The following is a 144,179-nucleotide window of genomic DNA, read 5'->3' as shown; positions in this document are numbered from 1 at the left end:
AAGCTTTTGCAGGATTCACCAAGGAAGAACTAAATGCAGGGGCCTTGCAGTCCTTCACAACCCCACAGGCTTAACAGGAAGTTTTCTAGCCGAGAGAGGACAAACATGATAAGTTTATATTTACAGAACCAGCAGTCCCTTAAATGAAAAAAAAATCAGACCTGAGCGAAATGTTACCGGAAAAGGAAGGGAGAAGCTTCGAGTGGAGGGAAGAAAGATCAGACTAACTGGCTACACAGTATCGATGCAGAAAAGGGTGTGGGTCCTGGTGAGCAAGTGGAACAGGAGTTAGCAGTTGTGACTTCGCAGTGATGACGGCTCTGTTAGCAAGGACATAGGAGATTTAGAGAAGCGATTTAGTGCTGGAACAGGCTGCTCAGAGAAATTGTGCAATTGCCTTTTTTTCCAGATTTTTAAAACTCAACCAGATATATTTCTCAGGAGCCAGAGCTAACTTAGAAGTTTACCAGCCTTTGAGTATGAGTTAGGCTAAATGCTCTTCAGAGGCCTCCTCCACCCTAAGTTAGTCTGTACGCTAGAGGTGCATCTTTTTTCTTCATTATAGTTCATCTTTTTGTCTAGGCCTGCTTGGTTGATATTCCCATACTTAGAAAAGAAAATATGAACCTGAGAGTTGACTTGATCAGTTCTGTCCTTAATTTCCATGTATCTCTAAAGATCTGATATCCAGAGGATAATTTATATCCCAGAGAATTACAGAGAAAAAAGTATAAGAATGTTTTAGCTAAGGAAGAATGTTTTATTTCTATTTATTCAAAACATGAGGGAGAAATGTTTTTTTATATAAATGTTTTAAATTATCACACTAGGCCATGAGAACCATTTAAAAATCTGTTTGAAATATATAAATACAGAACAAGTGGATGAAAAAGCAGTTGTGACTGCCATCTGCTTAAAGAAAAAAAAAGAGGCCAAGGACATCTATGGCCTGTGGAGATGCAGATGAGCTAATCCAATGAAGAGATATTGATATTTCAATAGTAGTTATTTTGGTTAAAAAATACAGAAACCTGTTAATGAGTGTTGTACTGCTGCTTATTACTTCTTATTGTAAGGCTAAAAAAGCACCCATCTGCCATTCTGAAACTTTCAACAGTCTCTGGACAGGAAATGTACTAAAAATTTTATATCCAATAGCACAAATGATAGCATCACAGTACCAAATAAGACAAAGCTTTCCAGATTTATATACATAGATTTGTATATAGAGTGTTGCATATAGATTTCTGTAATCCTGGAAGAGTGAAAATATATTAGTAGTATTCTGTTAGATATGTTCTAGAAATGGTGGCAGCCTTCTAAGTGACTCTATGGATGGTCGTCACTGAAGAAGCCAGAAAAAAACATCAGCAAGAAATAGGAAAAAATATGCTGGAAGTTTAAATCTCTCATGGCTACCTGGCTTTAAAGCATTGTGAAAATAGTAACCCATATTCCTCAGCTTCTGCTAATTCTTCTGGTCAGCCAGCTTTTAGTGAACTTACTCCATCCTCACTCAGTTTATGACAAACATCCCTTAGTTGCCTCAGATGAATGCTATGGGATAGGTATGACCTTCTCCTCCTCTCTCACTCACAGGACAGAACATGGTATCACCTTAAGCAGCAGACTGCTGCAAAGACATTTCTGTTTGCTTAGTTCAAAAGAGTTCAAAACTCATAATCTAAAATCTAAATATGTTGAGAAATAACAGAGAAACTCAAATAGGTATGCTGACAGAATATATAAATATATATGTAATGCTTAACTATAAAAGGCTTTTTCCTGCTGTAGAATGAAGATAACTCATTTCTCAAAATTAGATTAATTGCAGTGGTGTTTTATAGACAGCTGCTAGCCTAATTGCCAGATCTGCCAGATCTGAGGAGTTTGGACTAATCTAGTAAGTGTGCTATGGGAGAAATGAGAGGGAGATCCTGCAGCATTTTATTATATCAAGTGAAATGCCAAGAAATGTAGATATTTTGGCCGGACCTGAGCACATCCCTGGGAAAAAAGTGACCCTGACCGTAAGAATCTTGACCGTCATTGACCAAAACTTGACCAAACCATGTATCATTTTTTAGACTTTACTTCTATTGTCAGACATGAAACCTTTTCCTTCTTGTATCTTACAGGATACTTTAGTTCTTTTTGCTCTGTTTGTTTTTATTTATTTATTTACTATTTGCATTCAAGACAATAGCTTTTTTTTTCAAGTACAGAAATAAAGGTACTTAGAGACAAGCCATTTCAGAAGAAATAGTACGGCTTATTATGAATATCCATGGTTTATAATAGAACCTTTCTCTATTAATTACTGCCTTTGTGCAAATAGGTTGTATTATAAATCTTCTATTACACTTCCTCCCGCAGAAGTGCTTTCAGCATACAGCCACACATCTGACTTCCTGAAGTAGTCACCCTCTGTGACTCGTGCTGAAGAAAGGTACTTTTGCGATGCTAGTAATATTCTTTCACTCACTGCCTCTAAGCCACTGTGTCAGACTGAGGGGAAAAAAAAAAATTAAAAAAACTGCTGAAGCACAGCTGAGGCATTTCTGCGTTGCATCACTTACGAATTTTCAACAGCTAAACTTTACTGGCCGTATTTACTAAATTCAAATCATAAAACTCTCTTTGTTCTTCTCAAAAACGTTCAGATTTGTGACCGATCCAATAAATTGTTTTATTCATAATTTATCACAATGCAGCATATCGTAAATGGTTCTTCCTATTTCTAGTTATAAAATAACATAGAAATATAATTAAAATCTCAACAATAATTTTCTAGTAATATTTTTTCATCTGAAATATGAATATTGCTGCAGCTGGACATATGCTTCAGCAAAGTCAAATTCATGGAAAAAGTATAACTTCAAATAAGAAAGATGATACTCAGTCTCTGACATACTGATACATTAGAGTTCCCTGAATTAGAACACGCAAATGTAGATGTAAAACATCCTGTATGACTATTCTAATACAGAGGCCCTAAAAATCTCTAATTACTTGAAGCTGAAATAGAAGTCATACATAAAGTTTTAACATTATAAGCACAATCTACTGAATGACAGAAGAGAAAACAATACTGTATGTTTTGTGATCCATGTGGTTTTTTTCTTTTAAAAGAAATATAGATGTACTGCTCACAGCTTTGTAAAGGTAGCACCCTTTCCTTACATTTAGCTTAACCATATAAATAAGAATGACCCATCTGGGAAAGATCACAGGATCAGGCACTTCATAAGACTAGACCTTTTAGTATTTAAATTAACGTCAGAATCTCCATGGCTTCTAAGTAACTGAAGTAACTTTAGACTTCAAGAGTAGTAGAAGTAGAGCAGTATACAATGGTATGTAATGAATAATCAGTAAGAGCTTGCATTGTAATGTGCATAGAAAGGTATTTGCAAATAACAAAAAAGTTATCTTAATTAAAATTATATGAATTGCTGTATTGAGGAGAAATTATAAATTGACATGTAGAATTTTCTCTACAACATAATTCATATTTAACAGATGAGTCTGCGGCATGAGTGTGAAGGAAATGTTTTCAAAAGCACTTGAATTAGTCAGCAATAGACCTTGCAAAAGAGATTGCTTTTAGCAGGCAAACTTATCATACAATAAATTCATACCACCATTATCACCTATCTTGTGTAGTCAGTCTTTCTAGCTTGGACAATTATTTACAGCACTATTTTGATGAGAAGTCTTTTGAGTAGACTTCACTGGTACAGGGGAAAAAGACCTGAACAAATCAGAAAGTCATCTGCCTGAAGGTTTCCCTGGTAGTACCAAAGGTGCAGGTCAGATGATAGTGATGATGGAAGAACTTGTTAAAAAACATTTCATTTTGAAAGGGAAAAAAAAGTCAATGACAAATAGTGAATAGAATGCCAGGCAAATTATTTACTGAACAATGACAGGTATTAAGTCCATAGTTCCAAGGACAAATTATATCGACATTGATGCCCACCTAGTAACCAGTTTGTAGTCCCTGGTGCCATGGTTTAAGCCCAGCTGGCAACCCAGAACCACTCAGCTGCTCACTCACTCCCCCCCCACCTTCCTCCCCCAACTCCCGGGGGGATGGGGAGGAGAATCAAAAGAATGTAACTCCCACGGGTTGAGATAAGAACAGTTTAGTAACTAAGGTATAACACAAAACCACTGCTGCTACCACCAATAATAATAATGATAAAAGAAACAACAAGGGAAGAGAATACAACCGCTCACCACCCACCAACCGATACTCAGTCCAACCCAAGCAGTGATCCCACCCTTCCAGGTAACTGCCTCCACTTTATATACTGGTCATGACATGCTGTGGTATGGAATACCTCTTTGGCTGCCTTGGATCAGGTGTCCTGTCTCTGCTTCCTCCTGGCTTCCCTTCCCCCATGGCAGAGCATGGGACTCAGAAAGTCCTTGGTCAGAGTAAGCATTACTGAGCACCAGCTAAAAACACCGGTGTTATCAGCACTGTTCCCACGCTGAATGTCAAAAACACAGCACTGCACCAGCTACTAAGAAGGAGAAAAATTACTGCAACTGCTGAACTCAGGACACCTGGCCATCAATATTGTGTGGAAAGGACTCAGTGTGGAAGTCAGCTGTTGTGTGAAGACATTTTCAAAGGAATTTTTGCAGAAGTATGATAGAAAGGAAATCAAGAGCCCAAACCAACTTACTCAAATGCACTAATAAAGAATTATGAATATCTATGGCTTAGATCATCCTATCTCTTTAGAAATTACATGTTTATAAATACCTTGTGCCCATACCTTGGGCAGAAATGTGGGTCTGTATTTCACCAGATCCTCCTCCTTGCCTTTCAAAAAATGGGCATAATACTAGTCTTTTTGCTAGTCATCAGAAACTTTCCCTAATCATCACAACTTTTACAAAAGATTTTTTGAGAGGCCTTACACTGAAAACAATAACCGCTTTAGCACCACCAGATAAATCCCATATGTCCCATGGATTTATGTATGCCACATTTACTCAACCTGATTCTGATTTAATTGTCTGCTGTGGACACAAATTTTCTCCCTCGAACTTTGCTGCTAGGAACAGGGATATGTGAGGCCTGACAGCAGACCTTGCAGAAGCAAAGACAGCAGTGGTGTTGAACTTCATCTTTATTATTAGATTTCTTGCCCCATTCATCAAAGGGCAGTATTTTCCCATGTCTTCCTTCTGCTGCTAGCATACTCACACAAGTTTGTTTGGCTTGCGTTTTTTTTTTTCTTGTTCCCATCCCTTTCAGTTTCAGCTGTAGCTCAGCTCTGGTCTTCCTAATTGCATCCTTGCATGTCCAAGCAATGTTTCAATAGTCCTTGATAGCCTGTCCATGCTCACAGCTCCAACACACTTTCTTTTTTGTGCTTGAATTGCCAAAGTTATGGGATTGTAAATGGGTAGGTATGATCTGTAAATTTATTAATAGATAAGGGATAATCCCAGTTACAAAACCGTAAAGTTGCAAAATCTGATTAATTTGAGAATAGATTCCACAAATAAAACTTACAGGGCTCTGCGTTATTCCTTATGATTAAACAACTCTGTGATTCATCTGGAAGTTCACCATCACCTCAATGACCAGACACAAAATCTTGAAATCATCCGTTAGATGACTTCAGAGAATTATTTGGAAAACTACAAACCTGAATTTGTGAGCAATCAAGAAGCACCATCTGTAAGGTTCTATCCAAAGTATGTTATAAGAAAAAACTGCTGAGGTGGAATCTCTGTCATTTTGATATTCAAAAACATAAGGTGAACCCAAATGCCAAACTATGCATTTAATGAATCATGCTGTTTTATGAAACACACGTATAAAAAATAGTAAAATGAAGGTCATGAGAGGACAGCATTTTTAATAATTTCCCAAAACACCTTTTGCATTTCACAGCATTTCAAATCTTTTAAATACTAGTTATTTTCCAGTAACCTATTTTTATTCTTTGTATTATTTATGTAGCTGCTAGCTGAGACATGCTTACTAGCAACGTATGCATGCTCATCTTCAAGCGTTAGCAACAGAAAGATAAAAATAATAGGGAAATGGTACCTGCAGCACAGATGGGAGAAATCCCAGAAGAGCTGGATAAGCTTCCGGTAAATGCCATATTTTTCAATCAGAAAAAAAAGTTCAAGTCAGTTCTTGTTTTCTCAGAAGCAGTTCAATCAATCTTATGCAAGCTGTTTGTTGGGGGGGGGGGGGGGGGGGGTTAACATTACCCTGATGCCAAACACTTTCAGATGTCAAAATGAAATAGGGATGGAGATAAGGAAGAGAAATAAATCTGATAAAATAAATAAATCTGGTAATACAATTATTGTATATTCACTACCCCCTTTCTGCCAGGCTGACATTTGTAGGGCCTTCAGACATCCAAAGACTGCAGATAGATGTTTGCTTTCAAGTCAGTTTGTTTTGAAAACTCACTGGTTTAAACAACAAGAACAATTTGGTTAAAAACCCAATCTACTCTGAATGCAGTATGGTTTTAAAGATTCAGTCTGAACGTTACCCTGAATTTTGCGAAGAGGGTGAGATTGGACAGTGAAAAATTTGCATGCCATGGAAAAGATAAGGACAAGCAGACAGGTAACTAGGACTACACAGGCTGGAATCCAAGTAGTCCTCTCTTTTACCTTCTAAATACTGCTAGAATTTGCTTTAAGACTCTTCTGGTTTAATTTTCCATAATCCAGTGTCCTTTGTTATTCTTAGTCATGAGCAAGCCTGCATCTTGGCAAATAGTATTTTTTACAACTGCAGTTGCTCTTTAGAAATAACTCAAAGCTGACAACAGCCATGGCTCCTTCCAGGTTACTGTTGAAAACTCAGATTCATCATCTAAGTACAGATCATCTCACCACATATATCTCAGTCTGTACCTATGAATCCCTTGTTATAGCAACGTTTTCTTCGTCCTTGGTCACCTCTTTCAGGGCAGATGAATTCCTGCTTTCCATATTACTTTTTCTACCAGTCTTCCTCTTCATGTATTTTTCTAATGAATTCTTGTTTCCTTATCAAAACTGCTGAGGATTCTTTTTGCTACTAGTCTGTGGGGCTGGTGTTTGTCATGCCGGAGTACCTATGCTAGAGACACATGCAAGCCATTGTGAACAAGTATTTAACTGGAAAAAGTCATGGTGGCCATAGAATTGAAAGGATGGAAGGTTTCTGAGGTATAAGAAAAGACATAGGAAAGAGTAGCTGAGTTAGAGAGAGTTGGTGGAACCTGGGCAAAGGCAGAGCAAAAACTGCAAAACTTTGCAAGCCATGCAGATGCAGCGGAGAATGAAGACAGGAGGATCTAGAAGGAATGGAAATAATTCTGGGGGAGAAAGAACAAACAGAGAGACCAATGCATGCTGAAAGGCAATCAGTGTCTGGCTAAGAGAAAGGAAGCTTTACCTTGCATTCCTCAGTTCTGCTGGAAAAGAATTCTGAATACACAGGACCCTTCCTAAGATACTTCGCATATTAATTGGCTGCCAAAGACAGGAATAGGAGTGAAAGCTGTATTTACAATGTAACAGAACAGTACTATTATAGATGAAATAATTGGTGTCTGACATCTCTCCATAATTAACGTTTTTCATCATACTGTAAACCCATCTTAACCTCTTGTCAGTTACTGTTTTTTTCCTGTAGTGTGAGACTTTACGGTCTTATTTTTTTCATAGAAAAGAGGCCAAAAAATTCATTATTGCTGTTTATTAACATTATTCCAAATGATATAATGAGGTATTACCCATGGCATTTTACTGTATGTCTTCTCAAGTAGATTGGGATTTGCAGCAAGGTCCTGTTTAGACACTGAATGAACCCAACAGTCATGTTTAATAAGTCTTATGTTCTGTCAGAAAAAGCAGCTTATTGCTAATGAGATGTAGTATGTTATTCAATACCCAAATAAAACTGTATTGTTCAAATATGCATGCCTGGGGCACATATTTGACAAACACTTAGGGAAGCAAAATGCTGTCCAAAGAGACAGCGATTAGTAAAGACCAGTTGGGCAGAGGTTGTTTCCATGTTCTAAAATACTGGCTTTGCTATACTTCTTTCTTGGAGTGAATCCAGTCTGAGAGAACAGTGTAAGTATGCTGGGGTGAGCTTCAGGGAACCGAGGAATATCTACAGGGTTTCTGCTACTGGCTGAAATGCTGAAACCTTGTACAGCTATGTTGCTGGGAGCAAGAAGAAAGATTTGCTGGAGTACTGAAGTGATGCCTGTGTATAGTCAGTTTCTTTAGTTGCATAAATAAGAAGTTGCATAAATAAGAATTTATTTATAAATTTAGTTGCATAAATAAGAATTATGGTGAACTATTATTACATTTTGTATTAGATTTGCAAAACATTTTAGCCTGGCTGCACACTATGGACATAGTCTTTACTCAAAGAGAATTTGTATTGTTCAACTAGCACAAAACACTTCTCACAAGCTAACGTGATGGAAGAAAACCCATAATTGCTTTCATTCTCTCATGGGCCTCTAGTGGTAAAACCTAAAACCTGATATCTCTATATGGTGAGCTTACCCAGCTTTCTCATACCTTGGAACAGTCACATCTATAGAGCCAATGGTACCCAGTGCTAAGCCACAATCACCTAGTCTTTCCTTGCTTATTTCCACATAAGTAGGAGTTGCTGCATAAGAATGCCCTTATTGATTCAGAGACTCCAACAGCAACTAGAAATGGATGCCTAAGGAAGCAAGTTCTATGCACAGAAGATTCACCCTTCTTAATTCTGCTCCATTTTATTTAAAGCTCACCTCAGCACACCTGTCAGGTGGCCAGAAAACGTAGAAAAGCCCACACTGCAGGAGAGTCAGAATAACGCAGAAATATTCTGGGAGAAATAACCAGCTGGAGTAATTATAGATAATATTTATTTTCAAATTACTTCCATGTAAAAGCAAAAATTCCTACAGTATCTAAGAGAAACAGATTTATATGACATATACTGTGGCAGTTACCAAAAAAGTAACAAAGGTAGAAAAATGTTATACCTGATAAATGATATGAATATACAGAATTTTCTCCTATTGAATTCCTTTTCATCAAATTCTGCAAAAATTGTCCATGAAAGTTTGTAACTTTGTATTTTTCTCCTATTTCCTAATTGCTTACAAACTAGTCACATATGTTCATATATTGCAAATATAGATGTAGTTCAGGTTTCTCCTTGAGACTGTCCTCTTGAAAGAACACTTAATTTTACAATTTTATTAACCTTGTTATTCAAAATCACTACAATGGTATTGACTGACAAATATTTGTGTTGAATTTTAAAAATAAATTAATTAAACCATGAAGAAATCTTAAAATGGCTGGGATTCCATTTGGCACAATGGAAAAAAAAACACAGCAATTGTGGTTTTGCAACATAATTGATGTATTCAAATATCAGCCTTATGAACTAATAGTACATTGTCATGAAGTGGCTTTATAATGGAGAAAGATGTTGAAGACTCAAGAAATGGAATACTGTGATACTTGATCTGCTACTGTAGACTGGCCTTTGGAATAATGAAATCTGTCTGAGCAGAGCATAAACTACTGGGGAAAGAGTAAGGAACAGGTTGTGCCTATTTATGCTGCTTTTTATTGTTCACAACTAAATGAATGTTAATTGAGAAGTGCTGTTACATATTTTATGACACTCCGGGTACACGCTCTGAAATCCCATGCGGCCTGGTTTAAATTCAAATTAATCCTAAACTACACTTAATTAGCATTGCTGTAGTTGACTTTGCTTTTTCTGTTGCAAGGAAAAGTATGATATCTTACAGTTTTGCTGTTTTCAAATGTTAAAATATATGATGGAGGTGAAGAAGTGATTTGGTAGCTGAATGACTTCCTGGCAGGAGAGAATCTGACAGGATGGCATTTTACTAATTAAGAAGAGTGCTGGACTAACCAGATGGGAAAAATACATACTGAAACTTTTTTCTTTATTCCTTTTTTTTTTTTTTCCCCAAGACAATGTAGAAATAAAAAGAATAATAAAGGGCATGCAAAGAAGGACTGGTAAGTAAGGCAATTTGCTAGCATAAAATAAACTTACCCAAATCAAATAGTAACCAAATCATCCTGCTTTAATCAGGTCAAAAATCAGCCAGGAATCAGAAGCCACTGATGTGAACAAGATATTTCTGTGCTTCAGACCCATCTCTAACATAAATGTACAGTGTGACGCCTTGCAAATTGGCCAGGACTAGATCTATACAGACATTTTAAGTGTCTAAATCCAGTATGCTCGGGGGGGGGGGGGGGGGGGGAAGATCAGGAGATTTTCCGTCTCCTTTAGAAAAAGAGGAGATAACTCAAACCACCCCAGTGCTTGGGACAAAATAAGAAATGTGCTTTAAAAAAATCCCAACATGCTAAACAACAGTGAGATTTTTTTAACTACCTTAAGCTCATTAAAGGTTCTACTTTCTATGCTCTCAGTTAAATTCTGAAGAGTGTAAAAGAATAATACAACAATGTAAAAAAGATGTAAAATCAAAAAAGGCAAGGCACAAAATGAGATCAAGAGTAAGGCAGAATAAAGATGTATTCTGGTAATACATCTGTTGCAAGACAAAGTCAAAGGGAATAACTCTGCTAGTCAGTGGAGAGAAACTATTAGATGATGCTGAAAAGGCTGATACCTTTTTCAGTTTTTCTTCACTGGAAGGGTCAACCTCAGTCAGCTGGCTAAAATAATTAGTATCAGTGACAAAAGGAGAGAATACAGGCTAGAATTATAGCTTGCATAAAACATTTTCAAATGAGCTGGGCTTGAAGAAATCCCTCTCAGAAAACTTCAAGAACAGAATAAAGACATTTTGGAGCCATTAGCAGTGATCTTTGAGAACTTGTGGAGAACTTCTAAAAGAATGAAAATGGACAGACATCATGTTTATCTTAAGAGGAAAGAACAGAAGAAACTAGGGAATTACATACTGTTCTGTTTTACTTCCATTCTGAGAAAAACACTGGAGCAAATAATTGAACAAGTTTGTCTAAAAGCCTAAGGTTTTGTCCTGTTTCAAGGACATAAAACAGGCAGCATGTATTTCTTGAAAACTATGGTGGAAAATCTCAGCTGGAGCATATTGTCCAGTTTGTTCATTGTACCTTGTGGAAAATGTGGTTCAACTGAAGAATAATTAGAGATTTAGAAAAAAAAATCTGTAAGAAAGAACAGAAGGTCCCTTGGGAGGCTGTGAAATCTTTATCACCAATATAGATCTTCAAAACAGGCAAACATATGTTAGAAATGGTTTAGGTAAAGCTGATGCTGCCTTTGGCAAGGATGGTATCTTCAGAGGGCTGGTTCTAGGCATCAGTAAAATAGAAAATCAGTCAGTAAAGGCGATTGTCAAAAGCAACATGGGAATGACCTACTACTTACTGTGCCATAAAACATATAAACATTGTTAGAATGGAGGCTAGAACCCAAGGTTTGTTATAGCTCTGAGACTGGAGAACTATAATCTATGTCTTCTGCCCTAAATAGTCCATGCAAAATTGAATTTTCATCTCCAAGAGACACGACTAGAAAGGATTTAGGACTACAGAGTATTACCCAGAGGCAGCAGCTCTACTTAAAGCTTGTCAACAACCTAAATCCTCTGTGTAGGAAAGAAGTTATGTACCAGAGGCTGTAAGTACGGTACACTCGTACCATGACACTAAATTCTGTTTGTGATTCTTGTCTGTAGCTACTCTACTGTCTGTTCAACAAAGCAGGAGTATATAGAAGACACAAATCTATCAGAGGTTGTACTGGTAGTAAAATATCAGCCCATTGCCTCTGAATAATTTGAAGAAACTTAAGGTCCCTTATGAAAAGGCGCAGGCTATAGTGTAGATCAAATAGTCTAAAAGAGAGCTTTAGAGACAGCTACCAGTTTGGCTGTACTTCAGAGTATGGATGGGAAGGTAAAGCCAGGCACTAGGGAAGGAGGGCCTCTGGTACTTTGTTTTCTTATTCCCAACTAACATGACATCTAACACTTTATCTTTCCTGGGTTTATTACCCATATGAAGAGCTGCCTTTTTTAATTTCTTTCCTGATCTCCCTTTTGTGATCTGCAGTGCAGTTGTTACTCGCTGTTGCAGGGAAGAATTTTTCAGTTTTTCTGTGTAGAATTCTACCATTGGATTCAACACACAATGAACTGGTTGCAGTGCAATATAAGAGCAGTGGCAGGTGTATGCTAACAGTATAGCAATGGTCAAAACCTACTCAAATAAGAATATTTCTGAATGGTATAGACAGAAAATAATGTGAGAAAAATGCCACTTAGAACATTTTTTTCTAGGCCTTCAATGTGTATCTACTGAAGGGAAATGGTAATTAATACAGACAAAGTAACATACAATAGCACTACAGGAGTATGGCAGTTTGGAGTTATCCCATGCTTATTCAGATCTCTAATACAAGCCAAAATTCTCTTACATCTTTTGCTTCCAGGAAGCCAACAATAAATGGGTACAATGCTAGAAGAGCAGGTGTGTTTTCACTCAGAGGAAGCAGCTACAGATTTGAAAATGACTTAGCAGCTGGTGTAAAAGATGACTGAAGCTGTGCCAGAAAAAGTAAGTTAGTGTGTGTGTGTGTGTGTGCGTGCACGCACACGTTTTGCCACTAATTATGCAAAAAGGCCCAAACCCATTGATCATGTGTTTCTCTCCCTGCTTTACCAGGAATAAATCTTGAAGTGTGACAGCTCTTTCAGAAAGTCAGAGCTATTACCAGTGATGTGCTTTCTGTATTAGAACTGAGAGCACACAATAAATTATCCTTTTTTTTTTTATTCTTTTTTTTCTTTTATTTTTAGTACACATATTCCTGTTTACAGCATGGTAAGAATAAATATCACTTGCAAGAAGATGCCTGGTATTTTTGTTTATCATTTAGTCCTCTTAGGCAATGATGCTGTACTCAAGCAAGCACAGTGTCAATCCGCAGTAAGCCTCTACACAACACATAGCTTCAAGCTTTATTTGCTTAAAGGTGGGAAAGATTTTCCATAAAATTCAGCAGGCACAGCTGCTGATTTATCTTTGGTACATGTAGGTATCAAGAAATTTTAGCTAAAACTTGAGTAGCCTGACTGCTCAATGATGGCTTAAATCTTTTTTGTTTACGTGGTTACAGAAAGTAACTGTAATTGTACATGGTAAAATTTACAGAAACACTCATCTGAACATCTTATTTTGTCTTACACAGCCTAATTAGTCAAGCCTTAGACCCACCAAACTCTCATAGGATGACCATGAGTAAGAATCAAGAAAAGCACCATATTGAAGTCACAAAGGTATCTTTTCACTTATAAAATAACTTTAAAATTAACACAGAGAGCTGAAACAACTATATCAGCAAGACTGCAGGGTTGAATAATTCCAAAGTATTTTTTTCACTGTGCAGGGAAACAGAGCTATTTCTTTCCAAATTCTACTATAACATACAACCAAAAAATGTTGAAAGGAAGTATACCAACTCCACGTGTTGAGGAATTTACAGATGTATTTTCAGTTGCTTTATCATCTTGTAAAAATAATTAAAGGGAAGTTTTGTTTTCCTTAAAAAGTGAAACAGATTCAAAGCATTTTACTAGCTTTCCCTATAAATTTTACTTCAGGAGGAAGCATGGAAAGTTTATTTCCTTGTACAGGTTTTAACTAGGGTAACATTTACTGGTGTATATGGAGACCCAGTTCAAAACTTCTGCACTAAATGTAACTGCATTAAATGGTTAGATGCTGTCACCAGCACCAATCTCTAACCATTACTCTTTGTGAGGCCTTTTTCTCAAGAGCTGTTTACAATCCACTAATGAAGAAGATTGCCTTGCTGTGTATTTACACAGGCATATCTTCTGTTAAACTTTGTGTGCAGTTAGATTGATTTCTAACAATGAAAGCCGTGATATTATGCAGCTGATCTTCAGATCATCAGAATTTAACTGTAAATATAGTTGAACTATTCACAGTGCCTTTTCAGGAATCAGATAAAATTCACCGGTTACCTTTAATAAACCTGCTCAAGGGTTTTATATTTCAAATGAATATTCTAAAACAATAAGAAATAATTCTGAATGGATGTTCCAAGATCTCTTGGAGCTTCTGCATTACTAATGTTCCTTATCCTTCTACAGTATCCTGTCTTTTACAGGAGATCGTTTAACATAGAGGAATTCCTACACATTTTTATCAGCATGAAGTCATTAACATAAGAACATATGCCACATTGGTTCAGACCCATCTTCTCTTCAGCAGTGGCTAGAAATCAATGCCCTGGGAAGAATAAGAACAGGGCAAGCATATGTAATACTTCCTCAGAATCTTCTTCCAGCTGCCAGCTATTTTCAGGTCAGAGAAATTCCTGAGATTGGTGCTGCCTGTCTTCTTAGTTTCCCACAGTGAATCTCTCAAGTATTAACTTGTCCAATCTCCCCTTGAACACATCCCAGATGTTCACATCCTAAGCAGTTTTGACAAGAGGTTCCATAGGTATATTGACACAGGTCCGTTAACTTAATGACTTTGCATCAACACATCTCTTCCTTTTCCTCAAACTTTGGAATTTTATGAGACTACAGAAACAAAAATAATACCATTGCATCTGTGATAATCCTGCACCACAGAGCTCCCCTTTTTGCAGAAGAGGAAAAGAGGTCATAAGACCCTAGAAATTAAATGTGTTATTTCAAATGCAACTCCTCTTTGCCTTCATCCGCTCTTACTCCACACTAGCAGCCTGAATAAAGGCTTGAAATCAAACAACATTCAACAAATACTGCAAAGGCTCCTTATATCAATCATGTTTTCTTAAATTAGAAACTGAATATAATATAGCTCTATCTAAATCACCTACCAGGATTTACTGAATTTAGCAAGGAACAGAAGGAGAAGGCCCATGTAACGTACTTGATATCAAAATATCTCACTTTTTCACACTGACAGGTCTAACGAATCAATGCTTATGTGTAAAATCTCCTGAGCACTTGTCTCTATGGCAAAAAAAAAGGCACCGATTTTAGAGAAAATGAATTTCCAAGGTAAGTGTTTTCCCTATGTTTTTCTACAGAAATTCAGTTTCACTACACAGTGGTTTGGGGGAAAAGGGGAAAATACACTATAAGGATAAAACTCAAACAGAGCTCAAGGGTCTGCACAATTAAGTTCCTTTGGAGCTTAGCTAAGAATCAGTCGGTTGGCTATTCTCTCAGAAGTATTTCACCCTCCATCTTGTAGCACTCTCTCTATATGTAACACAGATTATGTTCTATATAGATGAATAGCATTAGTTCTACAAAGCTGTTGCTGCTTTCTGGTGGTGTCATTACCAACACAGGCTTTTTCTTCACATACTTAAAAGGTATGTATTATATTCAGTACAATAGTTGCTATGTATCCAAGCATGCAGAGTTGCCTTTTTATACATTAATCCCTTTTCATGGAGGGTAACCTTTTCCCAGGGTAATGAGCCTCCAGAAATCATGGGTATCACTTACAAAAATAAGGAATGCTGCACTGGATTCAAAGCCAGTTTGCAGCCTGTTTCTGCTAAAGTTTCTGCTTCAGAGAATGATTGTCTGCTTGCAGTTGCATTTAAGGAAGTTCCTCAGTTGGGTATTTCTGAGTGGAAGTTCCCAGCTAATATTAGTCATAAGTGGTACTCAAGTACAGAACCGCATTTCATAATACTGTTGACACTCTTCCCAGGCAACATAAAAATTGCCTATACTGTTACTAAAGAGATGAGAAAAGAAAATCCAAACCTTTGGTTTCTACATTTTGGAAAGAGCAAATTATAAACTTCAGCATTCAGATATATAAAAATTACAAGATGAGCTAAAAACTTCATGATTTTGCTAACACTACTTTATGCTGCTTATAATGCACCAAGTCTGTATATCTGCATTTTGATTTCATATTCTTTAGTTAGCTTCTGGAACCCAGGTTTTGTCTGTTATTACAAACGACAGGCAAAATACATGCCTGATTTGCACTGCATGTACTAAGGTTTTCGCAGACTCATCAACTAACTGTTCTTGCTGTTGGAGAAAAAGAAAGAAGATTCAGCCTCACAGCCTCACCTTCCTTCTTACCATGGGGACAGAGACATTTGGTCTAAATTGATACACAATTCTCCTTTTCTGACTAGAAAAGGCATTTCAAGAGAAAAATATGCTTTTTATTTCGTTGAAACAAAAGCAACAACAAGATCTTGAAAGAACAGAGACACTTTATGGTGTATCTTGCGTACGCCATAAAGTAGTACAGACTCTCAGGATCCAGCACCCTTCCACACAGTCCCTTGGGACCACGGTTTAAAAGTTCTGGAAAAGGTTTGAACATCTGACGTGAGCCACCTAGTGTCTGAACGAATGGCGACATTAAGAAGTTAAAGGAAACATTTTAACCTTTCTGACAGCTGGTAGAAGCCAATTTGTACCTATAAGCTTAAAATTGTAGAGACAGGGATCAGATTCAAAGCTTTACTGAAAACACAGCCTTCTGGGAGCTGCTAGGCTCAAGCCTACCTTAAGAGCAATCAGCACACTGATTAACACATCAGTAAAGACTAGGCAAAATTCCCGTTAAAATACCATTTCAGGAGTAAAGTCAATCAGTAAACTGTACAGATGATGTGAGGTATTTAAATAACTGTTTGACTCACTCAGAGCAAACTTTCACATTTTCACTCTGTAAAGGTACCAACTCGTTACTTCTCCCCCCACCCCCCCCCAAAAAAAAAAAAAAAAAAGAAAAAAGTTTCTAATTATACTTATCAAAATAAGACTCTCTCATAGTCTGAAGATAAAGTGAAATAAAATAATGTATGCCTTCACTCCCGAACTCAGCTGGTTTGCAGCTGTTTTTAAGATTACTAGATTCCTAACTATAAATAATTTTTAACTATGCTGATACATACTTGTTCTTCCCAGTTATCTTGTGAAGACTACATACAGGAAAGCAATTCTGCCTTAACAATGACATAAAAATGTGAAATACTGATGTGAGACAGAAAGTCATTACTGGAATAGCTGTAGGGAAGGAAAGCTAAAAAGGTGAGAGCAGAAAAACAAAGAAAAAGAAAGCAAAATGAGGAAGACAAGGACAAAAAGTAACTGATTGTAAAGCAGAAACCACTCTAAGAGTTTAGAGATCGGGTTAGCTACACAATATAAAGTTTATATTATTTTCACAGGTATTTTTCTTTCTTCTATGTAACAATTTATTCAAAGGGTTGGAAGTCTCTAAGAATGTCAGGGTGGGTTACTGTAAAGCTTGTAGCATACGTCTTTTTGTATTTGGGAAGGAAGTGTAAATAAAAACGCTCTAAATAGTGAAGATAGAGAAATGACCAGATTCTCTTGTTCTTTATTGTGAAGGAATATTACGGATAAAGTACTAAGAGAATAATACATGTGATTTGAAAAGTCATGTTTATATATTGTTGCCAGTTTTGTTTTGTCAGGTTTGAGACTTTCACTGAAAATTTACATTAAGTACATTTCTAGAATTTAATAAACAAACTTTTGTTTCTTATAGCATGCAATTATAGTGTTTTGGAGTTGGCATTTGTGTTATGGCTCTACTCAAATTCAGGTAGCCATAATCTTAGTTGATAAATGTTTATCAGCAGATAACACCTACTTTTACTTTTCTGCATATTATCCCTTTTTAAATGCACAGTTAAATTATATTTACACGCATTGACCTGAATTTAAGAATTTAAGAATTGCACGTTTTATTTCAATTACTGAGATAGCCATTACCATTTTAAGCACAGAACTTCTTGACAGGATTGAATAAGAATTTAAAATGTAAAAATTAAAAAAGAAGCAGCAATAGCTTCTTTTTACCTTAAAAAAAAACACACACAAAAAAAAAACCAAACAAAACACTAAAAACTGATTGAATGAAACCTGAATGTCTCAAACACTCTGTCTCTAAAAGAGGAAATTGAATCCCTCCTTTTTTGTAGACACGCTAACACAGTAAACCCTCTCCAAACCTTAACAGTTCATTGAAACCTCACCTGAAGCTCTTGACAGTGGCTAACCAGGAAGTATATTTATTGGCCCATCAAACTACCTGCCTGTAAGTCTCTTTAATCTTAGTACAGACCAAAACGTACCAAAAAGGTTGTTAAAGACTTAGCAGGAAAGCTAAATTATAATAGAAATAACTTTCAAAAGAGCACAGAGAACAGTGCCTGGCCTTCCTGTGGCTATGTTCAGGCTCAGTCCACGGGCTTCAAAGGGCACACACCCAGGGTAGGTAAGGTTGAAATGCAGGTTCTGATCTGTGAGTGTGCAAAGGGGAAAGTTCTGCTCTAGCAGAAGGAACACCACAGCCTGGCTGCGTGGGTATGTTCACCAGGGTTCAGAGATGGCTGAGGCCAATTCAAAATCTGTAATGCTTCTCTGCCACTAGCTCTGTGACTGCACCCTGTGCAAGTACGTAAGAAACGCCTCATTTTCTCCCACCAACTCCCACCTCCTACACACCTTCAGGAAAAACGTTGTACTCATACATGTGACCTAAAGAGAGAAGGGCTTGTAGCAGGAGAAAAATTAAAACTCTGTGTTTCCATTACATTCTTATATATAAAATCCATTGCCTATACGAATTAAATGCAGTGAAGGGAGAAATGCCACCTTAGTAACCTACAAAAGACCCTTTAATCAGAAAGTACTCCGGGCATGAAAAGCGTAATTATGTTACAAACATAAACATTGTTATTTACAAATCACGCTGAATCAGGGAAAGCCTGGAATAGGAAAGGGTCTTTAGGAATCAGCAGTGCAGCCCCTGCCTGAGGGGGGTGCTCGGCTGCAGCAAGTCAGAAAAGGCACTGCAGGACAGATGAGGAGAGCCGAGACGCTCATCCTTACGCGGAGCAGGAGAGGCTAGCGTTGTGCTGCCTCGGCGGCGGGGAGCGCCGGGCCTGGCCGGGCAGCCCGGCGCTGCCGCTGCCCCTGCCGCTGCCCTGACCCTACGTGACCTGACCTGACCTGACCTGACCTGACCTGACCTGACCGGCGCGCGGGCAGCACCGTGGCCCCGTCACAGGGCGGGGAGTGGCATAACAGGAAGTTGGTTCTGGTTCCTGGGTTAGGGTGCTCAGGCAGGAGCAGGAGGCCGAGGGCTTCGTGAGGCGCTCGTAAGTCTGATCCCCTTGTAAGCCGCTCTTCTCCGTCCCGCGGGGGTGCCGGGAGCTCGGTCCAGGAGATGGAGTGCGGGCCGTGGCGCTGGCCGCGGATTCCCCGCCCGTTCCCGACGCCGATTCCCCCTTTGGCGCTGTTCCGCCCGGCTTCGGGAGCGGGGCAGGGGTCGCGTAGTTTGCGCGCGTAGGTGCTGTCGGTGCCCGCGGGAGGGCCGGGGCAGGAATAGGACCCTCCCCGCGCCGCTCCGGGAGGGCAGCGGGGGCGATTGGCGGCAGGCGGCGGAGCAGGAAGCGGTGTGATGCCTGCAGGGATGGCAGCGGCGGAGCGGGGGGTAACTCCAGCGCCGCGGCGATCACCGGCTGCTTCCCCGCGTGTGGGGGCTACCCGCCCTCTGAGCCGTAACTCTGGTGCGGCAGTAGGGGCACTTGCCGGCTCTAGGGGTTTCCGCATCTTCCCGAAGCCGGGCAAAGCGGGAAAGTCGTCCATTCGACGGAGAAAAAAAAAAAAAAACAAAACAAAAAAAACAAACCAAAACTGAAACACCAAATACCGAAGTGCAGTGAGCGCTCAGTCTCTCACAAATTATTACCTCAACAGGTTTCCAGGTCCCGAGATGATGGCAGTGTAACTTGCAAAATATTTCCATCGAAGAAGCTGTTTTGAAAGCAGAAATATGTAGCGAAGTAGTTGCTTCTGGATAACATTTGTGTTCTCATGTAAACCTATGAGAGGTAGGCATGTGTATGAATGTGTATATACACATGGTTAGCTAAAACTTTCTTTCTTCAGAATTTAAGGTGTTTTTTGAGGCACTATGAAAAACTCAGAATGTGCCTCCTCCGTGATCTGTGGAGCTGGGATTTCAGGATGTATGCAGCAGTATGTTGCTAATCTTTGTGTTGGGGCTCTTTTGGCATTTGACTCACAGAAAATTCATATTACTGTTTGTTGGGGGTTTTTTTCCACCTGTGTCAGCAAAATGTTTCTCATTTGAAGCAAGCATTTCACAAGCATCTGCAGGTTTCATTGGATTTGTTTACTTAAAAGTTTGTCTTACAATGTTCGTTATAACCAGTTGCTTTAAAGTGTTCACTCAGAGATGAAATTCTAGTTCTTACTGCCATAGCTCTGGCAACTCAACATTCACAGGTACTCACATTTGCCCCCCCTCACCAAACAAACTCTGGAGCTAATCTCTCTCTAATTCTGTCCCTGTTACAATAAATGCAACATTTTGTATTGCTGCATCTGTTCTGACTACATATTGCTGTTAAATTGTGAAAGTCTTTAGGATCTAATGAGTAGGATCTAGAGTGTCAGTGTCTAAAGATCAGAGTTGTTAACTTTGGCCTGAATATGTTCCAGCTGCTTTATGGATACAGCATAATTAAGCCTCATTAAAGTAGTCGGGATATTTGTTTTGGGTGTTGTTTTATTTTAGGGTTGTTGGGGTTGTTTGTTGGTTTTGGTTTGAATGGATGTAGGGAGAAGGGTAAATGACAAGGAACAGTTGGCAAATTCCCTGATAAATATTGATGCCTGTGAAGGAAAAGCAGGAAAAGGAGCCAGTTTTTCTAACTGCAAGGAGTTCTGGATGTGAGATAGATAGCAGTTATTTATTCCAGCAGCAGGCAGTTCAGGGTGTGACTACAGAGTAGTTTAATCCAATCTAAATCTAGACTACTGCAGTCCTGCCCATGGTTAGGCTCGTGTTCCCACTGCCTGCTTGTGTTGATAGTAGTGCTCCAGCAGCTGCACAGTGAGCAAGATCCAGTTTTACTTCGGGGATTGGATTTTTTTTAGGGGTATTTTTGCTGCTTTTTTGAGGAAGTTACTTTGGCATACTCAACTGTGTAAGCATAGGAATACTAATACCAGTACAAGTAAGTGGCAAAAATACATGGCCAGAGATGAGGTAAGGCAGGAGTATCCCTCGCTGTGGCAAGGCAGATTTGCATCACTGTTATATAATTGTGACTTCATGTTACAGTTTTGAAGCCAGTGCTGCCATTGAACACAGCTTTTTTTTTTTTTTTGAACATTGAACACTGTGTTCACTTTTTGCTAATGTTTTTGCTCCTGTGCTTCTTCCGTGCATTACCATGCCTTTTGAAGTGGTCTGTGGAACTGATCTGCATTAAAACTAACAGCAAAAATACCTCTAGCATTTAGTTTTAAACTGGATTAGTTTGCTGATACGGTTTGCAGTAAAGCTGCTTGTGGAACAAAGGGGAGGGTGAGGTGGAAGCAGAAATGAATGTCTAGGTTATGAGGGAATATAGGACCAATTCTCCCAGTTACAATTCCATCTAAAAGTGTCACTAGTAATGATTTTTACTGCCCCTTTGCAACTGCATCGAGTCTGGATTTCAGGGAGCTACCATTCTCTTTATTTTCCCTGACAAAGCAGAAAATCGGGTGCAGTGCTACAACTCTGCCTGTTGGATCAATTACCCATGGTGCCAGCAGGCCAGATAAGAGCAGAACTCTTTGTTAATACTCATAGTCTTAATCAATCCATAAGTAAAAGGCCGGAAGTTAAGTATAAATTTTAAATACTGTTTTTCAAATTGATATTTGAATTTGCATGAATGAAGGTAATGCCTTCATTTTCTATGAGTCATATGGAGCTGAACCCTGTTCCCCATGCTAGAAGCTGAACAGAGTCTTTTAAGTTCCATTGCAACAATTTTTTCAAGTTACCTTTTATATATACAGGATATCAGCATTTACTAGGTAAATTTTTACAAGTGCCAGGATCCCTAGATGATTCCAAGCTGTTAAAGAATTCACTTTGCCACTGTTAAAGTACAGCCACACTGGAGGTGAGATGTAATTGCTTTTGCAGTACACACACATCATACTGAAGTTTGCGGGACAAAATGGTGCAACATCCATACAGCAGTCTGTTGCACCTTTTAACAAAGTCAAACCACATTTCTGTATTCAGGCATTATGATATGGAAGATGTTCAAGAGCAAGGAAACGTGAAAAAAACCTCCAAGCTGCAATCCTTAAAATTTTGACCAGGGTCCAAGAAAAGTTATCTTCATCCCTTCTTGCTTGGCTTATCTTTTTCTGAGTGCACCACTTTAACATTATCTGTGGTTTATGAATAATCCCAGAGGATAGTGAGAGATGATAGTCGCTGTCCATACTTGTGTACTGTGAGATAACCATCTTTAAATATCAGGGGAGGTGATGTGAATTGCGGGGGGGGGGGGGGGTGGTTGTTTTTTTTTGGTTGATGTTTTATTTTTAATTCTTTTTTTCCTTAATGCTGACACCTGGGGGGGGTTTAGGGTTTGGGGTTTTTTGAGACTTCACTTAACCTATCCTCTCTTGTACTTATGATAAATTTTAATCTTAACATTCATGTAACATTACTGTAGAAGCAAAGGACCTGTGTTTGCAAAGTTCACTCTGACTTGAAGTCCATGACATTTAACAGTGTTGTAGTCTTACGTGTCAAAGTTCATGAGCTGTAGCTTCAGGAATTGTTACTGAAATTGTTCATAAAATGTAAAAAGTGGATAGTATTGTGTGAAAAGTTCTGAAGTCTTGCTAATTCTTACTGGTTTGTACTACCAATTTTTAGGTAAAAGATGTCTTCATTCACCTTGTAGTGTTGCTTGTATTGCCATTTTCAAATATGGCATAGAATAGTTTAGGTCCATGTGATGTAATGTTATTGAGCTTTTATCTTTTTATGACTTAATGCCAAAAGCTGAGTTTGGGGGGTTTTTTTAGTGCCATTTTTTCAGAATTGAGTAAGCATGAAATTGTTGGAAATGTCATAAAATCAGGTAATCGGTGATCTCCATCAATTTTAAGTCTCAGTGCTCAAATACTGTAACCACACATACATTTACACATTTTGTACATCCAAAATTAATCTGCTTTTATTTAGCTTTTGGTTAAATCTATACCTGGACTTAAAGTGAAATTTTTGAGGTGAGCAGAGCTATAGTTCAAACTGTTACATGAGTTAATGCGCAGACATACTGCACATACTACTTGAATTTGATATTGATACAAGTCATGTTATATATGGTTTTAGTTATGCATTTGTGGGTTTTAGCATTCTTTCTTTTTCTTTCTGGTTACTTTTCAGGTCTATGAACTTGACCACCTTTTCAGTGATGAAACAACATTGGGAATTGTGGACAAAATTGGAGAGCAACTTAATAAAGCTTATAAAGCCCATTCACAAGTGCATCTGGAAATTGCTGTTCTGAAAGCAGGCCAGTACACTGCAGGGTAACTCCTTAGGCTGTGAATGTAGTAGGTGGGTTTCAGGTTTTTGACATTTAATTTATTTAATTTATGGGTTTGGGATTTGTTTGTTTGTTTGTTTTAAAGGTAAGAAAAGTGTTGTCTGTTTTGGAGGATTAATGAAGTCTAATATGAACAGCAATGATGTATATAACTTTACCTAACTTTAATGAAGTATTTTTTGGAATTTTCATTTGTTTTAATAAAAAATTACTTTAAAAAATATTAAATAGCTTATATTAAATCATTTTTGTGTTAATGGGAAGATATGCCATCATATGAACTATTAGTTTACTTGATGTGAAGGTCAAAGACTCTAATGGGTTAAGCACTGTGCAAGCTATTAGGAGAACAGAGTTTGTGTGTTGAAACATTTACAGCAAATTCACCTTAAAATTATTATAAGTATTGATTTTTAAAAATAATCATCTGAACAGTTATTCTTTAACTGTGAAGTAGTAGAAAGATTCTAGAGGCATTCTGACCACTAAGGAGCACTTCTGAATTTTTACTTAGTCTGTTGTGGAATACATTACTTCAGGCAGAAAATCTTCTAGAACTTCTCATCATGTATGCCAGCATAATGCAGAGCTGTCATTTTTGGGCTTTGTCATACTCATTTGATCATGTGTATTCTGCTCAGCAATGGAACCTCTGCTGCAGGAAGGCTCGAACGTTTTTAGTGCTGCAGGACTTTCTGATACTTCCATAGAACTGGTAGGTTGGCCTTTTGTTCAGGGGCAGATGAGCCATACTGAGTGTCAAGTTATGGAAGCAGTAGTAAAACTGGGAGCAGGAAAAGGTCTACTAGAAAATATTCTGATATTTGGGCACAATCTTGCTATCCCCTTGCATGGCAAAATAAACTAGCCGAGGCACTGCAGAACAATTATGAAATCAGTCCTGTGTGCAGTCAGCCAGTGTGCAGTCTTTCTATGTTCATAGTCTCTTGGAGCAGTGCTGGGGCAAATCTGTAGCATTTTCTGTACTTAACAAGTACAAGTAGCATGCCAATATGTTTTCTGCTGAAAATTGCAACTAACTTAATCAAAGGCAACATATTTTAGAATGTTTGGGAATCTTTTAAACTCTGTCTCTTATGATGAATTATTAATTATTTAAAGAAAAACCAGTCAAATTAATACACCTGGGTCATCTAACAGTACATGAAAGAAACTTCTGCCTAAGAAGTACAATGTCAGCCATTCTAACGTCTACAGAAGAAAACCGGAGATGTATGAGATAAGCAGTGTTAAGTGAAATGCTTGCAAGATCTTTCTCTGCATTTTCTCTGGTTCAAAAATCAGGAACTAAAGCCTTTCATAAAATATTACTACAAGTTCAAATCTTTGTCCTAATCAAACTTTCACTAGCTGGATTTCATAACTTCAAAAGAGAACAAAAGTAGTTTTTCAAGCATTGATTCTATGATTAGTTGGGCAATTTTTTTGTGGTGTTTTTCAGGTTTTTTTTATCCAAAGCCCTGGTTTTTGAATGACCTTTGTACAGTGCTTTACTCTAGTAACTTTCTCTGTTCATTGTGTGGCCTTCACACAGTGTTGGATTGTCCACAATTCTGTTGTTAACAGTTTACTACTTAAGTTACCAATAGGCCACTTGTTTTGCCAGTCTCTAGAGCTGGGAGCGATGTCAAGCACACAGAAGCCAGAGTCATCTCGGCCAGATGGTGTTTGATACAGATGGATGGTTGGTTGTCATGCAGATCTTCTAGTTGGTAACTTGTTGCTGCCATCTGACTCAAGGAATAATTTGTGCACACTGGCTGTCAAAAGCATCTTCTCTTCTATCTGTTTTAGCTGTCATGTCTGTGCTCTGTACAGAAGTGTTGACAAGACATTGCTGTTGTACATTTTCAATTTGCTTCTCAGTGATTTTTCTGCTTCATGAGGTCTCTTATAGCTGCTGGAGTGTACTGCTCTTTGATCACTTTTTTTCTCTTTTTTTTTAATAAAATCTCACAGCACAGCTCCTACCTGGCCTTCTAAAATACAATTTGCTTGTAGATTTTTTTTTTTCCTTCCTGCTTTACAGACAAACACATTGGGCAGTAAGGGGCTGTGGTATTTAAATGTGACTGAGATTTGAGAATTAGACAGTAGTATGGATAAACTATGAATAGACATGAAAATAATGCCAAGTCTTGTCCCAGGTCACGACCTGTTCAGTAATAGACATATTCTTAATTTCAGGAAAATTCAGTGGATTCCTGTAAGTTTCCTTCCTGGGACTTCACAAGTTTTCTTGCTTGTTTTTGGCACTACTATAACTGCAACATTAGGCATGTGCTAATGAAATAATAGGTTTTGAATACTAGTATCTTCCTGCCACCTGACTATTTGTTCAATTCACTGTCTGTCTAACAGTATTTGTACACTTCGATGGAATGTGAGCAGTCTTACTAGGCTCTGTGTGGCCTGTTTATAGCATGAGATGGAGTATAGCTAGATGAAGAATGGGCTGCTTGCTTGCTTCCCCCCCCATTTTCTAGGTTAGAAAAAAAAGTTACTACATTCAAAGGAACAGGCAAAACTCGTTCATAGGCAGTTAAAGTTACTTACAAAATATTTGTGGCATGGAATAAGCACGACTGTTTTCCATTTAAAATTATCTTTTTGAAAGCCTACTTTTATGTAATTTATTTGTTAGAAGATATGGGAGAAGAGAATTACATCTTTCTGTAGATAAACTAACTGACCAGCATTCTGAAGCATACTAAAATTCTAATTTTAAACCTGATGTATTCTGTGGCTACGTGAAGAATCCTGACTTAAAAGTTACCCTATCCTTTACAACTGCCACAGTTGAAGCAGTTACTGAAATCAGGATTTATTTCCTATGATAACTTTTCTAATAAGTGTAGTCTCAAAAATATGGACTCGTCAAAGGTGACTGTAGTTGGGCTTTCACACAATTACAGTTATCTTCAAAAATCAGAGCTGATTTTTATATGCCAAATAGGAGACCCCTAGTCAAAACAGAATAAGATTAATGCTAATTAAATTATATTTGCAGACAGAAAACTACATGCAGCAAATACGTGAACAGCAGGAAAGGATAGAGCTTCAAAGCAACATTATTGCAAAACTGAAATCACAGTTAGCTGCTCTGAATGCTAATAGAGGTATGTACTCCAGTTTGCATGTTCTTTCTTTTTATGCTGTGTTGCATTGATGAGTAGTTCTGACTTTGTTGCTTCAGTTTTTACAATATACATCTCTCAAAGCCGTATCGTACTTTTCTGTGAACATGAGAGTTAACACAAATGTGCAGTTTCAAAATCTATTTATAAAATGCAACACTTCTGAGGTCTCTCTTTATCCTCTTCAGGAAATTGTGAGATTTTCTTCAGAGGTAGAACCTGCTTACACTGAAGACAAAAATTATGAAAATATGGGTTCAAATTGTTCACTAGAATGAGAACCAAATTTGTTACATATTCTACAATTTTCTGTTACTAAGCTTAGCTCAGGTTATTCTAGATGTGAGTGCTGTGATTATATGTTTTCCTGTTTGACAAGTCTTGTGATGCTAATCTTACTGGATAGCCAAGCTTTACAAACAGGTAATTCTCTTTCAAATCAAATAGTCATTGATGGATAATTTTCCACTATTTGACTGTATTACACAAATAAGAGAAAAGAGTCAAAGTAACCATGTGTTAATCTGCCATGCTCATTAAATATTTATTCACACTAGCCTAACACTCATGGTTTTCATAAATACTAGCAAAGTGGTTGGCTTTTATTTTCAAGTGTATATGTACATTCTTTATTGCTGGTTTAATCTTGCATTGTCTATTAGCACACAATTGGACTTCTCTTGCTTGTTTGATATGAAAGCTTGCTCAAAGAAAATAGAGAACAATATAAGCCTAGCTTCTTTTAATTTTGCTTAGATAGAAGCTGGCTGGGGAAAAATGTAGTGTCAGTCAGCTCAATCAGCTGCTTTTGTTTCTTTTTTTAAGGTAATGTACACCCCTACATTCCAATGCATGAAGACGTTGAAACCTCCAACTTGTCTTTAAGGCAGCTCTCTGAAAAGCTGAATGCAGCAAAGCAAAGAGAAAAACTCTTGAAGGTATGGTTGCCTGCAGTGTGTTTAACATAAGATCACATTTGTGCTGTGATTATACTATGAGAACCTAAGGAGAGAAGTGAGATTTTTACTGCATGTTTTCTAGTACAAGATCCTCACCTGAAGTGCACAAGTGTTGTGCCACTTCAGTCTCCTTAGGTGAACTAAGCGTCTACCTTTGATCTTTCCCAGGGCAATCACTGCTTGGCCATCAAGCTCCCTAGAATAGTTTTGATCATAAAGTAGGAACTTACTTGCTCATTTATTTCTTAACCTGCCAAAACCAATGGTCAAGATGGGGCCTTCTCTTTCTCTCACAAGAGCTCTTCACATTGCAGCTAGCCTGTGTGTTTTTGCAAGGAATGGAGAATCTGCACTCAGAAAGTGGTAGAGTGAAAAATGAAGTAGCCATTGTTCTGGTGATGCTAATGATTTGTTTGGGGTTTTTTTAAATAACCAGTTTTAGTACAATTTCTCTTCTGCCCCTCTTCCCTGCACTAAGATTGTCACTACAGCCTGTTGAGAGTAACAGGCATGAGAGTAAAGCAGTAGTGCAGAATAGATGGGAAATGCCTTGAATGGATTTTGCATATTGAAAAAAGACAGGGACAGAGATGCACTAAGTTGCATTTTTCTTATCCTAGGTCATCCTGCTGTGTTGTTTAAGAATTGTCTTGTAACACCAAATCTCTGATGTTTTAATATGAATCTGCATAACAGAGACCCTGTAAGAGTCATAAAAAGACCCTTATAGGAAATCGGGCATTAGATTTAAAAAGAATTCATTTCAGGATTTGTTTCCTACACCCAAGCTATAAACAAATTAATTATGCAATTCATAGAAATTATTTTTTTATCAGAAATATTAATTTAAAAGTAATTTCATTGGATTGCTGATGCTTGCTTAATTGTCTTGAAGGAATCTCATTTGAGACTAAGCCTCTGCAAACATGTTAAACATACTGTTACCAAAGATTTATATACACTCCTTTTTATAAAAAAAACAAAAAAGGTATTATATAATTTTTCCACACTAAAATCTGTAATCAAAAGATACAATTTCTTTCCCAGTCTCTGCGTTTATTTGGCATACAACACAGCTGAAGGGTTAATTCTTTGATGAATCACCTTTGCCTAGTTTCGTATTTCTGTGTCTTTAGTTGGATAATAATTATGTCTTACAGTTGCACATGCAGACCTGACCAAGTCTGGTATTTCATACTCTTGTTTCTGAATGCTTGCTCAAGAACAGTAGTTTTAAATAACTTAGTTATATAATGAATAGGAGAAAATAAGCCGTATTATCTGCTCTTCTCATGGGAAAACACTCAGAAATTATATGATCTATACACAAGATTAAAGCAATGCATGAGAATCTGGAATTATTATTTCAAGGGCTTTTTCATAATGGAATGTAGGTTATTTGTTTTTATCTGCATTTCTTTGTGTAGTCAGTTACTGCAGTTACCTCTCAGCAGCAGGTAGTTCATCTGGATTTTGCTTCATCTGTACCATGAACAGAAATATTTCTGATACAGAATCAACCATACAGTCTGTCTGCATTTAAACCCACAGTTTATAACATAGTGCTATAAAAATAAGGTCTTTTCAGAGGGGATCAGCAGAGATCTAAACCTATGCAAAGTCAGGTTGCCCCAGCCTCCTCTATGTTCTTGTTACTCAGAATGTAGGAGCTCTCTTACTCGTAAGTGTTGAGAAGATGGGGCTTGAGGGAAAATATGTTTGACTGGACCAAGGCTGGCTTCTTGCAGAGGCATGTGGATATCTTTGCAACATCCTTCTGATATAAGGAGGATCCTAATGTTTGGTGTTGTGACTAGTAAGCTTCTGCTAACCTGGTAAGAGTGATACAAAGATGTCCAGACAGCACAGCAGAGGTACACACACTTCTGTTAGCTCTGGCTGTGTCTTGGCCATGCCATTTGTGAGCTGGCTATGGAGATATACAGCAGACTCTGTACCCAAGTCCTTGTGTTACTCAATAAACTCAGGAGAGGAGAACCATATAATCCCTGTTGAAGATGGTGGAAACATAATTGCATTGTTATAAATGCTTTATATGCACTTATGGCAGCTGCCAACTTTTTGCGCTTTTTCAACATACAATTTTTTACATATGATGGATAAAAAGGTAAACTGCATGGAATAAATGTACAGAACAAGCTGGGAAACATGAACAAGTAGCAAATCACCAGGACCACATCAAGATAATTTGAGAGTACCCATTTCTCTTTCTGAATAAATGAAGTAAAAGTAAAATAAATAAAAACAGCTTCTTCACAGGCTAATTAGTCAACAAGTGGAACTTCCTGCTTCAAGGGAAAATTGGACAACTTCATGGAAGAGAAAGCTCTTGAGAGTTAATAAATACATAGAAACTATTACTCAGAAGGTCTGGGAATTTATTAAAGGCTCTACCATCAATGCCTCATGTTTCCTCATACTCTCTCCCCAGACATATTTTGATATCTGTTAGTCCAGAAATCCATCATCCTCTCACTGACACAGTATAGTTGTCTTTTATCTAATTCAATAAAGTAGTGGCCATTTTCAGCTATTGAAATTTGGAAGCTCTTTTGAAATCCTGTATTCTTCTTATAACATTCTATCCACATTCTGCTCTAAAATAAATTCTGCCTATAGCTTGTCCTCTACTGCATTAACTGCTTTATTCTGCTTCTCCACCAAAAATTTCAGACTTAAAAAAATTATAGTTCCAGATAATAAATTGTGATTGCAGTCTTTAGGTTAAAATGTTGCTGTTTCTTCATGTTCTTCCTTAAAACTCAGAGTCTCTCCCATGGCTGGAAGTGCCTGGGTTTATCAATACCTTTCAAAACTGCCTTTTGCTGAGTTTAATGGGATTTCTCAGTGGACTGTCCTCCAGTGAAGTTAATAGAAATCCTGGATTTAATGTAATAAGTGCATGGTTAGAGCTTAAATTTTAGAAGTTTAAAATGAGGGAAGGGTCAGCTTTTCTGTTCTCTAGTATGTGGCCATAGTTGTGTATTTTACCTGCTGTTGTCAAACTGTTGCCAGTGTGTTATAAAATGTTTGGGGGGGGGGGGGGGGGGTTGGGTTGTGGGGTTTTTTTTGATTCACATTCATGTTCACTGAAATAGGTGAGTGGACCAGATTGGCTTAGTGTTCAGTACCAAACCATATACAAGATTATCAGATTTTTTCAGTCACCTGCTTGAGGAGACCAAAGAGACCTAAATTGCCATCTCATTTTGAGTACAGCCTGGCCAAACTTTATTAAGTAAGTAGAATATAGATCTGGTTACTGTTTCGGACCTGAAGCTACACAGCGAACAGAAAACCTTCGTAAGCAAGATTAGACAATGTAAAGTAAATCTTCTTCTGTATGCTATTTTTAGTACAAAATCAGACATCAGAATCCTTGTAAACTCCATAAAACATGAAACTAAAGTCAGTACTTACGACAAGAAAACATGTTCATGTAGAACTAATTAGACCCTGCTACCCAGTATAAGAAATTCTGGATTGATAGCTTTTTTCTTACTGCTTCATCTGTTTAATACCAATAATAAGAGTTTGTGGTTAAACTGTTAAAAGCTACAGTTAATATTCCTTGAGACTACTTGCAGTACATCAGTTGAATAGTATTCTTGAAGCTATCTGACAATTTGTTTATTCTGGGAAGCCATTGAAACACTAAAAATAGAAGGACCTGTCTTTGCAGCAGTACACTCTGGGGACTGACTGGCTGTGGAGAAGCTCTGTTGGAAATGGAGCTGAGGTCTTGTTAGACAGCAAGCTGAACATGAGCCAGCAGCGTGTCCTGGCAGAAAAGAAGGGCAACAGCTTCCTGGACTGTGTTAACAGGAGCACAGGTAGCACACCCAGGGAAGTGTATATCTCACTTTATTCAGCATTCATTGGACTGCATCTAGAACATTACATGCAGTTTGGAACCTCCAGTACAGGAAAAACATTGATAAACTAGAGTGAATTCAGCAGAAGCCCCACTGAGGTAGTTGGGAGCTTGAGTACATACCCCGTGAGAAGAAGATGCAGAAACTGGACTTGTCCAACCTGGAGCAGATAGGGCTTCAGGGGAAGCTAGTAGTGTTCTAATAACTGTGCTGAGGTTAACAGGCAGGTGGAACCAGGGTCTTAGCTGTGGTGCATGGCAAAAGGATGAGAGACAATGGGTAGTTGAAACATGAAGGGTTCAGACTTGACCTGCGTGAAAACTTTTCATCATGAGGACAGCCAGGCATTGGAAAGAGTTGACCATAGAGGTTGTGTAGTCTCTATCCTTAGAGAATTCAAGGCCAAGCTGAGTAACCTGATCATGTTTAAAAAATCCATTGTATGATCAAGTACTTAACTGAGGAGGTATAGTGTGTGTGGTATACTTAATCATTATGGCATTCGCTTTATAAACTTCAGCCGGTTTATAAATCTTACCACATTGTTGCAAATATCCAAACTCAATCAGTACTAGAAACTGTAGGATCATCAAGCTATGAAGGGCTATATTATTGAAAGATCCTAAAAAGTGCAGTCATTTCTCTAGTGTTTCTCCTGGTGGTGTACCCTGACAGTGCATGAGAATGATGATTTACGTCAGTTAGGTACTGCTATATCTTCATTACAACATGTTGCATGGCTCTTCTCATGTTGTTTATTGTTCCAACTTCCTGCAGGAGAATGTAGCAGAAAGGAAAGAGAACCATTACTGCAGTCCATCCAATTATTTGAAAGGTTTTAGAAGCTCACGTTACTTGGAGCTGTAATAGTCACAAATAGATAAATTATGTGTGTACAGACTAATGCTGTGTCACAGGCTCAGTGAGTTATTTTACTGTCTTTAAGGCAGAGTTGTTCTTCAAGGGCAAGTGTCATCTTTGACATAAGCTTTTTCCTAGGTGTTTGGATTTCCAGCAAATCATTTTCAAAGGACAAACTGCATCCCATTGGCTTTTTAAATAGGAAATCAAATTTGACCATCGAATGGCCATAGATACAAGAAAGAAATTCTTTACAATGAAGTGGTGAAACACTAGCACAAGTTGCCCAGAGAGGTAGTAGATGCCCCATCCCCAGAAGCATTCAAGATCAGGCTGGATGGGGCTCTTGAGCAACCTGATCTAGTTGAAGATGTCCCTGCTCATTGCAGGGAGAGGTTGGACTAGATGACTTTTGAAAGTCCCTTCCAACACAAACTATTCTTTGATTCTAATGTTTGGGAACCCTGTGACCAAATAACTGCTGAGCGGTAGCTTGGGGTCTGTGAACCCACACTATATCGCTGCCCATTCCTGGAGTGGCAAAAAGCAGTTCCCCATACTATAATGTAGTCTTTAAAGAACATGGAAAAGGTATACTTACAAAACTATGTTCAGCATATGGCCTTGCTATAATTTTCTTCAGATTTGTTAAGCATACTTTTATGCATGTCTCCATCTTCTCTTAACACAGATTGTATTTTTTTTCCACAGCACTTGATATGATTGTCTGTTCTCATGGATCAGATACTTCCTTAACTTGCTTTCAACTTTCTGTGCCTCATAGTATTGTAATTCTTCATAGTGTTCTTCTTGTGCCATTTCAGAAATCTGTCTGCTTTAGCATCAGTTATAGATGATGACATATGACAACTGTGTGCAGTTCTGGTGTCCTCAACATAAGAAGGACATGGAGCTATTGGAGCAAGTCCAGATGAGGGCCACAAGGATGACTGGGGGCTGGAGCACCTCCCATACCAAGCCAAGCTGAGAAAGTTGGGGCTGTTCAGCCTGGAGAAGTCTCCATGAAGACCTCATAGCAGCCTTCCAGTGTCTGAAGGGGGCCTATAAGGATGGTGAACAGGGACTCTTCATCAGGGACTGTAGTGATAGGACAAAGCATAATGGGTTCAAACTTAAACAGAGGAAGTTCAGGCTAGATATAAGGAAGAAGTTCTTCACTGTGAGAGTGGTGAAGCACTGGAAGAGGTTGCCCAGAGAAGTAGTAAATGCTCTTATCCTGGCAGTGTTCAGGGCCAGGTTGGACAGAGCCTTCGGCAACATGGTCTAGGGTGAGGCATTCCGGCCCATGGTAGGAGGGTTAGAGCTAGATGATCTTGTGGTCCTTTCCAACCTAAACCATTCTATGATTGTTTAGCCTAAAATCTTTAGTCATCTATGCTTGGTTTTTATCCAGAACTATATGTAAAAAAAAAAAAAAAGTCTTTCTCCTTTTTCTCTCCTTTGTTCTTTGAATTTTCTTTTTTAACTGCTTCCCTGGATTCTTACCTACTATGATGTATATAGATTCTACACTACAAGAGTGTAGAAAGCGTTTCATGATCTATACATATATTCCCTACACCACCTGCTGGAAGTGCAAAGCATGGAAAAAGGGTTAAGATTAAGGAGTTGCTGGGATACAAACATCCCGTTTTTAGACAATTTTGAACCTACTGAGCAGAAGAGACTTAATATGGACCCTTGAGATATCATCCAAGTCTGGAGCTGCTTTGAAGCTCTTACTATAGGTTTACTATTCAAAGTCACAAATGAGACTGAAATAAAAAAACCAATGCCTTCAAAGCTCATTTTCTGTAGGGTTGGGTTTTTTTTCCATCCAGCTAGTATAACTTTTTGAGGCTAAACTATTATATCCGCTGCATATACACATATCCATGTTTAACCACCCAGTGTCTCTGTAGACCAGCTCTGGACACATCCCTACATGGCTGTCATTGTCTAGAAGAGTAGTCCTTACCTACCTAACTGCCAAATGCACAACCTCACCCAGTTTAGGTCCCATTTGTAAATAAAGCAAGTGCTCCTGAAAAAATACTTGATTTGCTTTCCTTTTTAACTTTCCCTACCTGCCTAGAGTGTTTATCACTGCTTTTTATTTATAGTTCTTGCAGAGTTAACCCCCTGGGCTTACTTCTCTTTCAGAGACAGACATTAGGCTTCAGGCCACATTTTATAACATTTGATACAAATCAAGATGAGTACTTCTATAGATTCCATAAACTGACAACTATAAGGTTTTCATAGCTACAGTTTTTTATCATAAGTTGTTTCTTGAAAATTATCCAAGCACTATCTTTGTTCATATTAAAAAAAAATACGCTATATTCTTCATTCCACCAAAAAGCCCACATACATAAAAGTTCCATTAATTATATGGATAGTTAAACTGGGGTCAGCCATTGCTTTTTATTTCACTTTACACTGAAGCCCTACTTTGAGTACTGTGTGCTATTTTGGGCACCTCAGTGTAAGATAAAGATGTCAAACTATTAGAGCGTGTTCAGAGGAGGGTAACCAAGGTGGAGAAAGGGCTCAAGGGCAGCAGTTCATGGGGAGCAGCTGAGGTCACTTGGTTTGTTCAGCTTGGAGAAGGGGAAGTGTTCATCTCTTCTCTGTGACCAGCAATTGGACACAAGGAAGTGGAATGAAGCTGCGTCAGGGGAAGTTCAGTTCAGGCTGGACATTAGGAAAAGGTTCTTCACCAGAGGGTGCTCAGTCACTGGAACAGGGTTCCCAGGGAAGTGGTCATGGCACCAAGCCTGTCAGAGTTCAAAGAGCTTCTGGACAGTGTTCCTGGTTACATGGTTTAGTGTTAGGTGGTCCTGCAAGGAGCAGAGACTTGAACTCAATGACCCTTCTGGGTCACTTCAGACTTGCAATATTCTGTGATTCTGTGGTTCTATGATTCTATTATTGGGTCTGCTCAAAAATTAAGCAGAATATAACCTTCTTCAAAATTGTTTAAGATTGAAATTAATTAAATGCTATTTTATATATTGTACATACAATATATTGTACATAAAATGTTAATATAAATCATACAGTAAGTAAACCAAGTGAGTGTCTTTATTTCTTATAAACACTAATATGACTTTCAGAAATTCAGAACATACAGTTCTTTTGAGTAATTATCTATGATGAGTTACCACTATGTGTAGTGGTAGAAGGTCTTTACTATGAGTTTAAAATTATTAATGTCATAAATAAGACTGACATTTATGTTGCAAAAGCTTAATTTAGCTTATTCTACACTGCTGAATAGTGATATTCCACAAGACTCAGTTCTGTTAATTGTACTGGTGTTTCTAAAATTGTTTGTTTAGGAACAGTTAGAAATTGAGAGCATGAAATTGAAGCAACTTGAAGACAAAAATAATCAAAAGGAAAGGAAGCTGATATCTATTATTTCCAACCAAGAAAACACAATAAGAAGTCTGAAAAGCAAATTGAAAGAATTAAGTGAAGCACAAAAGGATATACAGATGCCAGCAGATAAAAGGGAGGTAAGATACAAAACCATATAGAGATAAAATGAAAAAAAAAAAACCAACAATTTTTAAATTATTTCTTCTTTCAAACATGTTTATACTAGTTATTATAAGAAATCATTTTAAATTTAAGCATCCTATAATTACTTGGAAATCATTAAAGTATGTAAAGCGCATAGGGAACACCAAACTATTAAGTACATATTGGCTGCTTTGTGTGTTAATTATTTCATGTTATGTCCTCAAAATTTAGTATTTGTGAAAACACCAGATTAGCATTTCTGTTTTGTAATTTTCCATTGGGAGTTTTCACCAAGATTGAGTTGTTTTTTTCATTTTTATGCCACTCTATTTTTGGTTACAGAATAGCATCCAGAGTGCTATTCTGTCCTTGTGGGATAGCTGGATTTTAAACTATGTAATACTAGAATGAGCCACAAGGTGGTAGTCAAAGTTAATAACTTACTTAAAAAATATCTAGAACTCTTGACATACCGGCTTGTGATGTGCTCATTGAAAATTTCAGTGAATATATTGGTTTTTCAGAGCTAAAGTAGCTAAATACCTCACTAGCAAGCTTATACACAATACATAATCTTAACTTATATGTGACTGAAATGGAATTACAGTCAAGCAATATTCTTAGAACCAGTTTCCTTTCAGGGGAATGTGAGCAGAAGAATGCCACACTGAGTTGCTGAGTTAAACTAAAAATAGGAATTTCACAGAAACTGTAAAAAACTGCTTTTGTAATTCTGTGAAAGTTTTGAGAGGTTCCAGGACCAGGTGAGGGATCCCACTATATTTTTATTCAGATCAGGGTGAAGAGCAAAATTAATATGCTTACCGCTGATCAATATTTTCGTATTTTACTTCAAGGTGAAAAGTAAGAAAGTTGTTCCAGATAAGCCTGAATTATCTCTAGGGATCTCTGGTGTTTCACCTGTGTCTGAAAGGTAAATGCTTTTGTAGCACGGTTTTTGAAATTTGCTTTTGTCTTTTCTGCTATTAAATAAGACCAGCTATTTCCCTGTTTTCTACACAGCACCTTAAAAAATGAATGGGGAGGTGGGGCGGGGGAGGAGTAGAGGTCAAAGAGCCAATGTGGGAAGGTGTTAAAGCCGGCAACTATATGGAATCATAGCTGAGGCTTTGCAAGTATGTAGGGATAAGTTGAGAGGAAGAAAAATAGCCACTTGGTTCAGCAGGAGGTTAAACTCTCTGGGAAACGGCAGTGGATGTTAAAGATGGGTTTTGGGTAAGCATTAACTCTCTTCAGAGCAGGAAGGTACAACTGTAACAGATTAACTGATGGCAGCACAGCAGAGGAGCCTGCTGCGCTGCCAGGAGGAAGTACGATAGTCAGCATGAGCCATCCTAAGTGAGAGAGTTTAAAATCAGGTTTATCTGTAAGCTGAAGCCAGCCAGCCCTTGCTATGACCAAGGGACCAAAAGCAGTGTATTTCTTAAGCCAGTATTCCCTCTTCTGCCTGTGTTTTGGGGAAAGTATTGACCAAAGTCTAAAGTTTGCATTTTTCACAGGATAGGCAGTAATACCACTTTTCACAATTTTGCTGAGGTCAAGTTGAAGATTCTTTAAGGTGCAGCTAGGAGAGTATTAGGGAAAAGTATCACCAGTTCTTGCTGTCTTCTTATACTCTTGACTAGCCATCTGCTTTTGGCAGATGAACTACATGATCTTTAGTCTGAGTCACTACTGCTTTATGATAAGAAAGAGAGGAATAAGATTGTGATGTGATAAAGACTTTTTTGTCCTTAAAGACTTTTTGTCTTCATACTGATTTAAAAATAAAAAACCTTTACCTGTCTTCTGTCTCCCTGCTCTCCAGTAACTCCCTTACTTTACTGTTTGCTTGGAAAGAGGTATGTGACTGGTAAGATTACTGGTAATCTTACACTAGTAAGATTATAGTATCACAAAAGTCTAGCAAATTAAGATTGATTCATCTAATCATATGTATATTTTAAAGCTCTGATTAGGAACTTGTGACAAGAATCTTTTTTAATTCTTTATTTATCAAACACCTGAAAAAGGGTCAGAATGTAAGTGGTAACAGTAGCAACTTTAACTCCTTCTGTAGATTTGGGATTTTTTTCAAATGAATTACAAATAGACATTTATGTCCTCAGAAAGAGAAACACAATGGAAGTAAGAACACAGCCATGACACTCCTGATATATATGAATAGGCAATAAAGAGGAAAACAATTCACTGAATCAAAGAAAAATCCCTTTTGAGCTCTTCTGATACAAAGATGCAAACAAGAACTCAAATCCAACTTCACTTTTTCATCCTTGAAGTTCCATTTTATATCATCCATTATATTGTGCTTAGAAATATAAATCACTCAGCAAGTTTATCAAAATTTTGCAATGGAATTTTATGGATACATCAATAACTGAATAACCTAGTGCCTTTAGGCAAATAAAACTCACACTAGCATGAAGAACTATTTTTCTATTCTCAGTGCAGATAACTAAATACGGGATGTCCATATGATACTCTGGAAAAGATATAATAAAAAAAAAAAAATCAAAATAAAAGGGAAAGGCATGTGATATTGCATAAAATAAAGAAGTAATGAGTTCACAAGTCCCTCTTCAAAATGTCAGGTAGACAGAGAAGGAAGAAGCAGTAATAAATGCTTGTGTATTCCTTGTCCTGCAAAGTCTGAAATGCACAGAAAAGAATAGTAAACAATTAATGTTTGCAGAAGTATCAGCAGCTTATTTTCCCTATAATGAGATGGAAACAGTATCCTTGTGAAAGATAAGCTGTTCCACAAAATACCTGAGAGAACTGAAGGAAATGTAAAGGCTGGATTTTCTGAGGGGGGGTCGTTGAAGAGTCAGGCCCTAAGTTCAAATGTATGTGTATGTGATATGACTAAACAGCTCTTTGATGAGATTTTCTTTTCCCTTTTCTGCTTGCTTTTACTGAGGAAAACAAAAATATGTTTACATATGTCGAGAAACAAGGTATCCAAGAAAAGTAGCTTACACTATTGTTTTTCTCTGGTTTGTGGGTGTGACTAGATTAAAGGTCACAACAACCTGAATTGGTTGACTGATTTACAATTTCGATCTTCCAGGGAGAATGTGGAGACTATTTTCCAGGACATGAAAGAAGAGTGGCATCGAATATGTATGCTAGCCAGAGAACAAACAGACCAACTGAGTAAATTTAAGATAAAGCCAGAACCTGAAACTGGTAATATCATACTTAAGCTCTTATTGTGATTCAACTGTTTGAAAGCTTTGCTTTATATTTGAAAATACTGTAAATTACACATACATAGAAGTACTTCCACTGTTTACCATCTGCCTTTTTCAAGTCTGTTCACATGGTGCTCAGTATTTCACCAAGAAAACGCACCGCCAGTTTTGGCATTCTATGACGAATGCTCCAAATCACATGCTATAAAAGACAGTCATCACATCAATGGCTCTTGTAATTGTTTTGTCCCTTGGAGTGAGAGGCAAGCACTTACTACATGTGATATTCCATCATACTGTGTGAATGACAGCACTTGCTTGCTTTTAATTTAGCTGTCAGTTCAAAAGATGTCTGTTATGAATGTCTCTAGCCCCATGTCTGTTAGAGGAAAACTGCTGGACTGAGGAGAGCTGGAGGACTTATTTTCTGGACTTCCTTGTGCAGACTTTTGAATGCTGTTTTGTTATATGGGACAGGAGTTTAATCCAACACTTCCTGAAAACAAAAGAAAGGCTTGATTTTTATTGCAACTGGAAGAGATCCTGAATGTCGAGTTTTGCTAATGCTTACGTTATATTGAATGTAAGCTATTATTGGTATTCCTTACAAGCTAGCAGGATCAGATGCTTAGGTGATCTCAAGAAACACCTGCCAAACTTACATGGTTGAAGCAAGAGATGCTGATTTCAGTACTTGCTTCTTATTTAGGTTATATAATTACTAAACTTTTTTTACCTTAAGTGCTCATGTAGAGTTTGTGGCTTCAGATTGCTATGTCTGAACTGTATGGTTATATTCTGATTGTACAGTACTAAACTTTATTTATTATTTAGGGGTGGGAATCTGGGGGGGTGAGTGCTTGGCAACTTATTTCAGAATGGATTTCTTTTCCTTAAATAAGTGCCTAACTCAACAGTGTGAAAAGCTATACATGATACAGATTCAATCTGCTTGATTTCTATTATTCTGTGGCCCACTTTACTACAATATCTGAGTGATGTCAGAAGGCTGCTGTACAGTAAATGTGTACTGAAGTTATTCTCTCACCTGATTAGGAGTAACCATGTGTATTATTACCATTTTTCTTAATAAAGTGCTGAAAATCATAGAATCACAGAATGGTTTGGGTTGAAAGGGACTTTAAAGCACATCCAGCTCCAGCCCCTTGGCACAGACAGGGACACTCTCCACTAGACCAGGGTGCTCAAAGCCCCATCCAACCTGGCCTTGAACACTGCCAGGGATGGGGCAGCCACACCTTCTCTGGGCAAGATGTTCCGGTGCCTCACCACCCTCACAGTGAAGAATTTCTTCCTTATATCTAGTCTAAATCTAACCTCTTTCAGTTTAAAGCTATTCCCCCTTGTCCTGTCATTACAAAATTGAGTTCTCAAAGGGAAAATTTGGTCCCAGTTCTGAATAGTTACCGAGTTTAAGTATTTATCAAATTTGGAAACCAGTGGGATTTTGGTACCTGAATACCTTCTAAAATTGTGCTTATGGTGCTTAGCATGTTCTTGGCACCATGTGAAATGGTTTTGGTTCCAGCTTCTATTTCTGCCAGAACACTTCAGTAAATATATGCAAGTATGTGTTAAAGAGTATGGGACAACATAATTTTCAATAAAAGGAAAATGTTTACAGTGATAAGTCAAAGAGAAATACAATTATTAGAACAGAATTACCTCCTTTTATTTCTGTTATGATAGTTTTGTGTCAGAGCTAATGTTTGTGAAAGCGAGCTATGCCTCAAGCTGATTTCAAAGAGAAAAACTAAAGCTTAGAAAGCCAGTAAGGACTATCAAGAACCTCTCAGGAAAAATACCCCAACACCATGCCTTTAATAACTATACTTCAGTGGACTATTTAATTTTTTCTTCATTCTTTCTTTGCAGAAATACAGTTTTCCATGCCGATACAGTGTACTGATAAAACTGATGAACAAGCAGAAGAGCTTTTTAAGCCTCGGGTTATAAAGGATATAAATAGAGGTGCATCATGCATCACATCTATCACACCAAGAGGAGTGGGCCAAGATGAGGACAACTCCTCTATAGAATCACTTTCTAAATTTAATGTCAAGCTTCCACCTACAGACAATGACTCTGCTTTCTTGCAGAGCACTCAGGAAAAACCAGCAATTCCTTGTACTGGTATAGCTGAAAACATGCTTCAAGATCATCATTTTAACCTGGAGCTTAGAGACCGTGCTGTTAACCTCAGTAAATTGGAACCTAACTCATTTGAAGCTCATGGAGTTGATCTCATGACCTCAGCTTTACAAAGTTTAACTACTGTTGACAAAACAAATCGCCCAGATTATGCAAACATGTCCATAGAAAATACCCATGACAAAACATGTTTAAAAACAACAGACACTGGTTTCACATTTGTACCTAAGCACACAGACCAGGGTGTACCTGAAGTAATTTTTTCATCTTTAGAAGCTGCTGGGACAGTCATCAGAGGTCCTCATCAGGTATCTTTCTAATAAGTACTGTACGTTCCAAAGAATTGTAATGATTCAGTCAACCACTTTGCAAAGATCTTTGAGACAGGATTAATATATTTGATGGGGTATCTCATCAGTCTTTTTTAAGACATTCTCTCTTGTCAGTTTTTCTTCCTGATACTGTGGAATGTGCACAAGGCACTTCTCCTGTGAAAGGGCAGGAATTTAAACAGATGTAGACACTGGATATGCTGGCACAAATTTCAGTTCATTTAGATATTAATTGCTTCTATATATTTCAAAGCTGTCGTTAATTGGAAATTGCCCCCTAGATTGCTTTCTTTCTACCCTTGATCTCAGTTGAATAGGGCACATAGTTGTTTTAACTGTTCTTAGTGTACAGCAGAGAATATGGACTATTAAAAAGCTGAACAGTTAAATACTTCACTGTCGGAAAATGATCTACTGTTTATCTCTGTGAGGTATAAACAGCACCTTATTCCTCCCTTTAAGAAAACTTAACTCTTTCCTTCATACTTTAGAAGGAGGAAAGCCTATTTATTTTTTCAAATGAAGGAAAGTTCACTAAAATACTTTGTTTTAGGTTTATGTATGTACTTCAGGCTTGAATTTCACTTATACCTACTTGAAGTCCATGGGAACTTCTGAAAGCAATGTCCACCTGCTGTAATGCAGAAAAACGTTTCAGCAGGTTCTGACAATCACATCTCTGAATACTTTGCTTCTTTTTTGTAATCCTTTCTCAAATGAAATTGCTGCCAAAATGATAATGGACCCTTGTAGACTGGGGTTTTTTTTTTTACATTTCTGTGGCTTTTCTCACATCTTGTGAGAGGAAAGGTTTTCAGGTATAAGCAAACAGTGATACTTAGAAATTCTGAGAGGATGGATTTGGCAGATTTTTACTATTTACATTAATGTAGTTTTGTGTTCTTTGTCATGACAAGGCACATGCAGCAGAAGTGCTTTACCTCTTGATTTTGCCGCTGCATGACATGCAAAACTAGCATTTGGAAAGCTATTTGTAGGACATGATAGCTTTGATGTTTTCATCTCCTAAAACATAGTGCAGTTTAGATTTCTACTGCAAACCAGTTCTGGATGAAAACTTTATAGCATGTAACGTTTGCTGTTCTTCCTTATTGTATTTTAAACTATAAGCCTGATTTTTCAAAATGTACTTTAAATATTTGTTTGTAATATGGAAGATCTCAATTCTATGCCAACTTATTAATCACAGATTTTATTGTGCTTTATTTTCCGTTGGGTCCTTAGTTAAAGTTATGACTGAGTTAAACAAATCAAACCATTTATTTTATCACTGGTAGAATTCCTGTGGAGCTGTGAAGCATTCACTCCATTGCTTGTTACTATCCTCTTTTTATGTATTCCCTCTCCAGCTAATTCTTTTACAAGTTAGTCTGTGTATTCAGTTTTCAATAGATGGCACCCTGCATTGTGTATTACAGAAAGTGAAACAGCTGGTATGTGATTATAAATTGAGAGGGGAGTATGCAGCTTAAAAAGTAGAGAATTGTGGTTGAATAGCAATAAGCCTTGGGTTTCATGATGTATTTTTTTGAAGGAAAATGTATTAATGCTAACACTTGGAGAAGAGAAACCTAATGGCGAACCATTTCAGTATTTGTAAGTCAGATCTACAATAGTACTGTAGCACATACAGGACATTGATTAAAACGTTATACCTTATCGAGAAGCTTGCTTGAAATGAGCCAGTATTACTTTAGAATTCATAAATATATGTCTGCATATGTCAGTATATTTAAACATCCCTCGCCTTTATTCAGCTGCCTTCTGAAGAGGCTTTTAAGTATTTTTCTGAGTGAATTGGATTCAGCTTTAGTTTTTTGACTGTTAATTGTGCTAAAGGTTTGATTCACAGGTAATATATATGGAGATCAAAATAATAATGTTGTTTAAAAGTTACTTGCATACATGCCCTTTCAACTGTATTAGTCTTAGCAAAACTTATTCATAAACTTGTTCTTAGTGTTTTTACCATCTTTCTAAGGGTTAGTTACACTGCTTACTGCTTCTGTCATCCCTGCTGCTGGTGAGGCTCCAATAGGGAGGAATTACATACCTGATTTTTTTTTTTTTAACTACTATGGAAAAAAGTTTCAAGTATTTACTACATATGTTAACTTATAAAATGGAAAACCCCATAAATGAAATAGATTTGGCAACAGTAAGTTCTTGGAACTGCTCTCAGTTGCTATAATAAATTTAGCTCTTTCCTTCTATGTGGATACTAAATGTGAAAACTCAGTCCTGTTTTCTCAGGATGTAACTTTAAAAAAAAAAAAAAAAACGTGACTGAAAAGAGCAGCAGATTAAAATAAACATGGATATTAGTGGACCTAGGATTTTACAGACTACATTTAACTGAGACTTGCATATAGATGCATATGTTTATCGGTATTCACAGTTTGAGGGGGTTGTTACCACGAAAAATTGTTCTAAGAATGTTCATGATTTTTAAAGCAGATTTATAGTCTACTGATGTTAATCTGAATATTAATGTTTTTGAAATGGAACATCTGCTTAAATATATCCCTGTTCTGAAAAGCATATTAAGTACACTCAAAGAAAGGAACAGAAGTTAAGTGCCTGCCTCAGTGGGTTGCTCTAAGAGTACCTCCCCTTGTGCTTTCAAGATTAGAAATCTAACTTTGTCCTTTGTGGGGTTTTTACAATACTATTTTATTTTCTTTCAAATTGTGCTTTACATCATAAGGTATTAGAAACAAGTAATTCTAAACACATTTCTGTAGGGATGTTTAAGTGTGTCAGTGTCTAGATAGATTTAGTATGCAATTTACACCAGCAACATACAATAAGTAGACTCTTTGAGCTAAAAAAAGTGGTGTGATTGCACTTAATTACTAATTAGTCAATTTAATTATATGGATTGCTGACCATAATGAAAGACAGTAAATCTGCTATTGCTATCTGATAAGCTAAACACTGTTTAAATAGGGAATGGGCAGGAAATTGATTTCAGGAAGTTCAGCTGGTTTAAAAAGAAGGTTTAACCGTAATGAATGCCAGGTTAGTTGTACAGTGAGTTACCACAGGAGGAATAAACAATATATTCTAACTACTTGGCTTGATGAAATTTGAATAAGAGCTAAAAAGTGAAACTCTTAGGTAAGTATCGATAGCAAGAAATTTAAAACTTCTAAAGAAACTATTCTCTGAAGTATTCTTGTTTGCTTTGCCATGTTTGACTGAAGCAAGAGAGAACTGAGCCAAAAGAAACTGTAGGGTGCTCTTCTCTTCTAGTTTCCATCCCCACATAGAGCTCAAACCAGCTTGGTTCCATTCTGTCTACTTTGTCATCACAGTAGTATGCATTTAGTTTTCAGTTTACTCAAAACTTAATCATCCTGGCCATATAACATAACAATTTTATCTTGGTTTGCTAATACTAGTGAAACTTAATTTTTAACTTTACCCTGAAAACTGATAAAAGACTTTTTGATTCCTCGTTGATATGATGCTAAATAATTAGTGCACACTATAACTTAAGAGTATGTATCAGGCTGAAGTCTCTTGAACTCCAATGTCGGGTAAACAGACTTGCTTGCTGACTTTAACTAGCTCAGGGACCAAGAGCAGTACAGCTGCTGAACCAAATTTAGTATAGTTTACAGAATTGCCTGAATACATGGATAGATATTCAGGTGGTCCCAATGAGTATGATGATGTTATGGCAGAAGGAATTCCTAAAGAGATTTTTTTAGACAATTTTTAGACAAATATATATTTAACAGGCAGTCAGAGCAAATAAGTAACTGAGGCTGTGTGACATTGCTCTAGTCATTTTGTAAGTAAACTGAAAACTAATTAGGTGTCAGTAAGAATAGAAATAAAATATGATTCACATTAACTCTTACAAGAAACATTTTTTTCTAAGGTAAAAATGTGGGTTTTCATTTCTTTTAAATGGCTGTTATGTACTGTGACTTCTACAGTAAAATACTGAAATGCAAAGTTAAAGATAGGCTGATATTACAGACTTTTGCTCATAGCAGTATTTGTCAACAATATATACCAAGGCATTTTAATTGTTTGCAAGGATAGTATGTTTATAGAACTTAAAAAAAAAAAATCTAAGTCCTATCTTGTTTTTCTTAAATGAGAACTCTCTAGTTTATGTCTCTGGCCAGACAGGTGTAAAGAGCACCTATATAAATACAAACCACAGCATCATGTAGACCACATAGTAAACCACAGCAATAATCATTTTCTGTTCCTTTTAGCTCATTTGGCAGCCTGAAGACAATGATTTGCTGGCACAATCTTATACAGCCTCTGAACTGAATCAGTGTGGAATATGCGAATTCTGTCGAGAAGTTTTCCCACCATCTATGACATCTAAGGAAGATTTTCTTCGGCATCTGAATTCCCACTTTAAAGTACAGTCTTAATGTATGAGAATTCAATGGTTCACTGTTTTGCATATATTTTGATTTTTTTTTTATTCAATAGATACGCTAAGAATTGAAGAATTAAGACTTCTTGTAACAAGAACTCATGACTGAAACGGTGTGTCAGATAAGCAAGTTCTTAATTGTCCTTTGACAAGGTAACATGAAACTGTCAGTCACTTCAATATTGTAATTCACATTATTGCTTGTTTTGCTTCAGTATTGCCTTCGAGAGTGATGTTAAACACCTTTTTCTTTTTTTTTTCTCCTTTTTCCTTGTTTTTTTTTTTTCCTTTTAATTTATGAGTGTAGATTTGCAGAATTAATGCCTTAATCTGGCTGGGGAAACTGGTGTAATGCTAGGATGTTTTTTCTCACTATCCAGTGATGTGATTATGTTCTCCTTGAAGTAAACAGGAAGAGAAGTAGACTCCCATTTTTCATTTCTCTTACAAAAATTCCAAATTTAACTTACAGTAGCGAACCTCTTAATTGAGATTCTTGTAAAATCATCTCAGTAACTGAATGCCAGGTATGTCAAAATTAGAGTAGGCTTGTTCATTAGTAACATAAATGAATGGTTGACTCTCCCAGATGAATTGTTTACTAGAGAGAGTAATCAAACACAGCACATAAATTACCCATTTGCCAAAATCTATCAGTAGCAATTTTATGGATATCTGTTACATGTTATAAAAAAAAAGAAATATTATTTTGTGTGCCTTTCTATCAATAATCTGTGAAAATACACCCACGGAAAAAGTTGTATTACTATGAGGGATAAAGTGAGAAAGGATTAAACTTTCCCTAAAACTAAGAATACCAAAGATTATTTACCTTTCCTTCTGGTCTGGTATGAAGGATTGCTGAAGTCTGTTACAGCCTAGAAAGAAAAACATAATCACTGAAATCTCAGTGACTCAATTTTTAACTAGAATAAGCTTCGTGGCCTTCTCAATGCAATTTAAATTTGTGTTTAATTGAAACACTGTATTCTGATAAAGTTTGCACATTTTCTGGGTTTATTAGGATCAGATTAAAAAGGGGGGTACTAAGTAATTTCATTTGATCATAGCAACTAGAATTTTTTTGCATTTGACCTGCGTATAGGTTTTAGTCCTGATATTTGATAATTAGCATTAATATTTTCATAGCAGCAAAACACAACAGTTTCTCGTTTTAAAGATTTGTTTGCAGGTGACACTTTCTGGGAAGAATTAACACCTGCACATTTTTAGAAATTGATTTTTCTAAAATTATTTCCTCTATTTTAAACATCTCATGTTTGTGACTGGCTGTCAACAGAGTGTACTGTAATAAACAGCAGTGCGCAGGGCTTGTCTTCTCCATGACCTGGAGAAAGAGTTTGTTACTATTAACAGCTCTAAACCCCGGCGGTATCCCGCGCAGAAGAGGATACGTTCATCCCCGGGCCCGCCGTGCAGCGTGTGAAGTACCTCCCAGGCGAGCGCGGCTGGGGGTGGTTCCTGGGAGAGACAGAAGTTCCAGGATTGGGAGGAGAGATGGGGATTCGCACATCTCCAGCCAGCCCGACACAAAGCCGACTTGTCCTCTCAACCGTGAAATTCGAACTCAGGAGCTCACGTTATTAAGAACTGAACAAACTGCGAGTCACCTTTAAAGAAAATAAAGTCATCTCTGTGTGTCCGTCGCCGTCGTGTCTCCTCTCCCCGCCGTGCGCGGACGCTGTTCGGCTGGCGCGGAGGGAGCCCCGCGCGGGGCCGCGGGTCTTTGTTGGTGGAGGCTGCCAGAGCTCCGCGCCTCCCGCAGGGCCATGCTCCCCCCCGCTTCTGCGGCCGGGGGAAGGGGGCTGGACGACAAGACGACACAGACAGTTGTCCAAAGCCTCGTCTCACGCAGAGCCCATCCCTCTCCCGCTATGAGGGCTCCTGCCTAGTGCGGCGTCTTAGGAAGCTGTTTAATTCTGCATGCTTAAAACTATTGCTGCCTGAGGGTGTCCGGTTAGGCTGGGCCATCAAACCACTGCGAGGGGCACCACTCTGGTTTAAAAATAAATAAATAAATACCAAGCTAAGCAGTTGTGAGCAGCTTGAAGTAGGAGGCGAGTGCGGTCCCTGAGCGGGCCCCACTCATACAACTTTACTGGAGGAGGCTGCTGCTGCCAGCAGGGACATCTGCTTTATTACACTCACTAGAGGAGGTTCAGCATTCCTCCCGCCGCTCCCCCTTCCTCACCAGCTCAGCTCAGCAGAGGAGGTTGAATCCAAACGGGAGGTGGGATTTCATTAAAAATAATAATACTAAATTATTACTAAATACTTGAGGGGAAGGACCGAACAGCAGACTTATGCCAAGGGGCACTGACGAGTTCCTGCCGCTCAGGGCCGGCGGAGTCCTTCCCGGGGCCGGCGGCCGCCGTTAGCGAGACCTCTCGTTCCGACCCGAAGGGAAGGCAGAAGGAAGCAAACCACCCCCCGGCTGCCCAGGGACGGGCTGGGGCATTACGACCCGCTCAGCCCGGTGCAAGAGCTCGGTGCCGGCGGCCGGGGAGAACACATGTAGCTGCTCTGTTTCCCCGGCTAACTCGACAGCTGCTCGTAGCTCCAGTAATTAGACTGTCAGTGCTTGTTAGAGGAGAGGAAAATGCTCCTATGACAGATTCCACGAGTCCTCTGTTTTTTTAAGATTTCTCAGAAATCACCAGAGCATTAGCTGAGATCTCTTATTTCTCTGGAATTGGAAGGGAAGAAGTTCCCTCTGCCACCTCGCACTCCAATCAGAGCGTTCTTCTGACTCCCATGAAACACATGAATTTATTCTAAGAGGTTCAGAAGTTACCTGCCTTCCCTGTCTACCCGGGGGAAAAAAAAAAAAAGGAGGTCCCTGGCAGTGTGAATTTACTTTTAAAATCCCCTCCTCGTATTTCTGAATTTAACTAAACAGATAACTCAGTAGAAAGACAGGTTTTTCTCTATTAACTGATCAGAGGAGTCTCTACGCACGATCCTTCCTCACCCGAGCTAACGTTAATTCAGAGGATGCTCAGGAGAGGCTCTTCCCTCTCACGAACAAAAGCACTGGAGGATCAAGCCGAGATGCTCCTACCCCCCCACCCATGGTTCACTCAGCAGATGAAACTCAGAGGAGGCGATTTCTTTCCCTCCCTACCGTACATTCCCCTTTCCCCCGCAATCATACAAGGTTAACTCAACAGAGGAGTCTCAATCCAAGTGGCAACTGGGATTGCATTTAAAAAAAAAAAAAAGGGGGGGGGGGGAGAAAAAAATCAGAAATAGGGAAAGAGAAAAAGCAGCAGGCTGATTACGAGGTGTCAAAACTGCCAGGAGCAAGAAGGTGATAGCAATCAGGGGTGAGAAGAGTGCGCCATTCGTGCGGGGCAGCTAATTATCCGTCTCATTTGAGAAGAGCAGCATTCGAGGCAGCAGCGTTCGCCTGCTGAACGGTGACAGATTGGCGCGGAGGAGAGGGGAGGTGTTAAAACAATGGAGCCGGGCTTGCGAGCGCTGCTGCATGCTAATCAGCCCGGCCTCCTTCCTTCCTTCTTTCCCTCCCTCCCTCCCTCCCTCCCTGGTTTCCCTCCCTCCGCCTGCCTGCCGCGATCCCTCCTTCTCTGTGGCCGCATGGCAAGCCCCGCACAGCCAGGCCCCTCGCAGCAGCCAGCATCGCACCCGGCAGGGCTGGTACCCAGGGAAGTTCCGGCGGGGCGGTGCGGAGGACGGGCAGCGCCGGGGGACCCGGCCGGCTTGTGGGTATCGCTGGTAGATTTCAGATCTCGCCCTTGGTGCCCAGGCTTCCAAGAGCCCGTCAGTGTGCGCCCCGCAAGAGGAAGAGGCGATGAGCCATTCCTACAAGTCCTGTGGGTTCTTTAGGCTGTCATCCCGGCTCCCTCTTCCCTGCAAGAGGACAGCCGGGACTGTAGCAGTGTTCCCTAGTAAGAGACAACCTCCGCCAAAACCCCAGACCAGGCCTGAAAGGTGAGGGAAATGCAGAGCTGTGCCAATTAGTGATGGGCTCCGTTGCTTAGCTCTGCACAGTCACTAGAGTCCAGAACTCTAAACAGATTGTAAGCAAGTTGTATGGCCTCTCTTCCACCGCTGCCTTTTGCCTCTCGGATCACTTGGCCTTGCGAGCCTGAATGACCACATATACCAAATTTGACCTCCTGAGTTGATACGAAAAGGGCCAACTTCCCTCAGACAAGGAACAGCTATTCCCATTTGCAACCAGGGCTTCAGGGTCTGCAGAGAGAGGATAAATGCTTTGCGTGGGATCACTTTGGCTCTAGCTCTCCCCGAAAGTCCATGCTCTGTGGGCCTCACCGGGCAAACCCTCGTGCTGGAGCGTTGGCAGCCCAGCTACAGCGAGTGCTCCACTCTGCCAGGGAGAAGCAGAGGAATGAGCGTTGGAATGTTTACTCTCCAATATTTCTCAGTTTCCATTCCATCCTGCCCTGAAAGATTTCTGATTACTATACACTTCAAAATAGTATTTATTACAGATTTACATAATCTGTATGTTTTATGTTAAGGGAATAACACATTGATGCTGTACTACTGAAAGGAGTTAATCTAAACTATGTAGTGTCTGCTGTAACAGAGCTCCAACTAAAACAGTCTTGTTTCCTGGCACTGACAAGTAACACATATCCAGAAGGACACTGCCCAGCATATTAGGTAAGATGCCAGGTGAAGCCATTGCTTGACTCCTGAACCTTCACTGGGTTGTGGATCAGCAGTCGGCAAAATGAACTTACATGCATCTCTCTGTAACCTCCCATTTAATTTAACAAGTGTTATTTCAAATAGCATGTGCCTGTTTTATGACAAGATTCATGCGAGTAAGCAAACACTGAAAAGGATTAGATTGGTTTCGGCCTAAGGTAAGCAGCAGGATAACTCAGGTTGAATGCTATTCAAAATAGATTTGAGTGCATGCATGGCCAGGCAGTAGTAATAGCATTTATATTTTGTTATTCTAAGTCTGTCGTTGAGTGTACTTGATGAGATTGTCCATGAGCATACAGATGGTGAGATTTTCATGATTCTGTGGCATACTGACATCTCAGGCTGCAAAAATAAATTCACAGATCACTGCAATACCTAAGAAGTAGAAAAATGCAGTTCACCTTAATGCTCCATATCCAAGTGCTTTATGTCTGAAGAGATTTTATAACACTAGATTCACAACTTTGTGCAAATCTGGAATGCTGATTTAATGGATTTACAATATAAATCAAAATATAAGATCACTCCTGTGCCCTCGTTTGAAGTATATTATTTTTTTCCCGTGTTTCTGAATTTAGAAATATGGCGGGTGGAGATAAAAACTTGCCTTTCTTTGCTATTATCTATAATAATTTTTTAAAACTGTACATAAATATGAAAAGGAGGAGCTGACTTTTCACTAGGTCAATTTTACTTTTCATTAAAAGCTTTTTGGAGTATTTCACATCATTTTCCAAACAGGTAACAAATTATTATATCTATTTTGATGATTTATGCTGCACTGAAAATGTATTTGTGTTAAATACGAATAGCTTCTCGAATATAATAATCACTTTCTTTTTTCCTAAGCAGCCATACTGTGGACTGCTCCGTACATCAGCCTCTTCAGCCTGGAAGCCAGCACTGGTACTGCTCATAAATAGCTGAGGTAGGGCACCCCCATTGGTTAAGGTCTGGACGCAGACATGGTGCTGTGCTTATCAAGGTCTCTGAGCTGACCGAATTAAACATTTTAAATAGATATATGTAGCAGGGTGATATGGTGAAAATGAGCTAAAAGAAAAACATTTTGCAGAGATAAGTACGTACTTTCAAAAGGTTTAAAATATTCAACCGGTGACAAAATAACTACTTGTAAAAACGTGTGTATTTTCATTATGCTTAATTTGCCATTCAAAACAAGTTTTTCTTAATAAGCTCTATTGTTTCTATCTGTTTTGTGAAATGTAATACGTGTGAGACAGAAAGCAGACTCGGAATGTGAATGAGTCTTGTTTTCTCTTTCTCTCTTTCTATCGTTTTTTAAATACAACTTTATTCATATTCACAGGCTTCTTTAAGTCGAGAAAAGGATTAATGGAAGTGGCATGACATTCCTGAGGTCATGATCTGCAAAGATGAAACATGAAATCGTATCTGCTAGTATTTTCCTATATCTTATTTCTGTGCAATATAAAAGTCCCCATAAGCAAACAGTCTCTGGTTAATAGTTATGTTTTCGCTCTCAGCAGTGACACAAGCTTTGTCAGGTTTTCGCTATTTGCACAGTTCATTAAAATACTTTAATAAATTACTCGTTGTTTTAAAAAATCACCACACTATCACTCGAGTAAAAACATCTATATCCTCCCAATCCTGCAGTGTCAAAAAGTATAGTCTCCCAGGGCAAAAGGTTATAGAGCCTTCATAAAGGTTTCCCATCTGTCAGCAAGCGCGACATCAAGCCCTCTAGGTGCTGTGAAAATGATTTTCTCCGGAATTCTCCAGCCCAAAGATGCCACCCTCTTAATTACAAGCATTCGAGATCAGGAACGCCACTGAATTCCCTAGAGATACACAGAAGATATGCAAAAATAATCTCTTCTCTTGTTCGCCTGCCAGGGCTTCTGTACCTGCCCACAAGCTCGTCGGCTCATTTGCTGGGTAGTGCTGGGTGTACGGAGGGCAGCCCGCTCAGCAGCACTGCCACCCTCCCGGCATTGCTGGTGTGCTGGAAGTGGCTTCTTTATAGCTGACCGCCAGCAAAGAGTGACTTTTTTTTTCTTTTTTTTTTTTTTTTTCTGATTGATTAACGGCCCTTCTCGCCACCACCAGACTCATGGACACGGGTTACTCCTCACGTACACGGGATAACGGAATGAAACAAGTCGTTCAGATTGTCAGAAGGTCTACTTACAACAGGTGCCCTAAAAACCCACACAAACTCCTCCTAGGGTCAGTGTGCATGCAAAAGAGTATACGTACAGACGGGGTGTGGAGTCGAGCCTTTGTGTGACAAGACCGTGCCTGCACAGCAGAAACTGAGCCTCCGGGTCGGGCGAGAATCCTATCTACAAATGTCCATTAGCACTTTTTCCAGCGGTGACAAAACAGGTAGAAAGGCCATCCGACCCATCAATTTATCAACAGTCGAGCGTTGGAGGTTTCTGTTGGGTTAAAGGGTTTACAGTAGTTGGAGGAGGAGGTACAGAATGAGAAGTGAGCAGGAGAAAAATACCATTGTAGTCTTAACGCAAGTTCTCTCCCAGTACGGAACCAGACCAAGGACTAGCTGGCGTGAGCGATACTGTTCAAAGCGCCCAGAGACCTGCTGATGGATACGTCTGGAGAGGCTCTGATTGTGTTGCCAATTCGAGCAGTGTAGACTACATTTTTAATATGTGGAAACATATACATAACTCTGGACATAAGGGTGGGGGCGCAAAAAAAGCCACGTCCAAGCTCAATATGAGCACGGGAGAGAAACCTCGGGCTTCATGCCATCCGAGATGTGAAAGCCCACGGAGACTCAGCAGCCAAAATCGCATACACTGATTTTTTTAGTAGAGTTCTTATCCATGTGTCCATTTAACTGCAGTTGATGCAGACCACTACGCTTGTTGCTTATAGATTCCCAGTTGCCTCAAGTGATACAAGACAGACGCGACAGGAATATCCCTAATTATAAGGGTTTCATCTGATTTCTTTATTCAGGGAGTTTGGTGTCCCCCAAGTATTCAAAGAATGATAAAAGTCTTCCAGCATAAAGCTGCCAGGTTTAACCCTCTGGTCCAGGTAACAGGAACAGCAGGTTTCCTTCTAAGGTTTCCTTCTACCATTAAAACTTCCTTCCATTCTTTAGTATCATTTCTAAAATCTCCTTTAGCAGGCCATTCCCCGCAATTCTCCGAAGTTTTTATTTCGTGTAATTTTGCGTGTATACACGCACGCATTTCAGGCAAGATAAGTCTGAGAAGAATACGTAGCTGGAAAGTAATAGGAAATACTCTATCAGGTGGTCAGGAAATATCTTCCTACACCTTAGCAAGGTTTTAAAAAGATCGTCTTTTTTATTATTATTATTATTTACTTTGTGTAACGATAACTTGGAGTTATATGCCATAACCGCAACTGCAACTATTTGATGATATGTGTAGTAGTAGTCTGTGAGTGCCTCTTGCAAAAGAAGAAGATGTTTATTTTGAAGTTAGTTCAGTTTTACGTGGGGCTTTTTAATTGTTGTTTAAAGGCTTGCGTAAGTCTTCCGGACCTGCTCTCCACAGAGGCAGCACTGTAAGCGCGACCCGCACCGCGGACCCACGCTGTGCGCCATGTGCGCTTGCAAAGCTGCGGCTTAGCGGGGACTTAAGGGACCGACGGTCAGTGTGAGAAAAGGCCGATACAGCCGGTATTAGCAGGGAGGTTGTAGCCATGCCTTCAAGCTCTTGAACTCATTACCAGGTAATGGGCGTAAGTGCAGTAAACCTTTATAAGCTACCCTGGCTTTTTATTTCATGTCGAATACTACGAATGACAAGTAATGCCCTCCCGCCCGGCAGCCACTACAGGCGCAGGAAGAAAAGGCAGTCTTGTCCTTTCAGCCTTTCCCGACGCCACCATCCTGTGGAAAATGACCTGGAAATGGATGCAGTTCTTAGAACTGTCGAATGTTTTACGGGCTTCAAGGGAATCGTGTAGCAAATAAATCCAGCTTCACTTTGATTTTAGTCAGTCTGTCAAAGTGAAGATATTGCCCGAATGGCAAGAACAGCAATCACCCAGCCCTTTGCGTGAGGGTAAGAAGATGATCAGGATGATCATTTCAGGAGGTCCGTATTTCCCACTGGGCCTAAGTGACTTTTCCACCAAAGGGTAAAGAAAATGTCTACTATAAGAAAATGCCAGTGAAGAAAATGTTACTGTAGAACAGCCTGGTTGTCCCTTTTAGTGAAGACTTTGTAGAAAATAGCACAGAGAGGGGACTCACTGTCTCGCTGTCCTCAAAATCTGCCCCTTTCCTTGAGATGTTGTCGAGACGAAGCTAAGAGGGCATTAGCTTTCTTTAAAACAAAAAGTTCGTGGAGTGTGTGGGTGTGTTTGTGTTGAGAGGGGAAGTATCTTTCTTTTAAAACAAAACTGTTCTTTGGATTTTCTTTCTTTTTTTTTTTTTTTTTTTAAACAAGAGTTAAGGGACACGTCCTCTGGTCTTCAGAAGAAATGTCAGAAAGTCCGAATCTCCTCGCTTTCTCTTCCCAAAATAAACTCGTTGGTACGATTAGATGTGTGGTGCCCTAAAAAATGAGCAACAGCTTCCAGGTCCATGCACGCGCGCACACACACACACACAAAAACAACACTCAAAACACCTTTGAAGAAAAAGACTAGTCTCAACCTTCACATTTAAAGTCGCAAAGCTGAAGTAAAATGCCGTTTAAATGGGTTTTTAATCTTCTATTTGGTGGCATTTCCTTAGGTTAACTGTTCGCGGTGCTGAGATACTGTGAGCAGCAACGCAGCTCCCTCGGGGACCCGTGCTTGAGCCCGCTGGTGACTCTGTGAGCCGCCAAGCGTAGTAAAGCACGGGCTGGGATGTACACTGGACTGACTTTACCGTCTGATCTAAATGTGATGATTTTCTCATTTGTTGCATTGTTTGTATTAATACGAATATCTTGTTATGTTTGTTTTGTCTCCTGGGAGCCAATAAAGCTGTGAAGTTTTTCTTTACACCAAATGCAGCTCTACGGGCGATCAATCAATGGGTAGTTTTTGGATAATCTGCGAGAGTGAGAAATCTAATAAAGCAAGCAACTAAAAAAGGAAAACAAAGTCTATTTTCTGTTAGGTTAGCTACGTCAGGAGTCAGGCTTTCCACCATGCCTTTCTAAGATACTTAAACAGCTACATTTAACTCTCAGGGCAGCACATTGCTAAATTAACTTGCTGGCATATAAAGGAAAAAGTTTAGACATCGTGACCTCGGCAGCAGTGTGGGTGACTTACTCTTACAATTAAATTTGACACTTGCATTTCTCCCCACCTCCTCCTCCGCAGTGGTATATGAAAACACACTAAGGTGAAACAGGGACCTCTCATGAAGTGAGGGAACAAATAAGAGAAATTTTTAAATTACTATTGCTTTACCATACCAGGTATAATGTGAAAAGGTAGACAAAGACGATGTAGTTAGCTTCTAGGTCGCAACAAGGTCCATAGGAAACCGTGCCATTTAATTTCAAGGCAGCAGTTCTCTTATCACAACAAAATGAGTTATAAACAGATCAAAATAACAATCTGAATTATCTAGCATTAGTGGCTGAACTGAACAGCCCCGGATTACGTGATGAATTGTTAAATTGCAGTAGCATTGTTTTGGAATTGCTAATTAAAAAATAAGTAAACCCCCATGACTCTAGATATGACAACTGAAAATATCCACAAATTATTTAATAAATGAAGCGTCTAACAACTCTAACACTTCCTGCTCGCCTTGTTAATAAATGTAATTTGAGGTAGATTTAAAAAATCTCCCATCTAAACAGTGAATTCATTACGCGACGTTCAGATCTCCAGATGCCTATGGACTCCTCGGAATTAGGTGTTAAATAGACAAAAGTGAACCAAACTGCCTTTAAAAGCACAGCATGACCATGTAATTCTTTTTCCAGTTTGTGGTAAAAAATGATGAAACTTCTTTCCAAGTAGCTATCACCCAGATTTAGTGTGAAAAGTAGTGTAATTGTAATTCACGCCATCAGGGTCTATCACTGATAGACTATCAGCTGTTCTGTAGTTAGGAAGGCTTTCTTTTCAAATAGGAAAGCTGCCAAGTGCTCTGTGATACCTCCAGCAAGCTTATCGGATGGAAGATCGGAGCCAAAACAGCAGCTGCACACATATGCAAATTGGCAATTAATAGTATAACATTCTGGGGAGGATTTTTTTTTTTTTTTTAATATGGGAAAGTATAGCGGAGCTACCTTAATATTAACCTTAACAGTGACAGGGAACTTCTTGCCTGAGCGGTCAAAGAATAATTACCCTCTGGTGAGACTTTCACTCTATTACTTTCTTCCTTCACACAAAGATCAAAGCTTTGTTGTCCTGCCGAGTTTGTCTCCATCATGAAAGTTAACTTCAGGCGATGGAAAAAAAAGGGGATACCTTGTAGCTTCAGCTCTCGAAACTAGGGAATCATGGCAATTTGCGCTTCCCTTCCCACCCCCAGCTTCCCAAAGAACCAAAAAAAACCCCAAAACCAAATACCCCCCCCAACCCCATAAGAAATAATAATTAAACCAAACAAAACAAAACAAAAACCAACACCAAAAAGGGGGAGGGGAGGGATCATTTTAATTTTAGTTTAGGATGCCTATCCTGTTCCCTGAAAAAATGTTCCTTGCTATATGGAACTCTTAGGACTGTGCATTTGTGGATACTCTAATCAACGACAAAGTGATTGAAAGGATTAGGTTTATGTATTTTTTAACGTATTTTCCCCAGCCTGCTGCAGCAAACCAGCTTGCTTTATTTAGCCCAGCATGTATGAATACAAGACTCCCAATTAATGCAGTTGCTTGCTTTAGTCAGAACATTGCCTTTCAAAGGGTCCTCACATGATCCTTTTCTTGTAATAGCAGGCTGGAGCTGGGAAGGCTTTGCAAGGCTGCTGCATTTCACAGCAGCCTGTCCCCAGCGCTTACCCCAGTGTCTGTCTCTTCTAGGACAGGTGTGGGGTGATTAGCTACGTTCTAGATAATCTGTGAGTTTTTAACAGTCCTGTTTTCACGAATAAAGATTCTGGAGTGTTTAGGGTTAGGAAGAAAAAGCTGGTTCTGCACGAAGGCAGGCCAGGCAGTTCTCTCTTCTCCAGGGGCAGGTGCCTCAGGACCTGCCTCAGGCCCGCCTATACTGCAGCCGGCCGTGCGATGGGAGCCTGCCCCGGACCTCCCTACGTCTGCCGTCCTTGTCTGCTCTCACTCCCTCTCCTATGCCAATCCCTTCCCATTTTATTACTCAGTAATTACATTTGGAGTTGAAACCCTTTGTCTTGCTATCATTGAGCTATATTTCGGCTCCAAACAGAGGCTGCTTGGGAAGGCGGCGCAGGCGGGTAGCGAGGTGTCCTTCCCGCCCAGGCGCCGCTTGAGCCCGCCGGCAGCATGCAGCAGCTCCGCGCAGTGCGGAGCAGAGGCTACCGCCGCAGCGGCGGGCGCGGCAGCACTGCCCTGTTGAGCAGCACCTGCCACCGCAGCAGCCAGGGATTGCTCCGTACTACTACTTCAGTAGTCACGCAGCAGCCTGGAATCTGACGGCCCCCTCCCCTCTGTTTCCAAAAGAGGCTCTCCCTACCCAAGTCCAACGGCGGCTTTCTAAACAGCACCCGACTATCCCGTCAGACAAAGAAAATATAGTCAGATCTAGAATGTAATTCTTCACGATCCTGTTCCATCATTAAATCAATATCGCACACGAGTTAGAGAAAAGTGGGGATATAAACAGATCCATACGTTCTGGGTTTCATCTAGAACTGGAATATATAGACATTTATCTTCACAGATCCTAAAAAAGTCAGATCTTTGGGAGGGATATTCTTCCTCAAAATACTGGGGTCCCAAAGGCAGGATGATATAAATCCTCATCTAAAGTCGACTACGGCAAAAAGAAGACCAGCCTGACTAAAGTATTAGTTCAACAGGACACACGCAGGAAAATCTGTTTGTAGGCTGCCCAACAAGCAGTACTTACAGTCACATGAGTTTCCCATCTCTGCGCTTGTCTGGATTACTATTTGCAGTGCCTTTTTCCAGACTGCAAACACTTATTTAATACCTTCGTTGAGCCACTCTTTTATTTTCTTCCAGGGTTTCATAAACACACAGAACATAATTAATCTTTAAAACTGCTGTAGTTTAAGTTGTGTTTTAAAGTTTCATACCAATTACGCAAATCAGTACCCCAATGTTTATATAAAATATCTTGATAATTTCTCCCATTCAAGAATTTGCTGTTCAAGTTTTACTTTGGACAAGGAATGGCCTTCAAGCCTTCTTGTAAATATATATATATGAATCCATAAAAATAAAATGCTTTGCAGTCACGTAACTTTGCTTCTTCTGTTCTAATGATGGCATAAATCTGCTTAATCAGTTAAATTTAAAGAACACCTTAGACAATGTTGAACATATAATCTCAAATAATGTAAGGAACAACCTAATAAAAATAATCCTGATGATTACAGTTTCATGGGAATCAACTGTATCCAGGAAATTCAGAACAAAAATAATGGGATTATTTTTACGATTAAGGAGAACAGGGGTTGGGCCTTCATGCTCAGTTCACTTAATTAAAGCATCACACTGGAAAACATGTAGTGCTATACAACTGCATGCATGGCATGGAGAGTTCTGTTCTCTCCCAGCTTTGGGTATGGTTTGCATCATCTGGGAGAACATTTGCATCAGATACAGCTATATGTACAGTTATGCAAATAGTATGTATACATATATATTTCCCCTTTTAACAGTATTATTTTTTTAACAGTACCATGTTACTCAGGCATTTTTATGTGTGCATTTATCCTGCTTTAGGAGATGAGGTGGTGGTGGTTTTTTTTTTTACATTCTGGTCTCCAGAGAAAATAAGGAAAAAGGGTGCATGTGTTTTGGCCTATCTCTTAATAATTTGGAAGTATGTTGGCAAAGTGCAACCATTTTTTACGTAGAAATATACATTAAGATACTGGTTTGTTTGTTTGCTTGTTTTCAATGTTATAAATAAGACTATCAATACTAGGGAAAAGGCACAAAAAAGCCAACCATTATTTGCTTTATACGGCACCATTTTGTTGACTCAAAAGCCTTCATCAGCTCCTGAACCATTCTCACCATGTGATATCTCTTACCAACCTGGCAGGCCAGAACTCAAAACTAGAGGTTATGGGAAAAATCAGAAATATCCTGGGGATGTCCCATCAAAGAAACAGAGGATATCTCAGAGGTTTTAAGATAGAGGGGTAATCTAAGGATTACGTGGGATACTGAGGGGATAGGAGTAGACACAAGTAAAGAATATAGGGGGATATAGGAAACAACTACAAGAAATCAATTTTGATGTTAATTGGAAAGCTTTACCCGGGTATTCTATTATATCATTACTGTATTCTTCTCCATGTTTCTGAGACAAAAGATATGAATGACAAATCACAATTAATTTCAGAACTTTGTCCACCAGTTTTTGTATTGTAGAAAGCAGTCCTTTAATTTTTACATCAGTACAGTTGGGCAAAAGATAATTTGATGCGCTTTTACAAGTACATTTTCCTGATGTTACTAAAGAGAAGCTATAAACAGCAAAGGTTGAAGAAGAACAAGTCAGTTAAATGTGATAGTAATAGAAGAGTCACTGTGGCAGTAAGGCTGTCTGTGTTGGTTATTTCCATTTGATTCATAAGAACCACAAAAAAAAAAAAGGCTTTGTTTTCTTCCTTTGTTTTCCTCACAGTGTTTAAGCACTTTTAGTGAGATGGAGTCTTCCAGTGTTAAAAGATGATTCTGTATTATTGCATTTGAAGGACACGATTTGAACATTCTAGAACAAATTGCTTATGAAAGTTAGAAATAAAAAGAAAGGAGAATTACAGGAAACAAGAGCCACAAGAAGAATCTCCAGAACACTGCATCATTGGAAGACAGAATTGCTCCTCAGTGAGAGTGAACTTTAGAATTGGATTTTCCTGGAGAAAGAAAGGAAGAACTATCAGGAAAGTAGTAGAAGGTGGGACTGAACCAACATTTCTGGATAATATTTGCAAAACCTTGGCTAATCCATGGCTGTTTCAGCAACCGTAGCCATTCCACTGGAGATGTTTTTGTAGAAATTGAAGAAATCACAGTGGCGATTGATAACTTCCATGTTTGAGAGCTGGAGAAAGCAATGTGCCTATGGATATAAACTACTACAGAAAAAAAAAAAAAAAAGCCTTGTTCTTAATAGTACACAAATTAGATAATATTAAAACATGTTAAATTTAATTCACTTCATTTAGATAAGCAATTTACAATAATATTCACTTATACAGAATGTTTTCAGCATTAATTCTAAGGAACTTTTGAATGTATAATTTAATATATAAACCCACATCATCTGTATATAACTGATGATGAGTCATCTCTTGAAGATAAGAATGGAAAACCAGGTAAATGTGTAGTACAGAATACAATATTCAATAACTTAGAGGCAGAGACAATACTGTATTAGTTTTAGGACTGCTACTGGATGTATCTGTCTGATTTAAAGGGATATTCCTTAAAGGGAATGAGAGAAAAAGTTAGAAGTATTTAATCTCAGGGAGACCTGGACTAATTGGGAAAGGTCACAATGGGAAAAAAGCCCACTTTTGTAAGATCTGTAATACTGAGGCTGGTCAGATGTTCACAATATATTGCTCACCAAGAAACTGAGCCCAAGAATTTTAAGTTTTTTGGTGAATAACTTTGAATAATTAATCATTCTGAGAAAATCACAATCTGTTCACCAAGAGTTCATGAAAAAAACAAGGTGAATAATTCATTATGAATTATTTGACCAGTTTTAGCAATGAGATTCTAAATCTGTCTTCTTATGGATATTAACCTCATTAATACTATTTAGAAACAACGCTTCAAGATAATTAAAATGATGCAATATTGCACATCTAATATGGCACAATTGAAGTTACTGAGTTTCTGTAAATACTTTGAAAATAAGTCTTTATGTATTATACTTTAAAAAGACTCTCTGTCTCACTTTAGAAGTACTAGTAGTCTTGGAACAACTAATGCAGTAACAGGACCTTTCTTACATAAGAAGAAAGCCTTGATGGCAGACAGATCTAAATGTTTAAAATCTGCTGGGGTCTACTGCTATAACACACAGCTGAGTGACCAATTCTGTGGTAAGATGCTGTCACTCCTGAGTGTTAGGGAGTTTGAGAGTATGTCTAATCCTGAGAAACAGAACTTCTATGGATGTGAAGAAATCAGGTTCAGATTCCCACTCTTAAATATTTTAAACCCATTAATTATACAACAATTAGTGTACCATAATTTAGTAACTGAAAAATGTTACAAGACTAATGTCAAACTCATCCAATGTGCCACCTAAACCAACACATTTAACCTATTACTACACTACTTCATTTTAAATAGAAGCATGACATTGTTTGAAATTAAAAGCTAACATATCCTGACAATTTCCAAGCAACACATAGCCAAGTATCCAATTTTATTAGGTAAAGCTGCAGTTTCATGACACTTTGAACCACTCTGCATCAGAGCTGCTAGTGTGCTTTCTCCCAAGCATGTTTGCCTATTCCCTTGCATTAGCAGTACTGTTTGGATGACTCCGTCCCCCCACCGCCTTCCCACAGAGGTGAGTTGTTTCATGGCAGAATACTATTCAGAATGCAGCCTGACAATACAACTAGGCTGGTTTAAAAACAAGCCACTATCAAAAGAGATCCTTTTTTGTTTCTGAACCTGGTTGCATGCCTTCCTGGCATAAATATTGATCTGACCCCATAGGGAAGCCAAAGAGACAGAAAGCCAGTATTATAAATATACTACTTTGGGTTAGTAGCATGACATTGAGCTAAAAGAGATTCAGTTTAAAGTCAGATGAATGAAGGTGCCAATGAAAATGCTAGAGAAGAGCACAGCAAAGAGAGCTCAAGGGAAAGCGGTGGTAACATATGGCCAAAAGTAGGGTTTGCAGCAATCAACATTTAGATTGGCTTCAGCTTTAGTGGAACCACAGCCTTGGATTTACTGTAAATAAGAACCAATTCTGAAGGAACTTCCTCAAAACAAACATAAGGCAAGTCATTCCATACTCCTCCCCCAAGAAAAATACCCCAAAACTGCAGCAATTACAGTGATAGTAATAGTAGTTATAACTTACTTCATCTAATGTATTTTCAACCATTTGGCATACGACGTGTGAGTCCACCAGTTTATTATACTTGATGCTGAACAGAGTTTTACCCATGCAAGATTTAATCTGACCCTTGAAAGAATATTTAAAAAAACATTTAATTGTAAATTTAATGTGGTACATTTTGTAAGGTGTTTTACTGTTTACTATATGCAAATATACATCATATTACTTTGAAATGTCAGTAAAAGCCTTTTAAAAGAATAGCTCTTGTGGAAGAAATTTTCCAGTTAAATAATTATGAAAGTAATCCTCTATTGAGTGCTATGCTGTTAAAATCAGTTTATATATTATGATTATGAAGTTATTTATTATCTACTATTTATATACTTCATGCATATTTTCAGTCCTACTTCTAAATTTGAATATCAAATCTGAAATTATGTAGATATAACTTCAAAGCAATTTTCTTCCATGTACTACATTAAAACATATGCAATGGACACATAGTAAATATGAAAGACAATCCGCAGTTTGACAGTTAAAAATTATGCTAATAATAATAAATACAGTGTAATTGTCATTGCAGTGTGTTGGCAGAATGCAAAAGTGTGCATAGGTGGGATCTGGCTACATGGTTTCTACTCACACCAATGATTCAATCACATACCAACTCTAGAAATTTTCTTCTCATTAGTTTAGTTGTTTGGGGTTTTTTTAATCTTTGGTGCATTTTAAACTGGAATTGAAGAGTGACTGATCTTTGCTAATTCCCTTGGCTGTGGCATTCAGAAATATAATCTTCCCAATTCTACCTTTTCCTGCTCTGTATTAAAGAAGGAAATTATGCTACAAAACAGGGCTGTAGCTTTGTATTACTAGTAGCTATACAGCTATAGTTACTACTACAGCTACACTGTCTTTACTGGTTAGTAATATCTAATGTTCATTCATATGATACCATAAGAATTCTGTGGGAATTCTGTAAAAAAAAAATTATGAAGCCATAAATCAGAAGATTATGGATTGGATGGACAAGATTTCACAGAAACACAATGTTTTAGAGTAAAATATAGTAAAGTGGCTACTAGTAGAAAACATGCATATGGGGGAAACATTCATCATTTCTCACAATCTAGTTCTCCCTTAAGGTCTGGGAAAAACAATGAGCAGATCTCTGACAACTACATATCTTTGAGTACTGATGGGTTGCCTGGTGGATCTCTATTTCTCTGCCCTACAGGAACTTGTTATCTTAAGGCTAGATAAGTCTTTGATAGGTTAGCTCTTTTTTGCTGTCAAATGGGTTCTTGGGCTATGAATAGAGAGATCAAAGTGAGATGAAAGGTCCACAGAAATAAGTAGCAAGTCTAGATGGATGGAAGTCACCCCTAAAACAAGGTATACCTTGGTACGTACCAGCAAGAAGGAAAGGGGATCTACATTTCAAAAAATGACAGACAAGAAACTTGATGAAACAAAAGAACATCAACCATTTATTTATATGAGAGGGTAAGATGGGACCTCCCTCCGACTACCAACTTGTTCTACTAAAGCTTTAGTTCACTAAGCTTTCAACAGTTTGCTGTTTGTCAGCAGCTGGTCATGATTTCACTGAAAATTTCCCAATATTGTGTGATGGATTACATTGAGAATCTCAACTTCCATTAAATAAAATTTTAAAAATGATTTTTCACACAAATAACTTAAAGTTTACCTGAAAAAAATATCAGTGATTTAATAGCACAAATGTGACAGCAGTAAGAAAGAAAATGTATCCCTCTTTGGCACTTTCTCCAATCTCTCTCTGATATTCTATGAACTATCTCAAGGTGCAGATGAAAATATGTTGGTTTCAGACTTGCTAAATTACATTAAGAGCCTATTTGGGTTTGTTGTTTGTTTTTAAAACTTTGTGATATCTTTTCAGATCCTGTGGCTGAATTACAGTCTCCTGAATATTATTGTTTCAAAAGGATCACCATAATTATAAGCATAAGCAATTACTATATTTAGTCTCTTCAGTTAGCAATTCCAAATGCTCAAAAGAGATACATATCAAATTTCACAAGTCCTTTAATTGCAGGTGAACAGACTTCTTCACTCTATTTAACCAGACATGTACTAAGAACTAAGATGTTATGTAATTTCCATAAATTGTAGACAGTTCACAACAAAGCCTATTGTTGTGGGGTTTTTGTTTTGGTTTGTGTTAGCTTGTGCTTGGTTGGCTGGTTTGTTGGCTTTTTTTTAAAGTCCTGTGCTCCCTCTAAAGTACAATTTGTTTTTTAAAAAGAGATAAGGTAAATATGGGCATTGTGTGCTAAGTAATCAAACTTGCAACTAATAAAATCCATTTATAATTTTTGAGAAAGAAAAAAGATTTCTGCTTTTTACTATTTTTAAGGCTATTTATTTTTTAACAATTTATAAACCAGCTATTTTAGTATCTATAATCTGATTTATTTTGCAATGCTTTAAATGTCTACTATGGAACTAAGAACAACATGTAGCTTTTAAAGGTAGCTTTTAAAGCTCAGAAATGCTGTTGTTAACACACCATGCTAATATGATGGGACTGAAAATTAGGACATGCTGCTGTCACCCTAGGAGAAGCTATCAGACTAGTTAGGTTTTAGTGGGAGACTATTTTCCCTTTGAAGACAACAGCCTCCCTTTTGTTCATATTCTGTTCTGCTCCTTAAAGCCATGGCTTGATCATGCATTCCAGTGTTCTGTTATCTCAAAATAGCAATATACCCCTTCTTGCACCAATACTCCTTTTTCCTGGAGAAGGCAGGATAAAATGGCTACAAATGGTCAGTAAGGAAGTTTTATCAGTTTCAAATAGCTGCAAATATGAGATTTCCATTAAGATTAATGGCAACAGATGATCTGTAACCAGCAAATATTCTCCAGGTAAAAGTTTTTTTCAGGCACTCTAGCTTCTAGCTTTAGTTAAATAATACTATTTAATTGATTAAAAAAACCCCGCAAACAATAAACAAACAAAAAAAAAATCTTGCAGGCATGTTTCAATTAGGCAATAGATAACATAAGAAGTTCTCAGAGATAACTAATTAAATGCATTTCATCTCTTCAGTCTATCCTTCAAATGCTCTATACCTTAAGAGTTTATATTCAAATATATATCGTAGATCCTCCAAATGTAAAGACAAGTCACTTTTCTCTTACCATACTATTTTTAAGAATTCCTTTAGCATTTAGTTTAATAATAAGCAATATGATTCGCTAGGGAGTTCAGCAAAGAATTCCATAAATGGTAAAATCTGGGAGATCATTCTTGCCCACCCTTCACTCATGCAAGCAGAACTTCCTGTAATAGTTTCTAACTCATTGTCTAGTTTAAATATGTCCAGTATTAGTGCTTCCATCCATCTTCTTTCGAGTCTGAATACATAGTTTAAAATTAATGAAAGTAGGTCCTACTTTTTTTAAACAACTAAACATTTCAGTTTGAAAAGCAACTACTGTGCAAGCAGCCTGACTTAAAGAGAAAAATACAAGGGAATTCTGGATCCATAATTCACCCTCCACCTTCTGACCCCACCAACCGCCATATTAGTGTGCCCCTACCAAAATACCAGCTTGTGTTTACAGTTTCGTTTCTCCTGATGGTGGATGGGCGCGTGTACACGCACTCGCTCTATGTGCACTCAATAGGATCATGATCTGGAGAGCTGAAAATGTAAACACAAGCTGGTATTGTGGTGTGACTAGCGGTTTGTGGTTTCTTTGTTTGAATATTTCAAAAATGGCACACTGGCCAGAACTGTAGAGGAGAAAAGCAGAGCTGCTATTTCTATAAAAAATTGATGGTTCCAATATTCACATTTCAGGTAGATAAAAAGGGCTACACAATTGGAAGCTATTTTTTCAATACCTTATTTTAATCAATACAGTTGATTACACTTCACTGCACAAATTTTGTTTTCAGGGATAGATAATACATTCTTTGCCCTTAGTTTCACATGATGAGGAATACCCTGCTTGTTTAGGTGCCCATTAAGCTATTTTTTACAGATGAGGAATATTCTGTTAATCCAAAACTGAAGTAGGATATATGGTTAAGCATTCACAGAATTGGCGCATTTTACATGACTACAGCTCATTCTCTTTTCATAAAGAATGTACGTGGAGCTGGCCCTTTTCCTTATTCAAGCTCAAACATAGATTCATATGTGGACTAAACATCCCAAGCAGAGCTCTGAAATGGCATATCCATACAGTTACAAGAGCGCAAACTCAAACTGGTGTAATTTCAAAAATAATTGTTTCCTTTTTGCTTCACTGGAAGTAAACGAAACCGAATGACTCTACGAAAAGGCCATGAGTCCAAAACCTCATGTATTTTTTCTTTTTCTAAGTGTATCAGCCAGTCTTAATAAAACTTCTTAATAAAAGCATCATTTTGCTACTGTTCTGAACATGGGAGGAGGGGAGAGGGCTGAAATTCAGCTTATAAAGTACTGGTTTATAGCCACTTACATTATCATATTATACTTTTTAAACTTATTTTTAATAAGCTTCTCAAAAGTAGGTATTTTAAGTAAGGTTTGTTTTTTTTTTCCCAATCATTTATTTTAATCAGAGTTGTGGACTGGTTCTAACACCTATTACACATATTACACATGCTCATCACTGCAAATTTAAACCACAGCTGAAAGTAAAATGTAAGAAAAAATGGAAAAAAGAAGAGTGGTCTTCTCAAAACAGTAAAAAAAGTCCTGAAACTCTATTAGTATTAATGCAATAACTCTGACTCTTTATTCAAGAGTGACAGTTCTGCAACTAATACCAGTGTTCCATCTAAGAACAACAGTGTTACAGTAACTTACAGCTCATGAAAAGAGCATCTGGCTTATAAATACTTATCAGTTCCATTTGATTGAAACATATCTGTTAAATAAAAAGCAGAAAATTCCTTCTAAAAGTATGTAGTATTACCTTCCACACAAAATCATACAATAACAACACTCAATTTTCCTCTTCAAAAACTTTTCATGTGTATTTCAGGAACATTTAATCACTTTACACAAACTGCACAACTGCAATGCCATCATAAGGTTGAACATCTTGCTTCTTTTTAATACATTACTCCATATAAGCACCCTCACAAAGACAGCTTGTGAGCATTTCACAAATTATAATAATGGAACCACCTACATGTATATCAGTGCTGACAGATCTGGATCATCTTATTTTCACCTGCAGTAAGTTCAGACTCAGCTGAAAACTAAATTATACAATGAACAGCTTTGTTGTAGGAATATGCATGGCCTTATTTTTCACCAACATTTGCAGAACAAATGCATGAAGTAGCATAGATATTTAATGTAAATGGTAATAAATACTAATGATCTTGTGATTTTTTTTTTCCATCTAAATAAAAGATAAAGTTCATCACTTCATTTTTTAACATACTGCTCTACAGAGGAATGGTATTGTCTACATTGAGGCATACCTGCTCAACAGACATTAGCTGTAATAGTTTAATACACAAAGAGGATCCAAAAAAAAATATTCTTGCTGTTAGCTGATACTAGCAATAGTATTCCCATTGACTGTAATATCATGATTTAGATGAAGAATTAACTAAAAGAAAAATTAGCATTTAGCTATTACAGAACATACCATAGAATTGTGATGACTGTTTATAGTCAGGACCTTCACTATATGCAGTTCTTAAAGGTAATAGCAGTTCTGGTCTAAAATAAGAGGACTGCCAAATGAGTTGACAATGCCACTCTGGAATTTCTGAGCTTTAAAGACAAATACTGACCAAATACAGACCAATAAAACCAAACACTCATCTTATTCCTTGGTCATTGTAGAATGGTTTATGCCAAGATGCCTCCAGTCATACAGAACATGTTTGCAACTCTTAAAAGGGAAAGACAGCATTATTCACAACATTTCCTTGTGTTTGAAGATCTATCTTAACCATATTTTTCTAAAGAAATAATAAGTATATACTCCATGCAAACATGAAAAAAATGTGTGCAATCCTACATGATAATATGTCTTCCCCTCCTACTTGCATCAGTTGATGTAAAAAATAAAATAAACCCATCGTTCTTTAGTAAGCTTTATGAAACAGCATATTTAGCACTCTTAGCTGCTTCCACAAAAAAAAAAATCCCACCCTGCTTATTCAACTGGCAAAATGACAAAGACCTCAAGAGGCTATAGATCTGTGTGCCCAAATTTAAGCAGAGTGGATTCTTCTTCCCTAAAAATACCACTTTGTTCAAAATGTATAAGAGGCAGCTGCCTTCTCTGTCATAAGAAAGACTTGATATTATTTAAGGGATTTTTCTATTTGTATAGTAAAGCATAATGCTAAAAGTAACAAGGAACAAAGCTTACCTGCATTGTAACAACACATAATAATTGTAACAACACATGAGTGTGAAAACATTACACTGCTTCATTCATTACATTAATGTAATCCACATCAGTCAAGTCTGAATCCAATTTTAAATTATAATGGAAATATCAAAACTAGATAGAATTTTACTGGTAAGCAGTGAGTAAAATTTAACAAATATTCAGAAAATGAAGAACAGCTGAAAGAAATACTATAAAACAAAAGGCTTACACCATGTTAATATTGTAAATAGCTCGCCAACTTTTAAGTCTACTGGTTGTTTAAAAAATGACTGCAATATCAAAGATATCCTCAAATAATTAGAAGCATGGTTACTTTTCATGCAGCAGGCAACCTATTCTTGTGCTTCAAGACAGTAAAGGTGGTTTGCATTTATAAAATTTTGTCACTTAAGTATCTGTGTGTATCACAGTAGCAGTTACATAAAGTATAGATCTAGACTGGACAACATTCACACTATTTGATTTGTTTTCTCAAAATTAAAGCTAGAAAATATTTCCTTAAAAATTGTGTCCCATGCACAGTGTCAGAAGACATAGTTTAAAAGACCTGGACTCTATACCCGATTTTGGTGGTTATTTTAACAGATTATTTGGCAGCCTACATGTGATGATCACTACTGGGGATTATTTTTCTCTTTACTTACTTGAGAAACAAAACCATAAAAGACTGTAAGGAGAAAATCTGAATGAACTGTTTTAGAAAGTTTTTGAGTGGGATGGAGATCCTTAAGGTTACTGTTTATGTATACCATTAAGAACACATTTTGCCATCTTCCATTACAAAAGAACAGAGCTAGTTTACCTATCACTCATTTAAAGAATATTAACTATTCATGTATTACTGCTATTACAAAATCCTATCTCTATTACCAAGAACAAAGTCAATGGGTAAAGTAAAGCACAAAATTTGACCTTTAAAAATATTTTTAAAGTTTTCCTGGGTTTTAGAGAGAGAAACATATTTTGCTTAGTGGTTAATAAATTCAGATAGTGACCATTTGACCAGGTTTTTTGAAAGTAATTAGCAGCTCCAGTTACCTGAAAGATGGAGCTAAGATGAGCAGGCAGTTTTAAATCAACGCATTTCTAATTAAAAATGATGTTATTTACAGTCACTCAATAGAAGTTGTAAGCATCTGTGCTCATAAAGAAATATGCAACAAAGGATTGATGATCTTTCAGAGGCTGTCCAGAGTTGCTGAAAACAGCAAGTGAAGGATGTTGAATACAAAAAATGATTGATTGTTAGCTAGATGAGATTATCACTCTTTCTTAAACTGATTCTTTCAGGTTACTTGGAAATATGTCAATTAATTTCTATATCCAATTTTTGTGGAGAAGGGAAACTTCTTCACAATACAGAGCATAAAACTAAACTGAAAGAAGCGAGTAATTATGTTAGCTTGTTGGACAGGTGCTGAACAGGGTACTACAGAAAGGACAACACAGTGGGAGTTCTAAATCTACAAACACTAGTCAAAATCCCCAAGCTTCCAAAATACACAAACATAATAAGGCCCTGAATGCCCTCAGGTAGTTTCTACAGAGTGCAATTACTGTAAGGAAAAGATTATTGAGACTAACAATTGCATTTATTACACCCAAAATTCTCTATTGCACGAATACCATATGAATCATCATACTGTATTTCAGATATTTTAAACAGTGCTCAAAACTACTCAAAAACTCTAAAGCATTTTTAAAGCACTAGAGTCAACTTTGTGAACTGCAGACTATGGAAAAGTTTCTCTGCTATATTAACTAAAATCCATGATCTTCAAAAGGCTCAAAACCACATCTACATATTGTGTATTGTATTACGTTTAACAACCCAACAACTTAGATACCAGCAATACGATAGTTTGAAAAACTTAATGAATATCAATTTTTCATCTTCTAGTTTCAATATTTTTGTTTAATTACAACCAGCTTTTTTGTATTTACTTTTGCCTCAAACATTTTGCTTATCTGTGTGATATTCTGCTTATCTGGATTTAGATACATTTTTTATCAGTGAAACAAAATTTTAGTCATTTAGACAGTGCTGTGACAACACTTTAAAAGCAAGAATAAATGAGCAAGTCCTATTTTTTTAGCAGAATAACTAAATCTGAAATACAATCATAAAATATGGTTTAAAATAAACTAAATTTAGTTAAATTTAATTTAATTTAAAATTAACATGAACTTTTCACAGAACACATTAATGATGCCTTAACTGATACTGAGTGCTGCTTCATTAGTTATCAGGAACTCAAATGACAAATATGCAAATATTTCAATAAAAAGTAGTATGTGCAAGTGTAATATTTACATCTGCCTTCTCTGCAAGAGATAGAGATGTCTTACTGTTTTATTATCTTAGCAAAAAATAGCTGAAATGGATCATATTTCCACATTTACCTTTGCAATGAAAACTCAGGTTCAGTTGGTGCTTGGACTGAACTCAGGACCTGGAATAAGATGGGGGGGGGGTGGGGGGAGGGGGGGAAAGTGCTTAGTTGCTCAAGCTAAAAGAATCAGAACTCCCTAGATGAAGAAAAAAATCTGGAAGCATATGATTTTTAAAAAAAAATCACTGAAATTAAATATCTGGGCAGTATTAAGAGCTTCTTCAGATCATTTCTGCAATGGAGATTCAAACAGCTACCACATGGTTCCAAATATTTAGGTCTCCAAATACCAACTGTTACAACATATAATTAAAGTCAGTTTATAACCTTAAATCAACTGAATCAAGATAGCTAGGGAGATGAGATAAATTGCTACTGTATTTATTTATGGTATTCTATGATTTTATGGCACACGGCCAATATAACTAAAATAAGGATCTTGGCTTACCTGTAATAGTTCATTGCCAATTGCAAGTACTCTGCCTATCCAAATTACAATTTTATCAATGTTTGTAAGGAGCTTGCCTATTCAGTAGAATAAAACCCTGAAAAATCATATTTCTGACAATTCAGATGCTACAAGTATAAAAAAAACCCTTTTCTGCTGCTTCTAATATTTTTATTCTGATCAATGCAGGAAAAAAAACATGATCACAACTGTACGAATAATGCATAGTCAAGAAAAAATTATACTGTATTTTATTTTCCTTTTCCTTCTAATAGTGCCTTATGTTACAAAGAGCTGAACCAACTGAAGTCTGATGTATATGTTTGATCAATAAAATAGGTATTTTCTAAACCAACCAAGACAGAGAAATATCTAAGCTTATCTAGCTAGCTGTTTACAATTTGTATTATCTCAGAAAATTTCCAAACACAATAAGGCTCCATCATGTTTTAACGTTTATAAGCATAGCAGAGAATTCTACTAAGGAGGAGCTGGAAGAAAGAGTCAGGACAGTGAAAGGAAAAAATGCTGTGGGATGTATCTTGGTGGATTGCAAGAACTGAAACCATCCTAAAGGGAAGAGTCAACACCTTCTGATCAATAGTTTGTATAATTATGAAGAGGAAGATTATGTGGAAGTCACAGATTTTATGCGTAAATCAGATACATTCTTTTGTGTTTAGGTCCAGTTTCTACTTAATTCTACTTAAACAGAAAGTGCAAGTTTTTTCACTTCCTAAGTAAAGGAAAGTATATTTCTGTAAATCAGAAATATAAACAGATTCCTGTTCTGTAGAGGTACCAGGACTGCAAATACCTTAGTCTCTCCTATATTATTCTGATTATTAATGTAATCTCTACAGACTTAATTCATTTATGGAAGCACTGTGGAATGAGGCTATGTAGAAATTCTTCTTTTGTGTCATTAGAGAAATGCACAAATTGCATCCCTGTTTGTGGGGCAATTTCAAAGGAAAAAGTTCTGGCTGAGTGGAAAATCTGTTTTCATAGAATAGGATCATCCCTACCATCCTTTAATAAGACATTATAATTACTTGCACTGTTGTCACCATCATTATGTCCTCCAGCAGGATAGTCATGGATGGCTTTTCTTTAGCATATCTTTACAAGTTGAGTTGAAAGCAATCTATTTTCTGCAAAATGGCTGCTTTCATTGTATACAGGACACTGAACCTCTTGTGCAGGACCTTTTCACCATGTTGTGATTGATTTTACATCTATTGAAAACAAGTCTGGTCTCTGCCACTTGTTTACCCTTGTATTCTCTCTTTATGCTTTGGTATGCATTTTTAATTAGATACACTCCAGTTCTTTCACCACTAGCTAACACTTTTATTTGGGAAGCAGTCTTTACTAGCCCTGCAAATATCCGCTGTTCTTTGCAATGTCAAGTCCTTTTCTCACCTTGCTTTGACTTGGTTATCACTTATATCACAAGTAATTCATCCATCTGTTAACTGCTCCAATTCACATTACTTGGCTTTATTTTAAAGATCTTGACAATGGTCAATGGTCTCATCTGGCAGCTGGTTTCTTGTAAAAAAATGTGCCTTTCCCGAGTGACACTCTTGTGAGGATCAAAATATTCACTGAATGGGTTTTATCTAGCAGTTTACAGGTCCCTCGGGCTCTCCATAGAACATATTGTATATACCCAGTGCCTTGGGCATCCCATGTGTAGCAATGTGGAGGACTTCACCTTCTTCAGTTTTATTTCACTCTTCTCCAGCTTTCTGCCATGTTTTCTTTCCATACTGTGGGTTAATTCTTGCCACAAAAAAAACATATCATGCATCTATGTGAAGGTTTAAGTTTGGATTCAGGGTGTGCCCTGAAAGCAAAACTCTTCATTCTGACACACTTTGATGCTTTGTTTTGCCCGTGAAACTGTCTGGGAGTGCTGGAAATGGATTATTTCGTATGAAAAACTGCACACCAGGAATATGCTGAATACACTTTTGTTGCAAATGGGCACTGCATTCACTCTATGGGTCTCAATTAGAGCTATCCAAAGTAAAAAATGATGAAAGAAATAAAACATGGTTACCCTGTTTAGCCCTACAGATTTGCTCCTACTAGTCTATACTACATTCTAATGCAGACATAGCCACAGAAGTGATTGAAATTGTCTTTATTTCTTGGCTCTCACTACCTGACATTGGTGAAAAACAATTTACCAGTTACACAGCACTTTTTTAAAGGAATGTTTGATTCCAACAACAGAAATATCTTAAGTACTAAAGGAAGTGTGAAATTTATTTTTATTGTGTCACAAGAGGAAAAACTCCCACTGAATAAAGAAAAAAATTAGAATTAGGTGGCACATCGTTCCATCCCACAGTAATCCAGAAAAAAACCCTACAGTATGTCCACCTTACGTACCACCTTTCTCTTAATTTACAGTCTTCAACTTACAGTCTTCTACACAGTTATTTAAATAATCTGTCTCTCACGGAGTAGCACCTTTGCAATTGCCAGGGACACAAACCCACTTCTCTGTTTCCTCATAAAAATTTTCCATTGACACCCCCAAAACAGGCATTTCCAGCAAGACTGATTTTTTCTTGGCCTTATCTTCTCCAGATGGTTTGTAGATCTCACAACTCAGCCATCACTTTAAATAGACATAAAAAGACAAAAGTCCAGTTTCCTTTAGGACTGTATATGAAACTTGTATTGGCTGGCAAATACTGAAACTTCCAATATAAACGAGATCTTTTGGCTCCATCTGGGAGGGGTGGTATTATGACTCACTGTAGGGAAGGTTTGCTTTCTTAATACTCTCTTCTTTCAAAATGGGGATGGATTATATCCAAATACATTGTTACCATTCTTCTCAGCCAAATTAATCTGGGTTTATACTTGTCATACTTTAATGGGCAGGTCTATGTTCTAGAAGAGATAGATTTGTTTGCACGTTTTCAATAATCATATGTTTCATGATTAATGAAGCCTCTTTCAAACCTCTAACAGCCTTCTGCAGCTGATTGCAGAATTGCTGAGAAGACTAAAAAAAGTCATCTCACTCATATACTATCTTTAACTAATCTTGTAAAATTTTATTCATTGTCTGTGACAAGACCTGTTATTAGTCTGTACACAGCAAAAAGTCATCAGGCATTTTACAAGCTGTTGGGGATGTCACAGGGGTCACTGTAAGCACTTGTAACTGTTTTGAGTGCTTGCCAAGTATGACAGAGGAAACCATTTTCCCATATATAGGTTTGTCAAGGCAGAGCTCCAGTCCATTCTCAGGGTAAAAGGCTTCAGTTTAAGAAACTACTGTTCCCCTACTTCTTTAGTTTTGACTAGCAAACATAGTTCTAAGAAGAAAAACCAAAACCAAAAAAAGAGCAAGTGTACTGCTGCTGATTCTATTATCCCCTCACAAGGATGATGTCAGCTCTTCGACTCCCAATGTATAATCATTCTGTATGTTCTCTTCTACACGCTTAAACATAGAAAATGTAACTGTCCACAACTCTAATGTTTTGTCCAATCCACAATGCAAATGGAGTGCATTTATATCCTAGACTTTCTAAAATTGTATCTTCTGTTGAGTTTTAGTTTTGTTCTGTTTTTTAATACTATAACAAAGTCCTGGAGACTTCCTCCTGTCCCAGCACTAACAACATTCTGTTTGTTTATATATACGATTTGCAAGGAAACTGTGGCCAATCGCTCCGTATATTCCTCATATTCTACGTACAGCTCTTCAATTTTGTCACTCAGCTCTGTAAAATTAAACTCATTAATTACAGACCTGCAGGAAAATTGCTGCTTTAACCCAATCACAAACAGACTTGGGGGAAAATCACACACCAGAGAAGTGAGGAGTCAGGAAAAAAAGGTGTGATCTCTTTGCAAGTCTGATCCCTACTGATCGCTTTACTACAAGCAAGGATAGGTTACTATGAGGAAAACCAGAAGAATGTAAGGGTCTGTTTGAAAGAAGTTTCTACCACTTACGACAGCCACCCAAGCAATAAAAAGGGAGGGGAACATATCTTGAACATTTTCACTCAGCACTGCATTATAGTAAAGCAATAAATAGAAATATTCAATGGATTAGCAGTGGTTAGACCAAAACAATAAAGGATTCAGGAGCATGCAAGAGAGTGCCCTTCAGATTAAATGACAATTTGGAAGTGTTTAACAACATATGGTCTCTTTTCTTTGACATATATGATTAAGAATATATCTTTTTTATATAAAAATATAAAATGCCATCTGTCATAAGTACCAAGTATGATACTGCCTCTGTATATCCAATTAATTCACTATACTTTCTAATGTAAATATTTCTCCTATTTTCTCTTTTTTTCTTCTTCTGTAACTATATTTATTTATAAAATTTCAATACATGTATATATTTAAAAAGTCAATACTATGACTTGAAATGTAATTAAGACTAACAATGAAAGTCTGTTTCACTTTGTATTTCAACGAAGAAGGGCCAAATCCTCACATGGTTTGAAACGACATAGCTCATATAAGTCAGTGATTAGAAATAAATTAGAAAGACCTAACTATGGTGGTTTTCCTTACCGTACACATTAACACAGGGGAATGCTTTTTGTAAATATTTTTGTTTCTTTCTCTTTATCAGAAGTGCTTAAAGACACATGACTACAGAGTGAGGATCGAAATATATTTAGTATTTCTCATGGAATTCTGTTAAGAGTTCCAGTGAACACAGAGGAATAAAGGATTGCTCTCAAAACCATGCTACAAATCAGGAAAATATACAATGCATTTCAGTTGACTGAACTAGTACTTTACCTCATTGACGAAATAAAAAAAAAAAAAAAAAGAACATTTTACCACATAATTATTTTAATTACTTCTGGATCATTAAAATATGCAGGAGTCTCAAAATACAGTCTCAAGACTGTAGTAGTTAGGTTTTGCCAGATTAAACCAGAAAAGAACATAACAGCCTGTTTGAAGCAGGGTGCAAGTTTTCTTTTGTATGAGACATATGTAGATAAACACACACATGCAGACAGACACATGTATGTCTTCACTTTTTTTCTGAACAATTTCGCTGTGGGTGCAACAATAAACTGCACCAGTAAGTTTTGCATTAGTAACAGAAAAAAGAAATGCCTGAGCCACAACAGAAACTACATTTTAAGCCTTCAGCTTTTAAAGAATCTTTTGGGAATTGTAACTCTTGTTACAGACTAGTAAAGATCTGAAAAGGGATGGAAGAGACAGTTATAGGAACACTGATGGGGCCTTTTGTGTGTGTGTGGGGAGGTGTGGTGTGTGTGTGTGGTTTTGGTTGTTGTTGGTTTGGGTTTTTTTGTGGGTTTTTTTTTTCCCCAAAAAAGATTGTCCTTCTTAAAGAGCAGAGCAGCAATTATAATGGTAACAGACTTTCACTTTCTTTTGATTCATTTTACACATCATGGTATAAAACCCTAAGACTTCCAAGTCTGTCAAAGTGTCATGGAAGGGGTGACTATATTGGTGTGAGGTTATATCTACATAACCTATAACTATATAACATATTACCTTTTCACCTGCTTCCGTGTAGTTGTCTATGAGGAGAAAATGTGGACCATCTTCTAATAATACATCCTCAATCCTTAAAGGAGCTTTCAAAAACTAACCATAATGTTCTTCTTGGAACCTTTATTCACAGTCCTAAGAAATTGCTTTTAAAGGTTCTTAAGTAGTCCAATACTTTCTAAAATACTTGTAGTACTTCAGTAACTAGGTATAAATGAAAGTCTAAAAAATGGCACTGTTTCAGCCATAATAAGCTCCTGAGGCACTGAGTCCCATGACCTGTTCACATATTGTCTGAAAAAAAAGTACTTCCTCAGTCTTGCATTTTCCTCTTTTAATTTACAAGAGATTTTGTTCTTAATGGAAGTGTAATAGAAATTCCAGTTTGCTTCTCTGCATCATTCATCACCATGCATGCTTTTATCTGATAATCTGTTTATCTTCAACGTATGGCAAAAATTCTCACTTTTCCATTTCTGCTTATGCTGATTTTATTGGTATGACCATTCTCTCTACTCTTCTTTCAATGCTTATTTTCTGTAATACTGTTTTTGCGGAGTACATGTCATACTGTTCCTATCACATAATCATTATTTCATTGATTTGATGCCACATGCCTTGGTTCTTCTGCTATCCTGTCACTTAGCTCTCTGCGCACAGGTGCCATTCCACTGCAATTTGCTTCTGAGCTACGGGCATTAACCCACCGCACTTCATAGTTTAAGGGCTTTGTACCACTTTCCATTGACACCTAAGAAGCAGCGTTTGAAGGCCTCCGCTTCCAAAACCTCGAAGTAACTGTGAGTGTTAACAGATTTGCTAGCGCACAATCCAGCAAACACAGCAAAACGCGGGTGCGAAGCCCTCCCTCAGCGGCTTCTCAAGCTCTTCCTTACTGGCGCCGCCAGGCCCTCAGGGGGCCTCAGGCCCAGACCGGCCTCAACTCGCCCTCTAGTCTCACGGTCCCGAGGACCGCCGCGGCTACTTGCGGCCTCAGCGCCACCGAGATATCGGGCGAGGTCTCCCTCCTAGCTCCACCTCCCCGAGGGAAGCCGGCGGCTGCCAAGGCCACCTGCGGCCGGGCCACAGCAGGTTTAACGGCCGCAACTGCTCCCAGACTCATCGGCGGCACGCACCGTTGCCATGGCTCCCAATTCCCTCCCTCCCCCCCCCCCCGGCACTTCCTGGGCTGCGGGACCGGAAGCCCCAGCCACGTGCCCTTTGAACCGGGAAGTGGTTGCGGAGGCCTGGGCGGACTTGGTTTGAATGAAATCCGGCTGATTCACCGCGGCCCGGACCGAGGCGGCGCAGCCGGGAACGGCTCCGCGCAGAGGTGAGGATTCGACGCGACTGGCGCCCTCGGCACTGGCGTTCTTGGGAGCCCGGTGCGGCCTGTGTGGGCTTCGCCGCTGCGTGAGGTGGCCTCTGCATGGTGGCGGCGGGACTGGGGCCCGAGGTTTAGGCGAGGGGGGGGACGACCCTGCAGCGGTGGCGTGCCCTCCCTGGGAGTGAAGACGGAGCAGGTCTGGGAGCCCTGGGGGCCGGTTTGCTCCCCGGGCGGGAGGCACGTAGGGCCCCATGGGGTCGGCGATGCCTGCCTATGTTTGTGCTGGCTGCGACCGGAGAAAGTTTGGGCAATTTCGGGCAGCGATGGTGGGGCTGGAAACAGGCGGAGCGAGGCGGCAGGAGGCGGCATGGCCCTCGGGAGCTGCGGGGAGCAGGGCAGCGGCCCGTCTGGGCCTCAGCGCTTGAGAGGCCCAGGCGGCTCTGCTTCTCCCCTCCCAGCCGAGAGCAGCCGTCGCGTCTCGCTCGGCAGCGCCTGGGTCGCAGCTGCTGGCTGGTGTCGTGGGCCGTGCCCCCAGCGCGGGTTTGTACCCCGGACGCAGCCGTCGCTTCTCATTTTGGGGACTTCGCGGACTGAAACTGCTGCTTCTGGAGTGAAGCGCTGCAGCAGTGCCCGGCGGTGTGCGGTTCGAGTGCCCGTGGAGAGGGGGAGCTCTGGCTGGGACACGAGAAGGAGTCTTTAATCCGCGTAAGAAAGGATGAAGCACAATTGCGTAGAAATGGAGCTATAATCAGAATTAACAGAGCAGTTTCTGGTATACAGCAGACCTAAGTACCGTTTTCAGAACAAGTCATATGTTGTAGTTGGATACTTGTAAATAGTTGATAAATGAGTGTATGCTGATGTCATCATTTAAAATTGTACTTGTTTCCAGTACACTGTAGAAACCAGGAAAACAACAAGGATTCAGCTTGACTTTTAAAAAAATTTATGCAAATATATTTGAAAGCTGTATGTAGCCGAAATGGTACTAGGCTATCTGAAAGGTCTCATAGCTTTGTATTAGTCTTAAAAGCTTTCATCCCTGTGAGCCCAAGGTGTGCTGTAATGCTTGCACACGGGAAGACCACTTGGAAGAATATTCTGCTGAGAAGAGCACTGTTTGTGAGATTGTGTTATGGAAACATAAAAGACCTGTGATTGTGAAGAAATCAGGAAATTGGCCTGCAGATGAATTGTTTCTGAATCAGTGTGTCTTTGAGCAGCTAGGTTTTGCCTATAGCTTTATGGGAAATTTGTGTTCTGTCAGGTGTTCTAATGTGCCATGTCAGGGATATTAATTTGATACCTGTGGTTAAGAAAACGAGAAGTTAGAACATAGTTCAAAAGTATTTTATATTTTGGTATTATTTAATGTTAGCTTGTAAATTTTCTTGGAAGCAGTTCAACCTCGACAAACATTATGGAGTGTATTCTGACAGTAGCTACAATTATCTCCTGACATCTAGGATGATGGGAAAAAACAGGTAGTTAGGAATAATAGGAGGTTGGTGTGATGATGGAGTCTTGGGTGACGTGGCTTAGTGTATGGTGTCCCTGCCCATGGCAGGGGGTTGGAACTAGATGATCTTAAGGTCCTTTCCAACCCTAACTATTCTATGTTTCTGTGAGTTTGTGGCAGGGGATAGTTCCACAGTACCCACACTTACATAGAGTTCAGAGAAGCTCATTACTTTATTTATAGCATAAAATTAAAATTATTTTTGTGGGTTTCTATGATGTTGTGATTTTTTTTTTTTTTTTTTTTCCCCTTAACTGCAACTTTGGTGTGGATGTACTTAAGTAGCTTTAGAGTAGCCTGCTTGGGTCTGGGTTACTTTCGTGACTCTAGCTCAGCAATTAATAGAGTTAGAACTCGGTTTGCTGTGCTTCTGGAAATCAGAAGGCAGAGTCTGAGAAGCTAACCTGCATACCTTCTAGTCAGCTCAGGTCTATTGAGATACAGGTCTGTACAGTCCAGAAACATTGGGTTTACAGAGCTAAGCACGTTATGGAAGCAAAATAGTCATGTAGCTCTGGACTTGCACTACTGAGACTGCATTTGTTTATGGCATGGTTAATCTTTAGCTTTAATGAACAGATTACTACAAATTAATGTTGGTGGGTTTTTTTCTCTCTCTTTTCATACAGAAAGTATAGAAAGATAGACCCATCCCCCTTGTCACATGTGAAGTTTCTTTCATTCGGCATTTGGTGACTTTGTCTGCAGTGAGGTTTTGTTCTTGGTGAAATGAAGTTTCTCTGCAAGATGGAGTTTCTCCATTAATTTACCTTCATAGCTCTTTGTCATCCCTAGTGAAGTTGAAACTGTTATAGTTGCAGCAAAAAGCTTTAAACCACTTTTTAAAGTGCTGTTAAAGTTGTTAATCCATCTGCTATGTGGAATTTGTCAACAGGAGATCTGGAAGTGCTTATAAAAAGTATGTAGACTCAGGTGAAGAAACTGAATTACCAAATATGAAATGATTTGCACTAAGTTATTCAGTGTACAAATTGCAAAGTGTGGAATAAATTGCTGTCACCCAAGTCTAGCCTGATACTCTGTCCACTAATTGGGTAGTTTAGTAGCCAGTGTTTTTCCATGTATGTTGAAGCTATTTCTGATTTATTTTTTTTTTTTTTTGTAATATCTCAGAATTTGTCAACCTGGGAGAACCCTCTTTCCTTGAGGGACTGCATCATGGAATGTTAATGCTAGATAAAAATAGTGCACTGTAGTGTGAAATTTGTCTCATGCAAAAAGATACAGTAATTTAAGACTATTTCAAGTCAGTTTCAAAATATGTCCTGAAACTTGTCAAGTATAAGCACAGTAGATATCGGTTTATACCTGTGTGTATGTATACATTTGTGCATAATGCGCTTATATAATTTCATCCCTATGTTACCTTACTAAAAATATTTTCATTATTAAAAATCAGCGTTTAAATGAACATTCAAGTGACTTGAAAGTAGCAAGCAACAACTGAATGGTGAACCAGAGCTCTCCAAATGGACAGCTTTTGCCAATTCTTAGGTACCTACCAGTAGTATTATGAACACATATTAGACATGAGACATGATTTAAAAAAAGAAAGTCTTTTTTCAGGTCAGTTGTGAGATGCTCTGTGCATACTTCGACATAAAATATATACTATATATATATATATATGAAGTATATACTATACCACATGATTAATAGCAAAAAACTTTTCCCTTTTGAAGCCAGGAGAGTTTAAAAAAAATTACAATGGAGGTTGGGTTTTTTTTTTAAATACCATCTATGTCCAGGGCTTTTTAGCTGAGGTGTTTCAAGCACGGACATACACAGAGAATCTACTTAGCTACGGTCTTTTGTTTGGTTGTGTTTTGTCCCACTAAAGTGCAAGTTTATTATGATTATAACTGACTTTTTGCAGCTTTCTGCAACTTTCTGATATGGAACTGTTTGTTTAGTCTTCTGTGGTTTTTATATATATCTTTAAGTATGTGTATAGGGGGAAGACCATCAGATAAGTGTGTAATTAAAACGAGCCTTTTGCACTTTGCAGCAGAGAGGGGAAAAATTCTCATCTGTAAGTTACAATGTTGTGTGCCTGCCCCAGGCAACCCACTAAGCTCTCAGACATCTCTCTCTTTAATATCATTGTAGGAAGTGGGGAAGGGGGTGCAAGACTCCTGGGTGGCCAGCTGGCTAGAACTGAATTGGGTTGCAACTCTGAAGCCCACTTGTGAACTGGTTGCAGTTCTGTTGCAGCCTCGGCTAATATAACTGCTGCTGTTGTGGTCCTGTCTTGTCTGATCTGGATCATTTCCTTTTTCAGAGCCAGCAGAAATGTAGTCACATTTTTCTTTTGACTTTTTAGTGGAATTCCATCCCAGCCTCTCAGCACCAGGAAACTCTTTTGTTCTTCCTCTTCTTGTACTTAAGGTTCAGGATGGTCTTTGTTAAGTTCCCTCTGTTCCTAATAAAATAAAAATAAATAAAATCCAACTCCAGAGACATTCTTTGGGCAGCATCAGCTTAAAGAATGATTTGACATAAACGTCTTCTGAGGTCTGGATTAATGTTAGAAGCAATCAGCTTTTCCAAGACCTCTTTCTGTTATGCCAAGACAACTGTTTCTGGGATGCAGTGTGAATCCTCTATGAAGTGAAGAGGGTTAAAACCAACATTTTTGTTAGCCTATCAGTTTACTGCAAGGCTGCACAAATGGCTGTCCTGGCAGTAGTGAGAAAGCAGCATCAAGTTGGTAAGCAGCAGCAGCAGCTTCCCCACTGCTCCTTATGTTAACATTGACATTGAAAAAAATGTCTATCAAATCATGGCCACAGATCATTTCACAGATCTGTTTTAAAACACTGCACTACAAATGGTTGAGTGGATTGAATTAGTGGGCACTATACTCAGGGAGGAGACTTTTAACTCCTAAACTGCATGTGAAGCACCTTTTCTTAACCTGAATTTAGGCAAACCTGAAGGTCTCTGTGACATTGCCAGTGAAGCCAACTGGTCTTGCAGAAGCAAATAGGAAAACTGTCCATACCTGTGGACTGTGCTTTACCTTTGTGCTTAGGTAATCTTAACTATGGCAAAATTTTCAAAACTAGTAACAAAGGATCACAGTTCCAGTTTGCAACAGCATTTTTAATCATTTGTTAGCATTAAATTACTTAAACAGGTTATTAAAATACCTCACTCTTGCATGGAATTCTGAGAAACTTGGGTACTTATTTTAGTGTTACAGATACTTAGGCAAGACATGGCATGTACAGCTTCCAGGGATTACATAGTACAAGGAGGGGAAAAAAAATAAAAGGCATTCTTTGGGTTATTCTTCAGTGGTGCTTTGTCCTTTTGTAGGTCATCAGTGTAACATTTCATTTTACATATACTACTGTTTCTAAATTTTACCGTGTTTCTGCCCTTTCCCTCCTTTCTATTTTTTCTACAGGAAAGAGACTTCCTGGCATCATCTTTATAGTCAGTAAGTGGGAGCTGCTGCTGAGTTTTGTCTGCTGTCACCTCTTTCTGAGCACCAGGTTAGAAATGCGTATTTGCTTTATTTGTAAATGTTAAAGTTATCTTAATTAAGACCTAAAAATTTTGCTCAAGCTGTTTGAAGGTTTACAAAAGCATTCTTTCATAAACTGAATTTATGGGTGAAATACTTTAGGACAGTAGATTAACAAAAACTAAAATTTATTTTAATTTGGAACACTAGCCTAAATTCTTCAAAGCTTTATGCAAAGTAAACAAATATGATTAGGTATAAATATACTATAACTAACTAAGCCATGTTCAGTTACAAATAAGGAAGAAAAGTATTAGTTGCCAGAACTCTAACCAGAGTCAGAACACAGCAGTAGTGAAATAATTTGCTGTACATCTAGAACTGGTTTGTGAATATTTATTTATTTTTTTTCCTTTGTGCTGTTGTCTTGAGAATCAGAACATCTTCCTTTCAGTGGCTAGTCTGTGCTGGGTGGGAAATGTTATATCCCTCTAGTTCTGTAAGACAATGAGATTTTCTTGTTTCAGTTTGTGTAACCAATTATTCTAATCCAACTTTAATATGACAAAATATGCTTTTATAAGTTATGTACTATTTATTCGGTTGGGTTAGAAGTTGGAATGAATTATGTAAATATGAATGAACTAGAAATAACAACGTCTTTTCACTAATAAAGTGAAATGTAAGTAGGTATAAGATTTGTTATTCAATATTAGCTCTTAAATGTACAGAGGTAATACACCTCATCATCTTACGGAAGTTGTAGTTATAGGCAAGACCAGTTTTATGGTTACCAGTTGTAGAGACTGAGTTTCTTAAAATAAATGTGCAGCCATGATTGATCATAATTTTAGTTACTAAAATCTAATTCTCAGCTATTCTTCAGCCCTCATTAGTGTCATGAAAGATGAGTCATTGTGGGTTTCAATGGAGGAGTATCTACCACAGAGGGGTAAAATGAAGTTGGTGTTGCTTTGTACTTGTGACTTGAAGCCATTTACCATGTGCTTACATAATAGCTTTAAACAGCAACTTAACCTTTACATGGAAATCCTACAACTTGATTTGGAATTTATTATAGTTCAGGATAGAAAAGTATGTATGCTTTATGTGTAGCCTTTGCCTGTAATAAAGAAGCTTGGTTTCAGTGATTGTCTGAAAAGAAAAGCATAGCCACTGACCCTTTAATAAATCCCTTTTAATTCTTATAGTGCCAAGTTAGATGTAAGAAAGTACTTGATGTTATTTGAGGCCCCAGTTGCTGGGTTTGCATGTTCTACAAAATCAAGCGAATGAATCATACGAAGATAATAGCTTGCTAGTGCATTAAACTAGGAAAGTGAAATTAGCAAATAGAGCAAGTGATATAGATCCATGTGTCTTAGATATTGTTGTTTGAAATGGGTGAAGTTCCATGCATGAATAAAGTAGGAGTTAGATAATCTTGTGCAGTGGTAAATTCAAATGCTGCCTGTTTGTGTGTTATCAAGAAGCTTAAAATACCTGTTACAAACTTCAACTAAAATAAAGCCTGTTAGTATCTAGCCATAAAAAAATAGTAGCAAATTTCAAAGGAATAATGAGATGACATTAACCTTCAACACACTTTCAGTACACAAAGCAAATTATTTTTCTTGAAGTTCAAAGTTCTTTTGCATAACTAATTTTTTTAAAAGCTTCTTGAATCAATATTAATGTCATCTGTTGAAATTATGTGTATAATTCTGTTATGTGTAACATCCATTTGGAGTATGTTTATTGGAAGTATTGTTACTACTTCTTAATTGTTTTTGTATCACCTGAACAGGCTTTGTTGTGTTGCATTAAGACTTGTGCAATTAAGTTTCTGATTACTTAGTATTTTCTAATAATTCACAAATAAAAGAAGCCAGTAAAGTTTACTCATTTCTATAACCTTTGGAAATGGCTTTATTTGCTGAAAGCAGCTGTTTAAAAAGTAGTGTTCAGTAGGTTTTTTGTTTGCTTTATCACTGAGTTTTAAAAAACTAAAGATAAGTAAGCAAGATAAAGGTCTGTTACAGCAGGGACAAAACCTTTACTTAGATATACACAATTAAATTGTAGATTGCTAGAGTGCTTTTCAACAACGGAAAGTGAATAAACATTAGTGTAATTTTTTTTTAGTTGAGTACCTTAATAGTTTTTATTCCTGGAGGTCACTCCTTTGAAAGCTGCAGGATAGAAAAGCTGCTGGTTTTTTTTTACTATTTTTTTTTACTCCTTTAAGTAATGAGTTAGTTGCATTGATTGGAATAATCTTGCACTAAAGCAATGGCACATGCAACACTGGAAATGTATTAAATGACAGTATTGTCACTGGTGTCCTAACTATATACACATTAAATGTTTACTTTACAGTATTTCTTTTTAGTATAATGAGTTCATTAAAAAAAAAAGCTTTTGATGATAATTCAGAGATCCATAATCTGCTCAGTGTCTTTTATATGGAGTTTTGATAATAACTGACAAGCTGTAAGTTAATTAGCACAGAACTTACTAATGAGGATGCTTAAAATCCTTACTTTCACGTTTTTATTGATGCTTTCTGAACAAATTGGGGTAAACTTGATTGTATATCTAATAAGTTTTAGGCACTTCCTGGACGTAGGTGCTGTTTTAAGCAATAAAAATCCCCCAATTAATTGAATGAGAGGAAAGTTTTGAAAAGTTTGTCAAGAGTGCTTGTCTTCAGAAATGGGGATAACCCAAAACCAAAGCAATAAAACAAAGTCTGTTAATTAGCATGGAAGACAGCTTCTTGAATTAATATGTGGTGTTAATTAACAGGAAGTCTGATGTTGTGTTGTAATTACCACCAATATTTTTGACATACTGAGTGACTGAAGGTGAATTATGTAGATAGCAATTTAGTAAACACTTCAGAGATTGGGAACATTTTTCCTTTGTTTCTGTTTTTCTAGAAATATGGATAGACTTCTGCGACTTGGAGGTGGTATGCCGGGGCTGGGACAGGTTAGTATATAGCTTGTTAATATCTTCTCTAATTTTAATAAATTCTGAAATATTCCATTTACTGTATTTAAACAACATGAAAAAAAAAGGTTCATAGTAATAATCTCTGACTCCAGAGATGCTATGCAAGTGTATGCAAATTATTGTTACAGTCTGACTGTTGTTTTTTTTTTTGTATGACCTCTTGTGTTGGTGCTGAGTTTACAGAATGTTTATAAACCTTTCATTTGGCATCTGAACATTTTAAATTTTGGATGGAAAAACATTGGAAACACAGAATAAAATAAAAAATTTCCAATTATATGGATTTTCAGAACATAAAGATTGTTCTGAATAGCTGAGCTCCTTTGGTGCATATTTTTTTTTCCACTTGCTCCTTCATAAATGATGTACTTAAGTCCTTGGATCACATCATGATTGGCATTGTAAGACACTGAAGTATATGTAAATTTTAGGATGTAATTTGAGTTAATTTTATCACTTGCAGGTAGTTACAGCTACAGATACGTGTGTTTGTTTCTTCATTTCTTCTGTAGTCCTCACTATTGTAACTATGCTCACAGCAAAAAGGCCTTCTGGCAGCTCCCCTTGTTCCAGTGGGAGACCTACACACATTGTATGACTTCTGCTACCAGTAGAGCAAGTCCTAGTACTTCTCGGCCTATTGATAGGGCAGGTGGTCTTGAAAATTAAACCAGGCTGATCTTACTACATTGTGGTGACTACTGTGGATATAGGGAGAAAAAAACCACCCAAACCCAAACATTAGGAACTTCTTTGTCTGAAGCTTGTAGGAAGAATTATTTCCTTAAGGAAAGAGCTTCGGTGTAATTTCCTTTGTAGTCCTGGCTGGCCATAGTAGCTGGCCTTTCTCGGCTTTCCTCATTTGCCTCCAGAGCTCTGTTCTGCATTGAGAATACAGACTCTTGTCCTGGAGGAATCAGTTCTGTTTGTCTTAGGCTTCATGATGTGTGTGTGTGAGTTTTCTTCTGGGATGACTGAAATTGCTAAACCCACAGGTTCTTTTGGTTGTATGTAGTGTGTTCGTGTCCAGTATAACTAGGAAAGGATTGTTTTAATACTGAAGCATTTGGTGAAATGCTGTAGGCTGATTTACAGCCTCTAGGTGTTTTGCCAAATAAACTGTAACTTTTGGTGCATAATTTTTTTTTTCCTTTTTATAGCTGAAATTCTATTCACGCTCTCTTAGCGAATCTTCAAGCAGTCCTCAGTTATTTTTAGTTTTACTTTCTTAAACAGTTATTTCTCTTGTTCCTCTGAGCTGCCAGCCTGCTTCATGACTCTTCATTTTTTTAACATCTGCGCAGTCTAATCACTCGAGCTTTCACTTCTTAGTCCTCTCTGAACTTGACGCATATCAAAGCTGTTTTTCAAATTTACAGTTAACTCTCTGCTGCTTTCTGAATTTCTCAGCTTTAACTTAAAGCTTGCTAGAAGATTGTGGCAGACAATAGAGCACAACATTCAAAAGCTTGCAGAACTCCTGTAGCAGCTTTGGTGCAGAACTGCTCCGTGTTTAAATGTGGAATTGGTTCTTAAATTAATTGATGAGTACGTGTTGGATTAAAAAAAATAAGGGCAGAAAACTGAATTGCTCTTCATGCAAGCTGCTGCTTGCACTGGATATCTTGGCTACTTTTGTAGTGTTTTGGTTTATTGAATCAGCAGGAAGGCTGTTCAAAAAGAGTAAGTCCTCAAAATACAGTTTCAATGGATCTTCAAAGATCACTTTTGTTCTGAGTATTGATTGATTGATATCTGATTCTGGATTCAACTGGCTTTGAGGTGGAAGAGAGAAGTTGGATATTTTTTGGATGTGCTTTGTCCTGCTAGAAAGTAAACAAAGTTGTTACCATTTGTTCATACGAGAAGGTTTTAAACAGTTGTACAAAGCTTTTTGTTTTTCTTACTGCTGTGTCACAGTTGTTCTGTCTTTGAAGGTTTTGCTTTTAAAGTTGAGCATAGTAAAAACATCCGAGTCATTCTTGCTGGCATAAGAATCATCTGTGTGTATAGTCTCATAGAAAGAGAATAATTTTCAAAGTAATTTTATAACAATTTGGGGATTATTTTTTTTCTTGTTGCTGGGGATTTGCTTAGCAAGAGGAGTGAATCGCATAAGGTCTGCTAACAGTCTGTTTGATTTACTTTGTAACTAACGTTCAAGTAACAGCAAATGCTTGGTCAGCACAGTTCCTATTTGATCTCTGCCAAGAAATTATTTCTCAGAGACTTGCCTTAGTTTCTCCAATAGCAATTACTCATTACTAATTCACCTTGGTAAAAACACCTCTTCTTGTTTGTTTTTCTTCACTTCCAAACTCAATGTGTTGTCCCAAGTGCTCTTTGGATTAATGTTTTTACAACTTTCAAGTATTTTTGTGTCTTGTATTCCACTTGAAAAATCCTTTCAGTGATTTCATGGTGGTTTTCTTTTTGTAATACTTGCTCTCTGAGCATGCTGTTGAGTGGCTGATTGGTCTTCAGCGTTAAATTGTCCAGAGGTGGATTGTGCTGAATTCCACTGACCCTAAGCCTGTCTTTATATGGCTAATAAACATACCTTTAAGGAAGTGATCTTAAGGTGATATTTCAACAATAAACTTTCTCTCCACTGACTTTGTGGCTTAGAAACTTTGAGCCATTTCCTCTCTTTTAGTCTTAGATGAACAAGAGCCTGTCTTCATGAGGCAGCAGGTGGACAAGAGAAGAGGGAAGAGAATCTGATAGCTTTTGGCATCACATAAGCCATCCACAGTATTTCCTGGCAGTGAACTTGGTCATTAACTTTGTGTTCTTTGTGTGGGAAGGCACCCATGTTTAGTTTTGAACTTGATGTAGTAGATAAGGCCTTCTTTGCAACACTACTTTATGCAGAAATTGTTTTGCCTGCTGGGTATTGTAGGCATTTTTATTTTGCCCTATGATAACATATATAAAAAACCTGAGTGATTTTAAAAAAAGGTATGGGGGAATGGTAGAAGTTTGAAAGTGTTGTAATGTGCCAAACAAAATGCTTATTACTTTAATTTCCGTTCTGTTGTTCATGGAAGTTCAGATTTTGGCAATGCCCTTGTTTTCCTTCTTTTGTATGGTCTCCTCCCTTCCTCCTGCCCCTTGTCATGTTTTTTAGTTATCCTCCCTTTCCTGGTTCATTCTTTGTCTCTCTGTTCATCCACCCTGGAATACTGCCCACCACAGAATTTCACTAGTGATTTAATACTTCACTTGCATTGTACATTTGCTGCAGAGAAATTAACAGGCTTTGTGGGGTACGTAAAAGCATTATACTTATGTAGCAGGCAGGAATTTGGAGCAATACTCCTCTTCATTTTGTATGCTGAGCTATTGTTTGCTACAGTGCCACATATGCCTCTATTAGGCAATCCTACTGGATACAGTTAAAGAGTGTGAGCAAATAAAGTGCATTTTTAGCAGAGCTCTCTCTCTTCAACACTTTCAGAACAATAATCCAAGTTCTCGTCCATGAATCCAGATGTGATAGGAAGCAGTGAAATAATGACACTTTCAAAACATGTGGAAATTTTTTTATTACTTGATTGATTTTTTTTTTTTTTTTAAATACTCATTTACATTGCTCTGTTGGTGCAGACAACTGTTCTAGTGCAATAAATGGAAAATAAAACTGATTCTCTATTTCTGATTTAACATATTTGATGGCAGAGGGGAAGGGAAAAAATCCAAATGGGAAGGGAGGGAGAGACAGAGAAATGACCTGTGTCTTCTAGGGAGTGTTTACACCTTGACTTGGAATATAGAAAATAGAAGTGCAGATAGCTGGTTTATTTGAATAATGGACTTGCCAATTAGCCATCAAGTGCTTCCATCTGTGAAATAGTTGATCAGATGGGTTAGCTGGGATGTTTCCAGATTAGGGCATTGTAAATGGCACTTGAAAACTGTCACTTTGATTGTGAGGTTTCAAGCATTGTACTGCTTGATGCTGTGGAACCTTTTTCCCTCATATTATCATGGTTTTTTAGAATATGCTTGTCCCATTTGGTACATCTATGGCACCGTGGGAACTTGGGAGACCTGCTACTGATCTAAAGTTATGTTTCATCTGCTGATCTAGCCAGAATGGTTGTTAGAAAAGAGCACTGCTGACTCCTTATTCTGTGGAGCTTCAGAAATAAGAGTTGGTGATTTGGCAGGCAAAGGAAGGTCAGGCTTAGTGTATATCATTCCCAATTAAGAATTAAGTGCAAGTTATCTTGAATTACTTCATTAAGATGATGTGCCTCCTAAAGTAAATGATGTGTTCTATCTGGCTAATCTGCGTCCAAAGATTCTGTATGTGATAAAACAAAAATAAACACACTCAAAACCCCAACCAATCAAAAACCACACATAAAACCCAACCAACCAAAACCCTCAAAACCAAACCAAATCAAATCCAAATAAACACCTCTCCAACCCCCAGGAAAAAAAAACAACCCCCCAAAACCCAACCAGAAAAAACAAAACAAAACAAAACAAAACAAGACCATAACATCTTACTGAAAATTGTTTTAGTTCATTGATTTTTGAACCACATTGGATTTTAGTTTGAAGGGTGCAAATGTGTTTTATTTAATGAAGTGCTTCTTTCCTTTGGAAAGCTGTAGAATGTTTTACTGTCTCAATGACTTTTTCCTTCCTGTATCTCCTGGGTGTACATGCTTTGTGGTTTGAATTGTGGTGATACTCTATTGTCTGTTTTTCACATGTATCTGAAGCTTCATACATTCCTTCTGAGAATACCTTAAGGGGAATAAATCTGAATTATAGTTCTTAAAGTTGTGCATCATTTCCGTGCCATTGCTTCTAAGACATTTTCCAGCAAAGTTCTCAAGTACTAAGAATGTTAGTATTTCTGGAATTCCAATGTACCTCCCAGTAGATGAGATGGTGTACAATTTGGGTGGGTTATTTCAGTTTTACTTTTTTCCTCAGAAGCTGTGAACCCGTTTAAAAATTAGAAACATTTTTTCAGTGACAAAACATTTTTCATCTATTAAAAATATCCAGTGTTAACTCCCATAAAAAGTTCAAATGACTTTATAGATTGCCTGTACCATCTTCTGTAGAAATATATGATTTTGGTTTAAGGAAAAAAAAATGTACCTTAGACATAGAAACTTTTTTACTTGCATGGTCTGGGGTAAGTATTTTACTGCATTGGTTAGTGTTTTAATACAGGGCTGTTCAACTGAAAGCTTCATATGAAATCTAGGGAATATGATGTAGCCTGAGTCTGCTTATATTGGAAATGATCATAGCTCCATGGGTGGTGTAGGCTTATTTGAAAGTTATTGGGAATTGCTAAAAGCTGGGTGTAGTTTTCCTACATTTGAAACATGGTTGAGTGATTGTAGTGTGATTTATAGCCAAAAGTGCCAATGGAAGAGGGAGAGAGAAGCATGCTAGAATAGGTTTGGGAACAGTCATAGGATTGTACTTACAACATGGTTTATACTTTGTGTTATAAAAGCTGTTGTAAGCTATGATGAGCTGCACTACAGCTATACCTTGCATATTAATTGCAAACGGACATAAACCTAAAAATAACAAAGCTAGTGGGTTGTACCTGGGCATTTTCAGTTTCCTCTGATCTGCGATTTTCCTGTAAACTCTGGAGATCATTTTTACCTGCCTTCTCTTGGCCTCAGATCTTCAACTTCCTTATTTCTAATAATTAGGCAATTAGCTTCTCTCTCCTCAATTTAATTGCTAGTGTAGACCAGCCTACTTTCCCCAGAAGAGACAAAGGAGCTTGGACAAGGAAATGAGTGTAGCCATAATGAGAAAGAAAGGGGAGGGGGAAGCCTAAATAAGAGAAGACATCTTTGTGCCTTTTGTGTTACACCTGTTCACTTGTAATGTTCCTTTCTGTAAGCAGGAAATAGCCCTCTTACAGTTACAAATCTAATTTATTTCTCTTGGAAATTGTTTCTTCTTTCTGAAATCCCATGCTATTTAATATTCCGAGTTATAGTGCTACTGTGTATCACTTTTAAACAAGAGCTGTTTAATTCCTGTGGTGTTGAAGAGTCCTCTTCTCTTTTTCCTGGAAGTTTGAAGTGATGTATTAATAGTGGTATGGGGTTTTGACTTTGTTTTATGTTTAGTTTAGTTTGGTTTTTGGGGGTGTGTGTTTTGTTTTTCAAACAACTCACCTTCCTACATACCGCCACTGAGTCTTCCAGTTCACCTGCTTGTCTCCAGAGGACCAGCTCTTCACAACAGGGAAGAGGCATACAGAAAGAGCCGAGTGCTTTCATTTACATATTGAGTAAATCCCTTGTAACTGCTCTGCCCTACGAAGTGTACTTTAGGGTGACCTCAGACAGCACCCGCTAAGGGCTACTTTACCTTCTTGGCAGAGCTGCTGTTTAGAATAAGGTAATTAAAAATCTGCATTAGAACAAGACTTCCAGAGATAGACCAAATCTGCAAATGCTGACTTGTTATCTGCCTTGAGGCTCTTGTTTCTAAATCCCAGTGCCCATTACCCAATATGATAGCGCTAGGAATAGAAAACAGGTTAGTCCTGGGCTTATTCTGGAGTGAAACTGACCTTCGTATTTTCTGGATTTTCTTTTTACCCAGTAGTTTGAGGTTGGAAAAAACCAGTTCTTTTAAAAAATATGTACAATGTTACTGAGGATCTTATGGCTTTTTGTTAACAATAATGTTGTCATAGACTCTTAGAAAGGTTTGGGTTGGAAGGGACCTTTAAAGATCATGTAGTCCAGCTTATCCTTATGCTTGATAATAAGGAATATTCATTGCAGTGATGCAGCATACCTTCCCATGCTTTTTTGTTTGTCTTGAATTTGTCTGGAGTAAAGACAGAAAAAGCACTAGATCTAGGGAAGATTACACTTAAGAGGCCATTTCATGCAAGAGTTGTTGGGAACAGTGCAAAAAGTCTGATTACTGCAAATTATATCAAGGTGATATGTATATAAACAATTTTGTATCATGAATGCATGTTAATATTGGTTAATAAATACTGATTTCTAATAGAAAATAGACTAAGTAGAATAACTTTCTGTAAAATACATTGTGGTAAAATTAAGCTTATCGGACCTCAAAATAAATTCAGCTAGCATCATTTGGTGCCAATTCCTGGTAAACACATATTTTTCTTAGTAAACTTTAAGCCTCAGTCTACAAGAACATTTCAATGGTAGTATTGGAAAACATGAATTTTCTGTAAAACACCTCTTAGTTTTTTGACAATTTTTGGCAGTTGTAATAGGCTTTGCTCATCTATCCTACAGGTAGATGTGAAATCCTGCATGCACCCATGTTGGTGGATGACTATACCTCTTCCATGAAACTTCACAAGAGATTACTGATAGATGGATAAATTAGAAATATAACCTAAAACTTCAGTGACATTCTTTCTTTAACTAAAACTCTGGTGAGTTTCTCTGTGGAGATTCCTAGTGAACTAGAGATTATTTTTGTTTGAAGTTTTGCTTAATTAAAAAAAAAACCAACCAAACAAAAACCCCATAGAAACAAACCCTCCAAACAAACAGAAAAAGTAAGCAGTAGAGTTTTGGCTCTGCACTGAAGAGGTGTTTGCAAACTGGTGATCCCAACCCATTTAACCAACTGCTCAAAACTGGGTTGTTTTTTTTGGTTTTGCTTTTTTTTTAAAGGAGGGGAGATGGGAAACCTTATATATTCCAAGTCCATCTGTATTGCTGTTTATAGAGTTCTGTTGTAAACATGAACCTGGATACAGATTTTTTAGGAAATAGGATTTTGTAAAACTTACTGGAGCTTTTTTTTTTTCTTCTTCTTTTATTCTTTTCTAGTCTAGCCTGTTAAAGTTGGGTTTGGTGTTTTTTTGGTGGGTTCTTCCCCTCCCCCCCCCCCCCCCCCCCAGGTACTTGTAATTTAAAGTACCAGTTGGTGCCATAATATTTCCCTAGTATCCCCACTCCATTCTGGAGTCTGAGACTGTCTATGAGACTAAACATATTTCTACAATTTTTATTTCATCTGACATATGGTGTAACAAGACAATGTGATCCTTTCAGAAGTCTAGGCTGTTTGTTGAGACTTATGGTATTTTGTGGTCTGTTATGTATGCTTGATTATAATTGGTATAAAAATGGGCCTAAACATACAAACTGTTTAGACATAATGCTAGCTTCAAAATATAATCCTGTTGATGTGGAATTAACTATAAAGTTCTGTGTGTACTAGCTTGGAAACTGCAATAAAATTTCCCGTTGCTAGTAATTAGTGTGTGATTCACAGTGCAAAGTAATATATTTTTCCCTTTTTATGAACTCTTACAATTTTTTTTTAAATTTTTTAAATGAACTGGATAATTTTCTGTGTCATGACTGATCACGTTAACTTCCTGTACTGTTGAAAATACAATACGTGGCTTCTGGTGTTTGTCATGACAATGTTGCTAGAACCATTGAGATCTGTGAATGTGGCTTAACTCCCTTTGCTGCTTCCACTGATGGAATATGTACAAATTGGTATTTTCTGTATTGTCTCAATACAGGGAAAAATTGCTCCACAGTCAGTTTGGTTTAGATTTTTAGGCTTAGTGATGTGTAAAAAGCATTATGCTCATCTAAGACATTCTTTATTCTTTATGTCAGTGTAACATCATGTTATGCTACTTACTGACAAAGGGCAAGTAGAGATGAACAGTGGTACCCTGGTGAACTTTTAAGGTCTTTTTGTTATCACTGCTTTGTCTGAGTTTGTCCTCTCTGCAGGTAGCACTTTGTAATGCTTGGGGTTTCCCCCCCCCCTTCCCTCCCCCCTCCCCATACTAAACTATACGCTCACTGTTGGATTTACCTCCATGAAATGGTAGTTGTAAGCTCTAAGTGTCTGATCTTTGTATGCATCCTTTAATATGATAAATTATTATTTCACAATGATTGTTGTTGCGTTTATACCCCAGTTGCTATTTCCAGTCCTCCACCTCCCCACCCCCCCATACTTACATGATAAAAGTTATTATTACCTGAAATACTTGTCTTGAAGGAGGTAAAGAAAGGAAGTAAAGAAAAAGGGGGGGAGGGTGAATACTTTCTTAGAAGTAATGCAATTTTTTGTAGGTTTCCGTTTTCTATTAGTTAATCTTTCTCAATAGTCTTTAGATGTAACAGCTGAAAATATGTACTGAAAGGGTTAAGTCGGCATGAAAGAATTCATTTCCACTTTAATGACCTAGCCTTGCTGGGTTAGGACGATGGGGAACATGCTTCTGACTTGTACTCCTATTGCCAATTAACACCTCCTATAACAGGTTGCCTCAGCTAGTCATTGAAGCAGAGGCAGTAGAAATAGTTTACATGCAGCTTGTTTTTCACACTAGTTGTTTAATACTCACAAAATTAAACTATTAAAAGGTTCTTTCTTGCCTTACTGGGAAAGAAATAAACACTATAGCAGTCGCTGTTCGCTTGTGTGTTCTATGTTCACATTTGAATTGTTCCAGTTGCAAAAAATAAAGTAGTAATGATTGTAGCAGTTCTTATATTTTAATCAGAAATGGTTTTTTTTGCAATAAAGTTTAGATTTGCTCTACAGCACCTAAGTTCACTGCCTTTTTTTTTTTTTAGTACAATTACCCTTGCAAAACTGTGTTTATTTGTTGAAATAGCTATGATGTATTTCAAAAATCGTCTTTTGCACTATTAGTGTGACACCAGAGCAGTGTTTAAGATCCACTTAAACAGTAGAAAGCGTATCCATTTGTGGAATATTTCTCAGTTCCTTGTGTAATTAATCAAGTCCACTTTCTGTACCTATTTGAATAAATGTGGAATAGTACAAATAAAGAGCAGTGCTCTAAAATGACACTTTAGTTCACATTTAATCAGCAGGTATTTTAATAACATAATAAAATTGGCTAAATAATTGATACCAGTTCACACTAAGAGAAAGGTGGAGTAATATACCTAAAAGTGTTAACAAATTTGCTAAAAGGCCTGAGTAGCTAACACTTCAAGGCGTTAGTTTTTATCCTGTTAGAATGGCAAATGCCTTTAACACTTCGTCAACAAGGGCTGCCCAAGTAAAGGGCTGCTTTTTATATTGGATCATCTCCCTAACTGAAACAAAAATAGTATCATGCATAATTTAATATTACAATGTAATCTTCTGTTCATATCTTGAACATGATTAGTTTTCCATTACAAGTCTTACTGATAAAATGTAAGGGGAAGAAAAGTATTTTAATAGTGGTAACTTAATTTTACCAATTATTATTAAAATTAGGATTCTGCCACTGTAAACAAAAAGCAAAACCAGAATTTGTTTGGGGTTTAAGAGATGGCTGGCCACCAGGCAGCTCATTTCCCTGACTGACAGCATGTATAGTTGATTCAGAAAAACATCCATTTTCAGTAAGTAACATAGTAACATTATTATTTGAGAACAGGTTTTGAATTTTATTAATCTCTGTATCCAGTTTATGTAGGAAAGCTTGGAGAAAATAATAATTCCTTGTAGTTTTCAGATTGCATTTTTCTCCAGTTCCCTGGAGAAAAAGCTGCGGGCAGGCATAAGGAAGGCAATATTTGCTGTTCTGCAGTGGGATGGACAGACTTACAGAACTCTGTGCAGTGGGAGAGCTGTCTGACCTTTAAATACCGCAGTGTAACCAAAAATACAAGCATATCTCTTGCATTGCAGATACAAATGTTTTCTTGTTTGGTTTTCTGACACCAGTTAATTTAATTTGGTGCTCTGCTTCATAAGGATGGTGGTTCTTTGTTAAAGTTGGCAGGCAGCGAAGTTTATAAACAGTGATAACAGCACATGCTGTGGAGGGTCAGTGTAAAATACTTTGCCTCCATGTAGAGATTAGCTAATAAAATCTTTCTTCCTCTTTGCTTCATGAAAAAAATACATAAACTTCTGTGGAAGACTAGCAGAAACAGGCCAAAGAAATCTCAAAACATGTAACCCATTGCTAGCTCCCACATACTGTGCAGCTAGCATGCAGGAGCTGCAACTGTCACTTCAAGACTCTGTTGGTTTATCAGCCATTTATGGAAAAGGAAGTGGTCAGAGATTGAAGTAAAGCAGTTACAGTTTCCTAAAGTCTGTTTTTCAAGTGGCATTTTCTAAAGCCAAGTGAACTACTTGGAAGACCCAAGTTCTATTCTGTTTTAACTGTTAAAAGTTTTAGGTTAAGAATTTGAACTTTGGGGTTATAATTTTTTGTAGAAAGACAAATATATGCTTATAGTATTTTATGTGCCAGTTAATGTTTGGTAGAAAAAGAATGTTAAACTAGATCTGGTTTATATGTCGATTCTTGATAGTTTTTGACATATGGATCCTTTCCTCCTCAAAATTCTTGAACTGGTTCTTCAGAACAATATCAGAACAATTTCAGAACTCTGAGCACCTCGTTCTAATTTATATTCAAACAAAGGAAGGAATATTAACATGAGAATTAATACACATAATTGGTACAGTGCTGTTAATTATAATTAATCTGGAGAACAGAGCAGACTGAAAGGATATAGCGAGGTCTTCACAAAAGAAGTATCTGTGACCAAAAAATTACTTAGTATGTGCTGTATTTTGTAAGACTGAGAATGAATAAACCTACATTATTTTTGCATTGTATGCTACCATTAGCTAAATTTTAAGATTTCAGGTAATTGTCTGGTTATGTAAGTGTGGAAGCTAATCTTTATTTTTGCTATCATTCATGTGCTTACAACAGAACAGTGAAGTTTGCAGTTAATATTTCCTAACACTATGTATTTAAGTTCACATCTAATGAGCAGAATCATTCTCAGTGAATACTACGGTTTAAAAAACAAACAAACAAAACTCCACAACTAAGCAAGTTGATTCGTACCAATGAAGCATTCCTTTATGAATTAGCAGTGTTGCCTGTTCTGAAAATGAATTGTTGACTATGGATGCTGGCAGGAGAACTTTAAGTTTTGAAAGAAGAACCTACTCTTCTCATCAAATGCCTGAAGTATTGATAAGTTTATTGAGGAAAAAAAAACATAGTAACAATCAGAAAATTATTTGGGCGTTTGAAACTTTGTCAGGCAAACAATTTAGTGTACTATTCCCTCTTCAGGACCATCACCAAGGTAAATGAGCATTTGAAAGCTCCAAGGAGTATAGAAATAATGAAAGAAGGAAAGATTAGGAATGAGTACAGTAGGATAACACCCTGCTTCAGTTCTTACCTTTGCTTAAAAAGGAAGGTAATTTAATTGCCTTGTTACAGAAACAAAATGTACTAATATTTGTGTCCTCCCTATCAGTGTTGAATCTACTGACTGATTTTTAAATAGGTTTTAAAATGGGCAAAGTTATGAAGGATGAACTCTTACAAGCTGTGAACACAGTTGTCTGCATACAGGACAAAGATGAAATTAATGCCTTGGCTGGAGGAAGGGTGTCAGTGTGATCTTCATCTTAACAGATGTTAAAGATCCTGTACAGGAGAGCCTGCTTAAGAGGCACAGTTTGTAGAATAAACTTTAGTTCAAGCTCCTAGTTTTTGAGAAGCTAGTCTCAATCAAATGTCATCATTAGCTTTTCAGAAATCACACAACTACTTACACTAGTTTTGGGGAGATCTTTTTTCCTTTTTTAATGCTGTTTGAAAAAAAGGAAAACAAAAAAAAAGTGCTTTAATAGGATGCCTACTTACAATGGAATGTTAAAATCTTGGACAAATGTAGACTATGCATGGTGATCACAGTGTAGATATTATGGTTCTTCCTAAAGCAGACTGTTACTGGTTTTGTACTTTTACCCTCACTTCAGACTCTCTCTGGTCTAGAGCTGGTAGAAAATGGGAAGAAAGCTTTATGGGTGGAAAAAGGGGGTTGTTTTCAAACTAGGATGTTGGTTTTTTTTTATTAAAACGCAACTTACGTGTCCTTTATTCTTAGCAGTGATCAAATAGAAATATGAGTCTTTGTGCTTTTCCAAGTATTAAAGCTTCTAAGTGAAAAGATAATTTAGAATAGACTTAAAGCAGGGGAGATATAGTTAAGAAAGTGAACCTACATGTTTATGGAGGAAACTCCATAGTAATAGTGTGAGAAAATGATTCGGTGTTTGAAACTTTGTCAGTCAAACAATTTGTAGTAAATCTGGAATAAGCGGTTCAGGTGCCTTGTGCACCTGAGATGTTTTGAAGAGCTGTTCCTAGAGTAGTTCTTCATTGTTAAATGTTATAGGAACACTTCTCCACTGGAACATCTCACTGTTGGGCTACGGCTAGTCAGGGAAATAGCCAGTGGAGTGGTGGAATTGATTAAAAATGGACCTTTGGCAAGGATGTTATAGAAAGTGAAAAGTTAAACCTGATGGAAAATTGATGATGGAAAGGCCGAAGTCACAAGAATTAGCAGTGAGTAGTAGGAAGTAAGGAAAAGCAAATAGCACAAGGTGGTGATCCGTGGTATCAAAGTTGGAAATGAAGGTTTGAAGGTATTAGAAAGCAGTTGTGGTTGACACAGATCCATGCATTTATGTGAGTTTCAAAATACAAAGATAGGATTTAAATTTATAAAGATTGAATCTGGAGCGAATAGAGAAGGAATTAATTGACATGGGGAGGGGGGAAATAAAAACAGCTGAATTTTGTTACTGTCTTTAAAGCATTCTGAAAACTAGATGATGTTTTTCTGTATGTTTAAAAGTGAAAGTATGCAGAAAGAACAATTGCTATACAAATTTAATATGCTGATTGCTTGCATTCCTGGGGTTATCTTCTGGAGGTGATAGCTTGTGTTGATTGCTATTTCTGTTTGATGTTGTGTGGATGCATGTTGCACCAAATTTTTCCACTTGAAATGAAAAATCAAGAATTTACTCAAAACTTTTTTCCCAAATTTTGCTTATGCCTGTGTAATCAAAGTTCTAAATCTTAAAATATTTCTGAAAAGACATTTTTTCCTCTTTGATCTTAAGGTGGAGTATCTTTCTACCATATTTCATAGTTGTTTTGTTGCCCTTCTAAGTTTACATCATTTAGTACAGAAGTAACCTTTTGTCCTTTCAATGGAAATTTGTTGTATACAACTTGGTAATAAAGTAATGAATGTACTGTTAATTGGCAGTAAGGAGGTATGCTTGTATGAAATTATGTAAGTAAGAGCAATATGTCTTGCTTCTCGAGAAAGGGACGTTTAAATTGCTGCCTCCTGTGTTTTTCATTTTCAACAGTACACAGAACCTGTTTCAACCAATCATTCACACCTGGGACAGTTGTGCTAATTTTTGAATAACTACTTGTAAGGCAAAGAGCAAAGTATTTTGTTCACAGCTTTTCCACCTAGGGATCGGAGGTCCATTTTTTCTCTCACTGTACCAGTGTATCTGCAAAGTACTCCCATAGCCTTTATCTGCAAGTCCTCCTTAGCTGCAAGCTGATGAAGCAAAGGGAAATTGCTGTTTGTGTTGGTGCCAGTTAATCATGCTAGCCCAGCAGCATTTACATTCACACCACTGTAAGAAACACATAGTTAATTGGAGAACTGGCCGTATTTTACAGCTGACGAAGGTTAGCATTGTGGCAAGGCTGAATAATGGAAACTTACCTGACTCTTAGCCTGTGTGCCTTGTAGCAGGTTTGTACCTAGTTGCCAGTTTATTTGATTATTTTGATAAGTTTGCTCTTTAGATTGGTATTGTTTTGTGTGGGGGGAAACAGGGAAGGATGACTAGGTGACTTGTATTACAAAATAGGTTAGTGAAGGAAGGTGCTGTGAAGAAGCGTTTGAGGCTTGGGTGTGCTTTTTTTTGGTTTTGTTTGCAAGAACTGTATCTAACACACAAAGTCACACTTATGTATGCATTTTCCTGTAAATTTTGTAATATGGAAAAACAAAAGAAAATTATTATAAACTGCAGAACAACAACGGTGTAGAAAATAATTATTTATTCCTTTCATAGGGGCCACCGACAGATGCTCCTGCAGTCGATACAGCGGAACAGGTTTATATCTCTTCGCTTGCACTGCTGAAAGTAAGTGTTCTGTGTGTACTGCATCTGTGTATACTGTTGGAGATAGGGCACCTGACACTTTTCCAAAGTTTATGGACTTGTGCTCCTTATGTGCTGGATAGACTAATTTTTAAAATAAATTAATGCTCTTTGGAACACTTAGTGAGAAACTGATTTTAATTACTTCTATTTTATTGGCCTTTTACTATTTTATAGTTCCTTACAGTTTCCAAAAGTGCTACAAGATGCAAATTATCAACAAAGGCTGAAAGAATTTTCCCAAGTCAAACTTGAACCTCCTGTTAAACGTGCAGTGTCATTTGGTCTTAATTCCAGATGTTGAAGCATGGCCGTGCTGGTGTCCCTATGGAAGTTATGGGTCTGATGCTCGGGGAATTTGTTGATGATTACACTGTGAGAGTGATTGATGTTTTTGCAATGCCACAGTCGGGAACGGTGAGTTCTTTGCTGCTAGACCTTGGTTATTTTGTTTGCTTCTGTGGTTTTTTTTCTGTATGGTGAATATTTTTTAGAAGCTTTTAGTGCTTTACCTCATTCATGCAATCTTAAAGTATAATGTACGAGGTATAATTCGAACATGTCTAATAGATTTAAGTGTTTCAGTAGAAAAAATAATTCAGAGGTGTTTTGTTTTGTTTTTTTTTTAGCAAACACTAGTACATAAGTGTGTGTAACGATATATGGAGATATTATATTTTTATGTATAAATATATTGGTGTAGCATCACTTATAAGATTTATAAGTTGATAACTTGAAGAACTCATACTGTGAGCCAAGGGAAGGATTCAGAATGTAAAAGGTTTGATTAGAAGTGTATCATGCCCTCAGTTGTGATGGTGCTATAGATAAATTTCAGACATGCTCTCTTTGAGAGATCTTAGAGTGATATGTTTCTTAAATAATATTTTTGTGATGTGAAAAGATTATTTATTTTAATTTTGAGTAAGATATTCATATTATAAAGATATTTTAGAGAGATCATGAACCAGTGGGTAAAATTGGAATTTATAATTGAAATTTTTAAGTTATTTTATCCTGGGTTTATTCTGTGCATGTGCATAGTACAACTAGAATCTACGAAAAACAGAATCTTGACTAAACCTGTAGAGATACCACAGGCCAGAGTCTGCAGAACAAAAAGAGAAGGAAAAGATGAAATCCTATGCCTATTTAATCATGTTTACTCATAGTAGAGATTACTTAAATAGTAATTCAAACTCCTTTCAGCATTTTAAAAATTACATTTAAATACATTTATAAAAATTGTATTTTACATTTAAGGGTGTTCTGTCAGGTAGTTTTAATGTAGATGGGTTGCCCGACATAGGCAGATGCTTATGAATGGTGTTTAAATTTGTGGAAAGGAAAAAGTTAAAAATATTGCTTTATGTAGAACTACTGTGGTTTTTGTTTGTCTTCTATATCAGGGTGTCAGTGTGGAGGCAGTTGATCCTGTATTTCAAGCAAAAATGTTGGATATGCTGAAACAGACAGGAAGGTAAGTAACCCTAAAGAGGGCTGACAGTTACTCCCTGCATGTTGTTTAGGAGGTACAGCTGGCTTCCCGCAACAGTAGTGATCTAGGGGCTATTAGAAATATTTAAAAAGAAATAATTGGCCCAGAAATCAGGTAAATAGCATAGCATGTAATTCAGTCCACTTCGTGTGTTTCGATTGTCAGGAGGCTGTTACTGATGTTAAACCTACAGCTTTGATTATTGCACAGAAAGATTAGAATGCTGCTCAGTTTAGTATAGACAGTTACTAGACCGTATCTGCTTACAAGATTGATTTTTTGATTTCTTTTAATTAAGATAAAGCCCATGAAGTTGTAACTTACTTATGAGCAATTTTAATGAAAAGGGGAAATAATTTTGTGAAAGATCATAGTATTTTAATAAATCTTTATTTCACTCCTGCCTCTCAACAGTTGTCGCCTGCTTGCTCAAATTCTTTAACTGTGGGAAAAACTTCAAAATTAATGTTAGCAAAAAGCTCAGCAGCTGAACAGAACAGTGCAAATTGCTTTTCGACTGAGTTCCTAGTTCTACTGCTGGTTTAATTGATATTTAATCCTTTCCCACTGTTGGTTCCCGTTGTCCATGTCTGAAATGGACTTTCTGCCGTGAAAATTCAACCCTCGACGCCAAGGAGTTAAAGAGTAGATATTTACTCAAGTGCTGAAAGGGTAAAAACTGGTTCAGGAAAGGTGTGGTAACAGGGTGAAAAACTGAAAGCATGATCTACCACTGTTAATGTGCATCCCTTAATGATAGCCCTCTTTTGTCGCATTTGTTCATGTTTTCACCATGCTATGGTGAGTAATTTAAATATTTCTAATCGTGTTTTTTTCACAGCTCATCCTAATTTATGCCCCGATACATTACTATTTCTTGTGTTGCGTGGTTTTGTTTTTAAGAATCTCGATGTCTTGTTTTGTGTTTTTTTTTTTTGTTTCAGACCTGAGATGGTAGTTGGTTGGTATCATAGTCACCCTGGCTTTGGCTGTTGGTTGTCTGGTGTAGATATCAATACTCAGCAGAGCTTTGAAGCCTTATCAGAAAGAGCTGTTGCTGTGGTGGTGGATCCCATTCAGAGTGTAAAAGGAAAGGTATAGTAGGCTTGCTGCCATTTATTTTTTTTTTATTTCTTTTTTTTTTTTAAAGGAACTTCAGGAAGATTTAATATAGAAGCGCTGCAAATATGTGCAAGGTCCTGATCTTTTTCTGAGGCCTTTAAGAAAAAAAATCTTATTGTAAATGAAAAGATAATTTTTAGTTTATTCTGCATCTTACATCAGTAGTCCTTAAATAGACTGGGCATCTTCAGTGTTGTCAGTACACATAGCCAGTCATAATCCTCCCTTAATATTTTGCTGTTCAGGTGTCATTCAACATGGATGCAACTGATAATCCAAGTATGCATTGTTTCAGGTATTACATTTCAGCCACAAAATCTAAGATCAATTACTAACAGATTGGAATAGGTTCAGCCCCTTATCATGGGCACTAAGAAGGCATTGATTTATAGGCATTGCATATGATGGCTTTTAGTATCATTTCTATTGCAAATGTTTTGCGAAATAAAACTTTACAGAAGACTTGGTTTCAAGCATTTGAGTTTTTGAGAAGTGTGCAGATGAATGATTAAGTATGTTAAATGATAATGAAAAGAGATTAACTTGCAAAGCATATTGGGTTATAGTTGTCCTTTGTTGAAATCTCTTTTGTTCTTGTTTAGTTCTCTTTTTATTTCTTTCTAGCCCCATATGCCATTTTCCTATTTCCTGCCTCATGACAGCAGGGAGCAGCTCTATTATCACCTTCACAGAGCTGTCTGCAAATGTGAGAGGCAATTCGATTTTGCTCAACCACAGGGAGAGTGGATTAGAAAAACTACAGAATGTACAGAAATTGGCTAGGTGGTTTACTGCTTTAAAATACTGCTGAGGTGTTTTGTTTGAGCATGCACCCATTGTATTGTAGAATAATTATTGAAATGCGTCATGGTATGTATGGATGATATTAATGTAAATTTATAAATATTTTAAAAGGAAGTGTTCATGTTCTGTAAAGCTGTAGTATCATGTTTCCTGTGAGACAGATCATATTAAAGCTACCAAACAATTTCACTAAGGGTTCCCTTTATTTCATAATAGAGTATTTGGAAGCTACAGTTGCATTTTCAGTTGGGATTTTTCTAATTCTGATTTTCATAGCAAAGTTGTTTATGTAACAGGAAATAAAAATTTAATAGCTTCTGGTTTTTTGGAAGCTATTAGACATCTGAATCAGTTTTGCTCCCTTTTAAATTGCATAATGAGTAGAAAAAAATGTAGGTAGTTTTGAGGGGGTTGGAGGGAGACCAAACAGTAGAATATTTAATTGCTCCTGACTTTTTCTATAACTTTTTTCCTTTTGCTTTTTCTTATTTTCCCACTCCAGTGGAAATGATGAAATAGGATTCTCTTTAGTTTGTCAAAATACAATTTTCAGGGCTACACTAATAATTAGTTCAGACCTAATAGCTATGAAATCCTTCAAGAAGAAAAGCTTCCCAGTAAGTCATACTACTGTTATACCACACTTGGACACTAAAGGACACTAAATGCTTTTTAGTTGTTTGTTTGGTTTTTTTTTTTCCTGCTACTGTTTGACACAGATGTCATCTTCGAGGGTCTTTGTTCTCTTCAAGTAAATAATCTTTTGTGTGTTTGTTTTGAATGCGAATAAATTTTTGTCCATCTAAACATTTCTCGATCATAGCTCTTATGTCATTGCTGACAGTACTTGAGACAACTGAAGTCTTGTAATGTTTGTTTTTCATACATGTCTAGCTGCTACAGTCAGATAAAATTATAGTCTCAGGTTTCACATTAAAAAAAAGAAAGTTTACATCTGTCATTTTTCTGGCAAGTGCATCCTTAAAAGCTTTGAAATAAAAGGAATCGCCAAATTATGAATTCCACTACTAATTAATTTCATGGTTTGGGGAGTGAGATTAGGCTATGGAATACGTATGATTTATGATCCTGATTGGCAAGATCACTGATATTAAAACCTATTTTGATTTTAAATGAACTGAGAGAACAGATACATTAGAGCACAAGGGGATTTCTTAGGTTGGGTTTGACTGCTTCATGTGCATGGACACCTCAGTATGGCCTCCAGTGCCTCTTCATATGTTAGGTAACTCAAGCCAAGATGATTGCAGAAAAGTACCTGTTTTTTCTCAGTGCCAACAAAAGCAGAACTGCTTGCAGAGGTAATTTTGCTGGTGCAGTTGCCACTATACTGGTGGGCTTTTGCTCATGTATGTAGCTATTGAGTCCAAGATTCCTCGTTATACCTTTTACTAGCATAACTGTCTGGCAAAAAAATTATAGTGAACATGTGGCATAGAAGATTTTAATATGGTGTGTTTTGACTGAGATTAGATGTATTTAAAAACAAATTCCAAAATAACACATTAGCTAATTTTAAACCTGCCTTGGGGCAAGTCCATGCCCGTATAAAATTGCTATGTCTTATAGTCAGTGAAGCAGTCATGGTTGTGCTGGTGAAGAATAACCAGGGCAGAGGTTATTTTCATGTGTCAGGAAGTTGAAGTGAATTCTGATGAGAAACCTCAGGTTCAGTTTGACTGGCTAAAGCATTAAAAAGCAGTTTGCCCTATTACTGCTAGAAAGTGAAAACTTAACTTCTTTGTTAGCTGTCCTCATCTGGACACACATGTTCCAAACACCTAGGGATGGTGATGATGCATGATTGTAATTTAAAGATTAGAATACATACAATTCTTACCAGTTAACAAACACAAAAAAGAAGTTATTTTATGTCTTACTAAAGCAAATGAGCAAAAATAGTCATATAAAATTCTTATATAAAAATAAAACCTTCTTATAGATCTGTGGATTAAATGCCAAGTGCTTTAATGGCCATTTTAAGACTGATATTATTACATAAATATAGTAGGACACATGAAGGACATGTAATTCTAAATACTGATCTTATTATTTTCCATACATATTCTTGCACATGCAGTATGCTTTTTCATGACTGTGTACCACATACAGCAATTTTTAGGCTAACAATGTACTAGTGGTCTGTGAAATAAACTAACAACAGATCAGTGAATTTTAACTGAAGGTCAGTGTTATCGGAACCCAGAGAGAAAAATCTTTGGTTTGTTGTTTTGTTTTTGTTTAGCTGTTTGATTACTATGAATGAAGTCAAAGTAAAACCTGCTGAAATATACCCAGTGGGACAACCTGGCTAGCTGTTGCTTCATCTTGTACTTACTAATAAACCTTTCTTTTATTCCCTCCAGTGTTCCAGTCTGTGCATTGGAAGTTGTAATTCATATTTAGAATATTCTGCAGAAGCAGTAATTTCATTAAAGATCTGCAGCAAGCTAAATATTGACATTTCATATTTATTTCCCACATACATTTTGAAATGTCTGTACAGTGAGCTATATACCTTTGCCAAAAGTTAAAAATAAATTTTTTTGGACTTTAACTTAACAGCTGTTCCTCACCTCTTAAGGAAAATATAACTACACTAAACTTACTGTAAACATAGTATCTTTAACTCCACAGGCAGTAGGAAAAAATGTGGTGGTTTTGGGGTTTTGTTTTGTTTTTTTTTTTAACTGCTTTAAAATTTAAATCTTTATTATAAAAGAGTCACCGTTTGAACCAGTTTGTTTTTCTGGGGCAGTTCACTGGTTTCCCTTGATTAATAATTGCTGGCATAAAGATTAGTAAAATATCCAAATTTGTCACAAGTCCATTTTGTACATCTGAGTAATTTATTGAGCTTGTAGTGCTTCGTAGGATATGTAGCACAATCTCTTATTCATACAGAAAAATTTAATGTCCATTATACCATAATTTTTTCTAGCAAGGTACTGTCAGAATTATTTGTAGGAAGATCTGTTGGTTTTGTTTTGCTTTTGGTTGCTGAGGAAAAGACTTGTCTTTCTGATAATTTTTTTATAAATTCTACTTTGCATGTTAATCACCTTCTGACTGATTAAAGCAAATCTGCTATGCATCTTTATCTTGTGCTTAAACCATATCCTGCCACTTTGATTAAAAGATTTTTACAGTGGTATTTTATCCTTATCTTACCCTCATTCAGAGGATACAATGAGAAAAAAACATGTATGTTTGGGTAGCCAAGTGAATCAGTATCATTCCAGTTGTAAATGATTTCAGGAGATCATGTAGTCCAACTTTGTGGGCCTAGTCCACTGCATTGATAGTGTCAACATAGTTCAGACCACCTCACTTAGGATTTTGTCCACTTGAGCCTTGAGATGCAACAGTCTCCTAGAAATACCTGCTGTATTTTTATTTGATACTTTATTTTTCTTGCAGTTAGTTTGGTTTTTGTTGTTGTTGGTTTTTTGGTTTGTTCTTTTTTTTCTGCAGTAAGTAGCTCCCATTTCAGTTTATTACTGTGTCCTGCCGCAGACACTTAGAAGAACCTTATTCTGTGGTCCAGGTAACCTCTTCTGGAATTGAAGGTTTGATACTTCATGTATTAGCCAGAATGTGGGCTGTAGTCTGAAACCATTTTGTTGAAGCAGATTCTTTTCAGTGGAAGTTGTAAGTTGCTTTCTTTTATTCGATTTATGAGATCTTCAGAATTTTATTCTAAAAGGAGTAACAAATGTGATGACTTTATCATTTGTTCCTTTACTCATTTTTAAAGTGTGAAAAAAATATGATGCTTCTGGAAGTCCTAAAGAGGGACAGTTACATTGTATGTTTTTTTAAAAAAAAAAGGGAGACAAAGTATTATTTGTCCTAAAATAGGTATTGTCTGGTGAGAAAGATGTTATATCCTTCTTGTACAAATAAAGAGCTGTGGAGACGAGAGCTTAGTGGAGTTGCTGCCAGAGGTCCATAGCAAAGGTGTGTTTGTCCAAAGCCAAGGTCATCCTGAGCAAGATGAAGATCTCAAAGTCCTTTAAGATGTTAACAAAGAAAAATATCTTCAAATACTTAAATTTCTATTTAGAATGGTAAAGCAGTCTACACCTATCATAAAAGTATGGTGGCTCAAATACTGTACTTTGAAATGTAGCATTCCAGCGTATTTTTAATTCTTATTGTGCTAATGAGATTTTGTCCATTTTTCAAAATGGACAGAATTTAGGTAGGCATAGGATAAAATGCCGCTGCAAAATCAGTGGTTGATCAGAGCTTTGTTTTCCATCTGCTGGATGACCAGCTCTGGAGACCTGTTCCATAAAACACTTCTCTTTCTCTTTTTTTGCCCATTGATACTTCCAAATCTAGGTGACAACCTGTGTGTAAGTAGTTGTGTATATGAGCAATATGGTTTTGTTAATACCTGATTTCAGTTTTTAATTCTCCAGAGTAATAGATGGTCATTTTTTTGAGTGCTGACCATAAGAATAGTGCTTTGTAAATACTTTTGAGATCTCCTGCTACATTTACATTCCAGTTTAGATGAAGTTTTCTATACACTAAATTACCTCAATTTTCTGGCTGTGGGGAAAAGCAAACTAACTCCTTTTCCAAAACAGGTTTTGTGTTGCAAATCCTCCCATCTTAGAAAGACGAATAGGTATGGTGAATGGTTTTGTAACTTGACAGTCTAAAAGACTGAAACCAAAAGCAGACATATTTAACAATTACTACTGTGAACATTGGAATTGCCATCTAGCCTTGAGAATATTCTTCAGCTGAACATGTTTTATGCTAGTTTTCCGAATGATGCCACGTTTTCAGACCTTCACTCTTTTATTAGCGATACTACTTTGAACCTGTCCTTTTCCCTTGTTTGTTTGAATTAACCACAGGATTGGAGGAGATGGTGACTTTTTTAAGAAGACAGGGAAAAAGAGCAGTCCTTGAGATGTGTGGAGAGACTGGTGTGTCATCCCTGAAATTTGTCATTTAAAATAGCCCATTAAAAATTAAGTTTGTGAGTAGATTTGAGCCACCTAACAAGATTTTCTTTGTATACCAAACTCCCCCTCTCCACTTCATGCATTTGTCTTAGTAACCTTTATCTTAATAAATCTTCCCCAGACACAAGTGAATTCAGCAGTCATTGGGGTACAGTTTGAAAGTGTTAACAAGCAAGTAAATTGACTATTTCTTCACTATTGCTTTGGAGACATGTCCTTTTATTGTGAATTATTATGCAGATAATATTTTACATGTTTTAAAACACATTTTCTTGTGATACCTACAATTTTATGTTGGAGTATTTTATGCCTGGAGCAACTTCTGTTATTAGAACTGGACATGCTAACACTTTTCTATTGTAAAGGGAAGATTCTAAAATGGAGAAGATAGCCAAAATTACATATTGTAAAGTTAAAATTTCAAGGGTACATTTCTGTACATTTTGTATAATGTCTAGTATATTTAGGTAGTGTTACAGTACTGTGATATTTCTAAATGGTGACTGAACAGAGCATTTGGTGCAGTAACGTGCATATCAGAGGCAGAAACATCCTGACTTGATCTAGGCAAAAAATGAGTTTCAATAGAATACTGATTTGGAGAAGAAGGAGGTAAATCTATGTTTGTGCTGGGCTTGATTACTGTTGGTTCAATAAGGATTGATGCTCTTTTTTTCCTAAAGAATCACATTTGTAAGAGATTAATTGCATCTGCACTACAGTGTTTTCAGTTCAGGATGTGTTTTTCTAAACCTAGGCATAAACTAAGGAGTATTGAACTGTTTTACTACTGCCAGTATACCACTGTTTTGTTACTGTTTTGTTTGAAAATCAGCTTTTTTTTTTTTAATAGATTTGCACAAATTGAGAATAACATTTTGCATATTAGTAATTTTTTCTGGGATGCCAAAACTGTTAACATCAATGCTGCTGTTCTAAAATTTGCTAGGGAACATCTTTTGAACTTGCTGTGGTCCAATTAAGTGATGTATGTCAACCTACCAAAATTTGCATAGGTTACTTCAGTTCATGCCCTTTCTCGAGACAAAAAAAGTTCCAAGAAGACTTCTTGTTGAAAAGTATTAAATGTTTAATTTCCTTTTGCTGTGGTGGATGTAGAATAGTCCATTTATCTTCATTAAGGCATATAGCTTTAAAACTTGTAGTTTTGCTACTTGGGAGTTATGGACGCATGCACTCACTTGTCAAAATAAATGTATTATACTGTAGTTCTCTCTCCTCCCAGTATGATATTGAAGTTGTATTGCGGATTTGACCACAAGTAAGCAATTCTCTAAGGATGGAAAAGGAAAATGCACATACTCCTAGGAATATATTTTCCGGAGCTAAAATTGACATTTTATAAATAATTTCCATGTTGCAAACTTCAAACTCACAATCACAGCAATTCAGTGATATGCATTTGGCATGAGTCAGTTTCAGTTCTTAGTGCTTTTCATTGGAAATGGCATAAAAAGTAAGATTTCTTTGAATTTTTTATGTTGTGGGCTTACAGGGGACAGAAGATGTTCTTCACTTGCAGTTGTCTAACAGTGCATGGCAGCATAAATAACGAAATGGTCATAAAGCCAAGCTGCACTTCTCAGGTCACATGTTCCATTTCATTTTTAAAGAATCCAGAAACAAACTAAGCAGTTGATAACAGGTCAGTTGCAGGTGATAAAAGAGATTTTAGATGGGACATTACTTCTTTTGCCACACCTGGCATAACCCCATGATATCCTTCACAGAGTTGTCTTTAAGTACTGGTATGTTTGTTCATAAACATATGGCATAAACAATACATTGCTATTTGAATTCCAGGGACACAATACATTTTTAAAGATAGTCACCATATGTCACAGATTCTTCACTGGAAAAAATATTGATGTTAGAAATGCTTTAAATTTAAACAAAAAAAAAAGGCTGACTTATTTCTAACTGAAGTTTACCATTGAAACAAGTGGGTCTTGCACAACAGGACTGCTTCTTTCAGTATTGTTAGTAGATTTGATACTGGTGGCATTTAAGAATTCAATCTGTAAAGTGCTCTTGAAATTCTCTTTTTTGTTTTGTTTTGTTTTTTTAACTACCCCACAAATTTATGAAGACTATTTTAGAAAACGTGTTAATATTTATATGGCATTCACTTTCTCAGAAGCAGCTAAAATAAGTCTGGATACTAAGCATCCTAAATTTTAATCAAGCCATTATTTTTAATAACTATGTAGACTAGAAAAAGCCAGGTTTTTATGTAGTAAGCAATTGAGACATCCAGTGCTTGTCCTAGATTGTGAATAACTATGTATCATATTAATTATAGCTATCCTCAAATTTGTTAAATACACTGCAGATAATTGTAAATTTTGTTTCTAAAAATATATTATGCAGGCTCTACTGTGGGTTGTTGACCCCAGGGAAATGCTTAAAAAATTGCTGTATAGTTATTGTCTTTTTAGATTATTATGCTTTTTGAAGCTAAGACAGATGTACAAAAAGATGCAGTTTTTATTTTGTATTGGCAGCTTCCAAATATTTAGTATCTATTTCCAAGAGCTGCAATTAGTAAAGCATCCATGGTACTGAAATCCACACATCCCACAAGCTAATTATATTTGCAAGGTCAGATTGAATACATATTTTCAGAAAAATAAAGGGTTATATAAATGTGTCTTCTACTTGGCTGTTATATCACAGTTTGTTGATCTGGAGTATAATGTGTACAATTCACAAATTTGTCTGATAACAGAAAGTGGTGTGTGATTGTGTTTATTTTACTAACCAGTATATTCACAGCAATCACTTCCAAATATCTCTCCAGTAAAGATGTGTTAATTACAAAACAGACAAGGTCTTCTATTATATTAAAGCTACTAACAAGAAGACAGCAGGAATCACACATGTAAATAGCATCATCAACCCCTATTTTAGTCCTCTGTTTTGATCTGTGAGTTGCGCATAGACCAAAGGTGCTATTAAAGACTCAGTATATGAAATAGGCAGCATTATATGAACAAAATTTATTCAACAAGAAAACAGACCTTTAACATGAATTTAACAAGCCTGAGAAATTATAAACTCTCATATGCTGCAGATTCATGCAGTGATAATAAACAAAAAAGGAAAGTAAGAGGTTTCCTTAAGCTAGCCAAACTGCTAATGGTTTTGTTATAAGCTGTCTGCTGTGGAAATGACCTCTGAAAAGTCTGAAGACACTTACACTAGGAAAAATTAAATGGTCAGAGTGGTGAAAGAGTTGCACTGTGGAAGTGAATTTGTAAAAGAAGATCTCTACCTTCATATTTCTGGAAAATATCCCAATGGCATAGACTTTTGTTTAACTTTTTAATGTTTTTACAGAAAGGGAATTTAGCATGAAGCTTGGAACTTGTAGTTTTTACTAAAACAGGGCATGCTGCGTTAGTCAGTTTAAGTGCAATGAAAGCTTAAAATTTGTGGATGACAAATACTGACAACAAGAATCTAAGTAACTGAGTAGCGTTTTATGCTGCTTTTAATTACTCCTTGGAAGGGTTTTTTTGTTCAAAATACTGTGTCTAAAGTTTCCATTGTAGAATACGGGGTGACCATGTTGCTGTCATCTGATTGCATCATGCTTTACTTCAAAATGCCCAAACATGGAGAGGAGACTTCGGCTTGTACACACCTCCAAGTGCTCACCATGGCTTTTTTCTTGAATTTTACTGTGGCATAATTAACACCTACTTCACCCATTGCTCATTAGTACACTGGACATTAATGAGTCTATTTATTTTGAGATAATCCTCTAAAACAGGGGCTGCTCTGTGTTCACTGTGAAAAAATCAATTGCATTTCATAAAAATGAATACGTAGGATTTATTGTTGTATTTATGTTTTTATTGCGTGTTAGCTCTAAATTTAGTCGCCAGGTTGTTGAGCATGTTAGTTTCTTTAAGATGGTTGCTATAGTGATAGCAGCAAATTCCTTTAATCTTAGTGTAGTTAAAGTATTTGGTTACCATTGGTCGTCACAGTGCGACTGAGACAAGAAATATAATTCACACACTTTTTGTACTCCTCTGAGATTGTAGAAATTGCAATTTCATCCATTTTTAAAGCTTAATATTTGTGATTTTAATTTTTCATACCACTTTCTGTTAGGTTAATATTTGTTCTACTTAGGAAATACTTGCATTTCATTCCTTCAGGAGGACAGATAGATCGAGCAGTCCTTTTCCACACAGATAGTACCTGAAGCATAGCAAAAATTACTTTAGTCAGAACTAAGATGCTAGAGTAATGTTCAGTATCACTCAGAAATATTTTAGCAGCTAGTTCTCATATTTTAATGTGAAATTTATCCAAACATAACCTTGAGAGCACCAACTGCAATGTTGAATTTATTATCAAACCCAACTTTTTTTTTTATTAATTTTTATGTAATTTTTGTGACTCAAGTCTCAAAACAAATCCATGCTGGACAATGGCATTCATTCTTGGATAAGCTCAACGTTATGTAGTGAAGTTCTGTCAGTTAGACTCAAATCTAGAGACATGGCCACTAGTAAGTTATAAAGCAGCTCCTTGTGATAATAGTATACTGCCAAGTTCATGTTCCTTGCTCCTCAGGATAAATTTTTACTTGCTTGGCTTTTTTTCCCTTTATTTAGATAGTCTCTGGAGAATTTGTGATGTGGAATTTTTTTGCTTTCCTTGACTCTTTAATTTATCCTGCCTGTTTGTTGCACTTGGGCATTTCCAGGTGCTCATAAATTAGAGCATCTGGTTAAAATGGAACACAGACAGACATATAGAAAAGCTTGTCAGGAGTGTTTTTGAGATGGAGAAAAATCTACTAGCAATAAAAAAAAAAAAGGAAAAAATACAATTGCTTTGTATGTTACCACAAAAAATGTATAAATATATAGAAACTTTCAGATTTTTTTGAGAATTAAGTTTTCTTCAAATTTAATTCCTTTTTTGTAGCAGTAGTATCAGATGGCATGCTGTAGCTGCATATTAAATCTGAATAGTGTTTTGGTTTGATTAATGTTCAGAAAGAAAAGTCACTGTTAACTCACTGTAATTGGGTCACAACCTAACATTTTTAATGAAGAAGATTATTTGGTACATTTTATACATGCAGTTTTAAGATGTGACACATGCAGATGGGTCTGGCCAATCAGCTGAGGGTCTAGGCAATAGCCCTTAGTGGCATTGAGTCAACACAACTGAAATGGTTGGGTCTCAGAAGTAAATACAACAGGTGATAAGTTATTAGTCTTTTGCAATTTATGCTTGGGTAATTTCTTTCGCTATAAACACTTGCCAATTAACCTTACTTCCACATGAATGACTTCAATATTTATGTTGTAATCCTACCAAATTGCATATGTGTTTAGTTATATTGGTGTAAATGGAGGGGAAAATGCTAGAACAAAGTGGAGACTCTAGCTTTCTCTGCCTCCTTTCAGTGTCAGTGATTTGTTTGTTCAACATAAAAAAATTGATTCAGGTCTAATTCTTCAAAATACCAAACCAGCCATATAAATGCATCTGTTAGTGTCCAGCCCATAGTATGGAGAGGAAGAGAATAATAATGATTGTAGAAAAGATGTTAAAATGAGATTTAAAGTGTTTGGTTTAATGAACTGGAATAACTCTTCAAACATATGCAGACAAGATGCCTGCGAACTGTGCCTGTCCTATTTCTGTGGATGTACAAGGCTGTATGGGCACTTGTCCAGTTAAAACACTGGGCCCTAAGCAAGCAAATTTATCTTAAAATTACAAACCTGTAATGGCAGGTACCCAGTAAGGGTGGGTTTGAGTATGTTGTTGGTATGTTCTCAGTTCTGTTTCATCTCGCAGGTCTCGGATAGGGGTATGGGTTTTATTGTGTGGGGCCATGAAATCCTATTTCCAAAGATTTTAATGGAAAAATTCAGCACAGGACACAACAAAAAGCAGTGATGGTTTTATTTTCTTTGTAGTGAAATAGCACCGAATACTACCTACTGTGTACCTTTAAATCATAAATGACCTTGGTTTACTTTTACTCTGTTTTTTACTCCTGAGCATGACACTGACAAGGACTTTTTAATCCATCAGACAGTTTATAGACCCTTTCGTAGTCACAAGAAGCAAAAAGCATCTGACTAGAAGGGAATACATGGGGCAAGTTCCTTGCTGGCTATAATTTTGTTGTCATTTCAAGTATTGTGGTAGTATAATTGATGTGACAGGACTGGGCTTTAGACTTGGTCCCTTAGCTTGTGCTCACTTTCAGTTTTAGTCTCTCTCTGTCATTCATTTTGATTGGGTAAGATTTAGGTGACAAACATATGCATACTGTTGAAGCTTAGAGTAAGCATACAGAAAAATTCCATGTAATATGATGATATCATGTATATAAAACTTACAGCTCTGCGGAAAAGGTAATAATTGGTGTCACCGTACAGTACAAGGTAGTGTACTGTGCTGATAGCATAGCCGGCAGGAGGCTCTTTTTTATTAATATTATAATTAAATGATTTTCTGGATAAAGGCCAAAACCAGATGAGAGTTGATTGTGCCTTGTCCACTGTTGCTTGGCACTATTAGTTGCATTTTCTAAGAAGAATTGACTTGACATCTTGTTTTTTACAGGTTGTTATTGATGCCTTCAGACTGATCAATGCTAATATGATGGTCTTGGGACATGAACCAAGACAAACAACTTCAAATCTGGGTCACTTAAACAAGCCATCTATCCAGGTAAACCTAGTGTTGATAGTCCTGTAAATTGCAAGATTAATTCCACAGTTTTGGGGAAAAGTACCTAAAACCAGTAAGATACAAATTGTTTCTTTTTCTCTCTAGCATTTTTCTGCATGCATTTATAATTGATGTGATTCATCAATGGACTTGTATATGTGAAGGGTTTAAAATTGAGCCCTGAATTAACTACCTAAGTGTGAATGTATGTATAAGTATATACAGCAAAGGTTAAAGTACAGATTTATGGAAATGCAGACTTTTAAAAGTGACAATTGATGTCATGTCATGTGACGCAATGTAGATACTGGTTTCAGTGCTGCAATTTAAAATTGCTGCTTATTAACATCTCAGCTTTTCTAGAGGTAAATTATTATAGAAAAAGTTCCCTCATCATTAATAATCTTGTCCTTCCACTGTATGCTTATATTCGCTCTTGCTTAATATGTAATCTAGATTTAGCCTTGTATTTTGTCTTAAATAATTAATCTCTGATTTTTACATAATGCAGTAATTTGCTGAAAACATGGTGGAGTAGGAGCTTCATTGGGGAAATAGGATGTTTGATCAGCTTCAACTGTAATGTTTCTTTTGAGTATGTTGTCATATTTCTTTGCAAGCATTTGTGAAACTTAAATATTCAAAGTTTGGTTTCTGAAGTTGACTTTTACTAGTAAGACAAAAATGGTCATCTTCAACAAAGGAAATAGTTATTTTGAGAAATAGCTTCTGTCCTGAAGCACGGTACCCTCTGGAATGATTAATGCTTTTATCTGTGTCATTCTTCTGCCTCAATGTTGGAATTTTTTTCCTGTTTTCTCTCCAGAAAACTTTTTTTTCATACTAAAATGCATGTATACTTGAAACCGTGAAGCCCAGTTCCTGCTCTTTTGATCCATTACTTGAACAATAAAAGTAATATTTCTGAGATAAGTAGCTAAGAAAAAGACCCTACACTAGTCACAGTAGAACTAAAAAAGGGCTAAATTTCTGCTGTAATAGAGTCATCACCATACCCCTGTCTTACAAAAGATAGTTGTTTTTATTACTAATGCATTGAAACCCTTTACAAGAATGCTAGCCAGAAAAATCAGGTAGTTAGAGTGTCTGCTTCCGGAGATGGTTGTGTTTGACTTTTGATTTTTGAATCAGTAAAAACTGGAAACTATCATGAGTATGAAATAAGCAGCTAATACTCTTGATCGGATATAGGCAAGCCCATGCTTGCATGTTTCAGGGCTTTTCTAACTGGTTTCTCTGGACTGTGTGCAATGATTTGTAAACCCCTGTAGTATTGTTTTAACTTCATTATTTTAAAATCACTGTTGCTACAACATGACATTTTGGCCATGCAAATTTTGGGTTTCTGTTGTTAGAGTGGGTATTTTTTGTTTGTGTGGGGTTTTTCTCAATTTGGCAGTGTTAAGCTTAAAAATCACAGTTTAGAATGAAACTCTGCTCTTAAATCTGTAAGGGCTCTTGCAGTTTGTTTTGCTTTTATTCTAAGGTTATGAATAAAATTCTGACCCAGGGGGGGTCAGCAGCAAACTTAATATTGATTTCAGCTGGGCTAGGAGCAAGGATTTTAAGACATTAATTAAAATCTCAGGAATAAGAATAGTACATGGTTTGAATTCATGCCTTTTTCTGGTTTGGTTTTTTTTGGGGGGGGGGAGGGGGTGTTCTGGGTTCCCTTATCAACAGTTTTATTACTTGCTCTTTGTGTGTGTGATTTGAAATGCTTTTTGGAATGATGTTTTTAATTTGAAAAAAAAAAAAACAAAACATGAAGAGCAAGCTTTGCTTTAAAGTGTTCTGTGGGCTTTCATTTAACCTGTTGCAGTGGCTAAACTACAACTACTCTTCAGGATTGAAGTGGAATAGTTGCTTACCTTTTGCATTTGTCCACTGTTTTAAGGAGTGGTTTCAGAAGAGGAGACAGAAGAGAAAGGATAGTTGGGGAAGACAAAGATGTTTGTGAAATTTTAGGAATTGTGGAAAACTCCCTAAACATCTACAAGTGAATTTAAACACAAACCCCAAAACCTCATATACAGTCATTTTGAGTGAGATAAGAAGATGGCAGTGGAACTACTTACTGCTAATAGTTTCAGCCCTAAATTACTTTATTGATGATAAACTCTCTATTTTACAGTTTTAATTACAGTAAGTGGCACAAGAAATGGTAATCTGGAACTGCTGATTCTCATAAATGTAACCCTTAAAGTAGCTTTGTATATGTGTCTACAGAAGAAATCTCTTTAAAATGTATGTATGAGAACATTTTCAGCTTTCATACAGATAATTTTGGAATGCTGAAATATTAAGTTGCATAAGATGCAAATACACATTCTGTATAGCTCTAAAGAATATATTTAAACATAAATAGGTGCAATGATTCAAATATAAACAATATTTATCACTAATTCTGTGTATTTGATGTATGATTTATCATACCTCATTTTTAAATGTATACTTCATGTGCAAAATTTTACATGAAAAATAAACAGCTTTAGATGTGATGTTTTGCTATAGAATTTTCTTAAGCTGCCGTGTCCCCCAAATATTAATCCAGCTCCCCCTGAAGTCATAAATGCACATAATAAATTATGCAATGCACATGAGCAAAACAGAAGATACGCAGGTAGCTGTCACTTAACCTAATCTCAGTCAATCAGATTGTGATGTACGAGTTTAAGAGTTTAAGGCCAAATGTGCAAAGGGCATAGTTATAATGAGAGAGGTTTGGTGGGTTTTTAATTTTTTTTAATTGACATTTCAAAAATAGAATTAGCTTTACTATACAAGGTTAATTTGATGCACATAATCTAACCAATACCAGACATGTTTAATCACCGTTTCAGGTACTCTTTGTATTGTACCTTAGAGAATTAAGTTGGGAATGTTGGCAATTGTTGTAAATAGATAGCCATCATTCCTTTGTTTGTAAAAGAAAGAGCCTTATTTTAATGGAAGTGATAACCAAATTTATTGAGAGAGGAAGGATTTGAGAGAAATATGTTTGTGCATATGTATCGGTCAAATGTTTGCAGGCAGTTACCACTTTTTCCTATGATAGTTGTTACTGTGTGAAAAAATATGTGGTTTAGAAATATAAAGTATAACTGTCAGAGACTGACGAGAAATAGGAACAGGTATATTTACTTAATACCTGCTTATAGTCTCTGTGTATTTATTTCTTTGTGGTTTTTATTTAAGTGATGTTTGATGATGGCTATATTTTAATTAACTCTTCCCTTATAATATTTCTTCATTTCAGTGGGGATAATTTTTTGTGTAACCTTTCCCCTGAATTTTACAGGCACTAATTCATGGACTAAACAGACATTACTATTCCATCACCATCAACTACAGGAAGAATGAACTAGAACAGAAGGTAATTGTTTCAGCTTTTATTCAGAGGATAAAGAACACTATATACACTATGTATTTAAGATTTGTGGCAAAATTCTGATTTCAACTGCTGATACTTTTCAGTAGATGTTTTAACTCCTGGAATAGATGTCTTCTCTTCCAAAAACACGGGTAGTCATGATGTTGAAACCTTCCAAAACCACATTCTAAACTTTTATATAAATAGTTTGACAACATTTTTGTCCCTGTGTTTTATGGAAAGTTCTCATGCTGTTCTCTGCACTTAACAGGTTTGTGCAGAGTTTCAAGCTGAAAGACACACTAGCTGCCTTAGGTTTTCACAGACTGGAATTCCTGAAGCTAGAAGACCATATTTTACAAAATGGAATTGTATAACCAAGGAATCTCAGGTTTTAATTGTCTATAATCACTTCAACAGAAGGTGCTTCCAGTTGGTATGAATAGAGCTTCCCAAGACTTCACCGAGCATCAGGAAGTGGTGATGCCCTGCATTTACAGAAAAAATACTGTGCAGTTAGTGACAGCAAATAGCATCAGTTACTTTTGTGTCAAACTTTCTCAATTACAAGTAAAATACAGGTGGACAGTTTCAACCAAGAAAGCAAACAGAAAAAAGCTTATTTACCTATGGAAGTTAATTCTTGAAGAGCCAGATTCTGTCCTCAGTTATGCCTGTGTATGTTCATGGCCTTGTAAGGGCTATAAACTGATAGCCCAGCTGGTAAGTTGGGAGTTCATGGTGAAATAGTCAGAATAGTTTTCTTAGTTTGACTTTCAGAGGGGTAGAAGTAATAAGAAAACTCAAGTTTGAACAATGAAAGAGTATCCATGCAAGTCAGGGAGTTGAAAAGAATTTGTGAAATGCATAACCCTTTTTATGGATAGTATCAGAATTGCAAAATCTTGCAGTTAATGAAAATAGTAGCTGATTCAACAAAACCAGCTCTCTCAGGAAATGTCCGTGAAGCTTGCAGAGGTTACTGTTTCTGTTCAGATACATGCGTGGCCAATACAGTCTTTCTCGAGTTCCAAGTGTGCATTTGCTTTAATGGCTTTACATATGTAAGTTTTATTACCTTTGCAAGTAGGAGCATAATCTTGACCGAGTTAGGAAAACTTTAATGTGTGAGGCGGCAACTATCTCCACACATCTTTCATAAGGCAGGTTCATATATATCTCAAAACCCCCTCATGGTGGTGGTGATCTGTTAGCTCCATCTGTAGTAAAAGTACATGCTTCATGTATTAGATGAGGAGCCCATCACACCAAACCATAATTACAAAACCCAGATAGCCTAGCTAAACTGTCCATATGCAGTTTGCCTACAACTCCTTCTGTCAGTAACTGAGATCTTGCTAATACAAATTATGACACAAACTTTCAACTTGGCTCGTATGTTCCAAAGCCAGGTTTCTTTGGGAACTGTGTATAGGATGTAACAGGCACTTTTATTCAGGTGGTAGCAATTGCAGAGTTTATGGACTCTCAAAGATGGCTATAGTAAATATTTGCAGATCAAAAGAAAGCTGAAACTGCTTGCTTGAAAGGGTCCTCCCCACAGTCCTCAACTGTGCAGAAGAGTCACAAAATATGCTTTCTCTACTGATGAAAATTATGAAATTGCCTTTGTAGCTATTCCTTCACTCTTTAAAGAATAACATCAGAGTGTCAAGTAAAACATTTCAGATATTTCTAATAGTCCCCATGTTTATCACCATCAAAACTCTGCATCACTTTATCATGTTGTTTTTAGGGCTGTTTACTTTGTATGAGGACAAATACACGCAAGTCATGCTTTGGTTTCTTTTGAAGTTCACTTCTTCACAACTGTGGCAGCTGCTTGCATATAGTTCAGGATAATCAGTGAAGCCTAAATAACTACTTCATGCATTTAATCCAAGCATTAAAATATTTTCCAACTTTGTCATAGGCCAGGAGCTTCAACAGTTCCTTATTTGGCAGTTAAAACAGTTCTGTTAGCTCTCCTACAATGCAATTGTGCATTCTCAGCTACAGAATAAATAAATAAATAAAACCAACAAAAAAAAACAAACCAAAACAAAACAAAAAAAACACGAAACAACCCAGAAGAAAAACCTAAGTATTCCTGTCAAAGGTAATGTGGCCCTGGTTTCCATGCCTCATTTTCATATTTAGGGTTCAAAGAGTTTGGTCTTTAAAAACTTATGCAAAATCTCTTATCTGCTCTATCAGAATCATGGAATCATAGAATAGTTAGGGTTGGAAAGGATCTTAAGATCGTCTAGTTCCAACCCCCTTGCCATAGGCAGGGACACCTCACACTAAACCATGTCGCCCAAGGCTTTGTCCAGCCCGGCCTTGAACATTGCCAGGGATGGAGCATTCACAACTTCTTTGGGCAACCTATTCCAGTGCCTCACCACCCTAACAGGAAAGCATTTCTTCCTTATATCCAATCTAAACTTCCCCTGCTTAAGTTTTAACCTGTTACCCCTTGTGCTGTCACTACAGTCCCTAATGAAGAGTCCCTCCCCAGCATCCTTATAGGCCCCCATCAGATACTGGAAGGCTGCTATGGGGTCTTCACGCAGCCTTCTCTTTTCCAGGCTGAATAGCCTCAATATTCTCAGCCTGTCTACTTGACTATTGTATTTCCTGTGTTTAAACATTGTAAGATGAATGATTTTTATTATTCCTACTATTAGTAACTTAGTTTTTCTGTCCAAGATCTTCACAGTATTACGAATGTATTTTATGATGAATGCTCTAAAGAGATTTTGTTTTGCAGATGTTGCTAAATTTGCATAAGAAGAGTTGGATGGAAGGTTTGACACTTCAAGACTACAGTGAACACTGCAAACTCAACGAAACAGTAGTGAAGGAGATGTTAGAATTAGCTAAGAATTATAACAAGGTACTTGTATCCCATAATGAAAGTTTAACTGTAGCTGTGTTTATGAAGTGAAGAAATTCATTACTTAATATCAGAAGTAAGAAGTTGATTATCACAAGCTTTGTTCAGAATGACTTGTGAAAGGACTAGACAACTGTGGCAGGAACTCTTTTGGTGGGATTTTGATTTTTATAATCTGTTTTCAGCAAAGAGTTTCTTGGGTTTTCCTTAAATTAGGCACAAGTGTGGCTTTAATGGCCTTGTGGAGACTGTGTTTCCTATTAATCAACTATGTATAGTTTCTATGTGAAGTTGCCTATTAACTCTTCAGCCTTTACCACCTGACTTTTTGCCCTGAACTAGCAAAGAATTTAATTACATGTTTTGCTTTGAAATGTGAGTCATTACATTGTGTTTTTACTTAGTGAAGAGAATATAAGATCATTGTAGATGAAAATAAATGTTATGTTCTTCATTCCCTCAGTCACAAACTACTTGACCAGTGTAGCAGAATAAAGGTTATTTATCTGTGTCATTCCAGTAGATAGATGCTAAGTATTTAGAACACATTCTAGACCTCAAAGTACTTTTTAGACAACAAAATTAGTATTGTTGTTGTAAAAAAGAGGAATCGGAGTTATCTGTACTGTTTTTAATACTGGCACTCACATTTAGAAATATTTTTAATTAATACTAGATCTCAGCAAGCACTCTGAGTAGTAAACCTGTGCTATTCTGTTTTAATTTGCTGAAAGTCCTAAAAACCAAAATTCAATATTCCATTTATGAGATAAGTTAGTGGATTTACTTTGTAAAGACACTGTGTTTGAAGGCAACAGAACATTATAAAAATGTATTAAAATAAGTGACTTTAAACAGTATAAGGATTTATTGAGATCAAGTCTCCAGTAAGTGAAACAATGTAGGTAATGTTATTTAGGTTGTGCTTTTCTAGTTTATCTTCAGCTATTTTTAACTATTGATACTGTGCATTTAAGATTTTTGCTTAAAAACAGGTTTGTGAATATCTGACAATAAAACCATTCATGAGTATTTGCCTTGATCTTTTGCACTAGCACTCAGTAATTAAAACCACGTCTGCTGAAAAGCTGAAGTACCTTTCCTTTTGACTTTCTGAAATGTACTGTCATTTGATGATTTATTTTATTTTTTTAAGAGAACTGTATTTTGAGAGTCTTGTGGCTTGGGGAACAAGTAAATGAAATCTGAAACACTGACCTTTTCTGTGTTTCTTTCACAGGCTGTTGAAGAAGAAGATAAGATGACACCTGAACAGCTGGCAATAAAAAATGTTGGCAAGCAGGTGAGGTGTGATGAATTAGAGTGAGGTGGAATGATATGCTTCGTTCATTCTAAATATTAATTTTTTTTACATGTGCGTAGGTGATTTTAGTTCTGTGTGCAAGATATTCTCAATGCTCCAGGTAATATCTTTTTGTCGAAGACTGTTGTGTAAGGAACAAGGCTTTTGACAGAATATCGACAGAATATCTGCAAGTTGTTCTACATGTGCTTGTATTACATGCTGAGGAGCAGTGGTGAAATTTGGTAGTTTCTCTTTTTGCCTTTCTTTTTTCTTTTTTACCTCTTTGCAAGAAGAGGCATAAAGATATCCAAGTCTCTGTCAGAGAGGCCAAAGGTATGGAGGCTTAAAAAATAGTAGTAATTGAGAAAAGGTGGGAGTGTTGTTCATGCGTTATGATGGCTGAAGAACCGGCTTATCCCTATCTTTAGTTCATGAACACACAGTTGGTGTTCAGCTCCAATACGCACGTATGCAAGTGAGCTGCATTTCTTTGTATTGATGTTGAAGGAAAAATGTTTAGGACCATAGCTGGAACTGAAAATACCCACTCAATTCATTCTGTCCCTTTGCAGTGTATGGGAATGTAATATCCTTGTAGAAAACTTGACAGAAAACTATTTATCCATTTGTTTTGAATATAAAGGTTGCGGAAATGTGCTTTGGTGGGCAAGAGGAGAGCAAAGCAAGTTTGTAAGAGGTGTTCAAGTTCCAGAAGGGCAATGGAAACAAGAAATGGCTTTAAAAAAATGCAATGTGTCCTTAAAGAACCAGTATTCATTGTATTGCTAGTAGCAGTAGAATTTAAACGATTCTGGATTGCTCTTATGTGTCAGCTTCTAGCAGCAATGTCATAACACATCTGCACTATTGTGCAGTCGCTTGTGTATTTCTGTATCATTCAGAACAATAGAGTTTATGCCCACCTACACATACATAAATATATGTATAAAATATTTAAGAGGGGTTGTATTTTAAGGGTTATGATGTCATCTCAAACAGAACTTGAGCTCCACTAGTTCTTTAAATCATTATGCATAGGTGAAAAAAAGAAAAAAATTTCCATAGAGTTCCATTAAAAAGAAAATTTTTTTCCTGATAGAATTCTTTAATTACAAAATTGTTCAGTTAAGTAATTCCATTTGGGTTTTTTATGCAGCTTGTATAAAAAGCTTTGCAAACAAACAGCTGCTCACAATAGGGATGTTATTAAGCTGCATAATTTGCTAGGAACATAGAGAATATTGAAGAACTGTATGATCTTTGAAAATTAGTTATTTAAGAAGGACAGCTTACACAGATTTTCTAGTGCACTTTTGTGTGAATTTAAATAGGTTCATTAGATTTTGACAGCAATTCTTTTTTTAAAACTTCAAATTCCCACGATTGTCTTCCATATTTTAATTTTTATACACACAAGAATGCTACAGTAATACTTCAGTAAAGTTTAAAGATGTGGGTTTTAATGTGCCTGTAATTTTGCAGTATTTGGAGATTAATTTCTTAATCTGAATTCTGAAGCTGAAGAAGTGCATGAGCATGGATTTTGACCAGAAATAATCTTATTGTTCTATGCAGATGCCCACAAATGCCCACATCAATTGAGTAATAGTGTGTGGGGATGTGTATTTTCAGAGCACTGCTCAGGCTTAACATTCATTTTTTTTTGAACATTTCAACATAGCATTGTGTTTTAAAAAAAAAAATAATTTTTATGGGTATAAGTATTAAGTTTTTTGCAGTCAGCTATTCAAATACTGTGTTAAATCATGCTAGTCTTTACAGGATTAAAACACCCATTTGTACAATGATCTCAAAACAAACTGCAGTGTTCCAGAACTGAGATTAAAATATTGGCCTTAGTAAAACGTATAGTAAATTCTACATATTGTGTGTCATCCTAAAAAATCACAGCTGTCATGGTTACTCTTCAAATGCTGGGCAGGAATTTACTTCCTAAACCTATTCTCAACTTAGTATGGACTAATAAAATCTTACTCATGGAAATTCAGTCATTTGCTAGGTCTTGTTTGAATGAAACATTTTAGGAGCTTTACTGGCCTGTGTTCCTTAACTCACACTCATCTTAAATAGACCTGAAGTAAATGAAGTCTTTCAGAGATGTCTTTCATTCATTTCTCTCATGGCATCCTTTGTGTTTCAGGACCCCAAACGTCATTTAGAAGAGCACGTGGATGTGCTGATGACCTCAAACATTGTCCAGTGTTTAGCTGCTATGTTGGATACAGTTGTATTTAAATAACCAATTTACTGTTTGTGATGCTTTCTGTGTATATTTGTTTATTGTTTCTAATACTCACAAAACAGAGACTGTTGAGGCTATATTTGATGGAAGAGACATCTGACTTCATTTGCAATGTAAGTGCAGCACTATAACACCTTTCAGTCTCTAATTGTGCAGTTGCTTCAGTTTCTTCGGTTTCTTTATGTCAGGGTCTTTACAGATTCCAAAGTATTCAAGAACACAACGTGGGCAAAAATGTATTACATTTTCATTTAATATTTGGGGGAAAAATCAGTAGTACATATATATTTTGATTGTTGCAACATAATAAAAATACATTTACAAACCTGTCTACGTTCTGGAAGGTCTTTTTTTGAAGAAAGGACGGTGGGAATTAACAGTGTAGGAGAAATGTTGGTAAAGGTTTATTTCTACCCACTGTAAAACTACTGAGCTGAATTGCTAGGACAGCAAAAATTCTCTAATGAAATTTGGTTCCCATTGATTGCCAGATACTCACATAGAGATTAAAAAAAAAATCATAAAATCAAAATTGTCATAGCGCTGAATTTGGAGGATGTACAAAACCCAAAATGCTGAAAATTCCCCTGCCAGCTCCCTTTCAATATTATTCAAGCCCTCATATTCGCAGAAGACAATTGACCTTAAGAAAATGAATTCAGTTATGCTGATAACTGAATCACACAACTTTCACAAATGGTGTCATAAATAGCAGTATTCTGAGAATAAACATTAAAGTGATAGAAGCTGTTCTAGATTATATGAACCCTCCCTCCTGTGAAAGAGAACGTACACAAGATGTCCATATATGAAAATATATGGAAAGAGTCCCAAATGGAATACAACATTTAAAACCATTTCCACTGACTAGAGGGAAAACTTGCAAGAAGGCATGTGAGCTGGCTGCTTCATTTTAAGCAGGCAAAGCCAAAAACCTGGGCTTGGGAGTGATTTTGGATTTTATGCAGGGGACCCGGTTAGGTTTTTTTGTGTAAGTATTGGGTGGTACTGAGGTTGATTTGATTGTTTTGTCTGGGCATAAGTGTTCTCTTCCTGTGTCACAATATTTTGTTCACTGCTTTGTTGTTTTTTTTTTTTTAAGTAAATGGCAACAGTTGTGGCAGGCAAATATTTAAAACTAGATCCATCTTTTGGTGTTGAAGATTTTTATTTTTTTTTTTCCAATTTATTTTACTTCTTACTTGATAGTAAAGAAATAACCCATACAATTGTCTTGTTTTCCATTTTGTGCCCAGTAATTTTCTATTTACTTGCTTATTCCCATTGAAAGGTTTTTCTTTTGTTTGGAATTTCTTATTTAGGCTTTTTAATTTACTATTTTAGAATAACACTCTCTCAAAGTATATTTAGCATGCACTAACTTCAGAGGGGAACATGCAGATTTTTGCAGCTGCCCTCCTTATGGCCTTCCCTCTGCCCCCACAGTAGGCAGTAGAATATCAGGCTGGGAAAATGGAGACAAACCAAACCACATTTGCCAGCATACAGTCAAATGGAAGTGCTTCCTGGTGATGCTCACTGAAAACCTGCATATCGTCGAGGACGCTGTATTTGGGCCTCGCCGTTGTCCCATGTGTGCACCCCAGGGTGAAATGGGGCAGGAGATCATGGGGGGACGTGCCCCAGGCTCATCTGCCCGCGGGGCTCTGCATCCCTGCCACTCCCTACTCCCACACGCACGTGTAGCACCACGAGGGAGACGCAGTTTGGCAGGTCGTGGGGTAACATGGTACTGCAGAACAGGAGAGGAGCTATCGCAGTGCTGCAGTGTGTACATGCCTGAAAGGCCAGTGTAAGCAGGGAGACAAACAGCCAGTCTTGCATATTCTAAATTAATTTTGACAACTACATCTTGCAGAGGGTAGCTGAAAGGAGACTGTTGGGGATGTGTGTCTCCTGTAGAATGAGCTTGTGCTGTGGTACCCTGCTTTCGATCCACTCCTCAGTTTGAATTGAAGGCGCAATTTTCCATTTACTGAGATGTTTCATGAATAATCAAAAGGCTGGGTTTTTGGGGGCATCTCTCCTCGTTTTTGTCCAGTGCTTTGGGAGCAGCACAGAGGATTTGGAAGAACGTGTACATGCAGTAACCTGAAACGCAGCAGTCCATATACCATCTTGGAAGAAGAAAGAGGTTTTCAAGCAGCCACCTTCTGAGCCTCCAGCCGCAACGGAGCAGACCTTCATTAGCAGCTTGACCCCTCGTCACCTGTCATCATGAAGGATGGGCATATTGTATTAGCAAACCTCTCTCCCTCTTTCTATGACGATTCTATAACACCACCTGCCACGGCATTTCCCCCTATTATACCAGTTTAGGAGTTGTGCACTGAAGATTTTTGGCATATATTAGCACTTCCATGTGATTGGCAGTATACCACTGAATTCATTGCAGCTCTGCATCTATATGGGTGTAGCTCTGAAATTCAGGGCAGCGTTTCCTCGGGTTTATCTGCTTCGACCCATCTCCTGCCTATAAAAGTCCATTACCTTTCCATAGGTTTCAAGCAAGGAAAGGGGAGGGTGAGCACACTGGTGAAACAAGTGCTAGAGCCACCAGTTAGAACTTCTACTAATAAAACTATTTTCTTAGCACCAAAAGGAAAAGGTGTAGCATGTAAAGTTGCATGTGTTGTACCACCCAACTGTGTGTAAAACGGTGAACTGCTTGCTTTTGGCCTCATAAATTATTTTATTAGAATAATTTTCTTGCAGAGAGTGTATGTATGCTGGCTTCTGTGAAACACCAAATAACCAAACTAGCTCACGGCTAAGCAATGGAAAAATAAATGGCTGTGGACTTTCAGAGTGTTGAAATACATGTTATCACAAGTCATGCTGTTTCTGTTCTTGTCTGGATATGAGTTTGCAAAGTTTCAGCCTGGCTTCGGATGATTATACACTGGTCTTGGGTTTGTTATGCAATGGTCTAGGCTCTGTTACGGGTGGAATTTGAAGCTGGCTGCTGATGTCACATGGAAAGAAATGTGGTCTGTAAAATACCTGTAGTCCAAACCGCTAAGGGGAAAATACCAAGAAAAATGGAACGGGAGAGCTCCTCCCTGGGCAAAAAAACGGGGCTTTTAAGAAGTCACAAGTGTGCCTAGAATGGAAACTGGGACTGGTGCCTGGCAGAGGCGGAGTGGCAAGCGCGTCCCCTGAGCTCCTCAGGTGCATCTTCACGTCTCGGAGGGTCCTGCTTCCAATTAGCCCGAGGCTCAAACGGACCCGCTGGCCGGTCCCTCCAGCTGACAGGGTCCCGGGCGGGCGCAGCCGGGGCTCGGGTCCAGAGGCCGGCTCTTGCGGGGCGCCCCGGGCTGAGGGGGCCGGTGGCTGATACCGCAGCACTGCTGTGGTTTGGGCTTCTCCGGTCCCGCCCTGGCCTCGCCGGCCGAGCCGCGGGCGAGGCAGCTCATGGCTCACTACAAACGGTGCTGCAGAAGCAGCGCTCCCGCCCGGCGCTGCCTGCGGGACTGAGTCACGGAGGGAGAGCAGGCAGCGAGGGGAGAGGAACCGGGCGCCGGGTGGGTAGGTGGATGCCTTCCACCCTGCTTTGCTGGTAATCTCTGGCATTACGGCTCCCAGATAAAATATTCATATACTAAAGAACCCGTAAACACCGCGGCAAATACATTAGGGCACTTCGTTTGCGGGGCTTACGATTATTTCAGAACTTAAAAGAGATGATGGGCGACCGCTTTCAGCTGTGCATTTTCCCCCGCGAAGCAGGCACGGGTGGGAAGGGGGGGGGGAGGTTGGCCCCGAAGGGGAGGCAGCTCGCGGAGGTGAGCGGATGGCAGCGGCCCCCGGCCCGGCTCTGCACTCCCCCCGTGCCCGTCCCCGAAGTCCCCGGCCCACGTCCCCTCCCTAGCACACAAAGGCAGGGGACACCAGCGCACATTTGGGGAATCGCAGGGGTTTGGATTTATTTTCCAGTCGTAGTGAAAAAAAAAATTAAAAATCTGGAAAGGTCACATAATAATGAGCACTTACAGCAAACACATTCTTCCCTTCCCCCTTCCTTCTATCTCACAATAAAATCATCTCCTTCAATTTGCCATGATCGTCGCGACCAGGAGCCAGGTGATTATCCTAATTAATGTCTATCTAATTAAATTACTGTCAGCGGTTAACCAATGGCAGAAGCCGTTTCATCCTCTCCACAAGCAGCGAGATCAAAAGTGAGTCTTTCCTGATTGCTGCATAGTGTCAATTGGCCAATCTCTTCTCCCAGGGAAGGGAAAAAAAAAAAAAAAAAAAAAAAAAGTAAATCAAACGTTTGGGAAGCATTTGGTGGATGAAGTGCTGCTTTCTGCCTAGCGAGGGTCCCAGGATGTCTAGCTTCTGATACTGAGGAGCCCTTTCAGATCCAGGGACTGAAGGGTTATTACTGTGGTGCTAGAGCTATGCAGCTGGAGCATTGTCTTTCTCCCTCTATCATGCTCTCCAAGAAATTTCTCAATGTGAGCAGCAGTTACCCACATGCAGGCGGATCTGAGCTTGCCTTGCATGATCATCCCATTATCTCGACCACTGACAACCTGGAGAGAAGTTCACCTTTGAAAAAAATTACCAGGGGGATGACGAATCAGTCAGATACAGACAATTTTCCTGACTCCAAGGACACACCAGGGGACGTCCAGAGAAATAAACTCTCTCCCGTCTTGGACGGGGTCTCTGAGCTTCGTCACAGTTTCGATGGATCTGCTGCAGATCGCTATCTGCTCTCTCAGTCCAGCCAGCCCCAGTCTGCTGCTTCTGCTCCTAGTACCATGTTCCCTTACCCCAGCCAGCATGGACCTGCTCACCCAGCCTTCTCCATCGCCAGCCCCAGCCGCTACATGGCTCACCATCCTGTGATCACCAACGGAGCTTACAACAGCCTCCTGTCCAACTCTTCTCCACAAGGTTACCCCACGGCGGGCTACCCGTACCCCCAGCAGTATGGTCATTCCTACCAAGGGGCACCTTTCTACCAGTTCTCCTCCACCCAGCCGGGGCTGGTTCCCGGTAAGGCTCAGGTCTACCTGTGCAACAGGCCACTCTGGCTGAAATTTCACCGGCACCAGACGGAGATGATCATCACGAAGCAGGGGAGGTAAGCCACCGCGCGGACCCTCGCCTCGCCGGGGGTCGGGGCTGAGCTGCAGGCTCCGCCGGGGGAGCCGCCCGGAGCCTCCACCGCCCCGAGGGAGCCGCCCGCCCGCCCGCCGGGGCCCCTGAGCCGGGCGCCGGGAGCCGGCAGCGCCGGTGCCGGTCCCCGCCGGGGCAGCGTTCCCGCGGGTCCGCGCTGCCCTCGTCCCTTGCCCGCGGAAAGCTCGACGTTTCGGGGAGGGAGTTTGATTTTTATCTCCCTGTCGCTACCGGGAGCCGTGAGAATAAAAACACAACGGGCTGGCTCCGCCGCGTGTGCCTATCGCTGCCGGGGGCTTGCTTCCCTCCTTCCCTTTATTATATTTCATTTTCCCCTTTCCTTTTTTATAGGCGCATGTTCCCTTTCCTGAGTTTTAATATTTCTGGTCTCGACCCCACGGCTCACTACAATATTTTTGTGGATGTAATTTTGGCGGATCCAAACCACTGGAGATTTCAAGGAGGCAAATGGGTTCCTTGCGGCAAGGCGGACACCAATGTACAAGGCAAGTTCCTCCAATTAACACTTTTCCCGACACATATGTAGGTGAGAATGATTAATTAAAGCCTTTGTGGACTGGCTCTGGCGACTTCTTAAACGCGAATGAGCCAATGATTTTTTTTTTGGAGAAAAAAAAAAAAGGAGGGTGGAAAAGAAAGTAAGAGGTGTTCGGAAAACGCTGGTTTAGTCCGCAGTGAAAATAAATGGGGTTTTGACAGTAAAATGCCGCTGGCTTAACGGGATCCTTCGACCTCGTGTGCTGCTGCGGTGGCAGAACCGGGGTGTCCGCGAGAGCTGTGATGTGGTTGTATTTCGCTGTTTTGCTTAGGAAACCGGGTGTACATGCACCCCGACTCCCCCAACACGGGAGCCCACTGGATGCGCCAGGAAATCTCCTTTGGGAAGCTAAAACTTACAAACAATAAAGGAGCATCAAACAACAACGGGCAGGTTAGTGGGGAAGACGCAGCCGCTCTGCCAGGCTTATTTTTATTGCTTCAGGCAAAATCCTACAGTTACGGAAAGAACGTGTATTTCTTTAGATCGTGTAGTTAGGTGACAGTAAAAGGGGGGGGTGGGTGGGGGGTGGGGAGCCCTCCCGTTAATTTTGCCACGGGTCTCGCTGATCCTGAGCGCGTCGCCCGAGTGGGCCCGGCTTGGCCGGGGGAGCCGCAGGCGGCCCGGGGAGGTAGCAGCGGGGTCCCGTTGCCTGCGGGCATCACGCTCCCCATCCTTCTTGCTCTAATTTCCTCCTCTGCCCTCGGCCCCCTCCCTGCTTTTCCTCTGCCCGACAGATGGTGGTTTTGCAGTCCCTCCACAAGTACCAGCCACGCTTGCATGTGGTGGAGGTGAACGAAGACGGGACGGAGGATACCAACCAGCCGGGCAGAGTGCAGACCTTCACCTTCCCCGAGACGCAGTTCATAGCGGTCACCGCCTACCAAAACACCGATGTAAAGAGCTCCCGGGTTTATTCCTCTCGCGGTCTCCTGCGCTCTCTGCAGCGCATCCCGCCGAGGCCACCGAGGCCGTGGCACTTCCCCCTCGGGTCTGCGGCGCCGGGAGATGGGGATCCCTATCTGCCCCTTTGTGCCACCCTGCCCTGGTCGGGGCTGCTGAGCGCCGAGCGCGGCAGGAGCTGCCCGCGCCTGCCTCGGGTGCCCTGCACCAGTGTTGCCGCTCCGCCCGGAGCTGGGCGTTCATTCGCCGCACTTCTCTTCCAGTCGGAAACAGCTCAGTTAGCTGTTAGCTTAAGCTTTAAGCCTGCAAAGATCAATTAACAACCTCATTGATTGCGCCGGGGGTGACGGAGCAACTTCCTCAAATTAAAAGCTCGTTAATGCCTGGCTACGTTTCGGAGTGGTCTGGCTTTGCTACAGACTGGTGTCCCCTTTTTCAACTGACATATGTTCAGTCCACATTCTCGCTTCAATTATTTTGCTCGATGCAAATGTAAACTCTAGCTACCGTTCTGCGGTACGGTCTGCCTAATTTCTGGATTTAAATATATTCATACCCATGCAGTAGCAATACTGACACATCTCAAAACATGGGGTTAAATATTTTTTGCCGTACTTTTTCCAATAAAATACATCTTAAAATTAGACCCTGATATGTACAAGCATGCCAGATCTTTATTTTTCACGTTTTAAAGGCAATTCGACCGACTGGTTTAAAGATTGACTTTAAAAATGTGTTGGCTGCAGTAGGATGTATTTTTCAGGCTTTCACAACTCTGGTCCTTTCTTTCCTTAGATCACACAGCTGAAAATAGACCACAATCCTTTCGCAAAAGGTTTCAGAGACAATTATGACACGTAAGTAAAGAGGATTTATTTCCCTTCTTCCGCTGCACACACGTCAGGGAAAAGCTTTGGGATGCAGGCTGGCTTCGTTTCACACCGAAAACGCGCCGTGTTGGGCTTTTCCAGAGCCCTCCGGGAGGGAGGCACCCGCAGGCTGCCCTGGCAGGGCCGCGGAGAGGGTGTTCCTGCGGCAGCGCTCCGCGCAGTCCTGCGCAGCCTGCGCTCACCTCCACGCCTGGGGCTGTGCTGCCCGCACCCACATCTCGCTTTTGCACTTTGGCGGTTTTGTTGCTGGTGTTTCCTGGCACGCATTTTTGCGACCCTGACCAAGTTTCTGTTTCACCTGCACGCAAAGGCTCCGAAAGAGGCACCCGGGCAAAACCGGGCTCAGTCACCGAGTAACCCTCAGGGTTCGGGTAATCCCGGGGTCCACAGAACCCGCGTCCGGAGAAAAGTTGTTTCGTCTTGTTTTGTTCTTCTCTGCGGTTGGAATTTATATTTTTTACCCCACCCTCTCCCCCCGTTCAGGGTGGAGCTAGGGCCTCCGAAGATTTTTGGTCGCGGTTTGTCCCCGCTCAGGCCCAGCCGCCAGACCCACCGAACAGTGTCCCTCTGGGACCTGTGGCTGATGCCGCCCCTAAGGCCGTTAGAGGGGCACCAGACCCCGACTCCCCAGCTCGCCGGGACACCCGGCCCGGGGCCGCCCGCCTGCAGGGTCTGCCCAGATGGGCCGGCGGGAGGCGGCGAGCCAGGGCAGCCAGTCTGACCGGCTTCTGAGCTAACCTGCCCCTCTGTAAGCCTCGGTTTTGAGAGGGAAATCTCCTTTCGACTCTCTCAACTCCCTGGGAGTGCTTAAGCCTGCGCGTAACTTCCTCGCCTGCTTAAAGCTCCCTGACCTCCGACGGCGGCCCAGCATCCCCCAGCAGCAGGATTTCAGTCCAAGGGTAGAAACGATACCGAGGCCTGAACTAGTGTGAGGGGGGCCCGGAGCCGAGCACAGACTCTCCCCTGGGAGAGGCTGGTGATGCAGGCGCTGTCCCCTACGGGCGGGGGTCGCGGCGGTGGGAGGGGAGCTTCGGTCCCTTCCCGTGTCATGAAGGGCGGACGCAGGGCATGGCTGCTCTCTTGGAAGCTCTGCAGGAAAGATGCGCGGCCTTTAGGAAGGCTGCATGGCCTTCGCCCCCAGCTGCCATTGCTTTTCCCTTTTTAATAGGAAAAAAACCTTTACAGGGAGTCACTTGAAAGGAGACGGGGGGAGGGGGAAGCTTCAATGTTGTCTAGCACGTTGAATTTGTTTAAGGGCCAAGTTTATTTTGGATAAGAAATTCCAGGAGGCGTGGAGGGTTAATTAAAGCACAGTTTTAGCCTGAATTAAATACAGATAGTAGTTATTCATCCATTAAAGTTTTTATAATCGCAAATTGCAGCCCAGCATGGGAGAATTATATATAGGCCACGCAGGGAACACTGGATGTGTCTGGTTTTACATTTCCTTCAAGTAGGTGTTTAATTTAAACTCGGTATAATGTTGATGGTTCGTCTGAGACTCCCAATAAGTGATAAACAGCCGATAGAATTCCGTAGTCTGCCATTCACGCTGTTCGCTGCAAATGACCGCGTTGCCTGGTGCGCATATGGCGGGAGCGGTCAATGTGTCACCGCTCGGGTTTTCACGCCGGTTTCGGGCAGGAGCAAGAGATCTCTCACCCGTCAATGAATGGCCAATCGGTCCCAGAAAGTGCGCTCTTCGTGCCTTCCCTGCCCCTTCCCTATTAAGGCCCTTGGCGCTCCCAGCGCCGCAGACCGAGGCCGGAGCTGAGCGCAGGCCGCGGGCAGCACAGGAGCGCGCTGAGGCGGCCGCCGGCCCGTTCGGTCCCTTCCCGTCTCTCCCAGAGGGCTGCAGTAGTCCGGTTGCCGCCCCGAGGAAGGCGGCGGGCTGCGGCGGACACCCAGCTCTCTCCCCTTCTCTTGGGCAGGATCTACACGGGCTGCGACATGGACCGGCTGACACCTTCCCCCAACGACTCACCCCGCTCTCAAATTGTGCCCGGGGCCCGCTACGCCATGGCCGGCTCCTTCCTCCAGGACCAGTTCGTGAGTAACTACGCCAAGTCCCGCTTCCACCCCGGGGCAGGAGCCGGCCCGGGGCCCGGCGCCGACCGCAGCGTGCCCCACACCAACGGGCTGCTCTCCCCACAGCAAGCCGAGGACCCGGGGGCCCCTTCGCCGCAGCGTTGGTTCGTCGCGCCCGCCAACAACCGCCTCGACTTCGCCGCCTCCGCCTACGACACGGCCACCGACTTCGCCGGCAACGCGGCCACGCTGCTTTCCTACGCGGCCGCCGGCGTCAAGGCACTGCCGCTGCAGGCTGCCGGCTGCGCCGGGCGACCGCTGGGCTACTACGCCGACCCCTCTGGCTGGGGGGCCCGCAGCCCCCCGCAGTACTGCAGCAAATCCGGCTCCGTGCTCTCCTGCTGGCCTAACAGCGCGGCGGCTGCGCGCATGGCCGCCGGGAACCCCTACCTGGGGGAGGAGGCGGAGAGCCTGGCCCCAGAGCGGTCCCCCTTGCCGGGCACAGAGGACTCCAAGCCCAAAGATTTGTCCGACTCCAGCTGGATCGAGACGCCGTCGTCCATTAAGTCCATCGACTCCACCGATTCTGGGATTTACGAGCAGGCCAAAAGGAGACGGATCTCCCCGTCGGACACCCCGGTGTCCGAGAGCTCCTCGCCCCTCAAGAGCGAGGTGCTCACCCAGCGGGACTGCGAAAAGACCTGCGCCAAGGACATCGGCTACTACGGCTTCTACTCGCACAGCTAGGCGCGGCCGCCCGGCCCCGCCGTCCTTTTGCACAATAACTCCTCCGCGTTAGCGCACTGACCCCCGCCCCTAGCTGCCCATCCGTGTCCCCGGCCCGGCCCGCAGGCACGCAGGGAGGCAGAGCCGCGGCTGCCGCCGTCTCCCCGCCCCGCTCCTGGCCCGGCCCGGCCCGGCCCGGGGGCGCGGGGGGCACCGCTGCTCCGAAACCCACTGATAAGTAGGATGCTTAGACTCTCAAACCGTACAGCGCTTCCTTCCTTTTACCACGGATGGATACTAGGGGATAACAGTAATAGTGGGGGAAAAGAGCCTGTGAAATGCCTGTACATAGTACTTAATTTATTGTAACCGACTACTTTTCTTTGGTTCTGTTGCTTTCTTATTTGTTTGAATTTTCTTTTTGTTTTCATCGTTAAGTCACAAAACTTAGATCCTGTTTAAATTTCTCCCTCCACCTTTGCTCCTTCTCCCCGTGTCCCCTCCTCGCAGCAACCTTCCCCCCCCCCCCCCCCCCGGTAAACACTCTTTCTAAATGCCTCTGGAAGTGCAGAGCGGGCCCGTAGCTGCGGCAGCGAGTAATGGGTTTCTCACTTTCTCTGCAATTCTTCGCATGAAATAATTACGCCGTGCCCTGGGCTAACACAGCTAAAGAATAGCTCAGCTTTCCCTTCAAAAGAACAGAAATACGTCTCGTAGGAAAGTCGATTAAAGTAGCATGACGCCTTCCAAAAGCAAAATTAACTGCCTCTGTATTTTTTCTTTAAAAGGAATAGCTCGACATCAGCAATATTATTATTTTTGTGGTATTCCTCCTCCCCCTCCCCCCCGCCCCCAAGTGCCAAATCCATTACTGGTCCCTGCAGGTGCCAAATATGCTGACAAACTCTTTTCAAATTTCTTTGCAGTTTTCCCCTCTTTCTTTATATTGCTGTAAATCTTTGTAATGAATAATCTTAAAAAAAAAAAAAAAGAAAAAAAAGGGAAAAAAAAGAAAAAAAAAAGATATAGACGACTGAATTGTTGGTAACCATAGTGTAGTCCAGTGAAGATGAATTGTGAGTTGTATATTTTACTGCATTTAGTTTTGGAATTGACTTTTTCATAAAGTAGCTAACCGAGATCTGACTTCCTGGGGAATCAAATGCACATCAAAAGTAAGAGCGATCTTTCCTGTAAACCTGTTACTAATTTCATGAAGGAACTAATATCCCTCCAGGTCTGTCCCCCCGGCGAAGCAGAATAGTAAGTCTTCGAATTTTGAGTAGCAAATCTATACAATTAACGCATTTTTATATAGAGGAAAAAAAAAAAAACCAACACAATTACAAACTGAAATATGCATCAGGCTAAATATTCAGTTTAGATTACACTCGACGGGGAAATTTCCTAATAGAAATTCAGGGTCATAAACGTGTGTATATTTTTGACTCTTCTGTAAATCGAATGTTGTGATTTTTATATTTGTTCTGTTACGTCTGTGGAACTGAATAATTTATACCAGTACATGCTCCATTGAGAAATGTTTCGGTTTTTGCCCGTTTGTATCGTCTGTGTATAACAAGTAAAATAAACCTGGCAAAACGTTCACGCCGTGTCGGAGAGCACTTTGCCGTTCTGCACGTCCCAAGTTGGGCGACGCCAGTTCTGCCTTAGCTGCCCCCCAGCTTCGTCTTTTTCTTTTTTTTTTTTTTTTTTTTTTTTAGGGCAGGTGAAAAGGGGACATAGGGGAGAGTTTACGCACCGCATGGCCAGGCATGGAGATTTGCAGTCGGAGACATCGGGAGATAAAACCCCTTCGGGTTTTAGATGTTTGTAATTATGCGTCTTTGACTCTTAAACCCCCTAACAGCACTTTGGAGGCGGCAGAGGTTCCCTGCTGCGGGGGAGCCGCCCCGTTGGCGGAGCGGAGCAGAGCAGAGGGGCGCAGCGCTGCCCACCGGCAGCTCTCCCGGGACGGGGGCGCAGCGAAGGGCCAGGCCGGGCTCTCTGGGGGCGCGGAGCAGAGGAGCGGCAGAGAAGCCCCTGCTCCCGCGGCACCACCTCCTTCTCTGCCGGCCTTCGAGGGACGCTCTCCCCCTTTAAAAAACACGTACCCATAGGCTTTAGTAGAGACGTCATCCCCCGGCACCTGCATGGCTCGAGGTGCGCGGATATTTGGGGTAAAAAAGCCAGTTTTAGTCTTGATCCGTCACCGGGGTAAGCGCGGGTGAGGAGCCGCCACGGGGGTTTTGTCTTGTCTCGGTGTTGACAGGGGACACCTGAGGAGCTTCTCTGCATTATCCCCCGTCTCCTCCACAAGGTGCGGGGTTCGACCTGAGAGGCGTCCCTGCGGCCCCAGCGCCTCCGCCGGCTGCAGCGGGCCTGTGGCGACGGCAGCGGCGGCCTTCGGGCCGGTACCTCCCCTGAGGTTGCCGCCGGGCCCACGGTGCTGTCCCCGAGGCGGCGGTGGGGGCCGAGGGCAACTCGGCCCTCAAGCGGCAGGACCCGTCTGCCGAAAAGGGGCCGCATTCCTCGGGAGGGGCAGACCAGGCCGTCGAGGGGCTGAGGGCCCCTCAAGAAACTCGGGCAGCCGGGGCGGTGGAGGTGCGCGCCCTTCCCATCCGCCTCTCACCGAGTGGCGGGTCCGGGCCGTGGCACCGCCCGCGTCGCCCCACTCTTCGCCCACAACTCTCCGCCTCCCGCGGACCCGGCTGCCCCCTCAGCGGCGAGGAGAGGGGCTGGCCCGGCTCCCTCCCGGGCTGCGAGGCTATAGGAAATTAAATGTTCTCGGCCCTCCTTCCCGCTCTCGGCCACCAAAACCCGTCCTCACGTTTCCTTCCCCCCCCCCGCCACCCTCCGCCGCTACCCGTCCCAATGCATTACCCCCCGAGAGGGCCAAGGGACCGGACAGAGACCCGACGACATTCCCGAGGGGAGCCCACTGCAGAGGCGGACGGTCACCGCGGGTAGCCCTGGTCAGAAGTGGTTTTGCTGGGTCGTGTTCTGCAGGGGTTACCCAGCAGGTGTGGAATAAATACGTAACGTGTGACAGGTCTGAACAAAATCCTCTGTGTGTGGTTGTTATTCCATAACTATTTCGACAGGGTAATTTCGTAACTATTTCTGCGAGACACTGGAAGAGATAAGGGCTGCAGAAGTAAAAAAAGGCTATTTCCTATCGGTAGGTCACTTTATTACTATTCTAATTTTTTAGATGACTATCAGAGGTGCACCTGTATGTCTGATAACCACATGTTTACTGACACATTCAAATGTTTGCGTTCACCTGGAATCGAACGTGCAGGTTTTGACCCGGTACATGGAAATGATGGTAGCCTTGTGGTGCGCTTGGTTTAGTCAAAGCAAACCCCCCTGTATGAATTTGTTAAAACAGCAACTAATTGCATGAATTTTACATGAAGTATAATTTGTACAATTATTCTAGGCATGCTGAACAGGCTTTTAATATAATGATTGTGTAAAATAATCTATTCCATTGCTCTTTCTTTGCTTTATTTGATATAACAGAAAATCAGGCTCCGATGTGTAGCAAGTAATTCCAAGTTCTTACCGGTAATACTTTCTACCACGTTTTACATTAATACTATAGCAAATGTAATACAGTGATTTACGCTGTGCAGATTTTGCACGAGTATGCTATGCATATTTGATGACACATTGCATATTTTAACAAGGTTTTTAATGACTGATTGAAATGTTTGCTAAGATATTTTTTAAGAGCTGGAGGAGAAATGGTTGTGGAAAATGTGTGTAATAGAATAGTGATAAGGATGGGAGGGTTTTGATTGACAGTATGAGGAAGCAGATGGATGACTAGGTAGGTCAGAGGTAAAGATGCCTTTGACAGCTTTTTAAGTTCCTTTGGCCATTTTGGTCCAATGAATCATGCAAAACATGTGTACATTACCAAACTGATGTCTCTGCATCGTTTACTGTTGGAATCCTCATCTTTTCAAACCCACCCTAACCTTCTTTCATCACCACTTGACGTGCTATGTCTAAACTAGATTGCAAGATCCTAAGAAGGCAAGAATCTGTCTTGTATTACTTGTCAGCAAAAAGAAAAAAAAATAGGAAAAAAAATGATGTAAACCTATGGAGCTAGAAGAACAACCGTGACAGATTGGCAGAATAGGCGTAAGGTGGGACATGTTCTGCTTAATTTTCGCTGTCTGGTCATCACTCCCCTCCCCTAGGTAGTGCTCAAGGGAGATGTGGTGAACAATGATTTCCTCTCTGCCCCCCCCTCCCCAACTGGCATAAATCTGAATTTTCATAAGTCTGATAAGAGACCTAACTGTATAATTTTCCTTATAACATTATGCAGCGAGTGCTGTTGCTATAGTTAAAATGGTTTTCTTCGCAGTCTGTCTTTTCAGGTGCTATGTGTGTCCTTCGCAAATTACTTTGTCAACTGGAAATGCTCTGATTTATCCCTGCAAAAGGTTACTGTTTTTGGAAATCTTGTTTAAATTGCATAGGACAATTTTAAAATTGCTGTGATACAAAAAAAGAATGTGTGTGTATTGAGAAAAGCAGAAAAAAGGATTTTGCATGGAAGTATGATTTCCAGGTACTGTTTCTGTGCAGAATGGACACAAGTTTTTCGTTTGGGTATTAGAACTTGTCATGAATGTGGTCTCCAGTGGGGAATGTGTCACTTGCTAAGACACAGGGGCAAGGGCAAAGAAAAAGGATTGAAATAGAGGAGTGATAAGTAGGTAGAAGGCAGCAGACTGTTTGTATTCAGTACCCTGTTATTTCCAGCTAAACAGATGTAATATATTTGTGGTGGGTCCAGAGAGCTGCATGGCTTAGTGATAACATTTCACGCATTTATCAGAGTACACATTAATCTGGGAATGCACAAACAAAAGCACCGCTTATTTCAGAGCGTGATCACTCGAAAGCTGCCCATTTGTTCAAATATATACAGCTGGAAAAAATATATATGGGTTGAAATATATATACACATATATATAACTCTTGAATTTTTGAGCATATGTACTATTTTCCTTCTTACAGATGTAGAATAACCATGAATTCATAAAGATCCAAGGCTGCTGTTGCTGATTAGATGTAACTTTTGGCCTTATAAAATATATTACGCAATAAAATCTGTGATGTTTTATTCATGCTATCACTGCAATTTCTCATAGCTGCAGTGTTTCTAATGCTAAAGGGCTGATACGAGTACAAACGATCTTGTTGGTCTTCAGCTGACTTTTTAGGTCAATTTTATTTTTTATTTTTCCAAACTGAAGGCTGAATGGATGAAAACTTCAGGCACATTACTTCCGTGCATAAACTACCTGTGCTGTTACACTGATATTAACAGGCATTTATTTCTTAAGCTTTAAATAAGAAACAGCTGGTAATGACTTTGAATCTGTTTTAAGAGACATTTTAGGTAAAATGCTGATAGCTTGTAAATGTGTATTCCTGCCTTAGTCTCTGATCGTGCATGCAAGTTCATATGTGTGAACAACGTAAAGCAAGAGGTCAGTCCTACAAAGACTATTCACTTGTCTAAAAATTCACAGACATAAATGTTTTCAGGATCAAGGCCTTTTTCAATAATTGTGATAGTCATGTACCTTGAAGTGACTGACTGATTTAGAATACACTTAATAATTTGATTTTTTAATATAGTAGAAACACTGCATTGATGGGTTACCAAAGCGCATCATACGGGTTCACACTTCAATCATTTGTAATATATTTTTTTGTTTGCTTGTTTTTGTAATTTTTTTTTGTTGTTGTTGTTCTTGCTAGTGACGGCACTAACACATAATTTAAACTTTCTAAAAGTCGCATCTTAATTTGTATGGGCCGTGCTATGGTATTAGTTTTTCTACACAGGCTTCTTCCTTGAATTATATTTAGTTACACATTGACCGCTTTAGAAGAAACAGCAGCAGATAATACTGGTCTGGGACTGAAGGGTGAGAGAGCAACACCAATATTTTCAGTTGAGAGAAATTTCAGGTTGCTGAAAGTTGTCTCCTAGTTTAGAAGGAGACACCCACCCACCAGGAATTAAGCTGAAATCAGAAATGTAAGCTAACAAACGCTTTTGGTGATGGATCAACACCCTGGTTACAGCTTATTTACCTTTGTGGAAATGTTTGCTGAAGGGGAGGCGTTATTTATCTGGAGTGGACTGCAGCTGAACTGTCACATCTCCGTCTTCCATAGACTTCCTGCTGGAGACACTGATGAAATTTGGTGGCTGCCTTCTGGCCTTGGGGAAAGTTGGGGCTCACCCTCTATCATCTGAGGCTCCCTCCCGAGGGCCTGGCAGCAGTGCCTCCCATCTTACCTTTTGTTCTGTGGTTGGTGCCTACATTTTAGTAAATCAGATCTGTGGTTCAATAACACAGAGAAATAACCGCTTCCCATGATATATGTCCCCTTTCAGCAAACCCTTAAAGCACCTTACCTCTCCCTGTGTTGCCACTGCCTCACCACTGTATTTCTAGAGCATGATGGTTTTGTACATAGGCATTACTTTAAGCTTGGTGTAAGCTCTCTTCTGGTAGCTCACTTTACTCTTGCATTAGGAGAAGAGAACATTTCACTTGGATTAGATGCAAGGTATTGAATAAGAGGTAAAAGCTGTTTATTAGCTGTTCCTGAATTTCCTATGGAAAACATCATGCATAAGTGCTGAGGGGTAGTAGCATTTTTCAAAGTCCATGAGTGGTTCAGTTGCCTGTGTTTAGAAATGATGAAAATCTCACCGAGA

General features: G+C 38.6%; 3 protein-coding genes and 1 long non-coding RNA gene across 9 annotated transcripts in view; all 4 read left to right on the top strand.

Annotated features, from left to right (window-relative positions):
* Positions 1-15,406, top strand: part of LOC134159751 (uncharacterized) — a 16,433-nt gene extending 1,027 nt beyond the window's left edge. The window contains exons 2-4 of the long non-coding RNA XR_009963280.1: positions 10,018-10,065; positions 12,503-12,627; positions 14,998-15,406. This is a non-coding gene — a long non-coding RNA (uncharacterized LOC134159751). The remainder of the gene's footprint in view (positions 1-10,017; positions 10,066-12,502; positions 12,628-14,997) is intronic.
* Positions 15,407-19,096: 3,690 nt separating this feature from the next.
* TANK (TRAF family member associated NFKB activator) lies at positions 19,097-47,711 on the top strand. 5 transcript variants are annotated; one of them, XM_062611068.1, is made up of 11 exons: positions 19,097-19,210; positions 19,812-19,945; positions 23,329-23,458; positions 24,133-24,206; positions 26,523-26,631; positions 27,475-27,587; positions 35,710-35,889; positions 36,754-36,830; positions 38,988-39,106; positions 41,008-41,591; positions 45,872-47,711. In XM_062611068.1, exons 4-11 carry the CDS (start codon positions 24,135-24,137, stop codon positions 46,037-46,039), a joined length of 1,422 nt encoding a protein of 473 aa, XP_062467052.1. In that variant the 5' UTR covers positions 19,097-19,210; positions 19,812-19,945; positions 23,329-23,458; positions 24,133-24,134; the 3' UTR covers positions 46,040-47,711. The 5 variants fall into 5 exon arrangements, with proteins under 5 accessions (XP_062467052.1, XP_062467048.1, XP_062467051.1 ...); XM_062611064.1 differs by having other exon boundaries at positions 23,329-23,502; XM_062611066.1 differs by lacking the exon at positions 19,097-19,210 and adding an exon at positions 19,295-19,397 and having other exon boundaries at positions 23,329-23,502.
* A 31,206-nt stretch (positions 47,712-78,917) lies between these two features.
* PSMD14 (proteasome 26S subunit, non-ATPase 14) lies at positions 78,918-127,479 on the top strand. Its single transcript, XM_062611063.1, has 12 exons — positions 78,918-79,063; positions 84,010-84,097; positions 87,012-87,063; positions 102,031-102,102; positions 102,418-102,537; positions 103,530-103,600; positions 104,563-104,713; positions 117,181-117,288; positions 120,611-120,685; positions 123,456-123,581; positions 124,822-124,884; positions 127,049-127,479. Exons 3-12 carry the CDS (start codon positions 87,016-87,018, stop codon positions 127,145-127,147), a joined length of 933 nt encoding a protein of 310 aa, XP_062467047.1. The 5' UTR covers positions 78,918-79,063; positions 84,010-84,097; positions 87,012-87,015; the 3' UTR covers positions 127,148-127,479.
* A 3,635-nt stretch (positions 127,480-131,114) lies between these two features.
* TBR1 (T-box brain transcription factor 1) lies at positions 131,115-139,016 on the top strand. 2 transcript variants are annotated; one of them, XM_062611062.1, is made up of 7 exons: positions 131,127-132,269; positions 132,656-132,810; positions 133,135-133,256; positions 133,601-133,759; positions 134,562-134,623; positions 136,588-136,705; positions 136,811-139,016. In XM_062611062.1, exons 1-7 carry the CDS (start codon positions 131,578-131,580, stop codon positions 137,429-137,431), a joined length of 1,929 nt encoding a protein of 642 aa, XP_062467046.1. In that variant the 5' UTR covers positions 131,127-131,577; the 3' UTR covers positions 137,432-139,016. The 2 variants fall into 2 exon arrangements, with proteins under 2 accessions (XP_062467045.1, XP_062467046.1); XM_062611061.1 differs by having other exon boundaries at positions 131,115-132,269; positions 136,588-139,016.
* The last annotated feature ends 5,163 nt before the right edge of the window (positions 139,017-144,179 follow it).

This window comes from Pezoporus occidentalis, unplaced genomic scaffold (assembly GCF_034315485.1).
Source record: "Pezoporus occidentalis ecotype Australia unplaced genomic scaffold, CSIRO_AGI_Poc_V1 ctg150, whole genome shotgun sequence".
Classification (NCBI taxonomy): domain Eukaryota; kingdom Metazoa; phylum Chordata; class Aves; order Psittaciformes; family Psittacidae; genus Pezoporus; species Pezoporus occidentalis.
The sequence above is the reverse complement of the archived record's forward strand: the minus strand, read 5'-3'. Positions and strand labels throughout refer to the sequence as shown.

What these genes read in the sequence shown, in the direction of transcription:
- PSMD14 (XM_062611063.1), top strand. Translation starts at nt 87,016, where the DNA reads ATGGATAGACTTCTGCGACTTGGAGGTGGTATGCCGGGGCTGGGACAG. An exon ending in CAATGCCACAGTCGGGAACG is followed by an intron (nt 102,538 to 103,529) that starts GTGAGTTCTTTG and finishes CTTCTATATCAG; the next exon opens with GGTGTCAGTGTGGAGGCAGT. An exon ending in TAGCTAAGAATTATAACAAG is followed by an intron (nt 123,582 to 124,821) that starts GTACTTGTATCC and finishes TTTCTTTCACAG; the next exon opens with GCTGTTGAAGAAGAAGATAA.
- TANK (XM_062611067.1), top strand. Translation starts at nt 24,135, where the DNA reads ATGGAACCTCTGCTGCAGGAAGGCTCGAACGTTTTTAGTGCTGCAGGA. An exon ending in AAAGAGAAAAACTCTTGAAG is followed by an intron (nt 27,588 to 35,709) that starts GTATGGTTGCCT and finishes TTGTTTGTTTAG; the next exon opens with GAACAGTTAGAAATTGAGAG. An exon ending in TGCCAGCAGATAAAAGGGAG is followed by an intron (nt 35,890 to 36,753) that starts GTAAGATACAAA and finishes TTTTACTTCAAG; the next exon opens with GTGAAAAGTAAGAAAGTTGT.
- TBR1 (XM_062611061.1), top strand. Translation starts at nt 131,578, where the DNA reads ATGCAGCTGGAGCATTGTCTTTCTCCCTCTATCATGCTCTCCAAGAAA. An exon ending in CCGCCTACCAAAACACCGAT is followed by an intron (nt 133,760 to 134,561) that starts GTAAAGAGCTCC and finishes TTCTTTCCTTAG; the next exon opens with ATCACACAGCTGAAAATAGA. An exon ending in TTCAGAGACAATTATGACAC is followed by an intron (nt 134,624 to 136,587) that starts GTAAGTAAAGAG and finishes TCTCTTGGGCAG; the next exon opens with GATCTACACGGGCTGCGACA.